The sequence below is a fragment of the Pinus tabuliformis genome, chromosome Q (genome assembly GCF_031772625.1).
Source record: "Pinus tabuliformis cultivar Carrire ecotype Pingquan chromosome Q, CPIR1, whole genome shotgun sequence".
NCBI lineage: Eukaryota > Viridiplantae > Streptophyta > Pinopsida > Pinales > Pinaceae > Pinus > Pinus tabuliformis.
The window spans coordinates 1,343,375,216-1,343,519,394 of record NC_142296.1 but is presented as its reverse complement, the minus strand read 5'-3'; the positions used below and the strand labels follow the sequence as shown (position 1 = coordinate 1,343,519,394).

At 37.0% G+C, this 144,179-nt stretch overlaps 1 pseudogene; it reads left to right on the top strand.

Annotated features, from left to right (window-relative positions):
* The first annotated feature begins 28,655 nt into the window (after nucleotides 1–28,655).
* On the top strand, nucleotides 28,656–97,298 carry LOC149224837 (C4-beta,C20-epoxidase-like; annotated as a pseudogene).
* Nucleotides 97,299–144,179: the final 46,881 nt, after the last annotated feature.

Here is a 144,179-nt window from a genome sequence, read left to right as displayed (position 1 = left end):
GGTCTCCTAATTACACTTCCCCGGCAACGGCGCCAAAATGTTTAGTCAATTTAATGTCTTAAATTTCTCTACATAAATTATCAATCCGGGTATCGTAAACTGATGAAGTGTGGTGCACTATATGTGCTTAGTTAACCTTTCTCTTACTTCGTTGTTTTATAGTTTATGTTTGTTTTTGGGGTTTTGTTTTTGTTGGTTTTCTAAAGTCTTTAATGCAAATGGAAATCCTATTCTAAGGTCTTAAGAATACTTTTAAAGGACAAGTATGGATAAATATTTCAAGACAAGGCCTTTGCCCCTAATGGTAATTTCCAAAACTTAGCACTTCAAAAGAACTTAAAACATATTATTGATGGAGTTAGTATTTAAACAAAAGTGTAAATATACAACTAGTTCAATCAAAATAAAATGCAATAATCAATTAATGAGAGAATGACTATGAGACCCAGTATCCTTGCTGCTTCAGCAAAAGAAAAGATGATTCTATCATGTCATTAGTTCATTAAAAGGCTATGTGCATCACTAATCTACAATCAACTTGAAAGCAATTTATGTACAGCTAATATACATGGTGAAATAAAATGCAAAAATAAAATGACATCTATACAAGGCAGGGGCCCCCTACCACCTATGAAATCAAATGCTTAAAGGAAAATAAAGACATCAAATAAAGGACTAATGACATCGGCCCAGTATCTCTGCTGCTGATTTAAAATGAAAATGAAATGTGAAATCTAAGTGACACTACATAAAGGAGACAAATCACACTACTTTAACCTTTTCTTAACCTTTTTGCCTTTCAGCTAGATTTATCATGTGAGAACAGTTATGAACAAGTCAGCAATGTGAGTCTTAAAGCAAACTAAACCAAGTTGTACTAAGTGATATTTTGGCTCCAATAAAGTTATTTGATTATGGAAAAAGAACCATCAATAGATGAACAACTTGATATCTAAGAGCAAAAGTAAAGTGCAAGTTAAAGAAATGATACTACAGAAAAATAAAGGTCAGCAACATAGACAAGATGATCACACATGCCACTAGTCATGAAATCAAAGCACAATTAAACACACTTGCATGAATTAAAATTGCATGAATGAAAAATCTAATCTACCTTACATTCTACAAAGCAATATTTACGAAATGAAATCTACTCTACCTTACATCCTAATATGCTCCATGACATCTACTTCACATCTCCTTCCATGTTGAGAACATCAAAGCTTTATTCAATTTCTTCAAAAGTACAAAGTACAACAAAGTCATCCAAAGCTTTCAAAAGCCATCAAGGAAGAACTACAAACTTGAGAACTAGAAACTAAAAAGACTAAAAAGGGACTAAAAAGGACTAACTAATGAAGGAGAGAGATCTCCTATTTATACAAAAAGATGAGAGCCATCTCATTAATGATAGTCCATGAATCTCTCCCTCTACCTCTAGAGTCCTAATCAAAATAGGAACTGATAAGACACATGTCTTCTTAGAGTTACAATACAATTAGGAGATGTGACACATATCCTCATGATCCATGATTCTTTCCACTCAAATTCGAATTTGGCCTTGGGGTTCCACATAAGGGTCTTCTAGAAGTCTCCTTTCAACCTACACATGTCAACAACCTCAACCCATTTGTTAGGTATCAGCATATGCACATTATTTTCTAATTTTTAACCACAAATTCACTTAAAAGGCTTAGAAATAATAAATATTGGAAAAACATAAAGGTGGCCCAATGATAATGAAAGTGAGATGAATGTGGTGACATAGTAGTGAAATGGAGGTGAAATGGAGGTGATATAATGGACATAATAGTGAAAGTGTAATGGAAATGAATGACATTTTCAAGACTCAATAGTAGCATCAACTTCAGGGGAAGTACAAGTGACTAAAAGTTTGGCTCCAGACTGAAAGGGAGAAGGCACTGGCTTACAGTCTTCCATGCGAAAATGACGTAGAATCTCACATGCATACTTCGACTGGGAAAGGGAAATACATTCCTTGGATTTGAAGACTTAAGGACCAAGAAAATAATGCAAGTGTCCTAAGTCTGTCATTTCAAACCTCTTTTTAAGGCTGGACTTCACATGGTTGATAAGGTTGGGATCACTACCAGTGAGGATAAGATCATCAAGATAAAGAACAAGAACGATAAGAGACTTGCCCACTTTCTTGGTGTAGACAATATTCTCATAATGACACCTAGAAAAGCCAAATTCTAAAAGAAAGCTATCAATTTTGGCATACCAAGCCTGAGGAGCTTGCCTGAGACCATAAAGGGATTTCTTAAGCCAACATACAAGGCTAGAGTCTATTTGTATAAATCCAATAGGTTGTTCCATATATATTTCTTCATTAAAGTCCCCATGCAAGAAGGCAGATTTAACATCCATCTGATGGACTTCCCATTTGAAAGAGGCTACAAGGGAAAGAACAAGGTAGATAGAGTTCATTTTGGCAACAAGGGAGAAGGTTTTAGCATAGTCAATGCCTTCATCTTGTGAAAAACCCTTATCAACAAGACGAGCTTTATGTTTATCAACTTTCTCATCTGGTCCATACTTGGTTCTGTAAACCCATTTGCATCTAACAAGTTTTTGTCCCTTTGGTAGAGGAACAGGATCCCATGTATCATTTGCCAATAGTGAACGATATTCTTCATTCATAGCTGCGTCCCAATCTAGATGGCCTGAAGCTTCTGCAAAGGTGTCAGGATCATAATTTGCTAAAGCTTGAGCTAGTAAATAAGAGGCTCTATCGAACTGAGAACGTGTACATCACTGACCTGTAGGATCACCGACAAGATCACCCGCTGCATCCCGAGTAGCACGGACCCATTTTGGAAGCTGAGGAGCTGAAGTAGGATCTTGAGAAGGTGCGGGAGGATTGTCATCCTCGCTTTCATCATCTGAAGGAGAAATATATTCAAAAGTAGAAGAGATAGAGAGAGGCGGCACATCCACCGAACTAGGCTCATAGGCCGATATATTTTCAGCAAACTTTACATCTCTTCTAATGATAACATTTTTAGACTTATGCGGAATAAGTCTATATCCTTTGACATCCTCAGGATATCCAACAAAAATACATTTTTCACTCTTAGGTTCTAAAGCTTTATGTTTCTCATCTGGAATATGGGCCCGTGCTTCACTTCCAAAAACATGAAAGTGACTTACATATGGTTTAATTGAGCTCTATGCTTCTTCTGGAGTGATATACTTTAAAACTTTAGTAGGAGTGTGATTTATTATGTAATTTGTACACTTAATTGTTTCTGCCCAAAAATTAAGACTAAGTCCTTTAGATTGAACCATACAATTAGCCATTTCCTTTAGGGTACAATTTTTCCTTTCAGCTACACCATTTTGTTGTGGAGTATATGGAATAGTATGTTGCAATTCAATTCCATTCTCAGTGCAAAAGTTGATGAATTTCTTGTTAACATATTCTCTGGCATTATCAGATCATAGCTTAAGAATTGGATGTCCATATTGTCTTTCAACAAAGGCCTTAAAGGCCAAAAACATGTTAAATACTTCATTCTTGAGTTTTAAGAAGTATACCCAAGTGCGTCTGGAGAAATAATCAATGAAAGTTAAGAAATACTTGTAGCCAGAGAATGAAACAACTGGAAGTGGACCACATAAATCACTATGCACAAGCTATAAAGGGGCTGAGGCATGTTTTTCAAAACTATCTCAATGATGTTTTCTGAGTACACATCCGAAACAAACACCATCTATGCAAGATACCATGGGAAGATCGGTCACCATATTTTCTTTACATAAATTCTGAAGGGAGTGGTAGTTTAAGTGACCAAATTGCTCATGCCAAAGTTTTTCTCACTTCATCGTTATGAGCAACAAATACTGAGGGAAGATTTGATGACCCAAAGTGGTTAAACTTATACAACCTTGTAGAAGCATCAGCAATGCCAATAGCTAAAATCTATCTAGGTTCTCTTAGGTCCTTAATTACAACATTGTGAGGTGAAAATTCAATGATTTTACCTTCACCTGAATGAGTTATCTGATATACAGATAGAAGGTTGCAGGATAAGGTTGGAACACATAATACATCATTAAATTGACCATTGTCTATATGAACAGTTCCAGTTCCTACAACACTAAGAGATATATCATCACCAACATATATATTTTTGGTGTTACAATCATTTAAAGAAGAAATCGTGGCTTTGTTTTTGGCCATGTGATAAGAAGCTTTAGAATCAATGAGCCACTCATGAGAATTAGAAGAAGAAGATACATTTAGTGCATATCCAGACCGAGATGTTTGACAACCACATGTAGAAAGTGTTATTCCTGAAGATGAAGTTGATGTTGAAGAGTGCTCCAAATGGATGTTATGCTTCTTCTTTGCTACTTCCAACGCCTCCATCTTCTTAAAGCATTTGGATTCTAAGTGGCCATCTCGATTACAAAAGTGGCAATGTCTATCAGTCTTCTTCCATTTGTTTTTATTTTCCTTATCATTTTGTTGAAATGATTTTTCATTTTGAGGCTGGAATTGCTTAGGAACCTTGTTTGGTTTAGGACCATTCTTTTTAGGATATGGCTTCTTAGGATTCTTTGAATTTGGTTGTTGTTGGGCGGCTGAGGCTTTCTTAGAAGAGTTTCCAAGATTAAGAAGACCAACGTGTAAGAGTTTTTCTTCTTCTCTTGTTAAAGAATCACAAAAGGAATCAAAGGAAGGGGACTTGTAGGCTTGTCCTTGAGAAATGAAGGCTTCTCTTGCAGAATGGAAGGTGGAAACAAACACAGAGTAGGGTGGTCCCAAGTGACTAAGAATGGAATAGGTAAGGTTACCATCTTCTTTCTTAACCTTAACACCTTCCAAGAGAAGTCTAAGGGTCTTGAACTTGGACAAAAAATCTTCAATGGAAGAAAAATTATTGGGGTCTAATGTAAGCAACTCATTTTCGAGTTAATGGGCTATAAGTTCATTTTTAATTCCAAAAAATTTAGTCATATGTTTCATTGCTTCATCAGGAGTATCAAGTTCTATGATATGGAATCTAAGTTCTAGAGAAATAGACATCCCTATCAACCCACATGCTTGATCTTGCCTATTTTACCATTTGGCTACCTTATCTTCATCTTTTGGTTTGATTTGTTGGCTTGAGGCTATTCTTTAAATACCCTTACTTCTAAGTAAATCCACAATGTAGGACCACCATTGGAAGTAGTTGGTGCTGTCAAGAATAACTTGGCATGGACTTCTCATTTTAATAGAAAATGAAGCTATATGTGCTGAAACTAAGTGTTCCAATGGAAATATTTCAAAAAATTGGGTTAATTAAAAAAAATGGTTCTAAAAACGGCTTCCGGATGAAGAAGTTATGGCTTTTTGAAGAAAAGTTGTTGAAGATGCTGATGAAGTGTAGGAATGTGCCGAAATGAATGATAATGTTATATTAAAAAAAATCCGCCCCCTTTCCAAACTTAATCTAATAAAGTAGCTTTGGAGCAAGAAGGACTTGAACTCAAGACCTCTATTCTCATAAAGTACCTTTGGAAGATGTGAGCTAGATTAAAAGGTTAGTAATTTTTGGAAAAGAGGAAGGGGTTTTTGTTTTTTTTTTTAGTCACTAAAGCTTTGGGTTGTATTCTTGATTGAGAAAGCTCTTTTTTCCCTACAAAACATAAAACACAAAACCCAACATGGACATACAAAAAAAACAAACCTTACGGCTTGTAGTTAGCCTTAGCTGGAAACTATATATTTTCCTCAATGTTTCTGATTTTTCGAGATCACACTAAGGCACGACAGAAAAGAGCATACGCATGAGAAAAAACCTTCCTCTTTGTTTCTAATTTTTCCATGTCGCACAGAGTCGTGGGGAAAAAGAATACGTAGAAATGAAAGGTATAGATCCAGTAATAAAAAAAACAAATAGCTAAATAAACCGAAATAAACAGAGAGAAAATAACTAGAAACTCCAAATAAACACTGTATACCTCCAGATCTTAAAAATGACATAGCTAGGGCTACCAGAAACCTTTTTGTGTGAAACCAAAGGGTTTCCTCGCTGGAAAATATGCTCCTAACACAATATAACAGTCCTCTTAGCCCGAAAGTAGAAAAAAATACTAGATCTATGAAATGGCAGTCGGATGCAGTTCTATCGGCTTTAGATTTGCATCACCAATGGATGCAGCCCTCAAATCGGTCTGATACGATGTAGGAATTTACAAGGTAAGTGGCTCAGCCAAAGCACCAAAGGACACCGCTCACAAACAGATCACAAATCAATACACTAGCATTGTTGATGTGATTAAAACCCTCAAAGACGGAAACAATAGCCAACGCGGCCACTTCAAGCAATTTATTAATAAAAGAATGAAAATTTAAATAAGCTTCTCTCATGATTGGTTACCCTACAAATGACCCTCCATGCTCTTTAAATAGAGATCATGGACCAATCAGGTGTTAAGACACGGATCAAGTGTCAGTAATACCGAGGAGAGAATGAATCGTCAGATTACTACATAGCTTGATCGTCAGATTGTATGTTACAAAAGTACATAGTAAAGAAACACACTTTACCTTACTCTACACTAGACCAAGTTATACTTAACTATTTCCTATGTGTCGTAATATGCAAACAAAAAAATTAACAGAGTTTGATGTATTAGATTCTCTATAAAAGGAGAAGAGAGCGGGTGTTGTATGGTAAAACAAATTAAGACTTACATAGGAGAAAGGCAGAGATGATAATTGGACCAGAAGATCAAATGTAATGGAGACATACTTGCTAGCCATTAAATTCTCTCAATTGTATTTCAGTTTCCCTTTCTTTTGGCGTAGGGTAATTTAGTTTAGTTACTTTAATTATTGTAACTTATATGTAAAATAATCATTGTGATATTGTTTATATGCATCAACGAAGTTCCCCCTTTATTGCATAGAAGGAGAGATCCACGATCCATTAGAGTATAAGTAGAAAGATCTAGAGTAGGTGTATTTTAATTCATTTAATTTATAATTTTTTCTTTATTTATGTATGTCATTTTACTTTATACTAATTTGTTATATAGGTTTCATATTTTATTCCATGGCTTACAAATTAAACAATGATTATTAAGTTGTTAGGTCCCTATAATGCTAGTGATTCTCCCATTACTATTGTCATTGTAGCCCTTATTGTTATTGTTGTGTCCCTACTGTCCACAATTTTTTATTAATGTGCTCCATATAAGCCCACTATTGTTGTTGTTGTGCCCTTATATTATTGTTTTTATGTTGGCTTTGATTATATTGTTACCCCTTAGACTCCTATATATAGAAATGAGGTTTTGTCATTTGTATCATCCAAGAATTGTTCATGTGTGTAATGTAAAGGAGATTTCCCACTCGAAGAGGCTAATTTCTAACGCATTGATATTTATTTTCCATCTTTTTGTGAGTTGGTTTCATAACATTTGGTATCAGAGCTTTGGATTCTAAGCTTTCACTGCTCCAAACAGGTCATCATGGAATGTTAACTATAACTTGTTTTATGCGATGTTTTAGAAGCTAAAAGAACAACCTGTTTGAGTAGAAATCATTCTGAACCTCAGGTCCAAATTTTAGATCTTGTGTCATTTATATTTTCGGAGATATGATTTGAGGAAGTTAGAATTTTTGCATACTCATCAATTACATTCCAAAGAGGTGAATTTGGAAAATTCATCGTAACGTTCTATTTGAGCATTAAATTGAAATTTTGTCAAAAGTTACAAAAAGAGGATGGACTGTAGTCTTCTGTGTATCTTTTTCAGATCTGAAGGTCGAAACAGTGACACGTGGCACACTGTACAAGTTCACTTTAGTGAAAAGGTATATAATCAAGTCATCTTGGGAGATTGGGCATAACTGTTTCTTGGAGAATCCAATTTTTATTAGACTAGTGGCATTGGAAAGAGGACTCAGAGATCTACTGCAAGAGGAAATTTTAGACCTTGGAGATCCACAATGACAAAGATACAATAGATTAAATATCAAAAATCTACAAAGAAAAAAAAGGTGTGTAGTCTTTTTTAAAATTTTCATAAGTTTGGGTTGAAAAAATAGTGTGAAGTTCAAAGGGCTTAGTGAAGCATAATTATCATTAATTTATGCCGTGAAGAAAGAAAATGGAAACAACTAGTAAGCAACCTGAAAGCTCTAACATAAATCAAGAAGAACAGGAAGAAATTCAACACGATATCTCAAAATTACGAGACCAAGTGCAACAAATTTTAATCTCAGAAAAGGTGATAGAAGCTAAGATTGATGGTTTAAAGAAAGGCACAAAAGCTAAGATGAATGGCGAGGAAGCTAATATGAATGGCGTGTAAGTTAATATGGATGGAGTGGAACCTAATATGGATGGCTTTGAAGCTAAGATAGATGGCATGGAAGCTAATATGAATGGCATGGATGCTAATATGGATGCTATAGAAGAAAAGTTAAAAGGAGACATGGAATATTTGAAAATAGATTTGACTAAGTTGCTACAAGAAATTCTTACTAATGGCAAAAGGATAGTAAACGAAACTCATGATGAGATCAAAATAAATGTTAATCATGATTTCATAGACTCTAACATTGGATTGAAGACCCACCATGTTCCAAAGATCAATATGATGAAGTTTGGTGGGAAGGATCCTACAACATGGATACTACGAATGGAGCAATATTTCAATCTCGATAATGTGCAAAATAGACAAAATGTACGCATTGCAACTTTGTATTTGGAACCAAATCAGTTTGTAGGGTATCTATGGCTTTGCTCTCGTAAACAAATTGTCACTTGGGTAATTTTATGGATGAAATGGTAGCACATGATGAGGATACAAAAAGAAACACTTTTTTTATCCAATTGATAAACCTCAAACAAAAGGGTCTAATGATGATGGAGCACATTGAGGACATCCAAAAATTTAATATAAGGGTAAACGATATTATATAGGAGCAGAGGATTGATGTGTCCATAGGGACATTAAAGGATAACATCCAACATGAGGTTTGCCTTTGGGAACTTGACTTATTGGAGAAGGCATTTAGGCTGGCAAGAAAAATGCAAAGAAAAATTATGGCAATAAGGAATCCTACCGCTCACAACTATAAGGATGAAAGTCTCGTCATTGATGAATTATTGGATGAACTTCATGGATCAATTTACTTCACCAAGTTGGCTCTTCATTAATTATATCATCAAATCAGAATGAAGAATGAAGACAATCTGAAAATAGCATTTAGAACTCATGAGGGTCATTATGAATTTTTTTTCATGCCTTTTAGCCTTACTAATGCACCTTCTACATTTCAAGTTTTAATGAATTAAATTTTTAAACCCTTCCTTAGAAAATTTGTGTTGGTATTTTTTGATGATATACGAACCTATAGAAATTCTTGGAAGGATCATGTTCAACATGTTGACAGGGTGCTCAAACTATTGGAGGAGAAACAATTATATGCAAAAAGCTCCAAATGTTTATTTGGAGTACAAGAGGCGAATATCTGGGACATATTGTATCTCATAAAGGTGTTAAGGTAGAACCTAGAAAAATTAAATCCATTAAGGAATGGAAAATCCCCACATCCATAAAGCATCTACGAGGATTTCTTGGGTTGACAGGGGTATTATCGTAGGTTTGTTAAGAATTATGGGAGAATAGCAGCACCTCTAACAACTTTATTGAAGAAAGATTCACTTTTATGGACTCCAGAAGCAACAAAGGCCTTTGAACATCTTAAAGGGGCAATGTGCCAAGCACTAGTCTTAGCTACACTGAACTTCACAAAAACCTTTATTGTGGAATGTGATGCCTCAAGAAATGGAATTAGTGTTGTTTTAATGCAATAAGAAAGACGCATTACTTTTGAAAGTTGTCCAATCAAAGGAAAGTATTTACACAAAGCTATTTATGAGAAGGAAATTTTGGCAATACTACATGTGCTTCAGAAATGGTGACCCTTCCTAATGGGAAGACACTTCAAGGTAAAAACAAATCATGATAGTCTTAAATACTTTTTAGAACAAAGATTATCTTCAGAAGTGAAAAAAAATGGGTCACAAAGTTGTTGGGTTATGAATTTGAAATCATATACAAGAAAGGGAAGAAAAATGTTGTGGCATATTCACTCTTAAGAAAGGATGAGGATGTGGAATCATTGCTTTTTGCCATTTTTATTATCCAACTAGATTGGATAAATGAAACAAGGGATGAATGGAAGAAGGAAGAAGAAGTGTGGGAACTCATTCAAAAGATACAAAAAGATCCTAGTACGTTTGATATATTTAGCTATAAAAATGATTCATTATGGTACAAAGATCGCTTATACCTATGTCAGAACTCTCAACTCAAACAAATTATTCTTATGGAATTGCGTGCCTCTCCCTTAGGAGGGCACTCGAGAGTCTTAAAAACTTACCACATGGTTAAGAAGGAATTTTTTTTGGATGGCATTAAATCTAATATTCAAACGTTTCTGGATAAATGTTTGGTTTGCGAAAAAAATAAAGTTGAAACAATTAAGATCCCAGGTCTATTACAACATTTATCCATTCAAGGTCAATGTTGGAAGGAGATTTCAATGGATTTTATCATAGGTTTACGCAAGTCTAAAGGAAATCATTTCATCATGGTTGTAGTTGACAGAATTACCAAGTATGCACACTTTTGTGCATTATCTCATCCATTTAAAGCCAATACAGTTTCTACTGCATTTATGGAAACAATTCAAAAGCTACATGGAAACCCAAACATTATTGTAAGTGACAAAGATCCAATTTTCACTAGAAATTTTTGGACAAAATTATTTTCTTGTCTTGGTACTCCGTTAGATCATATCTCATATTATCATCCTCAATTTGATGGGAAAACTGCAATAGTAAACAAATGTTTAGATGTATATCTTCGCTGCTTTGTATTTGATAAATAGGCACAATGGGTTAAATGGTTGCCTTTGGCTGAATGGTGGTATAACACTTCCTTCCATATTGAAACAAAAATTACCCCATTTATGACACTTTATGGATATTGCCAACCATCCATCACATCATATTTAAGAGAAAATTCTAAGGTTTAAGGAGTGGAAGATCACATTGAGAAACAACAACAAGTTCTCCAACTCTTAAAGGATGACCTAACTTTGGCACAAAATAGAATGAAACAACAGGAAAATCAACATTGCAGTGAAAGAAGCTTCTATATAGGTGACTGGGTATTTCTATGGCTACAACCATGTAAACAAATGTCCCTCAAGAAAGCTAAGAAGGATAACAAATTATCACCAAGCTATTATGGTCTGTACAAGGTGTTGAAAAATATTGGTACTATGGCATACAAATTGGAGCTTCCTGTAGTTTCTTGATTGCACCCATTTTTCCATGTTTCATGCTTAAAGATGGTTATTGGTGACAAGCTCCCAGTTCAAACAATATTGCCAGAACTTGACGAGGAAGGAAAAATTGTATTGGAACCTGAAGCAGTCACAGAAAAAACAACTTGACATCTATGAAATCGATCAATTTCGGAGTATCTTATCAAGTGGAAGGACTTACCCACTGAAGATTCGACATGGGAGGATGAGAATTTTATATAGAAGCATCCATAACTACTTAAGCACTGAGGACAACAATTTTTTGAAGGAGAGGGGCATGTTAGGTCCCTATAATACTAGTGATTCTCCCATTACTATTGTCATTGTAGCCATTATTGTAATTGGTGTGCCCCTATTGTCAACATATCGTTATTATTGTGCCTCATAGAAGCCCACTATTGTTATTTTTGTGCCCTTATATTATTATTGTTATGCCAACTTTGATTATATTGTGACCCCTTAGACTCCTATATATAGAAAGGAGTTTTTTTCATTTGTATCATCCAAGAATTGTTCATTTGTCTAATGTAAAGGAGGTTTCCCCCTCGAAGAGGCTAATTTATAAGGTGTTGATCTTTCTTTTCTATCTTTTTGTGAGCTGGTTTCATAACATAAGTTACACATGAACACATACCAAAAAAGGTATTGTTGTTAAAATATTAAAAACTTAAAGCTAAAAAACATAATTACATGCTATTATTACAACCATGGATATTGTAAATTATAATTTAGCAATGAGAATGGTATAGTTGCAACTCAATTTCAACTCTGTTTCCTTTTTGCAATATCATTTGAGCTCATGTTTAAAATCTTGAATTATATATTGAAACAATCACAATAGAGTTTTTTTATATGAAATCCTATGTTATATGCTTCAACACATAACGGTGCCCTAATATTTTACATTTATAATTTTACTACATCATAATTCAAGAATAAAATTAAATTATTTTACATGAAATTGATTGCATTTAAATTTTTGAATTACAATTAATTATCCCATTTGTTTATTTATATTATGAAATATATCCAAAGATACTGATGTTAGTGAAAGGTGGCTCAAATCATAAATATTGAACACTTAACTAAAATCCATTGTTATTGCATTTTTCAATATAGCCGGTTATAATATAATGATCTATTATTTTCTTACCATAATGAAATTTCAAATTTATCTAGGAACTATGAACTATGATGTTTCCTAGCTACTAGTAACTTTGATCTTATTATAGGATGTTTATGACTACCTCAAGGTAAATAATTACCTTGCCAGTATAAAATCCAAAGTTCTTATTTAACAAGGATAAGTAGGATTTATTTCTAGAATATGCACCTAGAACATAGCAAGAAACCCAACAAAAGTTTACAAGTAGTACAAAGATGTTATTGGTTTTAAGTAGATCTTTAATGAAGATTCAAAAATTTCTTCTACATGTGTACCCTCATAATAAATGAAACAAAAATTATTGCAACGATAGATTCTATTTTTTTTCCACAAACTAGAAAACATATGTATTACATTGTCGTGGACTAACTATGTAGGTCAATGAACATTTTGTCAATGGGTCGATTTGGCACGATGCTAGTTGTGTGGCAATCCACATCTATATTTATCTAGGCTTGTAAATATAAATATTGGTGGTAGTACCAATCCATTTGTTCTTCTAATTTATTTAATTACTCTTTTTTCTTCAAGAATTATTCGTTGAGGAAGAGGATGTGCTTAGACTTTTGGTTCACCTATTATTTAATTTCAATGACTATTGAATTCCCTTCAATTGGGTAGTGAGGGAAAGGTGGGCATCGATATACCCCCCAAAGCCGAAGGGACCTGTATCTTGATTCACCATGTCTTCCCAATGACCTAAAGATAAATCCCACAATGCAATAATCTCTTGTGGGTGAATTAAGGAAAAGAGAATAAATGTAGGGGATGACTCATATACTTGTTTCCAAGATGCAAGAGTTTTGTGCCTAAAGAAGAATATGGTTTGACCCAATAAGTCTCTTGATGTGTTATTTCCTCTTTGAGAATAAATACGAAATATATCATATGCTCGCGAGAATGAAGAGCCCATATTCTGAAGGCCTTTCTCAATCCCAAAGAGAGAAATTTATGGGCACTCCCAACTAGTTTTTTGGGATATTAACGTCTTCCATTAAAACAGACAAGGCTTAGGAAACCACCAAATTGAGAACATGTTATAATTCAATGCGTATCTTATCAAGAGGATAAGCATTGCACCTTCGCAACCAAGGCGTTGAGATCCAACCCACTCATCACAAACATATCAACCAAAATATTGAAATGGAACAAGAAAAAGAAACACCAGAGAAATTGTGGTCAACGTTCTCCATTCAGGTTTATTTATTTTGATTTCTTGTATTGTCAAAACATTGATCTTATTTACACCTTCGCCACTCATATGTTTTTTCCATGAATGCCTCATTTATGGAGGTTCAATCCCATTCTTTAGGATATCTTTCATTCCTCCTCATCTTGATTATGATTAGTACAAACACATTTAGAATAGAGGCCAGGGCATGAAAGGAGATCCAATTCTAGCATGTATCTATCCTTTTAGCTTGTATGACATCAGCTAGTGAAATGTCATACTAATGATGTATTCATTCATTCTGTGATGTATGATGCATTTTCAACACCATCATCTAAACGTGATATTAATTAGGAGAGAGATGGTGGAAATTGAGACACGAAGAGGCAACAATGTATATTTTATGGCAATGTGATCCTTGTTCTTGTTTCCATATTTCCCTTTGGGAAGGGATGGTCCAAAGTGCATACTAATGTTCTTCATATGATAAATTACCATCATGTTCATCCATTCATTTCCCATTTTCCTCCTTCTATCTCGCATGCCCTATTATCTTTTGAGTCATCCTCCTTATTTTTCCCTCTCAAGGTATGGAAGTAAGATCTGCAAGATAATTGCTTTAAAAAGGTTCTAATTTTGTAACTAATAAGGGTATTTGATTTTTTATCAGATTAGATCCTTTGAGGAGGTGATTGATGGTAATGAGAGAGTCACCAATTATTACTATTAAGGAAACATTTTGATTATTGTCTATGCAGGCAGAAAAACATCCCATACATCTCCACAAGTTTGTTTGATCTATGGCCAAGCCCCCAAGCATACTTAACTTCTAGTTTCCCTTTGATATTGACAATAATGCCTCCCCCTCCTACCATCCTTGAGTATTCATTCCAAACTTACCAAAGTGTGGAATTCCAAAATAAATTTAAAAATTTCATTGAGGATGAACTTACCATGTTATCCTTGTCAATAATCTTAGTTTCCATAGTAGTAATGGAAGGTTTTTGTGGTTCCTTGGTCTCTTTAGAAAGCTACCTGTAACATGACCATTAACTTCTACTTTTGGAAATTATTTCTATATATGTAACAAACTTAGGTTAAAGTTTCATGTAATAAAGGATAATAAAGGAGAAAAGAATAAGGCCAAGGTCATGGGACCCATATTCCAAGTTCAATGTTGGGAAATCACTATAGTAGGCATCCCTTGTGGTTTGTTATGGCTAAGGAAATTGGTAAAGGAATTGGAAAAAGCAAAGAGACAATAATTGACATTTAATTATAAAAATAAAGAGAAAATGGAGAAAATGGAGATAAAGACACACAAATTTTCACGCAAAGGAAAATTAGAGTAAAATGAAGGAAAATGAAGAAAAGAGAGGCATCAATGATAAAAAGTCATGAGAGAAACAATTCACCACTTTTTTCAGTTTTAGCTTTGACTCTCTTAGAATTGTTGTAATATATTTAACCTTTAAATATAATAAAAACATAGAACATGCCCAAGAAGTATCAATATCAATCCAATAATAGAAATACAAATGCTTCTTTATTAATATCAAAAACCTGGAGGAAGGGAAACACCATACAATCACTCCTTAAGCAAGGAGAACACTCCACAAGCCATATTTTTGTCAATGCAATAATACTTGGCATGTCTCAATGAATATTATGTAGCCTCTATATAGGCTTCATACATATACTACCATGGGTATATGAATACTATACATCCATCAGAATGGGCTTATCATATTATTCCTTAAATACGTGTGGTCCCTTGAATAATGTGGATTAACCAATTTATTTATTAAATATGACCCATTATATTATTAGATCACATTATAACCTTGAATACCTTCCTTTATACAACATATGATCCCCCATAGGTATACTACATTCCACCCCCCTTAAAGATGTTTCATCCCAAAAACATGAGAAGAACACAAATAATAATATCTACTCAAACGAGTAGTCCAATCATACCATGCATGTGAATCTAACCATCCGAGAGAAATTTGAACACTTGTTCTAGCCAGTGCCTCGCTTGCGTGAGATCGAAGATGATCCTGGTGGTTCCTCTGTGTTGATGTGATGTGGGTGGATCATTGCACCTATTTATGTGTCATCCTGGGGTTGTTTTCCTTGTTGATAGTTCGTTGTCCCCTTGTTGATTGTTGTCTTGTTGAGTGATGTGTGTTGTGATATGCTAAAACTTTAACTAATGGAATATCTTACGTTAATTCCTCTACTATTTGTGTCTGAGTTGTGTCTGGGGATTTTTCTGGTACCTCCACTATTGGTGCATGAGTGGTGTCTTATTCTTTTTCTCGTACCAGGTTTGATGTATGTGCTTGGTTGTCGACCATTAAAGGCTCATCATCTCACGTGTCAATGTTGTTAGAGATCTGTGCTTCTGCCTCCAAATTCTCTCCTTGGCTTTTAATGGAAATATCTTGCAATGTAATTTTCTTCTTTTTATACGAGAGACTCATGCATTTATTCTTCACATTAATATTGACAGTACCCACATATTTTGTCCAAGGGTATCCCAAAACAACATCCATATTATTCATATCTAAAGTATAAAAAACAAAATGAAACACATAATTATCCATATAAATCTTCATATATTTATAAATGTAACATCCTCATTACCAACCTGTGCTTTGGAAATATGTTTTGTTGAAACTTGCAATTTTTTTTGGAAATTAACATTGATAAAATTATTCTTGCAACTAGGAATGATAGAAATAATGATGTTCTCTTTCTAAATACTTCCATGAACCTATAATATGAAAATATTAGTATAAAATAAGCCTTTATGGCTCTTAGTGTCCTTTTTGGCTTGAGACCACTTGTTCAGAAGGACATTTTCAACGTCTTCATCGAAAAGTGCTCTATATGTTCATCTTTAAAAGATTTTCACCATATGGCAACCTCATCCTTGAAATCATTCGATGGTCCATAACAACAACTTATTGGGAATTGTAACTTCTTATATGTTATATATTCTTCAATAGTAGGAGCATCAACTTTTGCTGTAAAAAAGAGTTGAGTAGAACACATGAAGTAGAATGATGGTTTTGAAAAAAATACCTACTTTATGCGGTAAATTTTAAAATGGACACGACTCAGTCAATATGGATCTAAATGCTTGTTATATGTTATTTTTGGAAATGGAATGGCCATTCTTCATCTTATCATGTGTTTGAAATCACGATTTGGGCACTCTGGAAGATCATATTTGCACTACAATTGTGTCATCATTACAATAAATTCTAAAAAAGTTGATTGTAAATGAATGATATCTCCATCATCCTAACTCCAATTCAGACAATTTTGTTTTATTTGGGTGATTTTTCAAGAGGATCTAATATCTATAATTAGTTTTCCAAAACTCCCCACAAAAAATTGCAAAAAGTTACTGCAAAGTTGTTTTCCAAGAATTTTTGTTTGAATATTTCTGCATAGTAATTCATTTTAAATTAGCGATATCTCCCTCATTCAGACACCAATTCGACTATTTGTTTTTTAATTAGGTATTTTTTTGCAAGCAATTCATATATTTTAGTTATTTTTTAAAATTTTACATGAAAATTTTCATATCATATTTGCAAAGTCAATGCCCCAAAAATTCTTGCAAAAATGAAAAAAAAAGTATACCCGTTTTTCCCAAGAAAGAGCTTTGATACAACTTGTAATAGATCTGAAATTTAAATATAATAATCATGTAAGAGATGTACAAGAAATGTAAATATAAATCCATAAATATAAAATAGAAATACTTCTCTTTATTAATCATACCATTGAGGTTAATATAATACCGTTAACAGTAATTGGTTTTTACTTCCGGGAGGACGCGGATGACGAGCTAGGGTTTTGAGTTTCTGAAAGTGTTGAACTCCATGGAGGGGCACAAAAGGGGGAGCTCCACTCCCTCCTACAGGCGGGCCATGGCCAGCCGAGGTAAGAAACCAATAGAAACTGTCAGAGGTCCTTCAGGAGAAGGGAAAAGGAACATGGAAGAGGATCAAGATTTAACCAAATCAAGGGAGGACAATAGCATAAAATAAAATGAGGAAGAAGACAAGAAAAGGGAGAAGAAAACAAATTGCAAAAGGGGCCATGTAAACCCAAGGCTGAGGTCATAGCCAGAGTATTTTTAAATTACCCTGCTCTACAGACGCACAGGGACCACATGCGGACCTATGCTATCACTTGTAAATTCATGGGATTATGGCCCACTGAAAAGGCATTACAAACGTGGATTAAGTACCACTGGAAACCAAAAGGAAGCATATACCTATATCTTGGGTCAAAGGGTTTCTTCACTGTGGTCTTTACAAATATTGAGGACAAAGACAGAGTGTTTGAAGGCGGGCCCTACTTCTATGCAGCAACAGGCCTCTACATGCAGCCATGGATGATGAATTTTGTCCTAGAGCAAGAGAGTTTCACTTCGGTCCCAGTTTGGGTAAGACTCTGCTCCCCACCTCTTGATTACTGGCAAACAAAATTATTATTTGCCATAGGAAACAAATTAGGGCATTTTGTCAAAGCTTCTGAGGCCACTAGAAGGGGAAAATACACTTCCTTCTCACGAATATGTGTGGACATGGATCTCTCTGGAGCTCTACCGGATGAGGTCATATTGGAAGTTTTTGATGAAGAATGGGTGCAAACAGTAGATTATGAACATATTCCTTTCAGATGTCACGGGTGCCATGAGCATGGGCACCTATTTAGAGACTGCCCTCTAAGTAAAATAGAGAACAAAAGTATAGCTACCACAATGAAAGATACTGAAAGCTTTCACAAAGTGAGATATAGAGGAAAGGGGGGCAAAAGGGGGCCAAAGCAACATCAAATAGAAGGGCAATAGGCAAGTCTGAACAGGTTCCAAGTACTCGAAGAAGATGAAGAGATAATAAAAGTAGATTAGGTAATGGAAGGAAGCCTAGCAGAGAAGGAGAAAGAGGAAGATAGTGAACAAACACAGGATATTAATAAACAAAAAGAAACTATGCTGAGCGATGGAGAACTAGAGATGGACCAAGAAATGACACAGAGTAAGATGGAAATGGAGGATCATGAACTACAGGAGATTCTCGATAGAGAACACCTTGATCTGGAAGGGTTATTGAAACAAGGGACCATGGGATGGGTAGACTCATTACCTCAAGAAGCGTTCAATAGGGTACAATAGCTGTTCCTATGGAAAACTTAGGCTAAAGGGCCAGAAAGGCAAAGAAACAATGAAAGGTAGGGAAACGAAGGTGTGAAAACTATGAAAACCACACTAGGATTAGCTCCTAGAAACCCAGGAAAGAAAAGAGGCAGAAAAAAGTAGAACGAGTTACTGATGGAATGTGGACAGCTAATGATAGATTCAGGTAAGATGAAAGACCTAACCAGCTACTCCTTTACAAATATTTAATAATGAAGTTCACATCTTGGAATATCAGAGGTCTAGGTAGTAAAATAAAACAAATAATACTTAGCAATAGAATGAAACAAGAAGCTCTGGATATGATCTTTATTGAGGAAACTAAATGTTCCATTCAAAAAATAAAAGAAATTCACAGCAAATGGCTCAATAGATTTGAGTTTCTAGAATTCAAAGAAGATAATACAGCAGGAGGAATGCTCACTCTTTGGAACCCCCAAAAGATTGGAATAATGGATGCTGAGGCATCTAGGAATTATTTATCAATAGTTATTCAGCTTGTGGGAGATAGGGAGACTTATCTGGTCACGAATGTTTATGGTCCTCAAAGAATGGATGATAAACTCAAGTTTCTAGATTCTCTTGTGGACCTAAGAGATAGACATCCAGGAGTACCATGGATCATGGGTGGAGACTTCAACATGATCAAATCACTTTCGGAGAAAATGGGGGGAACCAGAACTTTAAGCAAATACTCTATAGCATTTCAAACTTTTATAGATAATATGAAGCTAGTTGACACTGATATGAGTAATGGCCTTTTTACTTGGAACAATAAAAGGGGAGGAGAGTCTCAAGTAGCCTCAAAGTTAGATAGATTCATAATCTTAGAGGACCTTATGCTTGCTGACAAGGAAATGATAGCGAGAATTCATCCCTTTGGAGGCTCGGGCCATTGGCTTGTTCAACTTGAGGTTCAGGGCATTGATACCCCCAAGAATAGACCTTTTATATTTGAGAATCTCTGGCTCACCCATCCAGATTTCATCAGCAACATCGCAAAATGGTGGATAGAAGATCTACATATTCAAGGTACAAGAATGTTTCTACTACACAAAAGACTAAAGCACATCGAGCTCAGACTTAAAGACTGGAACAAGAATGAATTTGGCAATATTTTTAAAGTGAAAAAATCTGTTGAAGAAAAAATGCAGGAACTAAATCAAGCCGTTATCATGGATGGCTTTCATAAAGTCAGAAATGATCAAGTCACCAAACATCATCAAGACTGGGAGAATTTATGTAAACAAGAGGAAATATTTTGGAGACAAAAATCTAGAGTTCAATGGCTAAAAGAAGGGGAGTGAAACACTAGATTTTTCCACAGATCCACCATGGTGAATAGATCTCATAATAGAATCTCTTTGATCAAGGATGAAGGAGCTCATCTACTTAATTCCCATGGAGATATAGAAATTGTGTTAGTTCAGCACTTTCGAGGTATAGCAAAGGAAACCATTTCAGACAGGGATCATTTTATCAAGGACTTAACAAGGCATATACCTATTCTTGTAACAAGAGAGGAAAATTTCAATCTTAATAGGCCAATGACTAAAGAGGAGGTTAGTGAGGTCATCAAAGAAATGCAAAATGGTAAAGTGCCAGGCCCTAATGGTTTCAATGTGGATTTCTTTAAAGCTTGCTAGAACATTGTTAAACAAGATATTCTGAATGTAGTGGAGGATTCCAAGATGAATAGAACCATTTTGAAGGTGCTAAATACTTCCTTCATCTCCTTGATCCGCAAACAAGACAATGCTCAGACTCCAAATAGGTTTAGACCCATAGCTTTGTGTAATGTGGTGTACAAAATTATATCCGAGGTTGTTGCCAATAGACTCAAACCACTTCTTCCTACTCTAGTTTCTGTGGAGAAATTTGGATATGTGGAGGGCAGACAAATTCTTTTTAGCATCATTCAAACACATGAATTGGTGCACTCATTGTTAAGCAATAGGAAGGCTGGCATGATTATGCAATTGGACCTAGCCAAATCTTACGATAAGTTGAATTGGACCTATATCAGGAAGGTCCTTATAGCCTTCGAGTTTGATCATAACTGGGTAACATGGGTAATAGCCCTGGTAACTTCTTCCAGCTTTTCAATTCTAGTTAATGGTTCTCCTTCCAAGACTTTTTCTCCATCAAGAGGCCTCAGGTAGGGAGATCCACTCTCTTCCTTTCTCTTGATCCTCATGATGGAAGGACTTGGTCGGTCTATCAAGCATGCGAAGGAAGTTGGTAACATCAAGGGTCTCCAAATTTCTGAGAATGGACAGGCTTTGACCCATCAACAATTTTTTGATGATACTATGTTGCAGGGAATCCCCATGGTTAAATAAGTACTAGCTTATAAACAAATCTTGTGTGACTTTGCCATGGCTACAGGTATGGAAGTTAATCTCTCCAAATCTAAGATTTTTTTCTTTAATACCAATATTTCTATTCAGAGAAATATCTCTAGAATTCTGGGCTTTCAAAGGGATGTCCTTCCTTCCAAATACTTGGGAGTTCCTCTAACTGATAAACCTTTGCACAAGAGAATTTGGGAGTCGGTGATTAATAAGATGTAGGATAAAATTAGGAAATGGATTGTTAGATCTTTAAACTTGGCTGGTCGGTTAGTGCTTACAAAAGTTGTACTTCAATCAATCCCCGTCTTCATGCTATCAGCCCTTCCAGCTCTAAAAGGTGTTCTGCAACAATTTAGAACCATTCAAGGAGACTTTCTTTGGGGTAAGGGGGAGGAGAGAAAGAAATGGGCCTTGGTAGCTTGGGATAAGATTTTCAAACCTAAAAACCATGGGGGTCTTGGATTGGATGATCCGGAAGTACTAAGCAAAGTTTTAGGGGAAAACTTATGGTGGCATTGGGTAAAATATCTAAAGGCTCAGTGGGCTAGTTTCTAGAAAGAAAAATATGCCAATGCTTGGCAAGATAATGATCACATAAGGATGACTGGCATCATAAAAGGCTCACACATTTGGAATAAGACCTCGGAGAATAGAGGCTTAGTACAAAAAAATAGCTTCTGGGAAATCAAAGAGGGAGATCTTTCTTTTTTTGGGAGGATAAATGGCAACAAGAACCTACACTATTAAGAGAGGACTTTCTGGAACTCAAGAAAGAAACTGATACCAAAGGGTTACTTAGGGTAAAATATTTTTTGGATCAAACCAATAGTGAAGGAAAATGGAGAACCTGGAAGAATATGGATTACAAGGATGATAGCCCCTTGGAAGCAAAAGTTGAGGCACTTTTGAAAATGTTGGACGACAGGAAAATTTTAATGACAGAGGGATAGGACCAACTTAGATGGGGAAAAAATAATGAAATCACCTTCAATCTTAAGGAGCAAAAACACATACTCCTTGAGCTGGACTCCAATGTACCAGACAGTGTTTGGGTGAGCCTATGAAGGCATCAAGGATGGATGAAGATCAAACTCTTCATGTGGCTAGTACAGCATAAGAAAATTCTGACTTGGGAAAACATTCAGAAGAGGGGTGTTCTGGGTCCTTCCAGATGCCAGCTCTGTGAAGCCCAAGACGAAACAATGGAGCACCTTCTCAATAATTACATTTTCACCTCCAGGTTGTGGATATTTTTGCCACTATTTTACAACAGACAGACAGGGACAAAGGAAGCATTATCAACACCCTAAATAACTGGAGATGAAACTTCTTTGATTATGAATTTCTTTGTTCAGCTTGGGCTTTAATGCCAAGCTTCATAATATGGAATGTTTGGAAAGAAAGGAACAACAGAATCTTCAAAAATGAAAAAAGTTCCTCCCAACGGATTTTTTACCAGATCTTAAGACAACTTAAGGAGACAGTAGGAACTATAGTGCGAACTTCCCCAAAGAATCCACCTTCAGAAGCTGAAATGTAGATACTTCTTCAGTTGGGTATGCGGGGGCTTATACCACAGGGCTTGGATAGGAAGCTAATGAAACTAGACACTAAGCAAGATTACTAGCATCCTCCCCCTCAGGGTTTCTTGAAATACAATATTGATGGGACCTCAAAAGGAAACCTGGGTATTGTTGGATTTGGAAGGGTGTTAAGGGATGAAAATGGCTGCATCTTTTTAATTTTCCATTGCCATTTAGGAAGAGCCACTAACAATATGGTAGAATAATGGCACTTGCACATTATTTAGAATTCCTAAAGCAGGATAATCTCCAGAATATAATAGTTGAAGTTGATTATGAGTTAATCATTAACTCGGTCAAGAGAATCAGCTATGGCATGGATCCGGAAAAAGTCTCAAAACATTGGAGGCTGCTTCAGGTCTTTCAATGGATTCAGCTTCACCTTCGGTGCTTACGTACAGTGAGTTTTACCCATGTGTGAAGGATGACAAACAAATTGGCAGACATTCTGGCCAATCAAGGGGTGCTTTGCACCAAAAGTAGGGTCAAGCTAAGTTGGCAAGAGACCCTCAGAATAGATTAAAGGTGCATTATCACGATTAGGCGGATGAGGATAAAGTGGTGTTTCGAAACAGAGCCACAGAGACGGGGTCTAGTTGATGTGGATTCATTATGAAGTGTTATTTCCGAAGTGAGGTCATATTTGGAATGCAGGTCATTGTCAGCCTCCTCAACCCTGGTAAGTACAAACACAGAAGTCTCAGGTGGATGTTTCTCGGCAGACGCGGTTTCTCGAATGGCTGGCTGGATGGATGGATCTTCATCTTCCTTTGGTTCATTCGCCTGAGGGGATGGGATGATGCGAGGGACCGAAGTCTGGGCTTTCTCGACAGACTCAAAACCCCTGTATTTCTTTCTGTGGTGGCAAGACCACTCTCGGGGTGGTTTTTGGTTTTCCACATGCCCTTCAAGCTGGAAGCGATATTTTAGAGTTGGGAGTGATTCCACTCACCAAGCAACACATGGCCAAGGGAGGGGAGGAAATACCATGCTCATCACAAGGTAATTCTCGGTTCTTTTGGCTCATGTGATATGATCCTTAGCCGTTGGATCAAGCAAGACGAATCTATGGTTAAGAATGAGCGAACATGTTGGTGGGTCCAGGTCATTTATCACGTGGTAATTCTCCATGCTATTTGTTCTTGCGATATTATTCTCCGCCGTTGGATCTAGTGAGGAGAATCGATGGTTAAGGAAAAGTATGGAGGTGTGGGTGAGGGTTATCTTCCATGGTTGTTTTGCTTCATGGTGGGAATCGGTGGATTTCGGATGAAATACATGCTCGAGGGTTATCCCCCCTTTGAACCCGAAATCCCTATAGAGTGGTCCCTATTTCCTCATCGATTCCGATTCTAATTTTAAAGTGCTTACTTGTTTTCATCCCTATTTGAGCCTCATCAGTCAGATCTCTGAGGGGGGATCGAACAATCTCAGCTTTTTTTTGCATTTCGAGGGTTTTGTAGTCATGCTTGCAGGCCCTTGGCTCGGTTTTTCAGCCTTTATCTCGGTGTCCTATGCTTTAAGTGGATATATATTCCTTTGGCCCACATTTCCTTTTGGACTGTTGTATTTTATGTAATTTGTTTTCTGATTTAATGAAATAGAAGGTACGGCTCTTGCTTTAGAAAAAAAAAAATCATACCCTTGAGGTAGGGTAACACCATAGAACTATTCCTTAGGGAAGGAGATTACCCCACAAGCTAATGTCTATCAATACAAAACAATACTCATCATATATGAATGGGGAGTCTGTATCCTCTATATAGGCTTTACACATACAATACCATGGTTCTCTCAATACCATACATCTAATACAATGGGCTTATCACATTATTCCTTAACTTCCTATGGCCCTTCCATAATATGGGCTAACCTCTTTATTAAATATGAACCATCACATTATTACATTATTCCCTTGGATACCTCCATCTATACCCCATAATATACCCCCTAGCTATACTTAATTCCACCCCCAATATTCCACCTTATAGTATATTTCCATCAATGAATAGGTAGAGCCCAAGGAGGCCCAAGTGAAAAACATTGTAGGTACTCACATATCAAATGTGGAATCCATGGTCAAAGTAATTGTTAGCATCCAATAGTTCTATTGATCAAATTTACTCTTTCATATTGTTTATAGATTATTAGTTAGAATTATTATATTTTCAAATAAAATTTGACTTTCTTGGTTGTAAAATGGTCCAAAGTCATTTTTATAGGTACCATTGCTACTCCCTCCACTTTTTCAAGGTTACCATAACCCATCATGGTCATCTCATCATCCCCTATCCTAGGCCATCAAAAGAGTTAATGTGTCATCATATAAGCCATCGTCTAGGATTCACCTTTCATCATCATCATTATATCAATCACCAAAATTAAAGAAGGGATTCATGTCATCATTTTGATCACCATCATGGGAGTTACCAAATTAGGGAATAAAGTGAAATAACGTAACATTTCCTTTTGAAGAAAGTATGTTGTAGTCACATGAGTCAATAGTCATTCTTTCAAAAATACATATGACGTCATGAGCCAAAATCGAGTTTATAAGTTGTAAATGAGAAATAAAACATGTTAATACTTAATTATATCCTTGTAAATCTTCAACAGCTACTCTCATCCATTGTGAGACTTTCCACAACCATCAGAAGTTCAAATTCCATCATCAATTGCTCAGTTCACAGGCTTGTTGCGCTTGCGATGTGTTTCTGGTAGGGTTGATGCACTTTTGTTTTGGAGGAATAAAGAGGGAAATAACAAGTGAAAAATTCATTAAAGAGCTTCAAACATCTTCAAACAACTAAGTGGGACACCTACAAACCCTTGCTTCAGTCAATCTCTTTCGAAAATTGATAAAATATTTCCCTAGGGTTTTCTGTTGCGCTTTTATGGTTTCATTGGTTTTGCTTCACTTGACATAGAATTTTCCTAGTTTATAAGTTTATACATCGCAAATAACCCTCATTAGACACTCCCCACCATACCTGTCACTAAATTTTATTTATTTCATCATTTTCTCACATAACCTTAGCTAGTTGCTGCGCTTCTAGACTAGGACTATGTTCTCCCTCTTTTACCTCCTTTTCCTCACTCAAATTCAGGAATTCCATAGTAATTATCTTCCTAATACACTTCCCTACTCCCCATAATTTCACCAAAAATTATAATATCCCCATTCCCCTTCATTCCCTCTCCTCAAATGACTGCGCTTTTAACTCTGTTTTCCTATCCTTCAGAAAAACAAAAACTATTTGTTGCACCAACTTCAAGCTTGTATTTTGAAGAATGGGAAAGTATTTTGAACACTGGAGCATTTTTTGGTTGATATAATACCCAAAAACAATAACCTCTCTCAGTTTTTTAATATACTTTATGATCTGGGGATATGCCCAAAATACAAGTTTTTACAGGAGAGTCGTTGCACTTTTGACTTTGTTTTTGGTCATCCTTGTCAAAAGGGGTTTTTGAACAAATGAAAATTAATTTTGGAAACAAAAATAAGGTTACTTTTAAGTACCAAATAAATCACAATAACCTCCTTTAGTTTCTACATGCTTATCATATATTGTGAGATATTGAACTTTATTGGAGCCTTATTTCAGAATATAAAATTCTCCAATGTTTCTTGGTTGTTTTAGCCATTAGTTTGTGGAACAGATTCAGATAATATGGAAATGAATTTTAAAACAATGAGAGAGGATTTAATATAAATAATCATATTTCCAACCATACCTTTTGCAGCCAAAAAGTCATACGGGAAGGCCTCTAAAACAGTCTCCAAAATTTTGTTGCACTTCTACTCATTTATTGTGTTTTTGTAAGTTTGATTACTTCACTGCTTATAATGGTCAAAGGTCAAACTATATTGATTCAATAAGTCATTTCATGAGGTAATCTAATGTAATTGAGTGTGTTAGGGGTTAAATTATAAATAGTCTTGTAAATAAATGCTTGGATAAAAAAACTCATTCAGTTAGTGTAAAAAGGGAATTGGTTTCTAACTTCCCTAGTATTTGGTAATGGTTAGAGAGAATCATAAGAGAAGTTCCTAGGAAGATGGATTCAACCCATTCGAGGAGGAAACATTTTTGTCATATATATGTAGGTTAAATGAATTGAAAGGATGGGTTGTATACTTTAGGCTCATACATTCTAAACTAGTGTACTTTATATTGACAAAAATAATACAGGCAGTTGCAGCCACTTTTATGGGATTCTTGTGATGTGGTTAGTGACACTGTGTTTCTCCAATTTTCCTTATGAATTTTATGATTATATAGTTATATCAGCCATATATATTCTTCTTGTGTTAATCTCCTAAGTTTTAAACGTAATGCATTTCCTCCTATGCTCTATTTTGTTTGAGATTGTCACATAAGTGTTTTCTCCTCTGAAACAAATGAATTCATACATGTATGTTAATTTTGATCCTTCTTCCTCATTCCCATACCACAATGAAAAACCATTTGTGTCACTGATTACACCTACCTTACCTTATTCTATGTCTACAATTAATCTTTTGACCTACTTGGCCTAGTTCCTAGACGGTGTGCTTCTTATCCATCAACACTAATCAAGACCATACTAAGCTAATAACTAGCCTAAACCCCTCATATTCTTGAGTCACTTCCATTGGCTATGAGGATGATTTAGAGAGAGCTCTCTCTGATTTGGCAGCGCTAGCTTTCAAGTCCAAGTTTGGTTTGTGGTGACCTCTTTGGTTTCCTTTGTCGGCCTTGGGAAACTAAGGAGTGCTAACATTTTGGCGTCTTTGCTAAGGAATGAAAGGTTTCATCTTCTCTATGAACGACAATTCAAGTTGCAGATCTGATTGCTATTGGTGGACAATGATCAACCATAGAAAGGCTAAAATCATTCACATGATGACTCTAAATTAGTTTCAAATTTAATTCAAAGACTCCACCGGAGGATGAACCTTACCAACAAAAACATGAAAAGGCAATATGGAATTTTCAGGTATGCAACTTGGAATTTCATCCGAGACATCATGTTATTTGTCATAAATTATTTATTCTCTTTTCTGGAGAATTGCAAGAAGGTTTTCCAATGTATACTGTATTTGAAAAATGATTCCAGACCTGCATTTGATTCCTTTCCATTGAAGATTGTGAATATAAATTATCCTTGTGCTTTTGATCTTGGTCAAGACCCTTCTTCTGAAACTTTTGTTGATCATATTCATCTTTACAAGCCTCAAGAGATCAAGAGTAATCTTATAGCTTCTATACATACTCCTCTACCTTTTAAAATTCCAGATAGATACAAGCCACTCATCTTACCTCTTATACTCCATGATTTCCCTGAAAATTATTAGAAATATCTTCTGAGGTTTGATGAAGAATATGGTAATACCATTGATGAAAATAAATTGAGAGTTTTGAAAATTTTCTCGACCTTTTTGAGGTTGAAGAAGATGATGTCAATATCGGGATTTTTTCTCTATCTTTGCAAGACAAAGCCAAAAAATGGTTGAAAAACTTGCTAGCTACAAGCATTTTCGATTTCCATTAGTTTGTGCAAGTCTTCCTTGATAAATGGGTGATCAAGAGGAATCATTTTATAATCTTAGAATAATATAATAATTTGAAAAGACAACTAAGAGAAACAGTGCAACACGTTTCCGCCAGGTTCAATCAAGTATACTACTCAATGTGTGTTGACATGAAACCACCTACTAGTTTAGCTCTCTTACACTACTAGGATGCCTTTGATTCAAAAATATCTTTTCAATTGAGAGAAAGGAACACTACAAAACTCGAATAAATGAAGGACAGTGCAATAGATGTGGAAGTTAATCTATTGGTCAAAAGTTCAAAGTTGAAGGCGGAAGAAATGGAGAACATACAGAAGGAGTACCTGACATCTTTAGAAGTGAAGCTTGACATTTTGGTAAGTAAAATGGATGATATGATGCAAAATATCACCATGAGAGATGAATTTGTTGTTCAAAAGCACCATGTTGCACTTATTGCAAAAGAAGAAGAGCTTTCTAACCCTAACTATTTTCCTACTAATCCCAATTACCATAGATCATAAAATCATTATTTTTGTATTCATTTATGGACAGTCATGGAAATTGATTTGCAAATCAACTTGTGGAGAAGAAATATGTTGATCCCATTGGAAATAATACTGAGAGGGGGGGTGAATTAGTATTATTAAATTCTCTTCAATGTACCTTCCAGATTTATAATTTAATTTATTCTTCAGATGTTGACCATTAATATGTATGTCAGTACCATATAATGATGAACAGGAACAAGAAAAACAGATAGTCACACCAAAGAACTCCAGATATAAGGTGGAAACCCAATGTGGGTGAAAACCACCTGCTGCAATATGTCTGTATCTTCATTCAATTAGAAACTTCTTTTTACAATAATTCTGTACTAGTGCAGTCCTTTACCAATACGCAGGCTACAACCTGCAGAGAGCTACAACCCTCTCTTGTTTTCCAGACTCTCCTGGAAGGGAGCTACAACCCCCTTAGCTCTTGTACTAGCTAAGCTACTAGTACATAGGTGCTCACCTACTGAAGGCTTCAACCTTATTTTTCTTCCAGGGACCACGTTTCATAAATTTTCAGACTGGATCCATGAACATTAAACAAAAATCAAGTACATATGCATCAACCAATCTCCTTTCCACAATCAACTACTGAATCAACCACTAGCTTCTCAGAATGCAGTAACCAGAAAAAAATACTTGTAACCAGACACCAATTTTGAACCCAGAACACTGCAGTAATAGACAAAAGCAACTAAAATACGTTTTTATGAAAAGTCTGCAACTTCACCAATAGAACTATGTGGATATCCGCACTTCATCCGTGTCGAGCCTACAGACCTCCGCACCTGCATTGTCGTCAGACTCGCACCTCCGCACGTGAACCCGTGTCTGAAATGCGCACCTCCGCACTGAACCCATGTCTGTACTGCATACCTTCGCACATGAACTAGTGTCTGAACTGTGCACCTCCGCACTGAACTTGTGTCTCTACTGCACACCTCTGCACTTGAACCAGTGTTTGAACTGCGCACCTTCGCACTGAACTTGTGTCTGTACTGCACACCTCTGCACCTGAACCAGTGTCTGAACTACGCACCTCCATACTAAACCCGTGTCTGTACTGCACACGTCCGCACCTGCACTGTGGTTTGCCTACGGACCTCCGAGTAGAGCCAATTTATCAGTCCTCCAATATGCCCCAGACTGTTAGATCCACAGATCTGATCATGCGTCAATGTAGATCTCCCTTCTAATGCTCAGATCTCTCCTTGATTTAGCTATCACTCACCAACCGATCACTAGAATTTTAGATCTTGATTTTCTTTAGATATTTCACCTGCATGAGTGCTCAGCCAAAAGATCTCCTTTCCTTTTTATAGACAAGCCCTTACTCAAACCATGGACCAAAACCATAGAAAGCCAATACAAGGGACCCAAAACTGGGGTTCAATACTTTTAGAAACAAAAACATGAACCAAAACCATAGGATCAAAACCGTCAGACTAAATACCATGGATCAATCATAAAATTTCCCATGTGTGCGTGCTTCTCTGCATGAAAGTGTGTGATTTTGACGTCCACACTTTTTGTTCGGAGAACCTACGGGTATGTCCGCACTTCTTGTTTGGAGCACCTGCGGGTCCGCAGCTTTTGATCGGCGCACCTGCAGGTATCTCATTTTCTATCATTTTGAGAGCCTGAACTGAGATTTGCCACTTGAGTGAGTTGCCATCAAGGACAACACTTATGCCATAGTGCCACACCTGTGTCATAATGCCATCAATCTCCCCCTTTGGACTTGATGGCAACCCCAAGATCCTCAAAGTCATTCTCCCCCTTTGTCATCAAGGGAAAAGGGTTATGCTCCCCCTGAGAACATGTTGAAGACTCTGTTCTCCTGTGCTGATCGTGCTCCCCCTGATTGTAGGCCAGATCTGCAAAAACAATGTTCTTCAAGAAGAACCATAATCCACCATATATCATAAATGACCATACATTCATCACCCAACCAAGTGAGGATCATCAAGAACATTATATCATTCATCCCAAGCATAGTGGGGAAACCAAAATAGGTCATTACATGACCTTGACAAAAGAAATATAAGACATAGAGACAAAAAATTAGCAGCATTATTCAGATCAGTATCCATGTTCTTCTTCTGTACTTGCTCCTCCAAGATCTTCTACCATAATGCCAACAATGCATATTTAGAAGAATATATGCTCCCCCTGAACCTGTGCCAACTGGTCTCTGACCAAACCATGTACGCATATACCCCATATGAAATTCACGTACAACAGACAAGATTCAATAACAAGATGATGCATCAACTACTCCCAGATTTTGTCTAAGGTATTCAAATGTTTCCCTGGGTAGTGGTTTTGTGAGTATATCAACAACTTGTTCCTTAGAGGTAACATACTCCAACTTGACCTTTTGTTCAAGCACTTGTTCCCGAAGAAAATGATATTTGATAGGTATATGCTTGGTCTTTGAATGCATGACTGGGTTCTTTGAAATGCTGATTGCACTTGTATTATCACATAGGATGGAGATATGTGGAGTACAAGTGATTTGAAAATCCTGCAAAGTTTGCATCATCCAAAGAAGTTGTGTGCAACAAGATGCAGCAGCCACATACTCTGCTTCAGCTGTAGATAATGCTATTGAACTCTGTTTCTTGCTGAACCAAGATACTAATCTGGAACCCATAAAGAATGCACCACCACTAGTGCTTTTTCTGTCATCCACGCTTCCGGCCCAATCTGCATCTGTATAAGCATGAAGTGTGAGATTTGTATCTCTAGGATACCATAAGCCATAGTTTTGAGTTCCTTGAAGATACTTGAAAATTCTCTTTACTGCCTGAAGATGAGTTTCCTTTGGATTTGCCTGAAATCTTCCAACCATTCCCACTGCATGCATGATGTCTGGTCAGGTACCTGTTAAATAGAGCAGACTTCCAAACATGGATCTATAAGTTGGTTGATGCACTGCTGCTGAATCATCATTTGCACTGAGGCTGCATCCTGTGACCATAGGGGTACAAACTGGTTTCGAATCTTCCATGCCATACTTCTTCAAGATCTGCTTGAGGTACTTGGTTTGAGATAAAAAGATATCGCCTTCATTTTGTTGGATTTGTAAACCAAGAAAATATGTCAGCTCTCCAAGCAAGGACATTTCAAATTCTTTCTGCATCACCGAGGCAAAGTTTTGACTCATAGCTTCTTCATTACTGCCAAAGATAATATCATCTACATACACAACAAGTATTAGCAATTTGTCACTTTCAATTTTTATATAAAGATTGCTATCTGCTAATCCTTTTGAAAACCTTGTTGATGAAGGTATTTGTCCAAACGATAGTACCAAGCCCTTGGAGCCTGTTTAAGACATAGAGAGCCTTTTTTAGTTTGCATACAAGATTTGGATCATTCCCAAGGATGAATCCATTTGGTTGCTTAGTGTACACTTCTTCTTCTAAGTCTCCATTCAGAAAGGCTGATTTCACGTCCATTTGAAATACTTTGAACTTTTGAAAGCTAGAGAGAGCAAGGAACATTCTGATGGCCTCAAGTCTAGCAATGGGAGCAAAAGTTTCTTCAAAGTCGATTCCTTCTTGTTGAGCATATCCTTTACAAACAAGTCTGGCTTTGTTTCAAATAACTTCCCCATTTTCATTCAACTTGTTTTTGAATATCCATTTTGTCCCTATGACATTCTTGTCTTTTGGTCTAGGAACCAACTCCCAAGTGTTTTTTTTTCAATCTGCCCAAGTTCTTCATCCATTTCCTTGACCCAGCATTCATCCTTACATGCCTTTCTTACATTTTGTGGTTCAATGGAGGAGAGTAATGCCAGATAGCTTGAAGCTTCTGCAATTGTTCTTCTTGTTTGTATGCCTGCCTCTTTCTGCCCCAGAATTTGAGTTTCTGGATGATTCTTCTGAACGTATCTGGATGGAGTCTTCTCTTCTATCCTTGTCTGTTCTTCTGGTGCCTCTTGAGCTTCTTCTTCATCATAAGTCTGATTGGATGTTGAAGGATAGTGCTCATCATCTTCAAAATCTTCGGGCTTTACTTGCCTAGGAATGTTTCCTTCTTCATCAACCACTACATCAATGCTGTCAACATTTCTTCCAAGTCTTTTATTGTAACACTTGTATGCTTTACTGTGGGGAGAATATCCAAGGAGAATGCCTTCATCTGCTCTAGGTTCAAACTTGCCAAGATTTTCATCAGTATTTTTAATATAGCATTTGCTTCCAAAAATTTTGAAATGTTTTACCATAGGTGTCTTACCATACCAGAGCTCATGAGGAGTTTCAGTGTTGTTCACCCAGACATTTGTCTTGTTGAGAATAACAACTGCAACAAATGCAGCTTCACCCCAAAAAGTTGTTGGAGTTCCAGATTCATCCATCATAGCACGAGCCATTTGTTGAATTGTTTTGTTCATCCTTTCCACTACTCCATTTTGCTGAGGAGTCCTTGCAGTAGAGAATTCCCTTCTTATTCCATGTTCTTCACAAAAATCGAAAAATTCATTTGAGGTAAACTCCCCACCTCTGTCAGACCTGAGGCATTTAATTTTGTGATTTGATTCATTTTCAACCAAGGCTTTGAAAGATTTGAATTTTTTGAAAGCTTCGTCTTTGTGCTTCATAAGTCCTATCCAACACATCCTAGAAAAGTCGTCAATGAATAATATAAAATATTCTTCTCCTCGAGGTGACCTTTTCCTAGATGGACCACATACATCAGTATGGACTAGTTCAAGTGGCCTGCTAGCTGATCCTTCCTTCTCAGGGAAGTTAGTTCTAGTTTGCTTACCAAACTGACATGATTTGCATATTGTATTGTCTGGAATTTTGATGTCTGGAAGACCACGAACTGCCTGGTATTTGCATGCTTTCCTTATCTGTGAGAAGCTTAGATGCCCCAATCTTATGTGCCATAGCTAGTGTTCATCATTCTTGCTTAGATAGCATTGATGTTGTCCTTCTTTGAATATGTATATATTATTCGGAGTTCTTATGCCTTTGATCACTGTTTTTCCTATATTAAGATCACGAACACTACATCCATTTGATCGAAATATTACCTCAGTTCCTTGATCGCACATCTGACTGACACTCAATAGATTATGCTTTAAGCCATCAACATACATGACATTTCCAGCTTTGACCTTTTCCTTTAACTGAACAGAACCTTTACCTTTTATGAGAGCAGGGGTGTCATTTCCAAAAGAGACCTTCTTCTCCTTCTCTAAGGCACTATATGACTGAAGTTTTTCTTTATCACCCGTCATATGTTTCGAACATCCACTATCGATGTACCATTGATTTTCTTGCCCTTCCACATATAAAGCTATACCACATCTCTCTGGCTGTGGTTCCTTCATTCTCCATGTTTTGGCACTTGAGGCTTGCTCCTTCTGAGTTGTCTGTCGAAACCTGCTCCTGCATTCAGAATCTTCATGACCGAAATTGTTACAAATAGAACATTCTATTTCATTTTCAAGAGCAGAAAAGTTATTGTAGGTTCTTTTCATGATCCCAGTCATACTCCTCTATTTTTGAGCTTCTCTAGTCATGATTGTCTTATAGGCAACACATTGAGCTGCTTTATGGCCAAAGTTATGACAAGAGAAACATTGGCCATTGAAGAAACTCCTGCGATTATCAAATCTACCAACCAAACGATTGTAGTTTCTACTGACATCCATTCTTGAGGCAAATTGAGAAGGTTTTACCTTTGGCTGGTTGTAGCTTCTATTCATCCTTAAGGTGGATTACCCCTGATTTACCTGGTAGTCTTTGTTCATTCTTGAAGTAAATTGTCCCTGATTTACCCGGTGATTTCAATTGGGCCTTTGCTCACTCCTCCTTGCTGCATCAAGATAACTTTTGGAGGTGGATGGTTTCTGCACTTGAGATGCTTCTTCATTATATCCTAGACCTGCCTTGATTAGTGGAGAACGCTGCACATTGATAATCTCATCTAGAGTTTCATATCCTTTAACAAATCTAATATTAAGATCTTTTGTTTTCTCAATCTCTTTTCTAAGACCCACAATTTCACATTCTAACTTTTCATGATGTTTTTCCCTTTCAACGAGTTGGAATTGCAGAGTATCAATAATCATATTTTTCTCTTCTAAAAAAATTTTGAGTTTAGAAATCTCTTCATACAGACCTTCTTCATCTATAGCATCCATGAAATCATCATCTTCAAAGGCCATTAAAAGTCTATAATTATTACCTTGTTCATCTTCATCACTATTTGAAAGTCCATCACTGTCTTCATGAGTGTAATAGCTTTTCTTATTTACATTTTGTTTCTTGTTCCATCTAACAGGTTCCTTACCTTTGTCAAGCTTATCTTTATGAGGACATTTGGCAGCATAGTGACCGACTCTTCCACAAGAAAAGCATTTGAAAGGTAACTTACCTCTGAATCTTCCAGCACCCCGTTGAAGGTTCTTGACAAAATTTGATTCTTCCTCTTCTTCTAACATATGTCCTGACTCATAGTAATCTCCTTTGCCTGAAGCCTTGAATGCATCTTCTCTCCTGTCTGATGGTCCTCCTTTCCTCATTTCGTAAGTAGTTGGAATTCCGTACAGCTGTGACATGGTAAGCTTCTGTAGATTCTGTTTTTCTTCTATTGCAGAAACCTTTGATTCAAACTTAGAGGATAAAGATCTAAGAACCTTTTCAACCACAACAGCCTCTTTTATTTCTTCACCCAATTTTTTCATACAATTAACAATCTCATCTATACGTAGGAAATAGTTAGCCACACTTTCATCATTGTACATTCTGAGATTTTCATACTGAATTCTGAGGGTTTGAAGTTTTGCTCGTTTTACCTGTTCATCTCCTTCATAGCTCAAAACAATCTTATCCCATATTTCTTTTGCGGATTTGTACTGCATAACCTTGACAAATTCTGATTGAGATAGGCATCCTAATAGAGTATTGACAGCTTTTGCATTTGTTTCATATTGCTTCTTACCAGCCGGATCTGTAGGAGTTGCTGAAGGAAAAGCGTACCCTGTATCTATGATATCCCCGACTTCTGTACCAAGAGATTGAAGATAGGTTGTGACTCTTACCTTCCAATAGACGAAGTTGGTCCCATCAAAAATTGGTGGCCTGATTGATGCTTCTCTCTCATAGTTGCTCATGATGATAGATATTCCTTCAAGCAATCAAGCTTCTTCTGAAGGACCTGCTCTGATACCAATTGTTGGAAATAATACTAAGAGGGGGGTGAATCAATATTATTAAATTCTCTTCAATGTACCTTCTAGATTTATAATTTAATTTATTCTTCAGATGTTGACCATTAATATGTATGTCAGTACCATATAATAATGAACATGAACAAGAAAAATAGATAGTCACACCAAAGAACACCAGATATAAGGTGGAAACCCAATGTGGGTGAAAACCACCTGCTGCAATATGTCTCTATCTTCTTTCAATTAGAAACTTCTTTTTACAATAATTATGTACTGGTGCAGTCCTTTACCAGTATGCAGGCTGCAACCTGCAGAGAGCTACAACCCACTCTCATTTTCCAGACTCTCCTGGAAGGGAGCTACAACCCCCTTAGCTCTTGTACTAGCTGAGCTACTAGTATGTAGGTGCTCACCTACTGAAGGCTTCAACCTTCTTTTTCTTCCAGGGACCACGTTTCATAAATTTTCAGACTGGATCCATGAACATTAAACAAACATCAAGTACATGTGCATCAACCAATCTCCTTTCCACAATCAACTACTGAATCAACCACTAGCTTCTCAGAATGCAGTAACTAGAAAACAATACTAGTAACCAGACACCAATTCTGAACCCAGAACACTGCAGTAATAGACAGAAGCAGCTAAAATAAGTTTTCAAGAAAAGTCTGCAACTTCACCAATAGAAATATGCGGATATCCGCACTTCGTCTGTGTCGAGCCTATGGACCTCTGCACCTGCACTATTGCTGGACTGCACACCTCCGCACCTGAACCCGTGTCTGAACTACACACCTACGCACTGAACCTGTGTCTGTACTGCGTACCTACGCACCTGAACCAGTGTCTGAACTGCGCACCTCTGCACCGAACCCATGTCTGTACTGCGCACCTTCGCACCTGAACCAGTATCTGAACTGCGCACCTCCACACTGAAACCGTGTCTGTACTGCACACCTCCGCACCTGAACTAGTGTCTAAACTGTGCACCTCCACACTAAACCTGTGTTTGTACTACGCACCTCCGAACCTGCACTGTGGTTCGCCTGCGGACCTCTGAGTAGAGCCAATTTATCAGTCCTCCAATATGTCCCAGACTGTTAGATCCATAGATCTGATCATGCGTCAAAGTAGATCTTCCTTCTAATCCTCATATCTCTCCTTGATTTAGCTATCACTCACCAACCGATCACCAGAATTTTAGATATTGATTTTCTTAGATATTTCACATGCATGAATGCTCAACCAAAATATCTTCTTTCCTTTTTATAGACAAGCCCTTACTCAAACCATGGACCAAAACCATAGAAAGCCAATACAAGGGACCCAAAACTGGGGTTCAATACTTTTAGAAACAAAAACCACGGACCAAAACCATAAGATCAAAACTATCAGACTAAATACCATGGATCAATCATAAAATTTCCCACGTGTGTGCGCTTCTCTGCATGAAAGTGTGTGATTTTGATGTTCGCATTTTTTGTTCCGAGAACCTGTGGGTATGTCCGCACTTCTTGTTCGGAGCACCTGCGGGTCTGCGGCTTTTGATCGGCGCACCTGCGGGTATCTCATTTTATATCATTTTGAGAGCCTGAAGTAAGATTTTCCACTTGAGTGAGTTGCCATCAGGGACAACACTTATGCCGTAGCGCCACACCTATGTCATAATGCCAACAGATCCAATGTGTATGCTTAATGAAATTCATTATATTGATTATTTACCCAAGTATGATCAGTATGATGATGACTATGTTTTCGAAATGGAGGCTAACTCTTCAAAGAAATAAACGACATATTTTTGGAGGGGGAGGTTTAATTAGAACAAATAAATTATCTCACTTAGCCTATGCATATCAATCATGACAGAAATGAAGAAAATGCAGAAAATTTTAAATCAGGTGAAAGGTCTTTGAATTTATTTTTTACTTCATTTCTATTACTGAGAGAAAACTTTCCCAAGATTAGAAATCAGCAGTCTCTCAGTTTTGATATTGAGCATGAAAAATACAATGAACATCCTAATTGGGGCTCATTAGCTGTGTGTTTCTCTTCATTCGAAAAAATAAGAGAAAACTATAAGGTTTCCAAGGAAGAAAATAAGCAAGTTGATAGTAATAATGGAAGACAAGTAAGAACACTCAGACACTAATATTGTAGGTACCATAAAAAGCACTAGACACCACTCAGGCACCAATAGTAGATGAATTAACTAAATATATCTCGGTAGTTAATTTTTTTCATATCACCACCCACATCACCCACCAAGACAACAACCAACAAGGTGGCAACGAATTAGGAACAATGATAACAACCCGAGATGACAGATAGAGAGGTGCAATTGTTGGGTGCTAGAGTTACAGTTCAGTATACTCCTTCAACAATTAATTTTTAGCCCGGGGCTATGTAAGCTTAGAGACAAAACATAGGAAATGCCAAAGACTTCTGGTTTAACTTCTATAAATCATACTTCTAACCTTCTAACTAAATTTTGCAGAATCAATGGGAAATTAAATTTCAGAGAAAACATTCATTAAAACAACACCAAGACACTTTGGGGACTGGATTCAATTGAAGAAAAATACTTTTCAAAGAAACCTTGACAGAAAAATTAAATCATGCCTTGCAATCAATCTGAAAAAGAATATTGGAAAATGAAATATGTTCTTGTAAGTAAAACTCCAATTCTTTAAAAACAATAGAAGGAGTTATCTTCTAATATACTTATAAATTTGTGTCCTTTACTAAATATATCTCATTCCTGTACTAGAGAAACTACGTTTCTATACCGAAATGAGCCTCGTTCCTACACTGGGATACTCTATTTTGGTATAGGAATGCTCTGTTCCTGTACTGGAATGATCTGTTCATGTACCAGAACGTTATGTTCCTGTATTAGAATGGTCTATTCCTATACTAATAACTTATTGTTCTTGTACCAGAACTTCATTGTTCCTCCACTAGAACGGATCTGTTCAAAGTACCCTTCACTCGGATATAAATTTGTTATAGATGGAAATAAATGAAAACAGAGAGGAAAAACACAAACTTGAACTTTAATGAAAAGATTCCAAATATGACATTCTCAATGAAAATGACTGTAAAAGAATGGAAATGAAATCTCAGAATAGCAGAAAAGGAAACACACTTTCACTGTAAATAAGAGTACCTATGCAAAACCCAGGACTTAATCATTTTTAGATCTCGGTCATAAAAATAGATAAACTATGTTTTGAAAGACAAATTCCACAAAATCATTAATCTCAAAAAGAGACACCATAAATGATCCCTATAATCAATAATGTTCAAGTTACGTTCATATACGAAATTGTTACAGTTTCATCTTTACTTGCAGAGTTGTTGTTATATCGCGGAAGTTTTTATTTATGTAAAATCACACGTATGTTGAAACGAAAATGATTTAAACTTCAAACTTATAACCTTAACCAATCTCTCAGAAAGGACTTAGAAAACATTTCATAGAAAAAAGAAGGACAAATTAGTGTGATAATTTCAAGAACGTAAAGAAATACTTAAAACTAGAAATGGAAATTAAATCAACCACACGGAGAATCCTCAGATCTTAGATCACACGCAAAATATTCACAGGGGTTTCTTAAAATATACAAGATCAAGTATCGAAGGAAAATCACTTTTTTCACACTAACATAACTAGATCTAAATAACCTATGAAAGATAGGGAGAAAAAATTGGGTTGGATGGTCCCTAGACAACTAGCTCATTTCCCTCTGCGAAAATTATGAAATCAATTGCACAAAGGGAACATTACAAATAATTAAAGGAACAAAAATATGAAACTGGAATTAGCTCTGTATTTATTCCAAGTGTTATGAAAATATACATTGTAAAATCGTGGATCCAGCCTAGAGAGACAAGGCGATACAAGATTACAAAATTACAATAAAAGTGTATCAGAAATTCTTCATAATATCGCTAACTAAGCCTATCCTAGAATCCCTATTTTATACATAAAGCTCGGCTCTCAGTCCTGATGAAAACTTAATAGGAAAATGAATTTTAACATCGATCGGCCTCCATCTATAGTCCATCCATAATCCTCCAAGATTGTCTTTAGCTCATCCATAACACTCCAGACCTAATGCAGAAAATGGAACGAAACATCGATGAGAGATGTGAACCATTCCTTAATAGGTGTAGTGTTGTTCTAGTGAATCCAAAATGAATGGGCCGACTATTCACCTGGTACAAGAATGATGGTCAGTACAAGAACAGAAAATTCTACACCAACTGAACTCCAACTTTGATTAATGACATTTATTCACCATGACTTAGGAAATACACAAAGATAAGTTACTAAGGAAATTAATCTTATTCAACATTTTTAATAACTATTAATCCCTTATAGTCCATATCCATTAAAATCAAAAAAAGAGACCAAGAACCATGTGTAGATGTTTTAATTTAGTTGTGAAACAGAGGTTTAGGTAGCATAGTTAGGGCAGGCATAAGGTTTTAAAAAGGACAATTGTGATGACCAACATCCCCCGAACCTCATCTTGTTGTGCATCCTCACACAACTATTGACCTATGCAAAAAAAAGAATTGAATTCCTTCCTTTACTTATAGATCTAAATATTGCTTCCTGACCCCTCTTCTTTTAGTTTCTTAATATGTGCTTTCCTTAGGTGCTTAACCGCTTTCCTCAAATGAGAAACATATTGAGATGCATGATATTTCCATTTCTTTGCCTATCACTTCCATTCCTTCACAATTTTTAACAATTCTTCATGCCTGCTCTTTAATGTAGTATTCTGATCCATTACACATTGATTTAACACTTCAACTTTGCATATTTTCTACTTCAACTCTTGAATTACATCAAGGGAATTATTTTTCTCTTCATCTTCTTCCTATACTATCACCCTTTCAGCCACTAACTCATAAAAATAAATATTTTTTCTATTTCGTTTTCAAACTCCTAAGTTTCAAGATCGAGAGGAATATTATCCTCATGTGTTTCTACTGTAGCGTCTTCTTCTAGCACCCTATCCTATTTTGAAGCTAATTTTTTATTCTTGGCTTCCTTCATCAAGGATGGCAAAGGAATGTCATCCTCCTCCTCAACATAACACGGACTAAATTTCGAAGTACCCAAGGATACAAATTCTGCTAATATAGGAACTTTATTTTCAACTATCAAGTTTTCTACAGGGATCTCCACAGCAGGGTTTTCCAGAGGACCACACTCCTCAGAGTTGTCAATGATCTCCACTATAGCAGTTGTCATAAATGAATCTTTTCCCATATAAATGTGGCGCATTTTCAATGAACCTCATGTAACCATTCGTGAAGGTTCAGGCTTCTCAATTTTACTTTGCCCCTTACTTTGCTCCTTCTTCTTAGGTTTTGGCTCCTTAGACTAGGGTTTGTCAGTTTTCCGTTTTCCTCCTTTGCCACATTTTAAAGGTAGTGGCTTCTTCCCCTGTTGTGGACTAACCACTAACTTTACAAACTTTTTTCTTTCTTTCTCCAATTAATTCCTACCACGAGATTTTTTCACTGTGCTTTCACTCTAAAAGTTTTTCAAAAATGTCTCCCATGTAGTGCCTTAATTTTCTAACTCCTTTCTAACCAGAATTTTGATTAGGCCATAGTGGAATAATTTGAAACCTATCTGATCTATCCTGCTCTTTTTCACACTTCTAAACATCGTATATAAACTTTTCAATAGAAAATGAGGAAAATGTATCAAGTTATCTAACTCAAAATGTAGCAACAGTTGAATGTGATAAATATAGTTTAATGAGTACCACCCTTCACGAGTGAGAAAATTCTGAAGAATGTACAACAAATATTTATATTTCTCAACCATAGCATTTCTCTGTAATATAACCTTCCAGTTCACAGCGTGGTCTTCTTCAAGAAGAAAACGACGCCACACATCCTTCTCCAATTCACCTTTCTTAAACCATTTCTTGCCCGTGGCTAGTAGATCTGTGGCCTGAGAAATGGTTTTCTCCATCACTTGAAACTATAAAGAGCCAACCGTGGCCATCCTTTCATCAAAGGTGTGTGAAAAATCTAGAGCTACAACAAGATCGTAACTATTGAATTTGAGGAGGAAAATATGAAACTGTGTTTCTTGCAGTAAGGGAATGTTTCCCACATACTCAACTATCCCCTCCAGCTCCTTTATAGACCACAACTCAATGTGTACCAGTTCCATATCATTTGAAGGTTACACTACCCAGACTCTCCTCTAAAATCCTACAAAGAAGGCCATTCTCGACATAAAATCTTGAAATACTGAGGGTGTTTTGACGATCTTTTCATTTGTAAAATTTAAATTGCATGCACTGGTTCCTTAATTTGCGTACCTCAATGTCCTATCCACTTATAATAGTGATTAGAATGACTGTCACCCAGTCAATGTAAAATTTTTATTGGAAAGGCCAAAGATTTGGTATGATTTCAAGGCCAGGAAAGTAATGATGATTAATGGAGGTGATAGTCGTTTAAAATTTCAAGAGGGAAATGCATGGTTTACACATGATAACAACCAAATCATTAAAGAGGTAATAAGGTTAAGTTAATTAATCGGTTAAGGATGGAATTGTTCACACACATCCTCGATCCCCATCATGATTTTAATTGGAACATGGAAGTGATTTAAAAATAAGGTTAACTAGACCATAATATCCTTACACTTCAAATATTTATTTCTATTGGCACTGATAAATAATGTCAATCAAATAAAAAATTTAACAATCGTGGGTTTTCAAAAATAACCATCATGCTTCTAAACAGTAATTCAAGTCCATTAAAACTCATGATTTCAATGTAATTCCTGTACTGTGATAGAGTTCCTGCACCCAAACCTAGCTTTTCTGTACTGAAACATGTTCCTACACCAGAATTTGTGGTTCCTGTACTACATGAGGGATTTTCACAAAATAAAATTTCCTTTGTTATAGGTGGGGTGAATTCATCAATAAATTACATAATTTAAAGGGCTTTGTTCTATATCCATTTTCCAAGTGTCATTATGCTCACTCGATTTGAGAAAGTGTGGTCTTCAACGATTCATCAGATCATGCAAAACAATTATGAGGGAAATAAAGAAGCGGGACATGGATAAATTTTTAGAAAGGAAAGGAAATTATTGAGTGAACTGAGAATGAGATAAAACATCAGAAGGATATATGAAAAGGGAGTGGGGAAAAAAGCACTGAATAATAAGAGGGAAAATAGAAGTCGCGATAGGACACTTTGTGAAGAATAGGAAGGAAATTTTAATGAGGACAAAAGAGGAAATAAAGGGAAAATTACAAAAAGAGAACAAGAAGAAAGGCATATTTTTTACATCAATTCTGAGATGTCTCTGCCACATGATTTTGTACCGTGAATAAATTAACTGTAGTGGAAATTTTATGTTGTGTGAAATCTTACATGCCAACTACCTGGAACATAGATAAGGGCTCAACTCCTCCAACCATTCAATGACAATCATCATTTATAATAATCAAGTAAAATCCCTTTTTATTAAAGTAACTTTTCCAGCCACCATTGTGTTGTTTTTCAGGTAGATCCTTCTATAACCATGTTAGCAAGCTGATCTTCACATTCATAGTAAAAAAATAAATTCAATTTGTTATTTTTCTGGTTTTTTTTTAATTTTATTATTATTATTATTATTAGAAAAGAGAAATCATATTCATAGTAGGTTTCCATCGCCACCTACCATTCTTAATTCTGGTTATTGTTGCACTTGTTGTATAAATATTTATTTATTGGTGGGCTAAAAATATACTTTAAGTATATTCCCATTCACAAGGAAAATTGATTCCTATCCATCAATGGTTTTGATTTCTACTCCTATATTTTCAAAAACCTTCACCACTTCATATGGTCCCATCCAGCGTGTACAAAATTTTCCTTTAAAATAAATAAATTTAGAATCATAGAGGAGTACCCAATCACCTAGTTGGAACTACTTCTTTTTTATCAGCCTGTCATACCACTTGCTTCATTGTTGTTTCATTAATGTATTATGTTGAACAACATCTCTTCTAAGTTTGTCAAGTTTTTTTAGCTGTAAGAGACGTCGTTGTTGTGCTTGTGAGTGATTCAATCCTAATTGGACAACAGTTCTGAAAGTTTTGATCTGGAATTCAATTGGAAATAGGACCTAATTTTAGTATACCATCTCATAAGGTGTGTGACCCACGATGTTCCTCTAGGTAGTTCTATAAGCCCATAAGGCCTGAGGTAACTTGTTCACCTAATATTTCCTATGCAAATTCATTTTTTTGGTAAGAATGGACTTCATCATCTTGTTAGTGGATTCTACCTGTCCATTTGCCTGCAAGTGGGACGGTGTTGATTTCCTGTGCCAAATTTTATATTGATCCATAATACCTTTCACCAGATTAGGAACAAACTTAGTTCCATTGTCAGAAATAATTTCTCTAGAAACACCAAATCTAGTAAAAATTTCACTAAATAAAATTCAACAAAAACCTTTTCAGTGGCAAAAGAAACAAACTTTGCTTCTACCCATTTTGTTACAAAGTCTGTGAAAACCAAGATATGCCTTTTTTCGAACGATGTTGGATCTATAGGTCCTACAAAATCGATAGCCCATTTTTCAAAGGGTTCAATCATAACTTGAGGAAACAAAAGAATTTCATTGGTTTGACTAGGTTGGTCCATTCACTGAAAACGATCACAATGCTTGATATATTGTTTAGCATCCTTAAGCAAGGAAGGCCAAAAGTAGTCATCATGGAGGATTTTATATGTTGTCCTTATATCAGCAAAATGGCCCCCACAAGGTACAACATGGGAAACTTTTAATATATCAAACACTTCTTCCTCGCTTACACATATATGAATAATAAGGTCAGGTCCAGTGTAAAAGAGGTCTCCCTAAATCGAGTAATATGAGGCACTTCTTTGAATAATGTTTCATCTCTCTTGAGCGGATAGATGAGCTGGTGTTTTTCCTGTAACTAAGTAATTAGCTATATCGGTAAACCAAGGAGAGTTTTCTGACACAAAAAAAAAGATGCTTAGGAGGATAACAATCACCTACAAGACCTATTTCACCAGGAATATTTAATCTAGAAAGATAATCATATACAAAAATATATTTGTTTGGTCTATGGATAATGGTAACACTAAATTCCCGCAGTAAAAGTAACCACCTAGTCACTCTACCACTAGTCAAAGGTTTATTCATTAAGTGTTTTATGGTAGAATGGTTTGTAAGTACAAGCAATCCATAACCTGTAATGTAGTGTCTGAATTTATTAATAGCAAATATGACAACTAAAAATATTTCTTAGTCACAATATAATTCAATTCGGTAGGTGACACATTTTTACTAATGAAGTAGATAGTGTAGGATTGTTTATTTTCTTCTTCTCCTAAACTTGCCCCAATAGCAGTATCTAAGGAATGTCAGGAAATATGAAATGGAAGAGACAAATTAGGTCCCCTCAAGACTAGTGCCTATACTAGTTTTTCCTTCATTTCCTCAAAATCTTGTTGGCAGGCTTTAGTGCAAGAGAAATCACTATCCTTAGCTAAGAGTTGAAAAATAGGGCTAGATATCCTAGAAACCTTTTCAATGTATCTCTGGTAATACCCTACATGTCCAAGGAATCCTTTCACTTCCATTGGTTTTTTTGTGTAGGAAGACGTAAGATAACTTCTATTTTTGTTGGATCTACATGAATACCTTTGTTAGAGACAAGATGACTAAGAAATACCCCTCTTTACACATCAACCTACATTTATTATCACTCAAAGCAAGGCAAGCTTCTTGGCAATGAAAAAGTACCTTTTCTAATTTTTTAAGGGCTTCTTGGAAAGAATCACCAAATACTAAAAAATCATCCATGTAAACCTCTGCACACTCAAGGTTAGAAAAAAATGGCCAATACTTCCATTTGAAATGTAGCTGCCGCATCACAAAGTCCAAAAGGAAGCACTCGATAGGCGAATGTTCCCCATGGATAGGTAAATGTGTTTTGTCCACATCCTCTACTACGATTTCTATTCGGTTATAACTGCTAAAGCCATATAAAAATAGAAAATTACTTTTTACCATCCAGGGTATCAAGCACCTGATCGATCAAGGGAAGGGAAAACTAATACTTGAGAGTGACTTTGTTTAATTCTCTATAGTCAATACAAATACACCATTTCCCATCTTTCTTTGGGACTATCACTAATGGAGAGACACACTGACTATGAGATATAGGATAGATAAATTCTTTTTTAACAATATCTCTTAGTGTAGAATTCATATGCCTTTGGATCTGTCAAATAGGCCAGACTCCTTCCTAAATGTATATATGACGAGCGCAAGTTTCAAGAGGGATACCTTTCATTTCCTCATAGCTCCATGCAAAGGCACCAAGATGGTCTTGTAACAAGCTCATAGGTTTCTCTTGTTGGGATTGGCCCAAGTTTGAACTAATATATAAATATTTTCCTGCACTAATCTTAGCAAGAGTGGTCTTAGACTCAATAATGCTAGTAGATGCAGCTAAACTCTGTAGTTGAAAGGGCTACGAATCATTGCTTTCCTGAAAAATTAGGCTAAAGATATGAGACACTCAGTCAAAATTTGTCATTGTGTCCATGTTGTTTCATAAATCTTGAATCTCACCCTCCTTAGTTGACTTGGTATATTGGTGGATCATAGAAACAGATCGAGTCTCCTCATCACTACTATCATACTTTAGCCATAAGGTATCTCGAAGCTCATGAATGGATCTAGTAGGTGGGTAGAAGGTGACCCTTTTCCTATCATCTCAATGAGAAATATACATATCACTAGAGGGACATACTATATAGGCATCTGCTGTGGCAAGCCATGGTTGTCCCAAAATCAAGTGATGTCCTCCAATAGGATTTTTTGGCTGAAGCACAATGAAATCCATGGGGTATTCCCAAGGATCAATTAAAACAACCAAATCATCTAATACACCATATGGCTTGATTTGGGATTGGTGAGCAAGTTCAAGCACAGTAGGGGTAGGACAGATGTGGTCCAACTAAAGTTGTTCCATGGTTTTCCTAGTCATAACATTGATAGCTTTTCCTAGGTCTGTTAATAGATTGGAGACAAGGACAAGACCTATCTGAACAGAAACGACTTGGTTTCCCTGGTCGGTATTTTTTTCCATTTGAGCAGTCCTTGTCACTAACTTAGCTACTCTCCCAACAAACTCGATAGTATGAGGCTGTACTCTTTTCCTCTGTGGTTTTTTGAGACAAATATCCTTAGTGATTTTAGTACATATGGGGATCTGTTTAATGGACTGAAGTAAAGGAACCTTTATACAAATACTCCTAAGTTTGGTCACTAGGTTAGACTCATGCATGAGGTCATATTTCCCCATAACCAACCTCTCTAGAAGGGGAGGTTGGTTTGAAGAAGATGGTAACGACTCTGAATGTGTGGGAATGGGTGAAATGCTGATATCTCCATTCAAATGATTAGGAGCTTCCTCCTCACATTTCTCCTTGATGATCACCATGGGTTTTTTTGTTTTTTATTTTCTAGATTTACTACCCTTCCCAATCTTAGTGGAAGGTCATTAATTCCAATCATTATAGTCTAATAAAAAGGCAAAGGAAGTGATCTAATAGAATGGATCATTTTCACAGCTTTATTATTTGGATTTGGTACCGGTTTTGCAGCAAGTTGAGGTGGTTGAAAGGGTCGTGGTAATAGTAATGATGGCATGACCTGTGTTTGTTGAGGCAACACTGGTGGCATTCTAGAATCAGCCATGGGATAAGGTGCATAAGTAGTGGGATATGACTATGTTGGTGTAGGGTAGTGATATTGTGGTGATCATCTCCACCCTTGTTGCCAAGGTGGAGGTGATTCTCCATACTAAAATTAATGACCATGATGCCAAGACTGAAAATAATTTTTCATTTTGGTAGGAATATGGTGGTGCATTATAAACAGAAAAATACAGAGTATGTTTAGGATTCCTACCTGTACCTACCCGAGTCCATGATTTTTATGCTCCCATAGCATGTAATGGCTCTCGTTCCTGTTGCTCTCCTTCAAATGAAGATTTCCATCCCAGTATAGAAGCGCATTCCTCAGTATGATGCTTTCTTGTACATATCACACATTTATTAGTAGTTTTAACATCTACAGTACATTCAAGCAAAAGATGAATTTTCCTACATTTAGGACAATAAATGGACAATGTTTCCTGCTCTTCTACTAGTTTCTGCTGAAAGTTTAAAGAAACTATTTTTTTGCTAATAGTACTCATAATTTTGGTTGTCAAATTGTTGACCTTATTTTCCAAACTAATAATCATAGCATATGTAGATTCAAATCTGGTATTTTGAGAATTACTTTCAATTCTTCTACTAGATCTAGATCGATTTTGTGAAAATTCCCTCCATAAGTCACAAATATGATCTAAATTATTTTTAGAAATATCCCCTTTTCCTAGCAAGTTCAAATTATTTCTATCATCATTAGTAAGTGCTCGTAAGAACAAGGTTCTAATAATACTTAAATCAAATTTGTGTTTTGACCTTTGGGGAATGTCTAAAAATCATTCTAAGTAATCTTCCAAGGTCTCTTCTTCATGATGTGCAATAGTGAAAATGTCATCTTGGATTTGTCTTGTTTGAAATATTCTCGATATTTATTCAAAAATAATTTCTTCATTTGTTCACAAGGGGCCATAGTATTTCCTCCTAATCCCATGAAACAATGTATTGCTCAATCCTTGAGAGTTGCAGGAAATAATTTTAGTTTCTAGGCATCTGAAGAATAATCATAGCTTCTACACAATATGTCAAACTCAAACAAAAAATAAATTGGGCCCTAATGTACCTTACGATGGAAATGAAGGGAGAATGAAGGGTGGAATATTCTTCATCTGAACTACTCCATTCGGATCCACAATGGGAAATCGAAAACTGGATTGTTCCTCCTTTAGCTGATTCTCACCAGTTCCTTAAACATGATACTCTATCCTTCTTCTTCCATTCAAACCACTCTCAACATAATGTGAAAGTGGATTATTATTTAGGATAATCCTTTACATCCTAGAAGTCTCTTTCCCTCCACCTACTAGTTACGAAACTCTTGAACTACCGTCTCCAGAGTCGAGGTAAACAATACCAACATGGTGGGTTTGTGTTTGCTTGGACTTGATGCCTATAAGAGAAGGCCCAATATGAGAAATGTTTTCTTATTTATTACAATGTATGCAACCTTTATTAGGCTTCTGACCCCTACCTCTTCTTGTAAGACATTTTAAAATAAATCAACCAAAATTAACAATTGAAAAAACTTGCTGAAAAACTCAATCAAATGTTGCAGTAAAAAGACAATACACAAATTAACTCAAATAAAATTACTTCAACAATAGAACCACATTGCATGAAAAAATAAAGCATATTACCCATATTGCAGAAAAATAAAAAAGATTTACTAGATTTCTTCAAATCATCCCCCTGACAAAGGTGCCAAAATGTTGGGTGCGGGAGTTACAGTTCAGTATACTCCTTGAACACTTAATTTATCAACCCAGGTCTATGTAATCTTATAGGAGAAGCACGAGAAATGCTAGAGACATCTGGGTTAACTTCTGTAAATCTTACTTCTAACATTCTAACTAAACTTTTCATAATCAATATGAAATGAAATTGCAGAGAAAACATTCAGCGAAACAACACCAAGCCACTCTAGGTACTGGATTCAATTCAACAAAAATACTTTGTAAAGAAATCTTGACAGAAAAATTAAAACATGCCTTGCAATCAATCTAAAAATAATATTGGAAAATGAAATATGTTCCTGTAATCAAAACTCCAATGCTTTAAAAACAATAAAAGGAATGATCTTCTAATATACTTATAAATATGTGTCCTTTACTAAAGATATCTCATTCTAGTACTAGAGAAACTACGCGCATGTACCGAAATGAGTCTCGTTCCTGCACTAGGATACTCTATTCTGGTACAAGAATTCTCTTTTCCTATAATGGAATGTTATGTTCATGCACTGGAACATTCGATTCCTGTATCAGAATGGTCTATTCTTGTACTAAGAACTCATTGTTCTTCTACTAGAACTTCACTATTCCTGCAGTAGAATGGTTCTATTCAAATTACCCTTCACTCGAATACAAATGTGTTAGAGCTAGAAATAAATGAAAATAATGAGGAAAAACTCAAGATTAAACTTTAATGAAAAGACTCCAAATCTAAAATTCTCAATGAGAATGACTGCAAAAGAATGGAAAGGGAATCTTGCAATAGCATAAAAGGAAACACACTTGTGTTTTTAATAAGAGTACCTATCCAAAAGCCAGGAGGTAATCCTTTTTTGATCTCGGTCATAGAAATTGATAAACTTTGTTTTGAAAGATAAATTCCATAAAAATCGTTATTCTAAAAAAGGGACACCCTAAACGATCCCTGTAAGAAATAATGTTCAAGTTACATTCATATATGAAATCGTTCCAAGTTTAATCTTTACTTCCAGAGTTATTATTATATCACCGAAGTTTGTAATTATGTAAATTAACATGTATGCTGGAAATAAAATGATTTAAACTTCAAAATCATAACCTTAACCAATCTCTCAAAAGGAACTCTGAAAACATTTCTCAGGATTAAAAAAAAAAAAGTGATAATTTGAAGAATGTAAAATAATACCTAAAACTAGAAATGGAAATTAAATCAACCACATGAAGGATCGTCAGATATGAGATGACACGCAAAACATTCACAAGGGTTTCACAAAATCCGCAAGCTCAAGCATGGAAAGAAAATCACTCTGCTCACACTGACATAACTAGATCTAAACAACTTATGAAAGATAGGGAGAATGAGATGGGTTGGTTGGGCCCTAACCAACCAACTCATTTCCCTGTATGAAAATTTTGTAATCAACTGTGGAAAGGGAACATTACAGATAATGACAAGAACCAAAATATGAAACTGACATTTGCTCTGTATTTATTTAGAGTTTTTTGCAAATATACATTGTAAAACCATGGATCTAGCCCCAGAGAGACAAGGCCATATAAGATTGAAAAATTATAACAAAAGTGAATCAGAAATTCTTCATAATATCACTAATTAAGACTATCCGAGAATCCCTATTTTATACATAAAACTGAGCTCTCAGCTATGATGAAAACTTAACAGGAAAATGCGTTTGAACAGTGACCGACCTCCATTTGTAGTCTATCCATAACACTCCAAGCCTATATTTAGCTCATCCATAAGGCTCTAGACCTAATCCATAAAATGGAACAAACCCTTGATAAGAGATGTGTGCCATTCATTAACAAGTGTAGCGTTGTTGGATTCAATCCAAAATGAATGGGTCGATTGTCCATTGGGTACAAGAATGGTGGGTGGTACAAGAACTGTGAATTCTACACCAGCCAAAATCTGACTTTGATTAATGATATTTACTCGCAATGCCTTAAGGAAATAAAAAAACATAATTTACAAAGGAAATTAAGCCTGTTAAACCTTTTTAATAACAATTAAGCCCTTATAGTCCATATCCAATAAAATCACAAAAAGGGACCAAGGATCATGTGTAAATGTTTTAATTTAGTTGTGAAATTGAGGCTTTGGTAGCATAGTAAGGGCAAGGATAAGGTTAAATGATGGAAAATTGCGATGACCAACAACGATAATTCATACATAACACATCAACATAGAGGAACTGCCATGATCATATTCCATCTCAAGCGAGTGGGGAACCAGCTAGATCAAGCAATCACCTTTCTCTGATATGGCTAGATGCATGTGCATGGTCCCAATGGACTACTGTTTTGTGTACATCTTATTATTTGTGTTCTTATCATTTTTTGGGGACGAAAAATGTTTAAGGGGGGTGGAACGTATTATACATAGGGGAATCATATGGGGTATAGAGGGAGGTACCCAAGGGAATAATGTGATGTAATAATATAATGGGACATAGTTAATAAATAAAGTGGTTATCCCACATTATGCAAGGGACCACAAGTAGTTAGGGAATAATGTGATAATCTCATTGTAATGGATGTATGGTATTGGGAGACCCATGGTAATTACCCATGGTATTGTCTGTATGAAGGGTATATAGAGGCTACAGACTCTTCATTAGGAAATTTCAAGGACTAATGTATTGACAAGCAGATGCCTTGTGGAGTGATCTCCTTCCTTAAGGAGTACTTGTCTCGTGTTACCCTACATTAATGGTTTTATTAATGAATATAAGCATTTGTATTTTATATTGTTGGATCGAACTTGATATTTCTTGGTCATATCTTGCATTTTTTATATATTTAGAGGTTAAGTCTATTGCAAGTGGTATCAAAGTTATTTCTTGGGCAAAACGAGTAGTTTTTTTTTTTTTAGGAATTTTTTGGGCTTCAAGTTTGTCGAGCAGATCTAAAAATTTTCTTGTAAAATTTGTGAAAAAATAGCATATCTGAATTCCCCCCTAGGTATAATTTTTTTATGAATATTTGAATATATATATATATATATATATGTGTGTGTGTGTGTGTGTGTGTGTGTGTGTGTGTGTGTGTGTGTGTGTGTGTGTGTGTGTGTTGTGTGTGTGTGTGTGTGTGTGTGTGTGTGTGTGTGTATGTGTGTATGTATGTATGTATGTATGTATGTATGTATGTATGTATGTATGTATAAACAAATCTCCCCGTTTTACCCAAGAAAGATCTTTGATACCCCTTGTAACAGATTTCACCTGTAAATATATTAAAAATGTAAGGTATGCCCAAGAAGAATCAATATTGATCCAAGAAAAGAAATAGAAATGCTTCTTAATTAATGTCAAAACCCTTTAGGTAGGGAAACACCATACAGTCACTCCTTAAGGACGGAGAACACTCCACAATCCATATGCTTATCAATACAGTAATGCTTGGTATGTATCAATGAAGAGTCTTTAGGCTCTATATAAGCTTCATACGTACAATACCATGGGTAATTACCATGGGTATCTAAATACCATACATTCATTACAATGGTCTTATCACATTATTCCCTAAACACTTGTGGTCCCTTGAATAATATGGGTTAAACACTTTATTTATTAACTAAAGACCATTATATTATTACATCACATTATTCCCTTGGGTACCTCCCTTTGTACCTCATATGATACCCCCTCTGTAAAATACACTTGCACGCTTAGAAAATACTTGAAGCATTTTATCATTATCTTTTATTTGAAGAAAGGACAGTAAGGAAGAAAATGAAGGAAAAGGATAGAAAAAGGAAACTAAAGAGAAATAAAAGGAAAGTTGGATCAATAGCTTTAGCAGGAGGATTCTGTAGGTAACAAGTTACATGTGTGATTTCCTTGTTGGGATCTAAATGCATGGTATATGCATATTTTTTTTTCATCTGTTGTCGTTCACATGGTTTTTTCCTAGTATGGTAGTTGTTTCATCCTTCCCTTCCATTTCTAGGATAGGCATGGTGTGATGGGGATTAATTCTTGGTTGAGCTTTGGATTACTGGAAGGTTTTGGATTCAGGTGAGGCAGTATCAGGAAAATTACCAAGGGTTGGGGGTGGAGATGGTTTTCGTCGGAAACCCTCAATAGGTGGGTGGAGACAGGAAAATTCCACAAGGTATGGTGAAGGAATACATAAGCATCCAAGCTTGGTTTGATTTTGTGGTCTTAGTACCAGTTTAGGTGAGATCACACTAGCTTGAGGGTGGAGGTGGTTTAACCTCGAGAGTAATTGTTTTTTTATGTCTTGGTTTATCCCATGAGATCACACATTCATTCTTGGAATATGGTGTGCAAATGATTAGCTCAAATAAATATTTGTTCCAGCCCATCATACGGTCAACTGGTATGAATAAGTCCCTAAGTTGGTTGGATTTTTTATATTTAATTATGAGCTATTTTTCTAATGTGATTAATGATCACATGTACTTGTTATTATTTTGATTTCATGGCATATTGGTCATGGTTATTATTTTGCATGGCTAGGTCTATATAGTCAAGTTATGGATGGTTAGCATTGTTAGAATTTTTTCAATTCTTTTAGAAAGTTATAGGTGGTTCTCAGAAGGGGCATGGAGGATAGCATGAAAAATTGGCTCAAATCTCGTAACTGTCGGCACAAAATTGGATTATTTCTGCAATAACCACATGGAAGCAGGCTTACAAGTGTAGTTATAGCCTAATAATCATATCTACAATATGTCAAGCATGTGGTTGTGGTGTTATGTTAGTGAAAAAGGATTTTAGCTTAGGGATTGATCACCTGGGGTGGTAATCTAGCTCCTGAGTTGTCTGTAGTCCCCGAGGGATGTCAGAAAGTGCTTAGTTTGTAGGCCCCAATTCCATCCTTAGAAGTTGGAGATTGAGTCATGTCATAGTAGCACTGAGCTTATGTTTACCCTGGAGATCTTGTAAAAGTAGGTAAATATGGCGTGGGGGGTTTGAATAGCTAAGCCATCATTTTAGTGAGATTTTGTTCTTGTTAATCATCTAGTTCAAATACCTTCTCTCCTACTTGCAAGAATTGAGCTTTAGCCTTGTTCCAATACACCATAATGGTATGAACAATGTTCTATAATTCTAATAGTGTTTCCTTAAGCAAAGGGAATGGCTTTTTAATAGTCTCAAGGTTCTCTTCTTGATTTCATATCCTCTTTCCAAGCCTCTATATTTTCTCCTTAAATTTTTTATTCTCCTTCTGTATTTACACTTTAATGGCCTAAAGAGTACCGATGTTAGGTTTACATTCTTATTAAAGTGTTAGAAGCTTCTCAGGCCATGGAATCAAATTATTTAATACCAAACAATATATAAACAATATGTCTATGACTATCCATATTATCATGATGGACCTTCACTATGTAAATAAACAAAATTTTACATTTTTGCAATTCTCAATTAGGCTTAGATCATGATTATTGCGATGTTATTTTCCAAGGCATGAAAGAAATCCTCCATTTTTAGTTCTAGGATTGGTGTCATGTATTTTTAGTGTCAATACCAATGTCCAATAACGAACCATCATTACTCTAGTATGTCAATTCTATTACTAGATTAATGTTATACTATCTCTATTTGAATATGAAAAGCTTAGCAATTATAATTTTGTTATGCCAATAAAATAGCATTAATGTTTCTTTAAATGTAGATACCCAACTCTCTATTTCATAATACGCTTTGCTACTTATTGTGTACACAAGCAACAAATGATGAAAATATTTATAACTTGTTATCATTACCACCATAAGCATGAAGTTATATTATATTTTTCAATTGCTTATATAATATTTATTATACAAAGTGTTATTTTATATATATTGAAAGTGGTTTATCTGTCTATGTATTAATGTATTTGGATTGAAAAAAAGTAGGAGAATGGTTGGACCTAAATGCCTCACAAGTTTCATAGAATAGAAACTACAGATTGGGGTTGTAACATGTGCTTTACATAATGATAATTCAAACCATGAATTTAATTAAACATCGAATTGAGTGATGGTTAATCAAATGATTCGTGTAATGTGTCATGATATAATCTAGTTATGCAACAAATTCGTTTTGAGTTTTGTGGGAGTTAAAAGAAATTTGAATAAAAGGTCATTACATTTAATTATCATGATAATGATTCAATAAAAAGTAAATAGTGCCATATGTGTGAAATCCACAATATAATTAGAGGTTATTAGGCCATGTAATGTAGTGTACAGTGTTAACCAATAAATATTAAGACCATTTTTGGGAAATAAATCCTAACATAAGAATAATAATTAGAAATTTAAAAAACAATATGTATATTACAAGATATAATCACAAAAATAATTAACAAAGGGATATTGGAGATTACCCTAGACATAGTAATAGAAAAACCAACAAGTAATTGTATTTGAAAATTTTCAAGAAGTATTGCAAAATGAAGGTACACACTCTTATACAAAGATATCATGTATTTTTTCTCATTCGTGGTATTTTTACATACGAGTTTTGCTCATAGACAATTTATGTTCACCATGGTAAAGTTCAAATTCACTTTGTTATCCAAGCTTTGATTATATTTCTATATTTTGAGTCCCCAATCATTCTCACTAACTTCTCATTTTTGCAAGTATCCACCTTTTAATTTATTACCCTTTTTATTATTTTTCCATAAACAAGGAAATCCTTTATTATAATGTTTCTTTGAATGTCAAACATCAATTAGTCTATTTCATATATTAAGGAAAAATGACACTTTTTCCTTTCACCTTCAACTTATTGCTAGTCGACCATTGACTTCAAATTTTGCAAAAATATATCCATTTTCACAAACATTAGAGGAAGGACTATTCTATATCCATTTTGGATATACCTATAAATTATAGAGAATGGACTTCTCAATGATGATGCTTATGTAAGACTAAAGTTAAGAATCTAAATGAAATTATTCTTTGTTGAAAAAATTATTGTTCTCACTATTTAACATATTTATATTATGTATTTTCATCTAAAACTCGACTTGTTCCTTTAAAGGTGCTAGTGCCCAAAAAGAATCCTGTGATATTCACACATTGTTGGTAAACTCATTGAATTATTCTTTCAAATTATCCCATATTCTTGTTTCACTAATCAAGAAGGCTTAATGAAGCAACAATGTGACATGATATCCTACTTCGTTATAGTTTTTCCATTTAATTAAATATAATCCCGATTAAAAATAGATTCAACAATAATAATATATTATTTCTAAAGAGATTTCAAAGAAAATACATTAAATTATGAAGCTGAATATATTATCGCAAAGTAGATGAACCGAAATAAAAATCCATAGACGAAAGAATGCACTAAGACAAAACACATAAGGAAACAAAAATAAATATATTAATTAAATACAAATGTTTTAATCTCTAACAAGATATGTGAAGTTAAAAAGAACATCTTAAATGCTATTTCATTCATAAAATGAAATTCCATTTTCCGTACCCACCTTTAGAAAATGAAAATATATGAATGGGAATACCCTAATGATATGAGAAACATAAAAATGTAAAAGCTATGTGACAAATGGTCCATTAATATTATAGCATGGAAATAACTAGTGTGATGAGTTAGATATGTGAATATGCATAGTAAATGAAGTAGAAGATATGTATAGTAGTTTTATTTTAATTCATTTCATTTACATTATGGCTTTTTATTTATTTAGGTGTGGTGTATAAATTTTATATTTTGTTTCATAGCTTACAAACTAAATATTCATTATTAAGTTATATATTGAAATAGGTCAAAGAGTATTGTTGTGACAAGATTTAGATCTCAATGCTAAAAAATTTAATTACATTTTATTATTACAATAATTATTGATATAATAAATGATAAGTTAACAGTTTCTGAGTATGCATTATATAAATTATGCATTATGAGTATAAATTATATATTGAAACAAACACAATGGAGTTTTGTTAAATGAAATCCTAAGTGATCATATTCTACCCCTAATTATGATCTGAGAATTTATATTTCTATTTTACTAAATTATAATTCAAGAATGAAATTCAATTATTTTACATGCCACTGATTGCATTTAACTTTTTTTATTTAAATAAAATATTCATTTGTTGATTTATATTATGGAATTTAGCAAAATATAGAAATTTCGTGAAAAGGTTCAAATTTTAAAGATTAAACACTTAAATTCAAAGATCCATTCTTATAATATTTTTGATATAGTAGGTTTTAATTTAATGATGGATTGTTTTCTTTCCATGATTTCATTTCAAATTTATTAAGGAACTAGGAACTTTGAGCTTAATCTAGGAACTCTTTGATTACTGAGGTACTTAATTCTCCTATCAGTATTCGTTCCAATGTTACCAAAATGTTGCATTACAAAATAAATTTAAAATTTTTCATTAAGGATGAGCTTACCATGTTTTGCTATGACCATTGTCTTAGTTTCCATAGTAATAATTGAAGGTGTTTCTGATTATTTGGTCTCTTTAAAAGTGACCTATAACATGGTCAATAGCTCCTCCTTTTCAAAATTCTTTGTATAGCTAAGCCATCATTTGAGTGATCTTTTGTTCTTGTTCATCATCTAGTTGAAGTATTTTCTCTCCTACTTACAATAATTAAGCTTTACACTTGATTTGAAGGTTCTCTTATTGAGTTCATATCCTCGTTTCAAGAACTTATAATTTCTCCTTCATGTTTTAATTCTCCTTTTGTATTTAAATCTTAACTGAGCAAAATTTACCAATGTTAAGTTTAGTTTATCCTTAAAGTGTTGGAAGCTTCTTGAAGGCCATGGATTCAAATTATATAATACCAATTAATCAATAAAAAATACGTCTATGGAATATCCATATTATCAACGTGGATCTTCACTATCTAAATAAAGAAAAATTTATGGTTTTACAATTCAAAATTAGGCTAAGATCCATAGGGGCTTGACAAGGGGAGCAATATCATACCACATCGGTTTATATTGGGGGATTTATATTGAGAAAAAAATGACATAATATATTGTGGGATATATAGGGCATAAAAGGTTTTTATATTGGCAGGTATAAAAAATAAATCTCAAAGTTAATGAAAAATATAAAAGGGTATAAAAATTGTTGATAAAAGAATCGGTACCTATAATATCTAGTGAGAGTAGGGGTTTTTTAAATTGGGAAGGTGTATAGGGTTTGTAATTGTGGGGGATTCAATAATGTGATTTTTAGAGGTATTCTCAAATATGTAGTCAAATTAAGGGTATTTTTTAATATGCCACAAACACACATGATATGTCAAAGGTTAATTAAGCGAAGCCCTCATGCTTAGATCATGCTTCTGGGGATGTTATTTTGCGAGCCATGAAGGAAAGACCTCATTTATGGCTTCAAGGCTTGGTGTAATGTATTTATAGTGCCAAGCGCAATGTCCACTAGAATACCATGTTATGTTAATTCTATTTCTGGATAAATGTTATCCTTTCTTTGTTTAAATTTACAAAAATTAGCAATTATAAGCTTCTTGTAAAAAAAAATAGGATGCATGTTTCTTTAAATGTACATACACAACTTTCTAGTTCATAATACAATTTCGTACTTATTGTATACACAAACAAGAAATGATGAAAGTCTTGTTACCATTCCCACCACAAACATGAAGTTGTAATATATTTTTCAAATGCTTAAATAATAGTTATTAATGGGAGTGTTAATGTGTAAATATTCGAGGTGGTTTTTATATCATGTATTTCGATTTATAAAAAGAAGGGGAATGGTTGTAGGTGAATTCTTCCCAAAACCGCCATTTAGGGGGTAAAAACTGTTATGAATCTTCAAGAAGCGAAAATCTGCTAAAATTAGTGAATTCTCCCATAAAAAAGGAAACAAATGAAACTTACTTGGGTATAGGTGGAATAAGTGGGTGGACACCAATATCCACCTGGATTAGCCCTCCCCCTTAGGAAGAAATGATCCCCATTGCGTTGAGTGCCTCCAGGTGAAACTTCTATTGAAGTTGTTCCCTCGTGAGCCACTTGCCTTGGTGCAAGAGTTGGACAACTTTGACAACTCGATATAGTTGGATATTCTACTCGCGAGTGTTCTTGATCTACATTTCCATGATTTGATCATTTGCAGCCTGTTCCATGCACTTTGGGTTTAACTCTTTTCATGTGATTTGTTCTGCAATGTTTGATGTGTCAAGTAATGGTGGAAAGTATGGTTGAAGGTGGTCTACATTGAATAGTAGGTGAAGGCCAAGGAATGGTGGAATTTTGAGCTTGAAATCATTGTCCCTTACATCCTTAGTGAATGTGTAAGGCCCATATTAGAGCAGGTGAAGCTTGTGGTGGGGCCCAACGAGGCGATCCTTCTTCAAATGTAACCAAACTTTTGCACGCACCTGAAACATGTGTGGCACCCAATGCTAGTCATGAAACTACTTGTATTTAGCATTGGTTTTGTCCAATATTTCATGGAACTACTGGTAGATGTGTTGAATGCGCTAAATGAATTTGTTAGTCATGTCAAGTTCGGACTGGGCATGAGTCGCATCTTCCTGAGTAGCTACAAATGGTATGGCCACATCAATGGGACATGTTGGCTAGAATCCCAACCCCACCTAAAAGGGGTTGTGGCCAGTTGAGCTATGCAGATATTTGTTGTAGGTGTACTCGACATATGGGATGATTTTATCGCATTTGTGTGGATGCTTTGAGTTGTACATGCATAGAATGTGTACGATAATCCTGTTGGTAATCTTTGTGTGGCCATTAGTTTAAGGGTGGAAATCCATGGACTTAGTAAGTTTAATAGCCAACATTGACCATAAACTTGACCAAAATTCACTTAGGAATCCCTTATCATGATTTGAGAAAATGGACTATGGGATCCAAAATTGTACCCACACTTGCTCAAAGAAGAGTTTAGTAGTGGCTTGAGGTGTGATACTCTTCTTGTAGGCATTCATGATGGCCATCTTAGAGAATCTGTCAACGACCACAAAAACACAATCATTTATGTGCTTACTAGAAGGAGTGTTCAACATGTAATCCATGGAGATGGATTCCCAAGGTCGACTAGGAGTAGGTAGAGGAATATATATGCCTTTCTTCTTGAAGGTCAGTTTGGAAATGCCACAGGAGGTGCAGGATCGAATGTAATTCCCAACATCCTAATGAAGGTTCAACCAATAAAAATACTTTTGCAGTACTGCCACTATTTTCTCTACTCTGAAATGTCCAACGACCTAGTTGTAGTGTGCCTCCAAAATCATCTTGGCACACTCACTTGAAGGAACAGAGATGTGTCCGAGGTGAAAAAATGTGCATCCTGTTAGAGCCTAGATTTGTCTCAGGCTGAAAAGACAAGGTTCTAGGTCCACATCAAACCACGCTCAGCCTCGTAGCTAGCCCTACGAGGACAGGAGAGGGCTCTCTCTAGGTCAATCTCGGCAAAAGGTAATCGATGAGGCTCGAGATGACTATATTTGCAATTAATCTTAGGCTAGGTATGAAGTACAAGGAGTTTGAGGTTGATTTTTGAGGTTTTTGTTGAATCAAAGGAAAAGGCAATTTTGGGTGCGGGGATGAGACACAGTTTTTGCAGAGGTCTATTTGGGGCAAGGTAGGTGATCGTCTTGATGCTTTCAAAGAGAATGAATGGGTAGATCTGACTGGTGAGAAGCTAAGGAGAGCAAGAAGCTTTCAAGGATTCTCCTTAAACAGATGAAAACATGGAAAATCAAACAAATTCAAAGGCAGAGCATAACAATCTATGGATTCTACCTTAACACTTCATTTGTTCAATTGCAGAAGATGAGAGAAGGAAAATGATACACATAACAACTTACAATTACTGAAATAAGCACACAATCAGCACATAAAACCACATGGATCCCAAACAGTGCTGCAAAACCCCGTCTTTCCTTTGCCAAAAATGCAGAAATGAATGTACAATAGAGTGTCAAGCTTTTCCCAAGAGTCCAACCATGAAAATGATTTAGAAATTACATAATATAGGCAAGCCAACCTCTTCCCTTGCCTCTAGGGGTCGAGCTCATCATTCTAGGAGCTGTTTCAACCAATTCTAAACAAAGCACTAAAATCTAGGCAGTCAAAACAACTTGCCTCTATAAGGTAGGAAACTGATTCATTCATTAAATTTTCACTCTTTGGTGAATGAATCTTCTAGAACAAGTAACTAGGTGCCAAAATTACATCATGTTCACTCAATTACATCAAGATAAGTCAAAAATTACATCACAAATCAAAACTAGTCATACTGGCCAAATTTCTGAGCTGAAAGATGAAAATTTAGGCAGAAAATCTATATGCGTCGCGCTGATTTCTATATGCGTCATGCTACTTTGATGCTGATTTTGGGGCACTTTCCGAAGTCCAAATTGAGCTTCGGTTGGCTTGTTGGAAAGCCCTGCCTATCTACTTTCCAACCCAAGTGGAATTTTCCAATTTGGTGTCCATTTGCCCCTCCAAAAGTGCATTCTCCCAAGACTGCTTCCTGTGTGTCAAAATAGGGGCAGTGAGGTCATTTTTTGCATGTTTTTTGACCTTTTGGGGACCCAAAACTTGCCCAAATTTCTTGTCCAAGTACCAAAATTCATGATTTTTCATGACAAATCCAAAACTGCAAGCCATTTGTGATTTGGAGCTCCCAATCCGATGCGTCGCGCAAGGTGCGTGGCACATATAGGGAAAAGCCTGTTTTTTAGTGCAAAAATTCCAAAATGTCAAAAATTTCTCCAAATTTCTTGAAATTTGGACTGTAGGTCCCCCATCAAGTGCCATGTTCAACCAAAGAAGCTTTGGTCAAGACTTGGAGCTGATCCTGTGTTTTGTGCATCCTCAGTACCCTCCTGGTGTATGCAGTTTCAGTTGTAGAGTCATTGTCTCGGTCATATGATGTATTGGTGCCCGCCTCCATGATGTTGAAAGTCTATGAAAAGTGTATGTTTGATTTGTTGAAAATGAGAAATGAAGGCTTGATGTCTTTGTCTCCAAGTGCCAAATATGCCAAGGGAAATGAGGAGATAGGAATAGGGTTTAGGGTTTTGGGGTTTTAGGATTTGAATGCAATGTAGGATTAATGAGCTTGATGGGGGGGGGGTAGGAAATGAGGAAACAAAAGGGAAATGGGGAAGGGGAGAGTCCTTGGCGACCAAGCAATAATTCAAGGCCCCACAGCAAATTTCCTTTGAATGTATTTTAAAGGGAGGGTTTAGATTCTTGTTTCAATGGCTATCACCCATAAACCACTCACACTTATCACCAAATTCAAAGCAACAGCAAGAATGAGGGCCTACCTGGCGAATTCATGCAAGGTATGGGTGAATTGGTGAAATTCCAAGCAAGTTTCAGGGCTTGAGGCTATATGCGCCGCGCACTCTATATGCGTCGCGCCAGTGTAAATTTACACTGGAAATTTTCTCTATATGCGCCGCGCTCTTTATATGCACTGTGCATTTTTCCAGGCAACTTGTGAAGGCCTTACTGATGTCCAAATTGGGTGCAAGATAGCTAGTTGGAAAGGTATTTGAGTCTACTTTCCAACCCAACTAGAATTTTTCAATTTGGAGTTCATTTTCCCTATCAAAAATCAAATCTCCCAAGACTGATCAAAATGTGCCAAATGAGGCTGCCTCAAGGCAAAGTGCTGTTGCAGTCAACTTTTGAATGTCTTCCTCAACTCCAAATTGAGCTCATGATAGCTCATTGGAAAGATATTTCTGTCTAGTTATTATTGGACTCATCAAGAAATTCATTTGGACAACCAAGCTAGGATAAAACTTGACTTTCCGAAGGTCACTTCAGAAGTGAATCAATTCCCCCGAGGCGATTGTATTTTTGACATTTCTCTAAAACCATGACACTGTGTAAAAATTGTAGGAGTTTTTTCTTTCTTGGTCTGTTATGGACAAAAACCTCTCTCAATTTCCCAAAATTCATCTTTGATTTCTCAGAAACATCATTTGAGTTAAACCTACCCCGATGTGTGGAACAAGAGATTTGACGAAATGAAGCGAAACAAAGGGGATAAGGGGCTCCTAAATTCTTGAGAAAATTTTTGGAAGTAGGGAGGGATGTTAGGAAGTAGGGGAAAGTGTAATCTCAAAGATTTAGTGAGTGGAAGGGGTCCAAAAGGGCAAAACACAGGCCCAACCTAGAAATTGCCAGGTTATAGCAAGAAACTAGGGTTTGTGCAAAAATGAGGAATTTGGGGGATCTCAGTGATGGGAAGTGTTTAATAAGGTACATGAAGGATAGGGGAAGGTGTATGAACATCTGGATACAATTTTTGCCAATGATTTGACCATCCAAGAGAAATTAGCTTCAAAACCCTAGGAGAGGGAAATGAACCTTGCCTAGGCGCAACTGAAGCATGAACAAGGTGTAAAATGACCCATTGGAACCTGACATGATGATGAAAACCCTCTGAATGATGGCACACTCATCTGAATGGTGACATGGACTAACATTTGGACAACTTTGGAAGGAGTGAAAGCAAACCCTAGACCTAATGCCTAGTGACCAAATTTTGCTTGAAGACTCAATGAAATGACAAAATTTGACCTTGACACTTTAAAATCACTTTGTAAGAGCATGGTTGATCACTGGAGGAAGGCTGGAAAGACTAACACTAACATTGGCTCTAATGGAGATGGTAGCTCCTTGGAGGTGCCAAGAACTACAGATCTTTGGGAGAGCAGACAGTGCCTTCGTCCATTGGGCAATGGAATCAAAAACTCAAGCTAAAATGCATGACTGAAAACTGAAGCAAACTAACTTAACAACAAGACTGAAAACTGACTCAAAAATGATGCATGACTCAACTAAAAACTGACGCGATACTTAAACACAACCGGCAAACTGAAAATGATGCTCAAAGTGGAGCTTATTCATCAAAACCTACTCTAACAGTTTCATTCATCACCTGATCAAGTGAAATGAAACAAGCAATGTAACCAAGTAAGTATCCCATCTGCTGTTCGAATTCTCCGCAAGTGCTCACTTATGAACAACAAGAGAGATCTACTGAAAGGCAACTCCCATGACAACTTAGAAACAGATCCGTTGAATGATATGGATTCTCTATCCACCTCCAAAAATACTGCATAAGGATCTTGAAATTCAAGCACACTAGAACTTAGCTCATCCAATGGATTACTTCTCTTTTCCTCATACCATGAATGTAAACTTTGATCTGAGCCTTGTGACGAGACCTCTGCTGAAAATGACAAAGAAATTGGCTGCTGGATCAAGTTTGTATCAATACACGTTTCAAGCTCACATATAGTCAATGGAGAAAGGCTTTGACTGCAAACCTCATCCAAAACATCAGCTATTGGATCATGAAAAACTTGAAAAGACTACTGCAACCCATTTTCTATTAGTTCCAATGAGATTACATGATTGCCTACATGCTGCTCATTCTTTACTGAAGATGTACTATGCAATTTTCCCTTCAAAAGATGAAATGATTCAAAACAAAATGGTATGAAATCATCTTGCATCATTTGCTCATATGTGCCAGCTTCCATGTCTTCATCTACAACTTGACAATCAATGGCATTTGGGGGCTGGAAATTTGAATATGAAAAGTCTGGAACAAAGTTTTCATCGTGCTCAAGAGGATCCAAATCAAGACTAGTTGATAGCTGATTTCTGATTGCATGGAAGTTGTATCTGATGAACTGACATGAATCAAAGCAAAAAGGCAAAGATCCTTCACTTACTTCAAACTTTGCTGCACTTTCCTCGTCAATGTCATAGCTGATATGCATCATTTGATCATTGTACTCGAACTGCTGTAAGTGAACTTCCTCCTCCCACAAACTAGCTGCTGATTTGTCTGTAAGATTAGCTTCTATTTGGAGAACATAATCATCATCATACTGATCAAACTGAGGCAAATGATCGGTATAAAAAATATCATCAAGCATGCAGGTCATATCAACATATCTCTCTTCTCCAAGATGATCTATAAGACAATCATTATTAGATCTATGACAACTGGGATAAGAAAGAAGATGTTTTGGATCAGCAACTTGTTCCTTTTCAATCAGCGAGCCATGAGCTTGAACATCATAATCATTCCTTGTGGTGATCCTCTGCATAATCTCTTCTACTACACTTACCAAAATTTCAAGCTTTACCTCTAGATGATGGCACACTCATCTGAATGGTGACATGGACCGACATTTGGACAACTTTGGAAGGAGTGAAAGCAAACCCTAGACCTAATGCCTAGTGACCAAATTTTGCTTGAAGACTCAATGAAATGACAAAATTTGACCTTGACACTTTAAAATCACTTTGTAAGAGCATGGTTGATCACTGGAGGAAGGCTGGAAAGACTGACACTAACACCATACATACATGTGTAAATTACATCTACATACATCATTAGAGTAACCAGTATAGTCGAACTACAATAACAATATATGCATGAAACATGTTGGCTCTATTATATTAAAAGAGTGAATGATCCAATCATGCATACAACCTTGACAACCACTAGTCCCAATAGTGGAACATTACAGTCACTGCCACCTTCTCTTCCAAGGAGATGTACTCACTCTACACTATGGAGAAGCCAAGGCTCATTACAATACACTCCAACATTTCTCTAAGTTATACCTATCAAAAGCTTGGCACCCAAAATCCTGTACAATGAGTTATGAGGTTCTATGTGTAGCAAAGGGTGGGTGACCCTTGACATTCCCCTTTGTGACTCTTCAACTATCCTCATGACTCTTCAACTCACACATGACTGTTTACATTATATTATTGACACTTAATATTTCACTTTACAACATGTTTACAATACAATGTGCACATGAACCCATGTGAGACAAAAACGGGTTTGAGTAAGCGATACAAGACATGAATAAGACTCCGAAAACTGTGGGAAGACTAACTCATCGACATCCTCTTGTTGATCGATGGTGGAAGATTGATGCCAAGCTTGGTAATCTACTATGGTGTCTATGTACTCCGTGGTGACATCCTTCTGAAAGCAAACTCTTGCCTCTGTTGCATTCGGGTACACTGATTTGGAACCTCTATCTAACTCGTCATATAACATATGCATCATGGTCTTCAGTGTAGCTGGACCAATGACATACTGGTGCATAATGTTTTCTCTCATCTGCAAATCTGTGATGGTGGCTATGTACATCAACTAATCGCAGTACATGTCCAGCTCCAGTCAGACTTGGTTCTTTGCTTTCACCTTGGTGAGTGTGCCAATGAATGGGATCACATGCATGCGCACAATGAAATCCATGTTCTTGAACACTCATTCATGTGAAGCCTGCAAGTTGGTGATGAGCTGTGGGAGTTCCTCATAGTTCCGGATCTGACTCTGAATGCGTACCTTCAAATCGACTACCTTTGGCTTCATCATATTTGGCAAGTACAACGGGGGTCCTTTGTACCTCATTGTCCATATCAGCATGTGATCAACAATAGTGTGAATGTTTGTCAAGATGCGTGCTCTCCTAGGACAGTGTTGCTGCCAACCATTAAGATGGACAACTGACTTATGCAGGGTGACAAACCTAAAGTACAATTTCTGCATGATTGTCTAGAGATACGATACTTCATCAAGTATTTCTTTCTTCAACTCTACTCTAGTGGATGCTTTAGCTTGCTCTTCTCCCTGCTTGGCTACTTGCAATTCCTTAGCAGTGTGCTCATTCTCAACTATCAATAATCTCACACTTGAGTTGGTGGCTTCGGCATATTCCTTTGTAGCATTGGCAAATGCAGCTGGATTTTTGTGCACATCAGACACAATCACTTGTTCTTGAAAATGTGAAGCATATACACGGAAATCCAGAGTGGAAATTCTGCATGACTACACAACTTTGTGTTATGACTCGTTAAAGGATATGTTGTGCACATATTCTTCTGGATTGTCCTCAAGGATTTCAGTCTCCTTGATCACTTGGGACTTGCTCTACTCCTAGATGTGGTGAAGTCGGTGGAGTGACCTCTTGGTCCTTGGGCATGAGGTCTATATCCTAATCTTTCTCTGGCTTAACCACATTCGTGTCCATATGCTCCAACATCTATTCAATCTACTGAGCAAGGTCCTTCTCCTATGACTGCTCACCCTGTTTTCTATCGTCCATCTATGATGAGTCAATAATCTGTATTTTTCCAGTTTCATCAATGTGTGCACCTTGTGATTCCTGCTGCTCCTCTTCCTTCTGTGCTTCCTTCTCCCTTCTGTGTAGCTCTTGTTCTTCCCTTAGTTGTTACTTCACCTCCTGCAACTCCTTCTCTACCTCCTCCATTTTCTTCTTCTCCCTTTTTCTTTGCGCAATCTTTCTATTGTGTTGTTGCTTCTTTGCCTCAATCTCCAAAGCTACTCTCAATACGAGTGGGTCTGCTTTGAACTTGTAGCTTTTCTCCACCTCTGCACTGTTAGCAACCTTTATCTTACCTTTTTCATGCAAAGGTTTGTTGCCCTTTCCTACTACTGATGTTGTTACTCTCTGAAATAATGTTGCGTTGTGAAATTCTAACCATTCTACAACCACTCTAACTGGTTCATTGAGCCTTGAGGAGTTATAGCAGTATCTACATCCATCTTCCTCAACCCAATGACATGCCTCGTGGATCCAAGGATGATACACTCTCACACAATGGTCTTCCACTAAGCGATGCGAGTCATATGGATTGAAACCTCATGAATTCCTCTGTCTCAGCCACGACATGCTTGAGATTCTGGATCTCATACAACTTGATCCGCAAAGGAAGAGCGGGCCAAGGTGCCTTCTTCTTCTTATGCAATCTCGCTAACAACCTTGTCAAGATGTGGTATGCAACCTCTTACATGACAAGCTTGTTCATGGAAAACTTTGGTAACTCATGCGAAAACTTCTCCACATTGTGAATCTGATTAAGGTGCCAAGGGGTGAGGCATACTAATCTGCTATGTTAACCAATGGCTCCATCGTTGTTTGTGACATGCAAGGTGGATCCTACTCAAATATCATCTTGTACACCGGGGTGATGAAGTGGTATGATAGTTAATAATATTATAACTCCACGGAAGTTGCACTCGGAGAACAACCTCTAATAGATGTGCACAGACGTTTCTGAAGGTGTCCATACCAATCCCAAGCTAGGGAGCTGCTGATGGGCACAAATTGCATCAAGAATGTAGGCAAACATGAATAGCTTTCCTTGATGACCCTTGCATGGATGTCTGGCATCTGTTACTTGCTCCTTCAGCTAGAGAACCAACATGTCAGACCAATTGAAAGGTTTTCCTTGATTCGCCAGCTGATCCAACACAATCACCCAACTTTGCGGGAACGTCTCTGTACTCTCCTAGCCATATAAGTGACATGCAAAGATGACCAAGAACTGATAATCCTTTTGTAGTATATTTGTCTTGTATGCCTGGTTGGGTGTTGTCCTCCACTTAGATGGATCTCTCACCTAGCTCTTCAAGATGTCTCTTGTGTTTGCATTGATGTTGGGATTGGTGAACGTGCATCCATTGCGTTCACCAGCTGTGACAAGTGATACATCTCCTGAAATTTCTCTGCCCTAAAGCAAGCAAGTTATGTTCCAATGACACTTCTTAACACTATTGTCTCTGGATCAGTATACGATACAATCCAGTGAATCATGTCCATGAATGGAAACGCGGGATACCTACATGAAACCTAGTACAAGTGAGACTTGTGTATGTTGACATAGACTCTGCAGTCCTCCAGATTCTCCTCAAAGGTGCCTGAAAATATGTCAGTGATTTCCTTACATTTGATCTTGATATCCTTTTCTATGAACAACTTAGTGTCTTCATAGATGGGAAAGCTCATAGACACTTGCTCGACCACATCTCCAATTGCGCTCTCAATGGTGTCCTATGACCCTGCTCTCTTGGAAGCCATTATACCTAAATTGCTGACAGACTGATGAATACCTTTGATACCCGAAGATAGAGAAACACTCATGGCAAGAAAAATGTTAATTAAAAATCAAAAGAAACTTGAGGACTGACATGCAACACACTTGGGTAACTGACTGGAAAATTTACACAATTTTCTCTAGGAGGCTAAGAGACTAACTACGAGAACTGAGCAGAGCATAGTCCAACTTGGATTGTTGAGGACTGGAATTGCACAATGTGTAGTTTCAGTCAGCATGACTGCAACCCGGGAAAATTTCATTGCGTAATTCTGGGGGCTAACTGAGGCACTGCCTCTCAGAATTGGGCAGAGAACATCCTAGGAGGCTAGTGTGAGGCAGGTTCTATGCAATTCCTGGGAGCAAGGTAAGGCATTCCATCCCATAAATATGTAGTGCAACACCGACAAGGCAAGTTCCGGGCTAATGTTTCTCAGACTGCCGACGAGTGACTAAAAACAGTAAGGACTGAATGCATGTACGAAGATGGATATAGGCATGAGTGGATGAAAATGCATGCAATAAGTACGTGCAGGATTTAATAAGATGGGAAAACAATGAAGTGTGTGAAGCAAGTTGCTGCAACAACGACCATGAGTGTAGAAACAGTGTCATGCATGCGACGATAAGGAAATGCAATGAAAAACTTGAAATGATGCTTCTACAAGCTAACATGCATTAAAACAATATAAATCATTCAAAAAAACTAAGAAAACAACACTCACACAAACCGAAATACAGAAAGCGATAGAAAAGGAACAAAAGACATGAAAAGCGGACTTACCTAGAAAAAGTTGTGATAAGTCTCTTGAATGTTCCTAGATGCATTAGGATGCGAGAGCTCCAAGATCGTAGTGAAGAATGAGCTCTAAAGTGTTGAATAAATAGTTTTGACAAGATCGGGGCTTATGACATGCATGCCACAAATATAGGAAAAAGCGAGACTTGGCAAGAGGTTTCTATAATAACTTTTCCATGTAACTCCCAATTGCTAAATATAGATCCGTAAAAGGTAGGGATTCCTTTTTTCTTTTTTTTTTTCTTATTTTTTAGGAAAATGTTGCCCATGCATGCAAGGAAAAATTGCCAAATCATGGAGGGAACTGGTGAACCTATGAGCACATGCAATAGACAACAAGCCTTGGGATGATTTCTACGTGATTTTTGGGCTAAGTGGCTCTTGTTGCCCCTCAAGCTCTGCGCAATTTCTGGACTGAAGCCAAGGCTACCATCCAGAACTGCGAAAATTCTTAGAGCAAGCCTAGTGATGGGCTGCTCTACGCAAATTCTGAGAGCAAGCCAAGTGATGGGCTTCTCTATGAAATTTTCAAGAGGAAGGAATCTTGCATGCTCTGTAAAATTTTGGAGAGGAGCTGGCGGCCATGATGCACTGCATAATTATGGAGAGCAAGGTTGGTTGCCCTTAATTTCTACACAATTCTCCAAGTCAACACAAGAATCAATTGAAGACCATGTCATGGGAGGTCATCTTGCAAGTGAAAGGCAAACAAGTTAGTGAACACAAGCTCATAAGCCAAAGAAACTCAAGTGAAAGCATATGTACTTGGGTAATGCAAGACATGCTGCTAAGGATGGTTAGTAGGGAGGCTCCAAAATGAAGCTAGGGAAAAATTTTGGAGGATGGTTGAGGCTGCTACAACATTGGAGACACACTAGTAGAACTCCATCTCTCTGAATGGACCTTGTTTCATGAAAAGCAAGTCTAACTCCTCCAGAAGTATTGTTCGATTCTTTGATCATCATCATTTCCACACTAGCTTGAGTGAAAGATGTAGCACCTCCCATTTTCTTGATCGGTCAGCACACATTCCAAGACAAGTCAACTTAGTTGTTTCGATTGGGGATGAGGGGTATATTCGTGCACAAGTAATATGACTTTTAGAGTTTAAGTTTCATCTCTGGTGTTGCTCTACCACCAGTAGGCCTGGATAGTACCTCGGCGGAGTCACGCAGGAACAAAAGCAGCGCTCCACTGCTAGCAAGTCTATTTAGTACCCTGGCAGAGTCACTCAGGAACACAAGCATCGCTCCAATGCTAGCAAGTTTGTTCAGTACCCCGACAAAGTCACGTAGGAACACAAGCATCACTCCACTACTAGCGAGTCTGTTCAGTACCCTGACTAAGTTACTTGCTTCACCTCTCTGTGCAGGAAGCCTTTCTCTTCTTTCACCTTGTTCATTTTATTCATTTTTTTCATATTTTCGTTTTTTTCATTTTTTCATAGAACTGTGCATAGGCACTTATTTATTTGAGAGGTGGAAGAGGGATCCTAACTTATTGAGAACAGAAAAGGTTGTTCCTTTGGAGAAGTATGTTATATATACCTCTAACATACTTGTTAAGGTTTTCCCCCTCACCTTACTCTACTTGACTAAGCTGACAAGGGTTAACCCGAAAACAACCAACTAGAGTAGGTGGTACTAGTTAGAGCGCAAGTGTTGTCTTTTCACCAAGATTCACTTCGAACATAATGTATTTTCCATTATTGTATCATTGATTGAAGATAAAATTTTCTACATAATGATATAGGACAACAAATAACCAAGTGTTGATAGTTGTACAAGTCCTCTTATACTTTACCCTGCTTGTCTTAAGAGTCGCACACGATTTCATGCGAAACTAACCTACAGACATAAAAAAGAAAACAAAACAATAAAGCAAAGAGCAGAAGAAAAGGCGAAAACAAAGAAAGTAAGCAAAGCAAACAATCAAACAAACAAAAAAGAAAGCAAACATGCATGCAAGCAACCAAGACATAAAGAAACACTACTCCTACTCCTAAGCTAATGGTGCATGGGTCTGATCATGTGAAGTGATATTTCCAATGCAGCCACCGGCGCATTGGCTGACCCACATTGGTGAAGGCATGGTTCGCGAAAAGGATAGTCAAGCGAACTAGTAAACATGAAGGATATAACAATGAATACCAAGACACTCTGAGTTTAAATGCGTCCAAAGAAAATAAAAGAGTGAAATCACAAGACAAGCACTCTGTGGACTTAACATGGTGCTGGGACACATTGCATGTAAATGATAAGAATAAGCACTCTCTTTACTCTGACAGACAAGAAAACATGAGAAAGAGAGACAAATTATTCCTTGCAAGTATTCTTGTTGTGTATGATTCCTCCAATGCATGAGTGATGGGATCATGTGATTCAGGTGGGGGAAGCGAAATTTGTGTATTGGATTGATCTTCAATTCATACATGTGAGTGATGCAGAGCCTTGGGTGGCTCAAAAATTTCCTGACAAAAATTAAAGTAACCTGAGGATAGCGAGGGCTTGGCATAACCATCAGCTTGGGCTGAAGTGCCTCGGCAGCCTGTGGGGTTTTGAATTCATCGACAGATAGATCATCATAAACAGGTGGCTTTGAAATATCAACAATGATTGAATCAATATCATGGTCGAATATAGGAGTAAAGAGATCATGATAGTTACGATTAGAAAAATCGATGAGTTCATCGACATCCTCATGGTCTGATGAATCATATAGAGTGGTAGAGGAGAAGAAATAATGTTCACCCTCTACATTTCCCAAAAAAGTAGATGAAATGTTGAGGGGATTCTCAATGAAATATTTTTCCTCTCCACTGTCAAATGATACACTGACATTAGGTGTGTCCTACAAATGATCGAAAGTAGATGCATCCGTGGATGGATTTAAAGGAAAATTAGAGATAGAAGAATCACCAAAGATGTCACAAAAAAGCAGAGGAGGCACAGAAAGAAGGAGTTCATCCTTCACCGTGGGTTCATGCTCAGATTCCTATTCATATTCATCGTAAATGATAGCGCGGGTTGGTTATGCAACACAAACTCTGTTGATAGCTTGATCCTCATTCACAACAAGTGTAGAGTCCAGAATGGAAGAACACAAGAAACTACAATCTTGAGGATCAGCAGAACGCGAGGACAGAGGTTGAGGTAACAAGTGCATATGACAAATCATGGGCTTCCCAACCAAATATGCGCAAAAAATGAGAGTAATGAGGGTGGGAGGATGTGACAGTTGAATAGACTTGTGTGCATGCTCTCCCACATCACTCTACGTGGGTGTAGTTGTTTGATTAGAGGAAGGTAGACAGTCACTTGTGACAACAATTGTGTCCACCTATGATTGGGTAGCTCCATCACCGAAGTATGTTGAGCGGGGTTTGAGCTTTTTCCTCACTTTTGGACAGAGAAATTTGATGCATACATACTCATACCTATCCATAAGATATTGGAATTTCATCTGACTTTACAGAGCTTCAAAAGAGAGAAGATGGAAGCGCTCCAAAAATTCCATTAGAGATTTATGTGGGGCCTTCCATTGTTGTAACATTTTCTTATCAAGTGCTTCAGGATCGAAATGGTGAAAAACATATTCTATTAGATCATTGAACTATTTGAATGAGTGCATGCAATTAGGAGGCAATGTGTGACACCATACCAATGGGTATTCACTATGTGTGTGTACGAGCAACATACAAACCTCTATCTCATTAAAACCTTCCACATTCTCCATGAGTGCATGGAATTCATCTAAGTGCTCAAGCGAGGCCACTTCACCTTCACCATCATACATGATTTCTGACAAGTCATCAAAGAAATCCCTCTCAACTTCAAAGGTATGTATGTTGGACAAACATTTTGGAGTGTTAACTATAAAAAATCCATGATAGATGTATGAATATTGAAAATAGATTGTGACAACTCATGGAAAGTGCATGAAATGGTCTAACACACAAAATGGGAGAAAAGTGCGTCCCTCAGAAGCTTGTGATAACACGTAGCTTGAAAGGGAAAACATGAGATGAAAGACATCACGAGATGGAAAGTAGGATAGCCAAAAATCCAAAGTGATGAGTTATACCAACAACACGCTTCAATAAGAATCATACAAACACATACAAAATAGTCCATACATAGATGCGTAAATTACAACTACATACATTGTTAGATTAACCAGGATAACCGAACTACAATAACAATATATGCATGAAACGTGTTGGCTCTATTATATTAAAAGAGTTAAAGATCCAATCATACATACAACCTTGACAACCACTATCCCCATAGTGGAATGTTACAGTCACTATCACCTACTCCTCCAAAGAGATGTACTCGCTCTGCATTGTGGAGAAGCCAATGCTCATTACAATACACTCCAACCCTTCCCTATGTTATACCTCTCAAAAGATTTGCTCCCAAAATCCTTCACAATGAGTTATGAAGTTCTATATATAACAAAGGGTGGGGTAACCCTTGATATTCCCCTTTGTGACTCTTCAACTACCCTCATGACTCTTTAACTTACACATGACTATTTACATTCTACTATTTACACTTGGTCTTTCACTTTACAACATGTTTACAATACAATCTGTACATGTACCCATGTGAGACAAAAATGGGCTTAAGTAATCCATACAATACATCACTGAGACTCAGACAACTATGGGAAGACTAACTCATCGGCATCCTCTTAGTGATCGACGGTGGCGAACTAATGCCAAAATTGGTAGTCTACTATGATGTCCGCGTACTCCGTGGTGACATCCTTATGAAAGTGAACTATTGCCTTCGTTGCATCTGAGTACACTTATTTGGAACCTCTTTCCAACTCGTCCTATATCATGTGCATCATGGTCATGAGTGCATCTGGACCAGTGACATACTAGTGCATAATGTCTGTGCTCATCTACAAATCTGTGATGGTGGTTATGCGCATCAATTTCTTGAAGTACATGTCCATCTCCAGTCATAATTGGTTCTTTTCTTTCATCTCAGTGACTATGCCAATGGATGGGATCACATGCATTTGCACAATGACATCCATGCTCCTGAACACGCATGCATGTGAAGCTTGCAAGCTGGTGACAAGTTGTGAGAGTTTCGCATAGTTCTGGATTTGACTCCGAATGCATGCCTTCAACTCCAGTGCCTTTGGATTCATCATATTTGGAAGGTACAACAAGGCTCCTTTGTACCTCATTGTCCATATTTGCATGTGATTGATAGCAGTGTGTATTCCTGTCAAGATGCGTGCTCTCTTAGCACAGCGCTGCTACAAACCATTAATATGGACAACTGACTTATGTACGGTGAAGAACCTGAACTACAGCTTCTGCATGATTTCCTTGAGAGACGATACTTCATTAAGTATTGCTTTCTTCAACTCTGCTCTGGCGGATGTTATAGCTTTCTCTTCTCCCTACTTGGCCGCTTGCAATTCCTTAGCCATGCGCTCATTCGCAACTATGAAGAATCTCACACTTGAGTTGGTGGCTTCGGCATATGCCTTTGTAGCATCATCCAATGTAGTTAGATGTTTGCGCACATTGAAAACAATCACTCGTTCTTGAAAATATGGAAGATATACATGGACATCCATAGTGGGCACACTGCGCGGATTCACAACTCTATGTTGTCACTTGTCAAAGGATATGTTGTGCACATCTGCATCCAGATTGTCCTCAAGGATTTCAGTGTCTCCTTGATCACTAAAGACTTTATCTACTCCCAGCTCTGGTGAAGTTGGTGAAGTGACCTCTTGGTCCTTGGGCATGAGGTATGTATCTTGATCTTTCTCTGGTTGTTCCACATCCATGTCCATCTGCTCCAACATCTATTCAATCTCCTGAGAAAAGTCCTGATCTTGCGAATGCTCACCCTATTTTCTATCTACCAGCTTTGATGAGTCAATAACCTGTATTTGCACAATTTCATCAATGTTTGCATGCTACACTTCCTTCTCCCTTCTATGCAGCTCTTGTTCTTCCCTTAGTTGTTGCTTCGTGTCCTACAAGTCCTTCTCTCCTTCCTCTAATTTCTGTTTCACCCTCTGCCTTTGCACAATCCTTATGTTGTGTTGTCACTTCTTTGCCTCAATCTCCAAAGCTTCTCTCAATATGAGTGGGTCTACTTGGAACTTGCATCTTCTCTCCACCTCTGCGCTGTTGGAAAAATTCCTTTTTCCTTTGTCATGCGCAGGTCTATTACCCCTATTGTTGTTGATGTTGCTCCTCTCTGAGACGTTGCTGCCTTGTGCACTGCTAACCATTCTACAACGACTTTGACTGGTTCATTGAGCCTTGAGGAGTTATATCAATATCTCCATGGGTCTTCCTTAGGCCAATGACATGCCCTGTGGATCCAAGGATGATACATTGCCACACAATGGTCTTCCACTAAGCGATGCGAGTCATATGGATTGAAACTTCTAGTGCCAAAGGTGAACCTCTTGAATTCCTCTCTCTCGGCCTCAACATGCTTGATATTCTGGATCTCATACAATCCAATCCGCAAAGGAAGAGCGTGACAAGGTGCCTTCTTCTTCCTGTGCAGTCTCGCTGGCAACCCTGTCAAGATGTGGTATGCAACCTCTTTCATAACCAGCTTGTCCATGGAAAACTTTGGTAACACATGAAAAGCCTTCTTTATGTTGTACATCCGAATAAATGTGCCAAGGGGTGAGGCATACCAATTTTCTATGTTAACCAATTCCTCTGTCGTTGACTATGACATGCAAGGTAGATCCTGCTCAAAGATCATCTTGTACACCAAGGTGACAATGTGGTCTGATAGTTGTAGTATAACTCCACGGAAGTTTTACTTGGATACCAACCTGCAATAGATGTGCACAGAGGTTTCTGAAGGTGTCCATGCCCAACCCAAGCCAAGGAACTATTGACAGGCATAGATTGCATCAAGAATGTAGGTGGACTTGAATAGCTTTTCTTGCTGACCCTTGGACGGATGCCAGGCATCTGTTATTTTCCCCTTTAGGTGGAGAGCCAACATTTTGGACCAATTGAAAGGTTTTCCTTCGTTCACCAACTGATCCAACACAATAACCCAACTTTGCGGGAAGGTCTCGGTACTCTCCTAGCCATATAAGTGACATGCAAAGATGACCAAGAACTGATAAGTCTTCTGCAATATCTTTGTCTTGTATACCTGGTTGGGTGTTGTCTTGAACTTAGATGGCTCTCTCACCCAACTCTTCAATATGTCTCTTGAGTTTTCACTATTGTTGGGATTGGTTAAGGGTGTATCCATTGTGTTCACTGACTGTAGCAAGTGATACATCTCCTAAAATTTATCTGCCCTGAAGGTAGCAAGTTATGCTCGACTGACACTACTCTAAACCATTGTTTCTGGATCAGTATGCGAGATGGTCCAGTGGATCATGTCTGTGCATGGAAAATCGAGATACCTACATGCAACTCGGTACAAGCCAGACTTTTGTATATTGACATAGACTCTGCGTTCCTCCAGATTCTCCTCAAAAGAACCTGAAAATATGTCATTAATGTCCTGCCATTTTATCTTGATATCCTTGGCTATGAAAAACTTATTCTCTTCATAAATGGGTAAGCTCATAACACTTGCTCGACCACATCTTCAGTTGCGCTCTCAATGGTGTCCTTTGATCCTGCTCTCTTGAAGGCCATTGTACCTGTAGTGCTGAGAGAATGATGAACACCTGTGATACCTGGAGATAGATCAACACTCATGGAAATAAAAATTTCAGTTAAAAACCAAAAGCAACTTGAGGACTGACATGCAACACACCTAGGTGACTGACTGGGAATTTGTGCAATTTTCTCTAGGAGGCTGACTACTAGAACTAGGCGGAGCACAGTCCAGACCACCAATGAGATGATTGACTATTGAAACAATACATAGCATAGTCCAAATTGGCTTACTGAGGACTGGAACTGGGCAATGCGCAATTTCAGTCATCATGGCTGCAACCTGGGAAAATTGCATTGCAATTTCAGGGGCCAACTGAGGCACTGCCTCTCAGAATTGTGCAGAGCACATCCTGGGTGGCTAGTGTGAGGCAATTTGTGTACAATTCCTTGGAGAAACGCAAGGCCTTCCATCCCATAAATGTGCAGTGCAAGCCAGGCAAGGCAAGATCCGGGCTAAGGCAGCTCAAACCTGCTGATGGGCGACTGAAAACAGTAAGTACTGAATGCATGTGCAAAGCCGGGTGCAGACACGAGTGAATGAAGATACATGCAATCAGTAAGTGTAGGATTCAGTAATATGGGAAAACAGTGAAGTGTGTGAAGCAAGTTGCAAGACAACACAAGAAATGGTTGAAGAACAAGTCAGCACAAGAGCTAGTTGAAGACCAAGCCACAAGAGGTCAGCTTGCGGGAGAAAGGGAAACAAGTTAGCGAACACAAGATGATAAGACAAAGAAACTCAGCTGAAAGCATATGTACCTGGGCAATGCAATACATGCTACTAAGGATGGTTGGTAGGGAGGCTCCAAAACAAAGCTAAGGTGAAATTTTGGAGGATGGTTGTACCTACTACAATAGGTTCCAAGGCCGAAACATATATTCCACTAAACCCTAATGTGCTAGGATTCCAATGTGGAAACATAACAAACCCTATATTACTAAAATTCAAAGGTTTCGGCATTTCATACCTTATCACTCAATACTAACAAGTTAGGATTTCTCGATCACATCAAAATAAAAAACATGACTTCATCAATAAGACTTCAACTGGAATTTCAAAATATCCCTAATCAGCTTAGGGTTTCATACATTTACAACAAGATACCCTCCAATTATGGTTTTCCAGAACCTTTCTATGGTTTTAGCAAATGAGATAAGAGTGGGGTGGGTAGATTTATCAAAAGATGAATCACCCGAACAAGAATTACTATGATTAAATACTGCTAGTCAAGGTTAGTAATATATTATCCAATGAGTAATCCTTTCAATCAATTAATTCAAAGCATACCTTTGTTTCTTAATTAAAATTGTCTTGAGAGATCCTTCTTCTTGCAAATATTTGAGATTTGTTGGGAGTTTCCTCCAAAGCTTGAGGGAAACCTACAAACTTAAAGAAATACAAAAAAAAAATGTATTTTCCAAAGATATGTTAAAAACCTATAAATTGTAAAACATATAAAACAAGTTATGTAAAGAAAAGGACTTAATAATGCAAGTCCCTAATTTAAGATTCTTCGAGCTTGACTTTCCTTGAGTCTCCTTCAACAAGTTTGGCTTGTTCTCTTTCTCTCTTCTTATTCCTTGGATTCTCAAGACAGTCGCTTTTGTAGTGACCCTTTTTATGACATTGATAACACTCTATCTTATACATGTCAACTTTCTTCCTTGGTCCCTTTGATATCTTTCCTTTATGATGAGCAACATAAGCATTTGATACTTCTTCGAGATTGGGAGCCATAGAGATCCTTAATTATTCTTGACTACATGTGGCCCACAATTCTTCAAAGGTGGGAGCTACTCTCCAACTATTGAGACCTGAAGAAAATGCACTCCAACAGGGTGGCAATCCTAATATATAAGTGATCACCAATTCTTTGTCTAGAATAATCTCATCAATGGCCAGAAGATCATCCTTGAGTATAGATATTTTCTCAAAGAAGGTTGCCACAGTATCTTCCTTTGTCATCTTTGTATTCCTAAGCTCATTCTTCAAATTTGATACTTGACCAATGTTATTAATAGTGAACATATTCGACAATGCTTCATACATATCCTGAGCATGATTGATGTTAGCTATGAATGGGACAAGATAATCTTTTATCCCTTCTACCATTAGAGTCATAACCACCAATTCTAGATCCTTGAATTTCACTTTTTCGCCATCACCGGCTTCTTTGGTAGGCTTCTTTACATTTCCTTTTACCATATATAATACCTTGTTCTCCTCGAGGATTAGGTCAATCCTCTTCTTCCAGGATTTGAAGTTAGATGCTCCTTCAAGCTTGTTCTCACCCTTGATAGAGTTTGACATCTTCCTTGAATATGATAGATTCCTTTCCTAAGATAGTGCCTATGAATAGATCTTCCTTTTTCTTCTTTCGTCAACATTTCTCTCATACCATGTTGGAAAATCAGAAAGGCAATAAATATTTTCTCGATCTTGATAATTACTTTTGATGTTTCTTATTATTACTATTCTTTATATCTTCTTTCTTTAGTTCATCAAGAAATTACCAAAAGAAATAATACATAAAACAATAGACACAAGATGTAGGCACACTTTAGGGAAAAATCCCCCTCGCGGGGAAAACCCAGTCAAAGTAATTCTTCCTTTCAATAGTATTATTTGAGATTCTTCACCCTAGACCTTGACTAGATCTTCCCTCCACACCAGGCTAGCCTCCATAAGATTGACCTCTTCCCAGAAACTTCGACTATGAAGCAACTTGTAGCAACCAACAGCTTTCGGTAGTAGTCCAACTTGGAATACTTTGTTGTCCCAATCTAGAGCACAAAACAGAGTGATACCACCACCAAAATTTTGATTTTTCTCTTCTCCTTAGATTCCTCTAAACTTGCATTCACTTTGGCTTCCCAGCAACAGACTTTCCCAGCTATCCACTTCGCACTTTTTCCCAACAACAGGATTTTCTCACTTATGTCCAGTAGATGAGAAGATGAGAAGTGATGCTCCAAATGAATTCAATATCCTTCCTTTTATAGGCTTCTTGTGGGGTTGAATAGGGTCTTAGGATGACTTGATATTCCCTTAGTCTAAAATGTTGTGGAGGTTGCATAATTCATATTTGTCTCAATACTAAACCTTTTTACATGATTCAAAAACCCAAGAAGGGTCTATTTAAATGTACAATAACTATATAGACTCAGAATAAATCCTAGAAGTCCTCAATGGGGACTTTGACCTAAAAAATGTTGACCCATGCATAAAACCCAAGCTTTAATAAGTCACATTAATAATAATAAAAATTCTTTTATTTATTCTTTTGACAAGTACATTACATAATGAGTCAAGTACATTATTGAAGACCTAACATAGTTACTTTTTCCAAAAAAAATTGAGTATATGCTTGGCATGTTTTAAATGTAGCTCATATGGCTCATGCATGTATTTGGAAATTTTGCCTACTGCATATGAGAAATATGGATGAGAGTAATTGAGATAGAGGAGACTCCCCATAAGCTATCTATACATTGTGAAATCAGCTAATGATGTATCCTTTCCATCCTCAAGTTGTGCTCCTAATGAGAAAGATGTGGTTGTTGGCTTACATTCGATCATGTGAAAGCGAAAAGATATATCTTACATGATCAGACTAAGAATTTTGATCCTTAAATCATTGTTCTTGATTTCTAGTCTAAGAAAGAAGTGTAGTATAGCCATATCTCTCATGGAAAAATCATCATGCAAAGTAGTTTTGACTGCAAAAATTTCTAAGGATGAACTGCCCGGGATTAGTAGATCATCTACAAATTTTCATAGCATATAAGAATTTAGATTTAATTTACATTAAATGAAATGTATAGAGAGTAAATAGGAATCCATTTTATCATAGCATTCTCTAGGTGCTTTTTTAAGACCATAAAGAGACTTCTTAAGTCATCAAACTAAAGATGAATTCTTTACTTTCCCTTGTGTCTACTCCATGTAAATTTCCTATTTGAGATCATCGTGAAGAAATGAATTCCTCACATCCATGTGGTGAACCTCCCACTTTCTTGCTACTTCAATGAAAATAATTAACCAAATAGAGTCAATTTTGGCCATTGGAGCAAATGTTTCATCATAATCAATGCCATCAATTGGGTGAAAGCCTTTCGCTATAAATTTTTCTTTTTATATGCTCACAAGTCCATTTGTTTCTTTATTTTTCCAATAGACTCACTTGCATTTGACCTACTTATGATTTGAAGGAACAAGAACAAGGTCCCAAGTTTGGTTCTTAATGAGGGAGTTGTACTCCTCATCCATAACTACTTCCCAAAAATGATTCCATATATCTTTTGCATATGTTTGATGGTTCAATGCTAGAACAGTGTAGAATTCATCTGAATAATTGGTTATGTAGTTGTGGGTGCAGGAGGTGCTTCTTCAAATTGAGATTTTGTGGTAGGATAAAACAAGAGATCACTCATGAGGGACCAATTTTTTGTCGAAAGTGGTTCAAAATATTAATCTTCATATGCATACCCATGATATTCTAAATCAACTGCAAAACTCATATCTAATATATGATATGAATGACATGATGCATCATATTTTAGATATGCTACATGAGGGAGCATAAAAAAAAATTCATGTTGTTCCTCAGATTCATGTAGGGGACTTTCTTCAAAGTAGATAATCCTATCAATGAAGAGATTTTTTTTGAAAGAACCAATAGCCTATATTCCTATACACCATCTAGATTTCAAAAAATGATATATTCTTTTCTTTGAGATTCTAAATCCTTCCTCTTTTTTGGGAATAATACCTTTTCTTTGAGATTCTAAATCCTTCCTTCTTTTCTTGCAAATTATTTTGAAGCGAACATGCTTCACAAACCCCATTAGAAAATTCTATGGCAGGTAGGCCTTTGACCATCCCCTATTTGCTAAGTTGTTGCACGTATCTAAAATTTAAGTGTCCAAACCATTCTTGGAAAATTATTTTTTGATAATTTTCATGCATCAGTAGAAATTTAGAATCTAATTGAGGAACACATTTATAAAAATTGTATAGATGACATTAATGATTTACCTTACCAATGCAATTTTAGAGCTATCTTTCCTGTCATATATGATCACCAAATATAGGGTGAATTGAAATCTATTTTCGGTGATGTTATGTGTCATTTGACACATGAAGATAATATTTACTGAAAGCTTCAGAATATGCAAGACATTCTTGAAACTTCCATCTCCAAGATCTATCCTCTCTTGTTAAGTTACCTCTATTGGAGAAACATTTCCCATGAGAATAGGAGGATGACCTTATGGTTTTAAATATGAGAGAGTATCTTTTGTGGCTACCATGTGATGTGAATCTCAATAATCCATGATCCATGGATCAAGAGAAGAATTAATAGGAATTAATTCATTCCTTGTTGTTTCAAGTTCCCTTTCTCCCTACTTTTTGGCACTCTCTAGAATGTAGTCACCAAGGTTGTTTTGTCATAAAGTTTGTGCCATGAGATCAATTGTCTTCATCATGCATGATGATTTTGGATGGTAACAACATTTGAAATAGCTACATTTTTATTTCCCCTTATTTCCCTTCTTCTCCTTCAATCTAGTAGATTTATCTAAAGGTTTGGGATTTCTACTATTTATTAGATCTAGTTCTCTTACCTTCCCTCTACCTTTCAATTTCCATTTAGATTTCAAGATAAATTTACCCCTTTCATGCACATATAGTGCATGGGATTTGGAACTTTTCAGTGTTCCCATCTTAATGAGCTTATCCTGCTCATGTATTAGGGACTCAACAAAAGTATTGAGTATGGGAATCTTCAAGGTTTCTCCTATTGGAAGCTTGAATGTGGTAAAAGTGGAGACATATATAGCATAATCTAGACCCAATTTTAACAATATGACAATAACTAATTGGATTTATTTCTTGGATTTGTTGACTCAACATTCTTTCAACTAGAGTAACAAGGCCTTGAATCCCGTGAAGAAGTTTTGAATTCTTTTGAAATTGTTTGAATCTAATGAGTTGAGCTCATTTTCACTGGTGTGACCCCACATATCATCCTTCTTTTGAAAGAGTGTCTCCAAAGTGGTCCAAACATGATTTTGGCATGGTGCACGCTTTGACAAGAAATAATAATTATGGAGAAATTGAGAAGCAGAGGAGACCAAAGGTCTCATCCATGTGGCTGAAATTTTTGGATTTTTCAACCACAAAATTTTTTTTAATATATGTTTACATGACTATCCAGTGCATGCCTCTACTTTTGAAGTGAGGTAGAATCTTCCGCTTCCACTCGAAGTAGTTATATTGTGTGATAATTCTGGTAGGTAGAAAGTCCATTATTTTTTATAGCTCCAATATTCAGTATTGGAAAATAGATTGTTTACAACATTAACTACAAAGTGAATCTCATTTTCATATAATAACTAAATTTTCAACTTATACAATACACGAGTACCTAAAAATGATAGTGTTACATTATTATATTTTGTCACTTCATGAATGAATAAATGTCATTACACATTATGAATGTATTGCGTAATAATATAAAATCTTACCACATATTTAAAAATAAAATAGTGCTTTATAAAACATAACCATTTCAAAAAAAACATCAATGCAATTGTTATAATAATCTTTTAGTTTAATCAAGATTAATGTTGATACCTAGTTCTTGACAAATTTTAAACACCATATGGTAAGCTAATGATTGTTTAATTGCATTTACATTTTATCCAAACACATCACGTGGTAATCTAATGATTGGTTAATTACCTTTACATTATATCCATTGAATAAGAATAAAGTGATATCCAATGGATTTGATCTAAAATTAATGACCAATAATTGACTTGCTAATTGATGATTATTATTTACCCTTAAAACATACTAGGTGGAAAAATAAATAATAACAACAAGTCTAATATGCAGTGTTCTTTTCCTCTTATGAAAAAAGTCAAAAGTAATTTAAAACTAAAAATTAATTGAGAATTGAAGTTATTGATATCAAAAATTATCCATATTAGTTGCTCTATTGTTCAGCCATGAAACCATTTTTAAAATTTTATTAACCCCAAACTAAGGATTTTATTAAAATTATAAAAATATAAAAATCTTATAGTTATTAACATTCCAACTTCCCAAAGGAATAATTATTGATTGGCATTCCTGGGGCTTGGGTTAGAAGACCAAAAACCAAGCAGAAGACTATCGATTATATCTTGGCCTCAATATACCTCATCAAAAGGGAATTAAGAAAATGAACATATTGGGTGATTCACTCTTGGTCATAAAACACATGAGCTCTAAATATTCAATCTTGAATAACAAGCTTAATCATATTCTCAAGAGATCACTTGGCATGCTACCACTATTTGTGAAACTACAATTTTTCCACATCCTAAGAGGACTAAATAAGGAATCAGATACTCAAGCCAATATGGCTTTCCAAATGAAAGAAGGCTATAACATGGTCAATGGAATTGAAGGTTATTTACGCATCCCTTAAGCCTTTAAATGAAAAATTCTATTTGGATGATAAGATTCATCTACTCCAACAAGGATCTTGTCCAAAAGTCAGAAAATAATGTTAGAAAGGATTTTATAATCCCTAAATTCTCTCCATTCCTCCCGTCGATTGAATTCACCCTCGCTCATAGTTTTCTCCTCTCCCTCCCCCCGCCTCCACATCACCCTCTGCTTCACCCCCCTTCTGCCCTCCCTCTCCTGACCTCCCCTCCAGCCTCCTCATCACCCTCCACCTCCCCATCCACATCATCCTCCCCACCTCAACATCATCCTCCCTCTCTATTTGTGCCCCCTCTCCCTTCCCATATGGCATCAGCTGAGTAGTATCCCACATCATCTCTCGACACGAGGAAAAAATCCTAAGAAGGTAAGGCCACTTGGCATGGAGGAAATGTTAAGTATGGGCACGCAGCAAACCATTCCTCGTATTTGGGTCCGTAGCATGAATAATCAAGCAACTTCAATACTAATCAGAGAGAGAGCCAAATTTACTTCCCCTGGTATGGATCAGATGGTTCGCTTGTGTGAAGGTCCATATGCTTAAGGTGAGTGATCGGAATTGGATACATAAAGAACTGTCGGGAAGACCATGACTGTATCAGGTTGGAAAAAGAACAAAGAATTCTGAAACAACGATCAGAGACACCCAAAAACAGTGGCAATGGCAGCCAACATGGAACGACAAGTACCTCGGTCAAAGCGCGCTAACCGAGGCCCATGGAGACTACGCAGGAGGTCAAAGTAGCCCCTGGGAGCCCCGAATCGGGAAAAGGAGGTGATTTTTGATGCGCAATTAGCACCATCGCTGGGCGAAACAGGCTGAAATGGGGGAAGCCCGAGCACTCGGACGCATGGGGAGCCGGAGAACCACGGGTGAAAAGGAAAAAAGTGCTAAAAGGACAAAGGCGAGACCCACAATCTAGAAACCGGTGGTATTGATCGGGACACCTTCAAACAGTAAGCAATTTTGGAGAAATTGGAGTGATCCCACTCAACGATCAACGCATGGCAAGTGGAGGTGAGAGAAAACCGTCGTTGATCGCGTTAAAGGCTGAGCAAGTCAACCACGCGAAACGTGCATATGGCGTTGGATCTGGGGGACCCAGATCGGACGGCTAAGATCGTGCCTAATGTGGGAAGCAAAATCGATGAAGGAATGAGCCGCGATTTAGAAGGATTTGAAGTCCATTTGATCGCCACGGTGGAGGAAGAACTCATTCCACAATGTAATTGAAGAAACGAACCAACGAAGCAGGCTGGCACGATTTAGAGGAGGACATGTGGCCACTCCCTTGGCACTGATGATGACGCCAAATAGGGAACTCCAAGTGTAGCTAGAGAAGGTGAATAAACGGAGGCGGAAGAGGAACCGAACAGTCTTGGAACAAATGGCTTCAAATCCATGAATAGAGATAGAATACACAGAGATGGGAAAGTGGAACAGTGAACCCCAAGAGGAGGACTGAACACAGAAAGACAGAAGACAAAGAACAGAAGAAGACAGTGAAGTAAAAACAGCAGAAGACAGAGGGTCGAGCTGACCAAAGGTAGCATCGAGCACCAGAAGAGCTTGAAAGATTCAAGCCATCCCAGAGAGGATCTGTCTAGATTGAGCACCACATTGGGATGTTTCCACTGTAGACCAGAAGGTCACAAAGCTGGTAGGAAGAAGAAGTATGTGTACTCAAGTGGCTTTGAGAATCCAAGAACCACCCTGCCAATCAAAACCTGCTTCAGGAGAACTCACATTGAGTCCCTACATTGTAATTCTCTACTTAAAGAGACAATAAAATAAGGCCACCACTGAGAGCTGGACCAAAGATGTAGCCCTAGAGAATAGGGTGAACTCCTTATTAACTTCTTGTGTTTTGTGTCTTCTTACTATATTTCTCTGCTGTATTTCCATTTAAATGTTTGTGTATTGGCAATCTGATCGATTTGTTGCTTAAATAACACAGAACGCACGCCAGCACATGAGTCTATAATACCTTTTTTCAATGAATCTTTAACTACGGTCACTCATAGGGTGATTATCAGATCAAGTGGTATCAGAGCTTTAGGCTGTAAGGTTAGACAAGCTTGTGTTGGTTTAGCAGTTGAATTCTCACTAGATCAAAGCTCAAATTAGGAGAAGGAGAGTTGGCGAAAACTAATCCTGAAATTGGGAGAGTCTATCCTTAGAAGACAATGTCAGAGGAAGGTTCTGTGTGGCCAGACCCTCAATTCATAGAAAGTTTCCTAGCTATAAATTCTATTGTAAAAGAAATGTATAAGGACTTTAGAAAGCATAAGGTTGAAGATTCATCAGGTTCTAAACAAGATAAAGAAGAAGATGAGTCTCACTTCCATGACCACTCAAAAGGAAAAGGGAAAGAGGAAAGCTTTCTCACACCTCCTAATAGCCCTGTGCATAATAAGAAAGCATCTTTGATCAAGCTAGATGTTAAGTTTGATTCGCCTATATATGATGGAGAACTAAATGCTGAGAAGTTGGAAAATTGGATTAGACAAATTGATGTGTGTTGTAGGGTAAGGAACATAGACTCAGACAAGAGTAAGATTCAGCTGGCAAGCCTATGCCTAGGAGGCACTACCTTGGTTTGGTGGGAAGGCAAAACCGAAGCTGATATGAAAAGACATGGTAAGACCATCTCTGTCTGGAGTGAATTTGTTTCTGCAATAAAAAAGTAATTCTATACATTGGCCTACATGCAACAAGCCATGATGAGTTGGCAAACTCTTCGACAGTTGAAAGGGCAAAGTGTGCAAGGGTATACTCAAGAATTCAGAAAGAGAGCATTGATGTTTGGTATCTCATTAGACTCACCAGAGACTCTTTTGAAGTACATTAGTGATCTACACAGCGACATGAGGCATACCATCCTCATGTTTAATCCCACTAGTATAGATGAGGTAATTGTACAACCTACTCATCTAGAAGCTAGAGGAAAGAATGGCAATCCAGAAGTTAGGGGACCATCCCAGCCCACTGTAAGAAAGAGCAAGGAGAAGAAAAAGTAGAAGTGGAAAGCAAGGAAGGCTAACACTGCACAGAAAAGCAAAGCTTCATGCACTCACTGTAAAAAGGAGGGGCATGATGATGAGCATTGTTGGATTCTGCATCCGGAGCTGAGACCTAAGAAGTCTGAGGGCAAGAAGAAGAAGACTATTGCAGCTATTCAGAAAGATTTGGGGTCAGAATCAAGAGATGAAACAAATATTGCAGCCACAGGTATAAAAGGTAAGAATTCTGAAGCATTTACTAGTAATTTTGCTCAAACTATTATTGATGAAGAAAATGAGAGAAAAAGACATGAGCTTTTCAATCTTCGAGTTATTTCCAAAAATCAAAAGATTGATACTTTGTTTGATAGTGGCTTACAATTAAATTTGATTTCTGAAGCAATTGTAAAGAAATTGGGATTAGCAACTATACCTCACAAGAAACCATACCCATTAGGATGGTTGAATAATAAAGCACAACTACAAGTGACTAGACAGTGCAAACTCAAGTTTTCTTTTGGGTCAGCGTTTGTAGATGAGGTTGAGTTAGACATAATTCCTTTGGATATATGTGGAAATGTTTTAGTAAGTCCTTACTTGTATGGTAGAAAGGCTATTTTCTATAGAGCTGAGAACAAGTATCTGCTTGTTAAAGATGGAATCAAATACTTTGTAAGAGCTCATAAGCTCAAGAATAATTATACTCTCATAAACTCAGGGCAGATGAAAAGAATAATAAATTCATGCAAACAATTCTTACTAATGGTTGTAAAGGAAAAGAAACCTGATAAAACCAATGTATTTGAGGGGTGTAATGCTGAACAGTAGGCTGATATAGAAAAGGTTGTTTCAGAGTATGATGTCTTGTTTCAAGAACGTAAAGGTATGCCACCGAAAAAGGGAATAGTACATGATATTATTTTGCAGCAAGATGTTCCATTACCTAACATTGGAATGTACAGGTTATCTACTTTAGAGAATGCTGAAATCAAGAAGCAGGTGCAAGGGTTGCTCGAGAAAGGTTTCATTAGGCCTAGCACATCACCATGTGGGTCACCAATCGTTTTGGTGAGAAAGAAAGATGGATCATGGAGAATGTGCATTGACTACCGAGCACTGAATAAGATAACAATCAAAAATCGTTATCCCCTTCCTTGCATACATGATCTTTTAGATCAATTGAAGGAAGCTCTTTATTTCACCAAGCTGGATTTGTACAATTGATACCATCAGGTCAGAGTTGCAGAGCAAGATGCATGGAAGACTGCTTTCAAAACAAAGCAAGGATTGTATGAATGGTTGGTTATGCCTTTTGGCTTAACTAATGCTCCTACTACTTTCATGAGATTAATGAATGATGTACTCAGACCTTTTCTTGATGATTTTGTTATTGTGTATCTAGATGACATTCTGATTTTTAGTAAAACGTGGGAAGAACATTTAAAGCATGTTAAGCAGACACTAGGTGTTTTGAAAAGATAAAAAATTGATGTTAAACTCTCAAAATGTGAATTTGGCAAAACATCTCTAAAATACTTGGGTCATATAGTAGGGGGAGGTGAATTGAAAATAGATCCCTCTAAAGTGGCAGTCATTGTGAACTGGCCTAAACCTAGGTCTGCTACAGAAGTGAGAAGCTTCTTAGGAGTAGCACAATATTGGAGGAAGTTCATTTCTAACTTTTCCTCAATTGCAGCTCCCTTACATGCTTTAATAGGATTGAATAAGGTGTTTCAGCGGGGAGGCAAACATCAGAAAGCCTTCGACACCTTGAAAGAAAAGATTAGTACAACACCTATACTAGCACTACTAGATCTACAAAGACCATTTGAGATCCAAACTGATGCCAGTGACTATGCCATGGGAGCAGTGTTGACTCAGCACAGTAAACCCATATGTTATCATTCTGAGACTTTTAATCCTGCAGTAGTTAACTATCTTACATATGATAAAGAATTGTATGCATTAGTTCAGAGTGTGAAAAAGTGGAAACATTACTTAATGGACAAAGAGACAGTAATACATACTGATCATCAACCACTTCAATATCTACACTCCCAAACTAAGCTGCAACAATCAAGACATTACAGATGGATGGGTTTTCTACAACAGTTTCATTTAGTCATTAGATATAAAAAGGGCATACATAAAAATGTTGCGGACATGTTATCTAGACCCATTATAAATGCATCTACCATACCTAAGCATAATTATGTACTACATGAAAGCTACATTGAACAATATGCTCAAGATATGGACTTTAAAGATGTATATGCAACTTTGAGTCAAGGAAAAAGAGTAGAAGAATTGGACTATCATATGAAGGACCAACTCTTATATCATTATGGGAAACTTTGCATTCCACAAACTGAGAGGATAAGGATAATTAGGGAAGCACACACTTCTCTGATATCAGGTCACTTCGGGATAAGTAAAATAGTTTCACAGCTACAAAGATTTTGCTATTGGCTGAAAATGAACAAGACAGTTTCTAGATATGTAAGAGGGTGTGCTATGTGTGCTAAAAGTAAGCCCAACAACAGAAAACTAGGCTTGTACACACCATTGCCAGTTCCTTCTCACCCTTGGGAAATTGTTTTCATGGATTTTGTTGGAGGACTGCCTAAATCTAGGAAAGGTCATGATTATCTATATGTTATTATGGATAGGTTCGGCAAAATGTGTATTTTGATACCTTGTAATAAACAGCTTAAAGCTTAACAGACTGCAAGGTTGTTCTTTGAACATGTATTGGTTCATTTTGGATTACCCACTTCCATTGTATCTGATTGAAACACCCAATTTGTGGGGAAGTTTTGGTCAAGTCTGTGGGAACTGATGGACACCAAACTGAAGAAAAGCACAGCTTTTCATCCACAAACAGATGGCCAGACAGAAGTAGTAAATAGGACAGTGATCCACTTGTTGAGAGGATATTACAGCAAACATCTTAAGCTTTGGGATGAACACTTGTGTTATGTGCAGCATGCTTACAACATAGTAAATAATTCTTCTACACAGAGATCTCCTTTTGAGACCTATTTTGGTTTCACACCAAGATCTCCTTTGGATTTTGTCTTTGGTAAAGATACCATGGTTGATGGACATAGTGATGTGGACAAGGTAGCTAGGTTCGTTGAACAGATCCAAGAGATGCACCAGGCAGTACAGGAATAGCTGGAAAAGAGCCAAGCCAAGTACAAGGCTAGGCATGACAAGCATTGGATGGAGCATAGTTTTCAATTTGGAGACCAGGTCTGGCTGTATATCAGCAAGGACAAGATGCAAGGTGAAGGTAAAAAGCTAAAGCCTACCAGGTATGGACCCTTTAGGATACTTGAGAAGATTGGTGAAAATGCCTTTCGCCTTGATCTACTAGCTTACATGCACATCTACTCAGTCGTAAATGCAGATTGCTTGAGATTGTTTGAACCTTCAATGATTGAGCACCCTGAAGAGCAGAGTCAATTGCCTTCTATTGATGACCTGCTACCTGAATATCTCAATGAGTTGCAGGAAGACACAGTGCTGGACAGGAAGGTAAGGACGACGCACAGGGGAAATATGGAATACCTCAGGATTGAGCTAAAAGGTTCGAAGCCAAGCAGTGCAAAGTGGATTGAGATTGCACAAGTGAGAAAACAATACCCTCACTTAGTCGATGCTTGAAAACCAACTTTTGGTGGTCCAAAGACTTTTCAATGGGAATGTCGTGATCCGAATTAGATCCATAAAGAACTATCGGGAATACCATGACTGTATCAGGTTGGACAAACATCAAAGAATTCCAAAACAGCGATCAGAAACACCCAAAACCAGTGGCAATGGCAGCCATCGTGGAACGACGAGGACCTCCATCAAAGTGCGGTGATTGAGGCCCATGGAGACTGTGCGGGAGGTCAAAGTAGCCCTTGGGAGCCCTGGATCGGGAAAAGGAGGTGATTTTTGATGCAAAATTAGTGCCTAATCGCGCATAGTTGGGCGAAACAGGCCGAAATGGGGGAAGCCTGAGCACTCGGACACATGGGGAGCCAGAGAACTATGGGCGAAAAGGCAAAAAGCGCTAAAAGGACAAAGGCGGGACCCACGCTCCACAAATCGGCAGTATTGATTGGGACGCCCTCAAACGGTAAGCAGTTTTGGAGAAATTGGAGTGATCCCACTCAATGATCGACGCATGGCAAGCGGAGGTGAGAGAAAATTGTTGTTGATAGCGCGTTAAAGGCCGAGCAAGTCAACCGTGTGAAACGTGCGTATGGCGTTGGATCTGGGGGACCCAGATCAGATGCTTGAGATCATGCCCAATGGGGGAAGTGGAATCGACGAAGGAATGAGCCGCGATTTAGAAGGATTTGAAGTCCGTTTGATCGCCACAATGGAGGAAGAATTCATTCCACGATGTAATCGAAGAAACGAACAAACGAAGCAGGTTGGCGCCATTTAGAGGAGGACATGTGGCCACTCCCTAAGCGCTGATGATGACGCTGAACAGGGAACTCGAAGCGCAGCTACAAAAGGTGAATCGACGGAGGCAGAAGAGGAACCGAACAGTCTTGGAACGAATGGTTTCAAAGCCATGAATGGAGACAGAATACACAGAGACAGGAAAGTGGAACAATGAACCTCGAGAGGAGGACTAAACACAGAAAGACAGAAGACAGAGAATAGAAGAAGACAGTGAAGCAAAAGCAACAAAAGACAAAGGGCCGAGCTGACCAAATGCAGCATCGAGCACCAGAAGAGCTTGAAATATTAAAGCCATCCCAGAGAGGATCTGTCCGGACTTAGCACCACATTGGGTTCTTTCCACTGTAGACCAGAAGGTCACAGAGTTGGTAGGAAGAAGAAGTCTTTGTACTCAAGTGGTTTTGGGAATCCAAGAACCACCCTGCCAAGCAAAACCTGCTTCAAGAGAACTCACATTGAGTCCCTGCATTATAATTCTCTACTTAAAGACACAATAAAATAAGGCCACCACTGAGAGCTAGACTAGAGATGTAGCCTTGGAGAATAGGGTGAACTCCTTATTAACTTCTTGTGTTTTGTGTCTGCTTACTGTATTTCTCTATTGTCTTTCCATTTAAATGTCTATGTATTGGCAATCTAATCGATTTGTTGCTTAAATAACACAGAACACACACCAGCACATGAGTCTGTAATACCTTTTTTCAATAAATCCTTAACTGCAGTCACTCATAGGGTAATTATCAGATTAGTGAAGGTCGTTTCAAATACTGAAGAAATCATGGAAGCAAAGTGGGATCCTATAGGTAAGCTCGTCGTCTTTCAAAGATACATGAGGTTTCTATTCGAACATCTCTATAAATTGTTGATTAATTGTCCAAACCTCAACAATAATAAGGTTTTCAACTTTGTCCAAAGGGTCATATGAGATATGGTTCTTTGGAAGAGTTTGGGCTATCAGTGGATGATATTGGTAGTTGGAGGAAGCTTATTCCCCCAGTTAGGTGAGGGTCTATTTCTGGTAACTCAGGTCGGGCTAGGAGAGAAGAATTGGAATGAATATACAGTTGAGCCCCACTATGAGAGGCCCTTCCACTTTTTGATCATTTGTATTTTCGTTGGGTTTCCTGCCCCTTAGTGTCAATTGGCTCATGGGGAAAGGTCACAAAGTCTCAAAGCTAATTGTCTCTATGCGTCAATTATCTGTCGACACCATTTTTATCTCACCGTCAAGGAAGGTGGCTCTTGGGTACATTGCCAACCTCGCTTGGGAAATTTTTTTGGTCATTCCAAAATTAAGTGGGAAAAGTGTCCACCTCTAGCCTCTTCTACCCTCTCCCACCACCTCTGGTTCTTGTGATAGGGAACATTCCAAATTGCGTGTGGATATGGAAGAACTTAAGAAGAGTCTTCAACATTAGAGAGGAGAGGCTTCCAAAATGCAGTAGTTGAATGTCGAGAGAGAAACACAATCTGGTAGCAAGAGGAAAAAGCAGATGCATTGAGAAGAAAGATCAAAGACCTCCAAATTCAGTTGGTTATGTAGAACTACCAACCAGCAAAAGAAACCGCTGACTTCGATCTCAACATTCCAGCTGACCCTGAGGATTAGTCTGTAAAATATGTCTATTTGTTGTTGAATTTTAAATGTATTTTGTTATTATGGCAATTTTGTAATGCCTATACTAGTAATTATGTAGTTTCACAATCGCTTTTTGTAATTTTGAAAGAAAAATGGGCTTGGATAGTCAGTTTGCAGCTTATGAAGCCTATCAATGGCAATGTAGTTGAATTGTAAATCTCCTGTTGTTTTTTTGCTGCGACCTAGCGCGGATTAATACATATGTAATACTCTTTCGTGTTAAAAAAAACATTAGAACTAGTAAACATATGGTGAAAATAAATGTAATTAAGAAATCCTTTAGAAGTAGAAAATTTAAATGAGAAGGCAATAAACAAAATAGAGAAAAAAACAAAAAACAAAAAGCAAAAAGAGTTATGACTAATGAAAATTCCAAAAACAAATTTCAATAACATTTTATGTAAAATAACATTACAATAAGAATTAAAAATATTACCATATTTTATCCATTGAATAAGAATAAAGTGATATCCAATGGATATGATCTAAAATTAATGAACTGATAATTGACTTGTTGACTGATGATTAATGTTTACCCTTAAAACATACTATGTGGAAAAAAAACAATAAGAAGAAGTCTAATATGCAATGTACTTTGCCTCTTACTGAAAAAGTAAAAGGTAATTGACAATAAGGTATTGATAGCAAAAGTTATCCATATTAGTTGCTCTATTGTTAAGGCATGAAACACTTTTAAAATTTTATTAACTCCAAATAGATAATTTTATTAAAATTATCAACAAATATAAAAAGTCATGACACACTTTTTAAAATTTTATTAACTCCAAACAGATAATTTTATAAAAATTATAAACAAATATAAAAAGTTTATAGCTATTAACATTCCAGTAAACATATGGTGAAAATAAATTTAATTAAGAAATCCTTTACAACTAGAAAATTTAAAATGAGAAGGCAATAAACATAAATAGAAAAAACAAGCAAAAAGAGTTATGACTAATGAAAAAAAACAATTATTTTTTTGTACTTAAAATTTTTAATCTTGCTAATATTTTTTTCATAAAAAATGGTGAAGACCTATGACATGGAATTTTGTTGTACAGAGTTATGAGACTTACCAAAAATATATATATATATATATAATTCAATTTAAAACCACATAAAATAACCATCAACTAATTGAAAAAAAACAATTATTTTTTAATTTTTAAAATATTCAATTTAATATTTTTTTTTTTAAAAACAAACAAACTTTAATAACTTTATAACTAATTAAAATCAATATGTAAATCACATTGTCCATGTAACAAAAATACGACTATTAAACAAATACATAATAGAATATATGTTTTGTGAAAAAGAGAGTATATGTAACGTAACTCAGCAAGTTCCGTCGGGAAAAAACCTTATCCGAAAATAAAAATGATGTTTGCATTGGAAAAGTAGGCTTATTGTGAATAAATACTAAATAAAGATGCAATGACGACTCTTCTTGCTCACAAATTCAACTTTGTGACAGGAATAAATATTTACCAAAATTTTTATCACATCTGTGAGAATATGCCCACACTCTAAACTTACGGTTGGCCAGGCTAGACCCGCAAATATTCAAAGCTCAACAAACTCTTATTATATAACCACACCTTACAAAAGAAATATTTGCGACTCTCTTGGAAACAATTGCAAGTGAAGGATTAGAGACCTACTGCCAAAAACCACACTTGTGGCTTCTGCAATCCCAAATTCTCTCCCCTCATGTGGTGCCACTGTAACAACTACTCATCAGCTTGATACCCATGAATATATTCCTATCCTCGATCTCTCTCACAATCAATTGGAGGAACTGGCGGGCAAGGGATTTGATGAAGACTATCAGAAAAACTTCTTGCACTCAGAATTCAAAAGATGTCATGAATATTGGGGGTGTTTTCGGCTTACCAATCATGGAATCCCATGCCATCTTATCGAGAGAGTAGAAATCCTCTCTAGGGACGTTTTTAAGATCCCTGCGGAGGCTAAGGAGAAAAAGGTTTCCCTAGTTGTGATCAACAGTTACGTCGACCTCTGCGTCCTTATTACGAGAGCATTGGCATAGGGACTGATTTTGAAGAGATAGAGGAGTTCAGTGATCTCATGTGGCCTCATGGAAATTGAAACCTTTGCCTTGGATTTAGGGTTTAGTCTTTAATGTTTTATTGTTCTTACCCAAAATTTAGGGTATTAGTATTTCTAATAGGTTTTAGGGTTCTTGCTGTTGAACTAGCTGGACATCATTGATCAACTGCTATATATATTTTAATAATGGCAGCGAAGTCATGCGAGAGTATTTCGAGAGGATGAAGGAGTTGTCTGACAGAATCCACAAGATTATTCTGGCCACTTTGGGAGTGAGCAATTACTACGCTTCACACTTCGAGCACTGGAAGCTTTGGCTCCGTATGAATAAATACGAAGAACCATGTGATGAAGCCTCCGGGTCGACTACTTTTCTGGCTCATACAAATGGAACTAACATTACCATACTACGTGAAGATGAGGTGGGCGATCTTCAAGTTTTAAATAATGCTGGAAACTGGTTGGAAGTGAAGCTATTGCTCAATTCATTCATCATCATCCTAGGAGATCCCTTGTTAGAAAAATAAAGAGAGCACATTATGACACACACAAATCACTTTATGTTTATTCCTCGCAATGGTTACAAATATATAGGACTTAGATCATAGACTTCCATGAATCTAGATCCTAAGAAAGTGGATCTATGACTTAGAAATGACACAACTACAACTCACACATAGGAAACACCAACTCCTAGATTGACTCCTTCTAACCCCTAATGACAACTACACATGACATGGAAGCATTAATTCCAATTCCCTCCCTTAATGCTTACATGGATAACATTAAAAACACATATTACAACAATAATATGATATTTTCCTGAGTAATATTTATGAGCACTCATATCCGCTCTGGAATCTCGCAAACATTGTTCTTCCACCACCACATGTTTGAGCTGTTGCTGGACCTCCATTTAAAATGTAACCACCTCTGTCCATTGTTGATGAACTTTGAAAGAACAAGAATATTGACAACTCAGCCCGTCGACAGTTCCACGATAAGAAGAGTCAAGTAATGAACTATCCTATGGACCAAACCACCATCTGTTGGATATTGTGCTTCAGTTATCCATGAGTTGCTAAGATGGTTCAAAAGTTGATCAAAAAACATGACCTTACTAACACACAAGAATTGATGTTTCACGGGGCTTCCAGTTTAAGAACCACCAACCCTTTTTATAACCAATAAAAACACACAAAAATTGATGTTTGAGACACCAAAGCTTTCAATTTAAAAAAAACCAACCCATTTTAAACAATATAAATTTTACATATATAACCATTATATACAATTTTTATTCTTCTTATTTTTTCGTTGGCCCAAAATTAACACAACCTAACTCGAAAATCAAATCCATCACTAAGAAATGCATTCGTGACCTGCACTTGAAGTTCATTTCCCTTTTTGCCTATCTTCCCCAATGGCATACACTCTAGCAATAATTCAAACTACATGATTAATTAATATATAAAAGATCATGCTCATAAGCCCAACCATACTACTATGACATAAAAGTGTCAATGTCAATAATATGATTTTTTAGGGTTGTTCCATTCTCCTTAAATTCCCGGATGGCCCATGGCTATAGTTTTTATTATGGAATTCAATTTTGTGGTGCATAGCATTTCCAATTTTGAGGAGCCATAGCACTCCTGCCAATTTGGTTAGAAATCCCAAATTGACGCCTCCCCAATCTGGATTCAGGCTAGACTTGCATTGGCAAGAAACAGGATGAAAGATGAACCGATGAAAACAATTGCATCCATAATGTTCCCTTGAAGAATTGACCCCTGGATTGACGCCGAAACCTTCTTGTCTCGCTCTCAGACACTAAGGATGATCACTGCAAAGTGGGAGCCCAAAAAACAACAACGTCACTCTTGGATCAACATCCAGCTAAGCACAACGATTTGGATTCTATCAGATCTGAATGTCTAATGAGCAACTTTCACTTTTTAGCATCATGGACTTGCGTACTAAGATTCCAGAAAATAACGGTCAGCAAAAGTTTTCACATAAAAAGATCTCCCACTGTGTAATAATACCCCTTGGCTCAGCGAAACGGATCAAATGCTTCGAAATAGAAAATCACAGGAAACCCTTACCTCGATTGTAGGTTCTCATCGCTAAGTTTATCTCGATTGCACATTGTTTGGGGGCTTGTCGACCTGGACAGCGGGCTCTCTCCATTTCCGTTGGCGTTAACGGATAAACCCATCCCACTCCGAAAGTCGGAAAACTAATTGCAATCGGAAGCCTCTGCCGCATTGTGTCTTTTCACTGTAATTCACAGCCTGTATCCGTACTTTCACCTCGGTTCTCCCACTGTTCGACCTGCTCCCGTCAGAATGCAATTAAAGCTTTCTATTCTCATTTGAAATTACTTGGCAAGCTAGCCTTTTAGTAGTATGTTTCTTCCTTTTGAGCGTAGAGTTTTATAGGTTGAAGATGTTTTTGAGCGTAGCTTTTTATAGGTTGAAGATGTTTTGGATTTTATTGCAGAAACTTGGGCAAACTCTTTCATTATAGCGCTTCTTCATATCCCAAGAATACCCCAAGAATGTATATGGTGGAAGCATATTTGAGAAGTGGGTGTTTCCATTGTCGAGAGCTCTAGCTATTATGTATTAGGCACGTAGCTTTTTACAGGTTGAAGATGTTTTTTTAGAGTAGCTTTTTATAGGTTGAAGATGTTTTGGATTTTATTGCAAAAATTTGGGCAAACTCTTTCATTATAGCGCTTATTCATATCCCAAGAATACCCCAAGAATGTATATGGTGGAAGCATATTTGAGAAGTTGGTGTTTCCATTGTCGAGAGCTCTAGCTATTATGTATTAGGCACGTAGCTTTTTACAGGTTGAAGATGTTTTTTAGAGTAGCTTTTTACAGGTTGAAGATGTTTTGGATTTTATTACAGAAATTTGGGCAAACTCTTTTATTATAGCGCTTATTCATACCCCCAAGAATGTATATGGTGGAAGCATATTTGAGAAGTGGGCGTTTCCATTGTCGAGAGCTCTAGCTATGTATTAGGCATCCTCCAGACAATTTCAATACAAATATTATTCCCACCCTGTGGACCTACAAAGATGCGTGCAAGGATTGAGGATCATCGCAAAAGTACTCAATATAGAGTCTATGAGGAAATCTGCATATACAACAAAGATTCGTTAGATGATCTAAAATAAATTATTATCATAGGTTATAAAGTTAGAATAAAATAATTATTAATTTAAGATATTAAATTAATAATTATTAATCTAGAATATTTAATTATTAAATGTAGACATTTAGAATTAGAATATTGTTGTAAAAAGATATGACTAGAAATGTGTCGTAATTTAGGTTCTAATTTAGGAGAATTGTTAGTAAGTTGTTTGAATAACTTTTATTGTAAATAGACACTTGTTATTTTATAAGTGATCCATAATTAGAGGTAGTTAAGACATTGAGCTTATAAATAGCTCATTGCAAGAGTATTTGGTTGTTTGGGTGTATTCTCTTGCAAAATTTTAGATGTAATTGCTTTTCTTATTAATAAAATTACGTGTCTGAGGACACTTCTGCCATTATTGTGGTATCGGAGCTCGAGTAATGCTGCAGCTGATGTGAAGAGGAGATTCTAGCTCTACAAGTTCTTGGAAAACTCCATTGAATTGATCAACAAATGATTGATTTGGAAATGGTCCAGCTTTTTGTTTAAAAGGAAAAGAAATTTTATTATTGATTTTAGATTTTAAATATGAAAACCACTTTTTATTATTATAAAAATTTGCCTATGTATCTTGAATTTTTGTTATCGGCTCCCCTTCAACATGTTGGTTGGCCATGATAAGTACATCCTCCACTGTCAGATCTAGTCCACTTTCAACTAGCGTATCTCCTTATTATCTTAGGCAATCCTCATTCTCAAACCGTTGTCTTTTCTTTCTTTTTTTAGCTCTTGGCCTAGCGATTCTGGTTCTTGAAACAAACCCAATTTGTTTTCTTTCCAGTTCCATTCCTGGATGTCATAATAACCGGAGTCCCTCCGTCCTTAGAAAACGCAAATTTCACCTCGTCCTCTGAGACAACAACATATTCTCTTTTGCCAAGCTCTCGGCTAGAAATATTTAGAAGCAATCTTGAGGTAAATTTTTTGCGACTTCATGTTCTAGGATAAAAAAATGCGTGCAATGTATGTGCATTCTCCAAGTAGCACAACATATCATGCTTATTTTTTGGGATAATTTTCAATGTCACTTCAATTTTTTGACACAGAATCTTCAGGGTTTACAACAAGTCATAGATCCACACGGGATAGCTTGTTTTTGCATGGATCGAGTTTTTTTTTTGGGTGAATTTTGCAGCAGAGGTTAAGCCTCTAAAGCCACGGAAAAGGATGCTTGGAAGTAACGTTATTCAAGATAAAGTAAACTTGAGTGGTTGCTGGCATTTGGAAATTTAATTACAATGATTGCGCTATTGAAATCTGATAATCCAAAGTGAAATTCTGCGTTGAGGGATGCCTCCATGATTCAGCGTGCAGTTTATTGAGATTTAATTCCTTTATTCCGTATGTGGGAGTTGATTCCATGAACAACAAGTGATTGTGTGAAATATTTACAATCTTAGCATAATTTTGTTTTATACGGTTTCTTCCATCGGCGCTGCAGAATTCTTGATCAGTGTTCTCAGGTCGCCACAAGAAGGCATCCATTGCATCGATGATTGTCTGAGAATTGCGTACTAGGTTGATTAGTTTTCAAATAAGTTTGACTTGTGATTGCAGAATAGTGTGGTAAGGATTGGTATCATTCAAATGTTGATGCTAGTTTATTGATAGAGGGAATTACTCCCCTAGGGCTTTTTGGGTTGAAACCCTGGCAGAATGAAAGTTATCTATTCAAAGAAACATGCATTCATACAGCCATTATGCTATTGTAAGCAAATTATATGATAAGGGTACGTACCTTTGGTCCTACGTTTGAGAAGGCCTTTAGGGTCCAAACCCTTCTTGGAGTTCCCTTCTTCTCTTTTGTCCTGCAAAACAACCAATTCAAAGAACACAGCAGTACATGGACAAAAACTTATAAAGAAACCATCTTCATGTTATAAAGAAAGGTAGTTAGTTATGAAATTCAAACAACCATTTACATATGAATTCTAAACATGACTATCATTAACATAAACAAGATTCATTTTGGGAACCAAGACATGTGTTTCTTTTATTATAGACAAATAAAGTACATAAAAAGGAATATGTTCACCTGAATCACCTTCAGCAGGCTCCAAGCAAAGCTTCCTTCCGGATCCATTCCAGCCTCAAGCCTCTAACAAAACTCCTTCCATGACTCTCTCCATGATGTCATAAATGATGGATGAACATCAACACACAAGGAAACAAAGGTTTCCTGTACAAAATGGGGGAAGTGCAGAAGGCACAAGGGACTTTAGACTTGGTCAAGGGAAAAATCTCAGCACAATAACCTTTCTCTCTATTCTCTCCTCCCTTAGGCCTTCCCTTTGAGGTCTTTTTATACCATCTCCAAAGTAGTTTTTTAGTTAGGAGTTGGTTGGGAACAGTTGGGCCACGGGCATTAACAGGTGATCAGCAGGTAAAACCCGCGATCTCCGCCCGAAAATGAGGAGTTTTATATTTTTTTAAGTGTTTTAATGCATACACGCGGGTTGGCTATACGCAGACCCGCGTATACACGCGTTTAACTCAGGGCAATGTCGCGTATAAGGGATAAAACACTATTTTTTAAACTTTAGGACCAGGTCTGGAAGGAGGGGTTGCCCTAGGCCATGAGTACAGCATCACAAACCATAAGAGTGAGATTTGGAGCTATAACAGACGCCCCCTAATATATGAGGTCAGAAGGGGTACATGATGGCCGAAATATATTATGCGAGTACATGGAAAGGAAGTCTGTCAAAAACCGAGGAGGACTTCACCAGAATTCAGCCTGCCAAGCCACCAAAGGAGATCAGAAAGAAACATTGTCTGAGGCGGGCATACCCATGCTCAGAAAAAGTAAAGCATGTCCGCATATCAAGTACAAGCGGATCCACTAAGTATATAAGTATAAATGACTGAAAGATACATAATGGATCATCTGATCATAATGAACAAGTACATGTCTGAATATCACATATAAGACTGTCAATGATGCTGAAAGATGCAACGGATCACTGATATCAAAGACTGATCCCAAAAGGTACCAACTGAACATGATGGAATAGGATGGTACTACACTGCAAACTCAGGTGCCAGCATATAGAATGTCACCATGACTGACTGCAACATATAAAGTGGAGTGGTGTCAACTAGCAGCAACAGGAGCAACTGTCAAGTGAATCAATGAATGCTGATACAACCTGAGGTCTTCACCGACCGCCGTGGTACATTTCTACACCATGGGAATAAATGATCTGAAGTCGACCATGTGAGAAATCGTTTGATTACCGGTCATTGATGTATACCGTTAACAAACGCGAGACTACTCACCGATAATGATAATGAGCGTCAAGGTACCCAGTACAATCTAACAAGTGTGAATAGATGAGCTGGAGTCGAACACCTATAATAATCTATCGATCAGGAGACAATGATGGTTTCCCACTGTCGATAGCGAAGGATCTGCCACTAATGACTGCAAACCCCAAGGTACTGCCAAATGGACTCTAGATCTTTGCCCCAGAGCAATGAGTCGGAGTCGATAGGGAAAGATCCACTAGAAGGAAGGCATTAAGGCATCCTTCATCAATCTAGCGCGAGTGTAACCCGTAGGCCAATAATGTGGAAGGAATCGGACGAAAAAAGATGTAGTAACCCAACCGAAGTACGTTTCCGGCGTACACAAGATGTGGCTAGCGCACGGCAGAAACCCTCTAAACCAACCAATAATGAAAGCTGACACAGAGGCGAGGTATCCACCAATAGGGTCAAATGGAAACCAAGGTACTGCATGAATCCCAATGTGTGATAATGTATGCTGATGTCGAACACAAGGGAAACCACTCAGTCAAAGACCCATGATACTGATCGATGCTGAGCACAAGGTAACCTATCAATAATGAAAATAGGGCCAGGGTGCAGCTCTAGGCCTGTCCTCAGAGCAAGATGTCGTCGTCGATAAGGACAAGACCCGCCAGCAAGAAGTCAATGGGGACCTTCTCAAACCGGCACGAGTAAAGGACCAATATAACTGATGTGATGATAGACATGACACTGACAACCAGGGATGGCCGACTGAAAAATGAGTCAAGAGACACCGCAGAGAGGCCGACTCAGGCTTACTTCCCTTGAACAAAAGCACGACTCAATGTAACTATGTGGCAGCATATGATGACTCTGTATAATTTCGCCATGCAGGAGGCATGAATGAACCCTCCATATGATTGGAAGAGATAACCAATCGGGGGAGAACTGACTCAATAACAAGGTTATGGCATACCTAAGTCAAACTAAATCCCACCCATGCGGAGGAGACTTTACTTTGAGTGCTTTGTTCAAGGGCGACACGACTGACTCTAGCTGCCAACAATAAATGGAAATAATGTCCTGTTCCCGCTCTTTTTGGAATATTTAATTTTTTTGTCTTTTTCTGTTAAGCCGGAAAAAGAATAAAAGAATTCTATGGTATAGTGGAAAGAACGAGTGTCGGTGAAACAGATGATCTAGTTCCTGAGAAAGCAACGTTCCTATGCTCAATGTAGGGAGATGAAAACTGGTCAGTGACACTCAAAGGTATGTTCCTTCCACGGGTCAAGGTGTGTCAAGCTGTAGAAGTCAAGGGTATGCAAGGTTGATTTTGCAGATGTCATGGTCAAAAGTTGGCTTAAACACGAGTCCAAGTGAAGCCGGCTCTAGGCCAAAAGGTGCAAGTGGTCAACATGCAATGCGGTAGTACAACTCAACACAAAGGAGCCTCTAGGGTATATGGCCAGAACAAAGAGGAGAAGCTAAGAGGAATGAGTCTTCAACGCACAAGTCATGGCGGGACTACAGAGGACTCCCGAGCCTACTCAAAACGGAGCAGCATGGGCAACAAATGTCAGTGAGGTGCTAACTAGGATGCCCATGTAAAGGATGGCTCTACCATCATGTCATGATTTAAAGAATCGGCGAGTGAAGATGGATTATGAAACATAACACGATGGGATCGACCCTATGGCAGATGTATCGGTCAAATGGAGGCTAGTATGCATAATGCAACGGAAAAATGGTGTCCCTAACCTATATGCCAGTGAGAACACGATACCTGCCATGACGGGTCAACAGTCATGGAACCGTCTCGAAACTGAAAATCGTCCAAAATGTCCTGAAAAACAGACCAATCTCGACATTCCAAGCTCTCAAGTTAAAAGTCACATGAGGTCAAAAAAAATAAAATTTTGAAAAAAATTTGCATTTCAAAACTTATAAAAAGCATTTTGGACTCACCATTTTTACCACTTGAGTTCGAGAGAAAAAGATTTGGAGCAAAAGGAGCAAACTTCCCACAGCCAGATTCAACCGTTCAAACTCGTCGAAAACCTCCAGGTAACTCTTATACTTAGCTTGCAATTGATTGTGACAAGTTTTAGGATTTTTTATTGAGGTTTCACCGTTGAACTTTTGTCCAAAATTTCCTCGCGGCGTATACGCCGGTTGGTAATATCGAACCCGCGTACACGCGGGCCCTATATGCGACTGTGTGCACAGGAACCCGCGTATACGCCGCGAACCATTTTAAACGAAAACTAACGGCTTTGAATCAATTTTTTCTCACGATGCCTGTCACGTGGCGTGAAAGAGAGCACGCAGTGGTAGACAATGAAGTTATGAACAGTCCAGAAGCATTAGATGCCCTACGGGGATGCGGTTTGCTTAAATTTTTCAAATTGCCAAATATGAAAGCGAACACGCGTCTGCTTGAGATGCTCATTGATTATTGGGATGTCGATGAGGAAGCTTTTATGATCGATCAGATGCCACTCAGGGTAGAAGTGGAGGATATCTATTTTATCACGGGCCTTTCCCGAAGGGGAGAGGTAGTACAGTCCCGGGGCAGGTCACGGAGTACCCTCTCGATAGAGGACTATGTACAGATATACTGCCCGAGACATCCCAAGAAGGTTGGGAGCCAGATTTCCATCACACATGTGGCGAGTTTATCACTTCAGATAATCCTGTTTACCATGGCTCGGGTGAACGGATCATCCTCTCTGCATCAGGCGTCATGGCAAAACATGAGCGTGGCAGTTGACTGTCTCACTACTATGTTCGACTCGTGTACTCCTCTTCTGGCCAACATGAAGAGCCAGCTCACTTCTATCAGGAGGGGTCGGACTAAAAACTTTGGATATGGGAGCATCTTGTGTACTTTTTTTTTCGAGAAGGTTCCCGCACTCCGCCCCAGGGTAGCAGTTTCCATCAGCACCCCACGTGATCCACGCATGGGCCGGTGGGTTGATCTGATGAAACGTCTGGGGGGTGGGGAGGTTCCAAGGACTGCTTTCGACGATGACTTCTTCACCTGGTGGGATCAGCAGATCATCGCCGTGGATGACTACCCCTATGCTGGGCTGGATTTTCGAGGAGATCCTGATCTAGTGTTACCACCGAATGCAGCATGGGGCGAGATTGGTAAGATTTTTTGATTTTATGATTTTTTTGGATTTTTCAAACATAATAATGAAGTTTGAAAAATATTTTTGATGAGATTCAAATGACTGATATGGTGATCATGTTCCAGACATCGGGCCGGTACGACCAGATGGATTCCCGCGGCATGGACGGTGCGGCCGAGGAGCCAAAGAGGCGGCTGCTGATACAGAATGGACTCTGAACAACGTCCAACGACACTTGGCGAGGTTGAGCTGTCGAGTACCGATGGCCATCATAGAGGACCTTCCTAAGGATATGCAGCGTCATGTGGTTGGCATGCCACGTGACTGGGTTCGCATTTTTCGGCGCGTGGCCAATGCTATAGTGACATACTTGGACGCTCATCCTGAGCCGAGGCATTAGATATGCCGAACATGATTATGGGCATTTGAGTCCCAATTTTGTATATTTTTTGGACACACATATGTACACTCGAGACGTTTTATGATATATATATATATATATATATATATATATATATATATATACAGTTTGACTTTTTGATGCTTGATTTTATTGTGATGAATGATTAATATGCTAGTCTAATGCTTGATTAGCGATAGAATCAGCTAACCAATTATGAGATCTTGGAATATGCAAATAATTAATATAAGTAAATGATCTTTGCAACAACCTCACCCTTAAATACTGGCGATATAAAGATGGATCCCGTACCCGATAAATGTTATTTAATTGAGACACTATCAATTGAGAATCAAGATATACTACCAACGAGTCGATCCCATGAGAGATTGCCTCGGATAATAAATTAATAACAGTAGTATACTCGGCCATATTGTTTGAAGCAGGACCGATGCACACACCTCTTGATACCATCAATTGACCAGTTGGATAATAGAGTACCCAAGCTGTGGAAGCAAGATTCTGAGTGTGACGACTAGCACCATCGGTGAACCCAAAATAGACCAAATCATCCATCAACACCTGCCACAGCAGACCAAAAAGTGTTGATATCAGAAAACTCTCAATGATATATGTACAAATATACATAAAATACAAAGAATCCATTCCCTGCTCAAAACTAAGCAAAGTACTTCTTTAGGTAGAGCCCGTTTCGGGGCTCCGCCAGCTTGTTTCCCTCGAAATCAATTAACTCATACGATCCTTTTTCTAAAACTCGTTTAATAATGAAAGGACCGTACCACATAGGCTTAAATTGGCCTGCCCCCAAGGCGTCCTTATCTTGGTCATAGACCAGGACAAGGTCACCTTCAGAAAAGACTCGAGGACGGACAGACTTATCATACTACGTTTTAACCCTTTTCTTATGGGCCTCATTCATTGTGGCGGCATCTCGACGCTGCTCATCGAGATGTTCCAGGTGAACTAGGCGCTCTTCGAGACTCGAAGTTTCAGGAAGAAGCTCAACAGCCGACTTAAGAGATGGAATTTCACATTCGACCGGAAAGATAGATTCCATCCCATAAACCAACTGAAAAGGAGTAAAACCAGTAGCCATTTTGACGGAGGTTCGGTATGCCCAAAGAGCCAAATACAACATGATGTGCCAATTGGACCGATTTTTATCGATTGTCCGTTGGAGTATCGTCTTAAGAGTTTTATTGACTACCTCGACCTGTCCATTGGCCTAAGGATAATAAGGGGACGAATGCTCCTGACGGAAACCTAATTTAAGAGCCAATTCGGACATTAGTTGATTCTGGAAATGACTGCCATGGTCAGTGACAATCTCTCTTGGGATACCAAATCTTGAGATAACCTGATTGAAAAGAAACAAAGCTGTCGTGTCACTATCGTTCTTATAAGTGGGCATGGCCTCAGCCCACTTCGTAAAGTAGTCTACAGCCACGATAATGTACTTGTGATTCACTGCTGAAGGCGGATTACAAGTTGTAAAATCAATACCCCACTTGGTAAAGGGACCGACGGTGAAAACGGGAAAAAGGGGAGCTGGATGCGCGTGCATCTTCCGAGTAAAAATTTGACACGGGTGACAGAGTTTGACCGCTTCCACACAGTCTTTAAAGAGTGAAGGCCAAAAATAGCCGGCACGTAAGATGCGCTGGGCTGTAGCAAGCCCTGATAAATGACCACCACAAGCTCCACTGTGGCATTCATTGAGCACAGACTCTGCTTCCTCTAAGGTTAAACAGCGCCGAAGGATTGAATTTACCCCTCGACGGTATAATGTGTCACCAATGATAACATAGTTTTTAGCCAGGTGACGTAATTTTCGACGTTCATCCTTGGAGAAAGTAAAGGGAAACTTCGAAGTCTAGAGATAGACAATGATATCTCCATACCAAGGGTTGAGTGAAGAGATGAGGAATAAATGTTCGTCGAGAAAACTTTCCTCATAAACAGTATCCTCTCCACAAGGAAGCTCAGAAATTAGTTCCGCGAAAACCATGGATTTCTTAGACTTGGCAGACAAGAACTCGAGATCGAATTCTTGCAAAATGACTATCCATCTATTATATTTGCCCCCAATCACTCGCCTACTAAGGAAAAATTGAAATGGATTGACTGCCGCTAAGACAAAAGTTTTGCGTAGCAAAATATAATGACGGAGCCTCTGGACAGCATGGACAGCTGCCAAGGCCAACTTCTCAACCGGAGAATAGCGAAGTTCAGGACCTATTAAGCCTCGACTCAAATAATAAATCACATGCTCGGCAAGAGCATCATCCTCCTGAACTAGAACCATACCAATGGTTGATTCTGCTACAACGAGATATAAAAGGAAGTCTCTACCATAATCCGGTGGACTCAAAAGTGGGGCAGAGACTAATGCCTTTTTCAAAGCATCAAATGACCGCTGCGCAAAGTCATCCCACACAAATGGAACTCATTTTCGTAGCAAACGCATGAACCCTTTAGTGATCTCGACGTAGTTTGCTATAAACCGTCTTAAGAAATTAGCCTTCCCTTGAAGACTTTGAAGTTGTCGAATTGAGGACGGGGGAGGCAACTGAACTATTGCCTCAACCTTGAAGGGATCAACTCGAATCCCTTCATTAGACACAATGAACCCTAACAACTGACCGGATGTAACCGCGAAAACGCACTTGTTGGGATTCAACCGGATTTTATAAAAACGACAACGTTCAAAAACCAATCGAAGATGACTAGGATGATCAGTTCTCTTTCGAGAACGAGCAGCGAGATCATCCAAGTATGCCTCGATGACATGTTTGATGTCGTGGAAAGCATATGACATGGCCCGCTGAAAAGTGGCTCCAACATTTTTAAGACCAAAAGGCATCTTTCTATATGCAAAGGTACCCCAGGGACATATAAAAGTTGTCTTATGTTGATCTTCAGGACCGATAGAGATTTGATTATAACCCGAAAAACCATCCATGAAGGAAAAAATTTCATTACCTGCACACTCGCCGATAATCTAATCAATGAATGGCGTGGGGTAATTATCTTTCGGACAAGCCTTGTTTAGGTCCCTAAAATCGATGCATACTCGGATTGTTCCTTGCTTTTTGTCCACAGGGACTGGATTAGAAACCCAGTCAGTAAGAGGAACAGGGTATATAAAATCCGCCCTTAGCAGCTTCTCAACCTCAGCTTTGATAGCTGCTGCTTTCCTAGGGTTAACCGGCCGAAGCCTTTGACGAAAAGGTTTCACGTTTTCATACGTCTTGATCTCATGTTGAACAATAGAAGGATCAATGCCAGGCATTTCCTCATAAGACCAAGCAAATACATCACGATATTCCTTAAAAAGGTCGGTGTAGATTTGAATTTCTTCAGGGGAACACTCAATTCCGATGAAGATATTCTCGATGACGTTAGGGTCCCTAGAGATGTTTATAGGTATCGTTTTTGAAATTACCAACATATTACCTTCGGCACGAATGTGTGCTGGAGTCAAAGGGTTTGACACCGTACAAACATAACTAGTGAAGAGCTCGGAGAATCTAGATTCTACTTCCTGCAATGGAGGAAGAAAGTATGAACGATGGTGTAAGTCTTCCCAAGGTCGATCTATACCCATCATTACTTCATGGATTGCTTCTTCAGAAGGTAGAACCGAATCTAAGCAGTCCAAGGCAGATGTAGAAGCAAGGCTCCAAGCCGGGGCCACATGACCATCTAACTCCTCTTCGGAAAAAGGACTAGAGTGGTTGTCTGCAGAGTCTACGATAGACTAATATCTAAGCTCAGCTGCAGATATAGGAAATGCCATTCCATTTACTTGTCCTTCAACTAATGTGGTCATAGGTGAAGGCAAGGTACAAGGGTCTGAAAAATAACGAGTTCGAAAGAACCCTTCTCGAGGAGACTCCTTAGATGATGAAATAGCATTAATTTTAGCGAAAGGAGAGGGAAGATCAAATGTACCCATCAATGAGGAATACATCCCTACTCCTAGATTCTCAGTTGGCAGGCGAGGGTTATCCACTAAAGGGACAGTAGAGTCAGAGCTTGCTTGAGGATCGACTGGACAATAGTCCAATTGATCAACCTTAACGATTTTCCCCTCATGAGGAAAGCAAATGACACGAAACAGAGTCGAAACAACGACATCCATCTCGTATACCCAGTTCCTTCCTAATAGGAGATTATAGTCCAGGTTAGCGTCTACGACCTCTACTTCAATATTGACGACCTTTCCCCCAACACATATAGGAAAGGCCGGGATAATCCCATGCGGCTTATGAGAATGACCATCAAATGCAGTCAAAATGGTGGGTGAAGGAACAGCCGAGGGTGATCCAATAGCCTTCCAGCATGACATTGACATAACACATGTGGAAGCTCCTTCATCTATCACGGTGCGAAAAATATTGATTTTTCCGTATGTAGACTTTATTTGGAAAGCCATATGATGAGGGAGTCGCTTTTTGACATTTAACATGTCAAAAGTGAGCACTAAAGAGTTAGCTGGATCGACTGCTCCAATTACGGAGAGTAAAGCACTTCTCTGAGCTGGACACGACTGGAGAACCTCTAAAGCGGACATGGCGCACGGACTCTGAGCCAGATCCTCCACAATGGAGTAATTCTGGGCGGCCCTAGCATTAGGATTAATCGTCACGCGTTTAGCGGAACCTTTCGGTATCCGTGGTATACTCTCGACAGGGGGTCTCTCAATATGAAGGTCAGTACTTCCGGAAACAGTCTTGTCCTTGGAATTTTTGGCTTCACCATAATCACGTGACCGAGTAGCCACATGGACGTTAGAACCCATCATGAAAACATTTGACGATTTTTCCCCTTCCTGGTTGCCCCCAGTGGAGGTTCCAGGATTTGAACTCGCGCCAGCAAGAAGTTGTTGCCCTTGGGGAAACGGGTTGGTTAACACAGCTTGAGAACTAGAAGTCCCTTGCTGTCCTAACAAGCGCTGAGCGTCTTCAATCTTAGGGCAAAGATGAGTTAGATGGTCTCCACTGCACAATTTGCAAGGAAACTTGACTTTCTTTCTCGACTCATTTCTACCACCACCAGTGTTGTTGCCGGATTTATTTGCATCAGGCTTCCCATCCCGGTTCTTTTTCTTACCTCGTCCTTTCTTTTTCCCATTGGAATTTTGATTTCCTTTGGGGTTATCAGATTGGACGGCATTTATTGAAGAAGTTTGGGAAGCGGGGGGATTAGACGATGTGACTTGGTTGTTAGAAGCAGTTTGCAAGGACAACTGCTGCAATTGATTCAACAAGTTCACGGTAGTTGTGTCTACTGACCCGACGATACCATCCGCGTGCGGACCTGGCTTCGACTTAGCTACATCAACCTTAGATCCAGGAGCATCTGGAAAGTACTTTTGTAGGATCCCAGACTGAGAATAGATCAATTCTAATTGCTGGGCCCTAAAAATGGCTTGCTCCTCAGAATAGACCCCAGACATGGAGACATCTTTGGAGATCTCGGGTTGTAAAGACTTCAAAAACCACTCGAGACGGTACTCCGGAGGGATTTCGGCTTTAATGAGCCTCTTTCTCCGTCTCCATTCCTAAATATGGTTGGAAATGTGGGTTGCCTTATCGTGATGAAAGGTGGCCAGAAGTTCAGTTCCAGCATCATAGCGGACAGGCAACTGGAAGTGATTTAAGAAAATATTGGCTAAGTCAGCGAACGATGTAAAGCTGCCCCCTGGCAACTCTATATACCATTTGACCGCATTACCAGTCAAGGTGCACTGAAAGAGTCTCAACCTAATCGAGTCATCGATAAGGGAGTTAGATGAGCACCACAAATGGAATGTGGTTACATGGTCGCCTGGGTCTTTGCCACTCTTCCCTTCGAATTTTGGAATGTCCGAAAGGAGTTTGGTTGGGACCGGAGGCCAGGCCGGATTGTACTTGATTGGGTCATTTGTTAACTTAGTGAGATCTGGCAAATTCAACGTTGCCAGAAACGGAAGCCTAGCAGGACCTTGGGGATTCCACCCAAACTGGGAAGAACTCCCAAAGCTCTGAAAAGATTGTCCTGGAATTTGGGAGGCACCAGGCTGCCTGAAGTAACCAGTAGAACCAGTTGAACCAAAAGGCAAGCCTTGTGGTCCAGCAAAATTCGGAGTTTGACCAACTCCGGCCGTATGACCTCCATAACCAGCAAAGTTCCCTCCTAAAGGATTGTAGGGAGTTGATAACCCCTGATACGGATTCCAAGCTGAAGCAAGGGGAGGAATACTTTGAAACATACTAACCGTGGAGTACGGCCTATTCCCTTGTTGGCCGATAAACGGATTCCCAGTTCCCGCGGTACTAACCCCAGGGTTATTCCAACCTTGGAAAGGATTGCTGATTTGTCCCACAGAAGAAAAAGGCATGGATCCTACCGTCAGGTTGGAATGTGGTATATGACCACTTCCAAAAGGAAAACCCTGGAATGAAGTCGATCCGCCCATCATGGACGTAGCGGCACTAAACGGAACCGATGGAATACCCTGTGAATGGGTGCCAAATGGGAAGAATCCAGTACCAAAAGCATTGGTTTGGGCATTTCCAGTCGTGGACGGAATGGAGGTAGACCCAACTATAGATGTGCTGGCAAAAGATCCAAACAAGGAAGCAGAGGAGATGGAAATGGTTCCTCCCCCTTGCACCGATGTTGGGGTTTGCATAGTCGTAGCACTCGTAGAAGCCATGCTTCCAGTAGTGGTCATCGATGGTAAGCGTGTAGCGTAACTTGGACTTGACGGTCTATGCGTCGGAGTCCCAACGTATTGCAGTACGTCTGGATGACTAGATGGTAGTGGAGAATTTGGAGCCGCTAACGACTCTGAAAGTTCTTCTACCTCTATATTATCCTCCACTTGAAAGAGAACTCGAGAAAGGACTGGAGTGTCCCTCTCTTGTTCAGAAGTGCGAGGCCTTGCTTGGCCGCTAATGCCCCCGAGAGGAGGATCAATCCCCGATGTGTCAACCGGCGTGGGACGGAACCCACCAGTAGTATTGCCTCTGCGCCTTCTAGGAGAAGGCTCTAAACTTGGTGGCGAGAGACCACGAAGTCTTCGAGACCGTCTTGGAGATCGGTCAGCCACTTTGAATTTTTTGTTATAATCTAACTAAAGACTCAAAAAATTGAAAGCTAGGCCAACTAGGAGCACAGAGCACACACTATAAAGTCCCTAAAGATACAGCCAGTCAAACAACTTCCAAGTATTTCCGCTCCGGGTGATTAAGACCGGACACCAAAATATGAGAAAGTGAAATAAGGGGCCTTCCGAAGATAGTCTGGGATGATGAGGGCCCAGTCCTATCAGCGAAGGTATCAGAGGAAGTTACGCTGACCTCCTAACAACAGCCTGCGCCGGTGCAAGTCCCCAAGCTTCGCAAGGGTGCCCTCCAGTAGTATTTTCGAGAGTGATGCAACGTCAACCTCAGGTGCCACGGGATTCCCCTCCGCAGCCACTTGTGTAGTTCCCTAGGAGTAGCAACTATGGATACCAACTCGTCGCAAAAGCCAGGCGGAACAGTCGTGAGGTAAGTTCGGACAAGTAGGAGAGGGGGTATCTCTCTTCCTTGTCTTCACAGACTCTCGTGCTTAACTCCCAGATCCGGAGCTTTCCTGGTCTTCCTAACGCTATTGGATTTTCTCTCGTTATTCAGACTCCTATGTTTGACGTTTATATGGCCTTGGAGAGTTAACTCTCCACTCGCCTAATCCAAGGCCCTAAAATCCTAATCTTGTTGGTGTAACTGACTAAAACAAAAAGTTCTAATGAATTTTAGTTAGCGCTTGATTTTATTAGGCTGTTCTTTAAGTCACAAGGTAACGGAAGTGAAACTAGTGGTGTTTTTTGACGAAAAAGAAATTAATAAAAACTTAACTACATGCACATGCACTTTTTCGTTTTTCGATGAAGAGCAATTTCTATAGGGTTCAGAGGTACTTCTAATAAAACAAATTTTCCTTTTCTTTTCGTTAATTCACACTTCACACTCACAAAAGTTAACAAAGCTATATGTGCCTGAAAGGGGATGCAAATCTATCCTAATGCAACAACTATATGTGGATGCAAGATCTAAAACTACTCTAAAAACCAAAAATGAAAGTTGCTTGCTTATCAATCTTTATCTTACCACTTACAATGCCTAGATGGAATATAAGATGTTACCATTCATTTCGTCTAAACACTAAAAACAAGTTCTAAGACAAACATAAAGCACTTTCACTTCACTAAAAGGAAATCAAATGAAAAGCAAGTTCAAGAAAGCAAAACTAAGATTTTCAAAAGATTTTCTTCAAAGCAACAAACAAAAAAGTCTTTTCAAAAAATTCTCTCAACAACACTGAAACTTGTGATTGAAGAATAGGCAATTAAACACTTTTGTGAATCAACACCACTTAATGGACGAAAACCCAACAAAAATAAATGTGTTTGAAATCGCTCTTAACAATCAAAAGCAGCAATGAAAGCCTTGGCAATGAAAACCAAAAAGATCAAAAAGACAAATTCCAAGAAAGTGTCAAACAACAACTTTCATGAAACAAAGAAGTGGATGGTCACAAAAAGCGATCTTGTCAAGCAAACAAAAAGTCACCAAAAGCAAGATTAACACAAAGATTGAATTCAATCTCCCCACCCTGCTGAAACAGAGCAGCCAAGATTCCTAACAAGAAATCTTGCGTGCTTTAGCCAAAAATGATGACGCTTGCAATCAACAAAAAACAAGACCAATACTCCTTATAATCAGAGAGAATTCAGAACGAGATGCTCGCTGTAAAACAAATAACTGATATTGGAAAATGACTGTTTCAGACTGACTCAAACCGCCAGACAAGCCTTCAGAGACTAAAAAGATTTATAAATCTCGAAAATTGCAATATATACGCGACTGTACTTAAGTACATATTGCGTGTATACGCGACTGTGTTTGAGGAAACCTGCGTATACGTGGGTTCACTCAAAGAAACAAGCGTGTATACGCCTCTGTATCTAAGAAAAACAGCGTGTATGAAAAGCTTCAAGAAAAATAAAAAACAAACTGAAGAAACTGGCAAAGCTTAAAGTTCAAGAACAGACCAGACAGTAACAGCAAGCAGACAAGGCAGCTGAGCCCTGATTGGCTTGAAAAATACCCAAACTAGGAACAACAAGAGTGTTGTCCCCAGTGGAGTCGCCAATTCTGATAGAGGGAATTACTCCCCTAGGGCTTTTTGGGTTGAAACCCTAGCAGACTGAAAGTTATCTATTCAAAGAAACATGCATTCATACAGCCATTATGCTATTGTAAGCAAATTCTATGATAAGGGTATGTACCTTTGGTCCTACGTTTGAGAAGGCCTTTAGGGTCCAAACCCTTCTTGGAGTTCCCTTCTTCTCTTTTGTCCTGCAAAACAACCAATTCAAAGAACACAGTAGTACATGGACAAAAACTTATAAAGAAACCATCTTCATGTTATAAAGAAAGGTAGTTAGTTATGAAATTCAAACAACCATTTACATATGAATTCTAAACGTGACTATCATTAACATAAACAAGATTCATTTCGGGAACCAAGACATGTGTTTCTTTTATTATAGACAAATAAAGTACATAAAAAGGAATATGTTCACCTGAATCACCTTCAGCAGGCTCCAAGCAAAGCTTCCTTCCGGATCCGTTCCAGCCTCAAGCCTCTAACAAAACTCCTTCCATGACTCTCTCCATGATGTCATAAATGATGGATGAACATCAACACACAAGGAAACAAAGGTTTCCTGTACAAAATGGGGGAAGTGCAGAAGGCACAAGGGACTTCAGACCTGGTCAAGGGAAAAATCTCAGCATAATAACCTTTCTCTCTATTCTCTCCTCCCTTAGGCCTTCCCTTTGAGGTCTTTTTATGCCATCTCCAAAGTAGTTTTTTAGTTAGGAGTTGGTTGGGAACAGTTGGGCCACGGGCACTAATAGGTGATCAACAGGTAAAACCCGCGATCTCCACCCGAAAATGAGGAGTTTTATATTTTTTTAAGTGTTTTAATACATACACGCAGGTTGGCTATACACAGACCCACGTATACACGCGTTTAACTCAGGGCAATGTCGCGTATAAGGGATAAAACACTGTTTTTCAAAATTTTAGGACCAGGTCTGGAAGGAGGGGTTGCCCTAGGCCATGAGTACAGCATCACAAACCATAAGAGTGAGATTTGGAGCTATAACATTTATGATTACGGTAAACAAAGTCGATAACAGTTTCAGTTCAAAGTCAAAGATTGATTTATTTTTAAATATTGTGTTTATCATATTATTTTGTCAAAAATTAGTCGGAGGGTATTGAAAATTAAAAATTTTGTAATTTTTTCGAATAATAAGGAGATTCTATGTGAGTTTTATTTGTAATGGAGAAATGAGATGAGTTGGGTAATTTCTCAAAGAAGTGATTTTTATTTAAATTTGGGTTCATCACATTGTAACTCAAAGTAATTTTACTTTGAGGTGGGGTAGCAATTTCTTTACCAGGATTTGCAAGAGCATTGTAAAAGTCAAATTTCAAAAGTTACCTTGTAAATATTTGAGAAAGTGACTAGAGCCAAGTGCAAAGCTCAGTCATTTTTCTCCTATTTCAACGACTATACAAGGGTCAAGACCAAGCCCCGATAGATCATTTTTGCGTAGTGTGTTGCATGTTGTGTTGCCCATCTTGATATTTTTTCTGAGCCTGATTCTTGGTGTGAAGCTTCAACACTACAATGTCAAAGTTGATTAATTTGTTTTCTGATTCCGACAAAATTGAAGGCACAAAATCTTACAAAACATGGAAAAACCTCATCGAAAGCACTCTCATTTATAATGAACTTTGGCATGATATATGTGATGGTGATATTAAGCCAAATAAACCCACAGATGCAGCTGCACTAGCAAAATGGGAAGTTAAGAATGCCAAAGCATTATCTCTCATTAAATTTTCTGTTAATGATGAAATGTATGTCCATATAGCAAATGCTACAAATGCTTAATCTTCTTTGCGAATTTTTAAAGACTTCTTTGATACTCAGCCTGAATCAAAGAAAGTTGATCTACAATTAAAATTGTTGCAACAAAAATTGACTGAAGGAGGTGATGTCCTTGAATACATCTCTAAACTTAAGAATATTAAGCAAGAAATCATTAATGTTGGTTTTCAAGCAGTAGATGATAGTTTTATGGTCACAATTTTAATTGTTGGACTTCCTTCTTCCTACACACATTTTTTGGAAACTCTACAATTAACTGGAAAGTTGGAGAAGCTAACATTTGATAAGCTCTGCGAAATGTTGACCCAACATGATAAAACCTTTGGGAAGAAAATGAAAGTTGGCATGTCTTTTTCACAGAGGCCAGCACTAGTAAATCATCAACTGACAGTTCTATAAGCAGAGGCAGAGGGAATTTCAATTAGAATCAAGAAACACATAATGTACAAAGTTGTGGTCGAATCCAAAGCAGAGGAAACAACTTTAACAATGGAAACAATTCAGGCAGGAGTAATTTTCAAGGTAGAGGAAACAGTCAAGGAAGATACTATTTTCAAAGAAGAGGAAATAATCAAGGTAGAGGACAACCTCAAAACAGAAGTCAAAATAGAGGCAGAGGACAATCTCCAGGAAGAGGAAGAGACTTAAGTCAAATTATGTGTTGAAGATGTAACAAAGTTGGAAATTATGCTGAAGATTGTCGAACTTCTATTGATAAAATCCCCAAGCTTCATCATCACTCAGCACAATTTGCAAATGATCAAGATGATGATAGTTCAGAATATGTCTTTACTTCTTCGCCGACATTTCAACTTTCCTTCCATCTTAAAAGTGATTATGAAGATGCTTGGATCTTGGATTCAAGGGAAACTCAGCACATGACTTGTCAATGTGACTTCTTTTGGAATTTTCAAGATTTCCAACTTAATTCCATCTTTCTCGCAGATGATACAAAACATACTCCTTATGGAAAAGGTGCAGTTAAATTTTCTCTCCCTGGCATTGGAGAAAAAAATGGTTTCAAATGTATGGTATGTACCAACCTTTAAGAAACATTTGTTATCTTTAGTCACGATTCGTCAAGCAGGACATCAGGTAATTATGGAAGATGGCTTAGTTAAGATTAATTCATTCAAACGTAGCTTGTAAACTGTGATGACAGGTTATGAAGATGGAAAATTGTGAAGGATAAAAGGGACAGTTATTCCAAGGCATTCTGACTCTGCAGGGGCAGTGACTACAGGAATTTCACCTATAAGATTGTGGCATGTAAGATATGGACATTTAAATTTTGATAGTCTTTATCAATTGCAAGAACAAGGGATGGTTAAGGGACTTCCATCTTTCAAAAAGGAAAATGCAAAATGTGAAGCTTGCATTTATGGAAAACAAAGTCAAGAAAGTTTTCCAACAAGTTCATGGCATGCAAACAGGCTGTTGCAACTATTTCACAGTGATGTGTGTGGACCACTACAAACTTCATTCGGTGGTTGCAAATATTTCTTACTATTCATTGATGATTGCAGTAGAATGACTTGGGTTTATTTCTTGAAGCAAAAGTCATAAGCATTTGAAAAGTTTAAAAATTTTCGCCAACTTGTTGAAAATGAAGTCAAAGAAAAGATAGGCACTCTCAGGACAGATAATGGGGGAGAATTCACTTCAAATGAATTAAAAACTTATTGTAGTGATAATGGCATAAGAAGACATCTTACAAATTTTTACACCATAGCAAAATGGAGTAGTAGAAATAATGAATCGCACCTTGTTAGGAATGGTGAGATCTATGTTAACTTTCAAAAAGGTAAGTCCAACATATTGGGCAAAAGCAATTCATACAGCGGTCTACTTAAGAAACAGATCTCCAACTTTTTCTTTAAACGGAATCACACCTTATGAAGCCTGGTTTGGTTTCAAACCTTGAGTTAAACATCTTCGGGTTTTTAGATCAGTATGTTATGCCTTAGTTCCGAAAGAAAAAAGTTCTTTAAACGGAATCACACCTTATGAAGCCTGGTTTCGTTTCAAACCTTGAGTTAAACATCTTAGGGTTTTTGGATCAATAAGTTATGCCTTAGTTCCAAAAGAAAAAAGAACTAAGCTTGACTCAAGAAGTTTGAAATGCACAATGATTAGATATTCTGATGAGAAGAAAGGGTATCGTATTTTGACCAATGGAAAATTTATTGTGAGCAGGGATGTAATTTTTTATGAAACAGAGAGTAAGAGTGTTGAAGAAATAGAAAGTCTTCTTCAAAAGTTAGAAACTAAAGGCAGTCAAAGAAAAGGAAATATGCAAAGTCAACCAAATTCACCAAATTGGTATGAACTTGATTTTCCTTCATCTGAAGATGATTCATCCAGTCCATCTACTTCAACAACACCATCTAGATCTTCTAGCAATTCATTCGCATCTCCAAGCAGCAACAGTTCTTCAGAAAATGGTTCTCCACCTCCAGAATCTTCAACTGATCGACGAACATCAGTTAACATTAATCCTCTTTACAATGATGGTGACTTTTTAGAATCTCAAACAAGTGAGCATCAACTACCAAAATGGGCAGTTCTGAAAGATGTAAGGCCTAATGAGCAGAATAAAACAGGAACAAGGAAGTCACACAGAAGTGAAGGAAATTTTGCCTTTCTAGCAAATGATTTTACTGAACCTTCCACGTACAAAGAAGAAGTAAAACATAAAGAATAGCAACAAGCTATGATTGAAGAATATCGAGTAGTAATTGATAACAACACTTGGAAACTTGTTGATTGTCCTCAAAATGTTAAACCCATCAGATGCAAATGGGTTTACAGAATTAAGTACAACCAAAATGGAGCACTTGAAAAGTATAAAGCAAGACTATTTGCTAAAGGTTTTGCGCAGCACGAAGACATCGATTATGAGGAAACATTTTCTCCTACAGCTAAATGGAACACCATCCGATTAACACTTGCATTGGCTGCTCAGAAAGGATGGAAAGTTCATCAAATGGATGTAAAAAGTGATTTTCTCAACAGGGATTTACAGGAAGAAGTATATATGACACAACCACCAGGTTTTGAAATTGAAGGGCAGGAACATAAAGTCTGCAAATTGATCAAGGCTTTATATGGGTTAAAACAAGCTCCCCGAGCTTGGTATGCAAAAATGGATGAATACCTTAGGAAAGTTGGTTTTCAACGAAGTGAATCTGATGATACTTTGTATGTGCGACAACAGGGTAAATATCTGGTGATTCTTGTTATGTATGTAGATGATTTGATCATTACTGGAAACAATGATGATCATATTGCACAGGTGAAAACGAAGTTACATGCAGGTTTTAAGATGAAAAATTTGGGATTACTTCACTGCTATCTTGGAGTTGAAGTATTCCAACGTCCACATCATATTTTCATTTCTCATAGTAAGTATGCAACATAGGTTCTTCAGCGATTTGGAATGCAGGATTGCATGCCCGTTCTTACCCCCATGGAGCAAAACTTGAAACTTTCAAAATTTGAAGGGCGAGAATGGTGGACAACAACACTTATAGACAGTTGATTGGCAGCTTGATTTATTTGACAAACACTTGCCCTGATCTATCTTATGCAGTCAGTATTCTTTCACATTTTATGCAGGAACCACGAGACAGTCACTGGAATGCAGCCAAAAGAGTTCTTCAATATATCCAAGGAACAAAAGATTTTGGTTTTCTTTACACAAAGACTAAAAACTTTGTACTTGGTGGATTTTTAGATGCCGACTTTACTGGAAGTATTGATGATCGAGCATCAACATCAGCTTATTTAATGAGCATGGGGTCAGCAGCAGTGTCTTGGAGTTGTAAGAAGCAAGCTACAGTGGCCACCTCTTTAGCAGAAGCAGAGTACATTTCAGCATGGGAAGCAGCGTTTGAAATTGTTTGGTTGTGGAGAATTTTGCAAGACTTGGGCATTTCTCAGGCAGAAGCTACGTCATTATTCATTAACAACTAGTCAGCCATTAAGCTTGCCAAGAACCCAGCTTTTCATTCAAAGACAAAGCATGTGGACACCAAGTATCATCATATCAGATCTCTCATTGCCAAGGATGTCCTCAAGCCAATTTATTGTCCTTCAGAAGATCAGATCTCTGACATTTTCACGAAACCTCTTGGCAAAATAAAATTTACTAAGTTCAGGGATGAACTTGGTATCTGTTGTAATGTATCTTTGGATCATAGGGGGGAATGTTAGATGATCCAAAATAAAATATTATCATAGGTTATAAAGTTAGAATAAAATAATTATTAATTTAAGATATTAAATTAATAATTATTAATCTAGAATATTTAATTATTAAATCTAGACATTTAGAATTAGAATATTGTTGTAAAAAGATATGACTCTGCAAATGTTGTATCTTAGGCTCTAATTTAGGAGAATTGTTAGTAAGTTGTTTGAATAGATTTTATTGTAAATGGACACTTTTTATTTTATAAGTGATCCATAATTAGAGGTAGTTAAGACATTGAGCTTATAAATAGCTCATTGCAAGAGTGTTTGGTTGTTCGGGTGTAAACTCTTGCAAAATTCCAGATGTAATCGCTTTTCTTATTAATAAAATTATGTGTCTGAGGACACTTCTGCCATTAAAATTCCTCTCATGGCACCACCACGATCATCGCAAAAGTACTCAATATAGTCTCTGAGGAAATCTGCATATACAACAAGGAGTCCTCTCATGGCGCGAATGCTAATGGATTTCACAGGTGGCACAGAACAGGTGGGATGATGCAGCCGTGGCATAATGTTTCATTCCCATGAAGGATGTCAGGTTGGGTCTGTGTTAACAAGAACCATATGGAGTTGAAAAGTCTCAGGATTGTGGATGGCTCAATATTTAAAGGCGGCCCTGGAACCAACACACAGGCCACCACCGTGATGCTTGCATTTATAATTTTCTTACTATTTTTTTTATATATAACAAGGTTAACCATAACATTTTATTTTTATTGTTATCAAAATGTTATTTTTATTGTTATAAATTTTGATATGCATGCAGATATATGGGAATGAAGATTCTTGGAGGAAGATTATGAAAGAAGAGACATTCCCACTGTTTCATGTAATATTAATGTGGTTGTTTTATTTAAGCTTTTGAAAAGTTTGTTTGGTAGTAGGTTGAGTTGTAAAGTCAGTGACTATAAATATGGTGTATTGCAGTGGCAAACCTATGCAAAAGTGTGTATTTTTGAAGATCTTATCGAGCAATCCTGAGATTGCATAACTTTATTCCACTGTGGGATGTTATTGCTCTCTGTAATCTTGAAGTTATGGAATTTTTATTTTGTTTTCCATTTTTTCATAAATTATGGCTGAGATTATCAAAATTTTACCATATGTGTTGAAGAGATTGTTAGTTTTAGTTTTCTGCATATTTAGAAAGGTTAGTGAAATTACATAAATATTATAAATTATTATATTATATTATTATGAAATCTATTGTTTAAATTTTTAATAAGTTGTTATTAAAATAATTTTAAATTTTCCATTTTAAAATTTTAAAAAAATATTGTTATGATATATTAATTTTTTAAGAAAAGAAAAATATAATGTATATTTTTTATATTATTTTTATGGTTAAAAAGAAATGTAAGTTTTTAAATAAAAGTAATAAAAAAAAAGCCTAATTTTTCAATTCATTCTTTTGCATGAGGTTAAATGTTATTTTAAAATTAGATGACTTTAATATATTATGGTAAGATAAAATTGTCTTTTCAGAATAAGATGGACCTAGTACTTAGGGATTGTGTGTGGAAAAAAGTTGAATGTCATTTGAAGACACATGGTTCCATTACTTAAATAAAGATAAAATTACTTTTTGGTTTTTGGGGTAAGATTTAAAATTACTTTTAACTAAAAGTTTGGCTTTCCAAAATGTAAATAAATAGAGTAAAATAAAATTGTTTCTTAATTTTGGAGTAAATAACATTTAGAATTACTTTTAGTTGATTACAAATTTGGATTTTTTTTTTTTTGTAAGCTTTGATAGGACTCTCCTATTTTCATGTCCATTACATACCCCACTATGGGGGAAGGGTAGCCCAAGATTTGAACCCATGACTTCCGGTTCGGTGAGACTTCATTTCCACGCCACTGCCGCTTGAGCTACCCCATGTGGACATTACAAATTTGGATTTTGAGAAGGTAAATAAATAATTTATTACTAGAAACATAAGAAAGCGTAAATATTTACTTCTCATAAATTAATATTATTTTTCATATATATATAACAATTAATTATAACTGTTTTTATTATTAATTAATAAATTAAATAAATATTCTTATTAAACCGTAAACAATATATTTATGTATATAAATTGAAAACTATGTATAATATATTTATAAATAAAATTTTACAAGGTTGTCATTTTACTTCACCATTGCGATGTGGTGAAGAGAGGTGTGTCAAGATGTGTGGATAGGTGTAAAATTTGATTCTTTAATTTAAAAATGAGAATATTTTTAGTTAGATTGATATTTTTAAATAGATATGATATATCTAATATTTTTTAAAATCAATTTATATAAGTACATTTGGTGTAGAATAGACAATGATGAGGTGTAATATTGAAACATTCCTTGTGTGATGTCCCTCATATGTGTAAATATTTATTTATTGCATTATTAAACAAACTGGAAAACTAATTAAGTTTATATATAATTAGCTAATTTTGATTAAAATGCATGAAAAGTGGAATGCCAGAATAAAGACATTGTCTAAAATGTGACAATTTTGTTCTCAAAAAACATAGTTAGGTTAGGCAATTACCCAACCCTAACTACTTCCATGAGAAATTAATTCCAAGGGATCAAGAGGATGTGGGGCATCTGAGGTTAGAGAGGAATAGATTGAGAGATATTAAAAGAAAGTGTATTACTGTGCTGGAATGATAAACAGTGTTTAATAGCTAAGTCTGGTGAAGACCAAATAGCTATTACTGTTCAAGACAGGAGTTCTTGAGGAGAAACCCTGTGAAGGGTGGCTCGAGGGGAGACAGAGAGCGAAGCAGCGCTAGTCTCACGGTTGGGAGGCAAGATGGGATCAAGGATTAAGTTCGGTTCAACAAGCTAGATAAGTATAATCTGGGATCTTGAAAACTTAATCAACAAATTCATTTATTGAATGACAGAATGAATATATGATTTCAATAACTTTATTAGTGATTGCATACAGATAATAGTATATATATATGTGAAAGATTTCTAATGTGATACCTGTAGCTAAGGTAGGTAAGAACTTTAACTACTACTAAGTTTATTTTTCTTAAAAAAGGAGACAAAACATTTGAATGAATATATTGCTGAAAGTCCCCAAAGGAAAACTCTAAAAAACAAACATAAAACCATAGACAGAGAAGGAAACTACGTTCAAATTGGATTTACTCAATTGAAAGCCTTACACAAGCAACAATGATCCGATCTACCTCCTCATCCAAATCAACCTCATCTCAATCGGCCATAATTGACCTCTCTAGCCACAAATCGACCCTTTACACTCCACTGTACAGGGTTCTTCCTTAGCGAGCAGTCAAAACATGATAGCAGTTTCAATGCATGAAAACCAGTCTCCAACATAGGATGCTCCAAAAGCAACTCACGACGAATTAGACCAAGGCTCTATTTTCGATTAACTTCTTGTTACCAACTCTATGCACAAGTTTCTACATAATGTCAAAGTATCACAAACTCCACATAAATCAAATGCATGTTCTACACAGAGGTATCTGTCGACAAATCCACAATAATAGGAGGTTTGTACTACAAACATAGGACATGCCCAACAATAATGCAAATCCTCTTTCTCCAATGATCACAAGTTCGAACATCACCAGCTCAACATCTTGGCCGCGATCTGAAATGGAGCATCTCTCCCAACTCTCCTTCCACGACTCTACAATGTCAATGCAACTTGTCCAGCGAAGCCTTCACTAAAAACTTCCACTTTTCACTACCATGAATTTAAACATGCACCCGTGTCATAAAATTTACTTATTGAATTTTAGATGGCCGCACTTAGTCAAGTCTTTAACACCTTCAATGGTTGTCTTATTTACTATTAAGCTTATATGACTCAACGTAAACACGATGCCTCCATAACCTACAACCAAGTTTTAATTGGATTCGGCTCATGCATCGAATTGTGACCATCAATGCTTTCCACGCCTGGGTGGGCCATCCATCTCAATCTATAGAGCAAATCACCTATTGTCTACCTTCACGTCGAGTTCACCAAGACTCTGCTCTTTTAGTCGGTCAAAATATCCAACAAGTCTCGTCTCTTCACACATTCTCTGCTCGCCGAACTTATCTCGATTGCAACCACTTTGGGCCTATCGACATGGCTAGTCGGGCCCCCTCTATCTTTGTTGTCGTCCTTTTACATAAACAGAGAGACACACTCCCCTGCCCAAGTCAAAAGACTCCTAAAATTTATTGCAATTAAGAACTCCCTGCCCAAGTCAAAAGACTCCTGAAATTTATTGCAATTAAGAACTTCCTGCCATCGGGTATCTTTCCATTATACGTCGCACAGTCTATATTGTACCTGATAAGGGATTGAAACTTAAATTGGAATATTTTGTTATGTACCTTCTTCCTTGCTCTCCCACAGTAAGCTCTTCTTAATTGATGAATCACAATCACGTGGATCTTCAATAATGGATGGATGTCATTTAAACTAAGTTTAAATTTTGAATTTCATAATTTGAAATTTGAATTTTTCCGCCCGCTCATTGTGATTTTGTGTGCATTTGATTTGAATTGATTTGGGGACAGCGAGTTTAGATACCGCAGGCTAAGGAGACGCTGATATGCAACCATGGTAGAAGAAGTTGTTGTTGTCATTCTCATTTCGAGACACAACGAGGACTAGATCAAGCTTAATGATTCACCTTCATAGCTGATTTCTCTATCCATTGGTCCTCATACTATCCAAATATTCTTGGTTAATTTCAGGTAACTCCTTACCAAAATATTTTTTTAGCTTGTTGCTTCTTTCAAAGTTGATTTCCATGAAATGTTTGAACAAATGTGTAGTAGAAAAGCATTGGCTTGAAACTACTGGTTCAGAATAAACAGGCTCTAAGGTAACCATCTTGTGTAACCGGATCAAATTCCCCTGCCGGGGATCATTACTTTGCAACATGATTACGAGCACAAAACACAAAAAGATGTAGCGTGGTTTTGACTCTCATGCTTCTATGGGAACAACAGGAGCAAAGACCAAGAATATGGTTACAGGAGCAAAGAACCCAATTACCTCCAAGATCAGTGGACATCAAATGTTTACCACATACACCTACTGATGAAGGGTTTAGATTAGCAAGGAGTAGCACGGGATTTATTTGCTTTACATTGTGTTACTCAAAAGCTATATATAGGAATGGAGAGGAGAATATTAGATTTTGTTATTGGCATAGCTATGGGAATAAGACCACACATGACAAGATACATATATGAATTACGATAAGTCAATCAACATGTATTCCTGGGTTTCTTTATTTATCACTTGCACTGGTATTCTGACCTCGATGCCGGGAGGCCAAAGTGGTGTGTCCAGAATTGGCAATATATTCTTTGAGATACAAGCCGGTATCAAAGAGAAGCAGGGGGGTCTTTCAAGTACCCAATGTTATTTCAAGCATTAAGAAAATCAGTGTTACAAGCATTTTCTTCATCAATTCTAGAGGGAATGTAATATTTGGGCACCGTATATTTCATGTTTGGAAATGTGGCAATATCATTTCAGACCGGCACTTTGGTTTCAAGAAAATCCAATGCAGATAAGAAAAATGTAATCACCATGTAGAACATTGGAACCTCCATTCGTAAATGCACTGTTGTTGTGGATGCCGACCTTACTCGGATAGAAAGCTCGTTCCCAACTTCTATTGAAAGGTCACAGACAATTTTCATGTATTGGATAGAGGAGGAATGACCTGTTGTAGAGTTTTGTGAACCCAACGTTTCGGACTACCAAGTGAGTCCATCATCAGGGGAGGATGCATCAATAGATATTCTCCAGATCTTAATGATGTATCCAAGAGCTATAATTAGGGTATATATATAGGTGTTTAGCTCTGGATGATATTAATTTCTCGAATTCTGATGTGCTGTCCATCATATCCCTTCTCAATAACATTATTGAAACTGGGGCCGGCTAAAATGGCATGAAGATTTTGAGTTGAAAATACAATGGATAATATATAAATATAGGGTTACAAGACAGAACTGTTCATCCCATGAAATGGGGGAGTACCAAGTTATCAACCATTCACAAAAGCTATGTCCACCCATTAAAAAATTAGCCACTATTTAGTGGCTCATGCTTGCTATATTTAAACCATGTTTAGGTAATTATATTAGCCATTATTGAAATTTTTTCTTTTACAAAAAATGGTGGACGTCATGTTATTGTATCACTATTATATATTAAAAGCTATGCAAAACTGTGAATCTGTGTTTAAGTAATACAATATTAAATGTGAGTTACATTTAAATATTTAATAGAAAATTTAAATTAATTTACAAATTGAATTAAAAAAATAGATTGGATAATAAAGTAGCATTGAAAAGTTATTTCTTCATTTAATTATATACATTTACAATATAAAAAAAGAAAAAGGGAAAAAAAGCTAAAAAAAAATCATTACACTAAGTTAATAATAAAAAGTTAATTAAATGATATGAAAATTAAAATAATTATAAATAATAAAAAGAATATAATAATATTTTTTTATTAAAATGTAATTAATAAATATTTTAAAAATTATCGTGTATAAATAGATAATACTATATTATCATATTAAAATGATTAATTATTACACTAAAATAAAAATATATTTAGTTGTATTATTGAAAAGAAGAATATATGACAAGAAAAAGTATTAGGTATAAGTGACTAAAAAACATCATGTTTCAAAATGAATTGTGAATAATTATCTATAAAGTACTTGTGAATGTATTGTATATGGTAACTTAAAAAAAATGTAACATTTCAAAGTTTATAAAACATATTCACAAAAAACTTTGTAATATTATCAACATAACTATAGACAAATGAAAAAAATAGTCCAATCATAAATAGAGTTTTACTTGCTCCTAGCTACTAATTTTGAACCCTTATGAGCACTAAGCACTAAGAATATATTATGTTAGCAAAAATGTATTGCTTAGTCAAGCCAAACAACACTATTTTGCATAAACTTAATTTGTACCATAATCCACCACCACTCCCTCACTCTCTCCAAGTTTTTAAGTAAACCCATTGTCACTAATTGTCCTCACCTTGTGATTAGGTCTATGAATGAGTTAATCACTAGCATTTGAGAGGCTTACCAATTATAATTGGGTGAAGACTACATATGCAATTGAAAGAGGAGAGCTATAAATATTGTGAACTATGAGGAGCTATAATTTTTTCTTATTTTTAAAATTTTATAAATGAGCACAACTATTTTTTCTTTGTCATTACCATATTAAATTCAAGTGTATAAAATAGTAACAAAATGATATATTGTATTTTCAATATATTTAATCATTTTACATCAAAACTAATGTAGAAAATTAGCAAGCTATCTTATCCCATATCTATAATATTTATAATGATGTTCAAAACCACCATATACTACCTTAATGATACCATAAATACAACTTAATGATTCACAAAATTATCAAAAACTTCTATGGTACCTATTTTGTTACTATAACAACTATCGAGACTACCCTTTACAGGTCATAGAATTACAAAATGAGATTCAAAATATATAATGTTTCCATTTATCTAAGAAATCATAAGTCATGAACTCACTAGTTGATGATTACTCAAACCATTGTCCTAACTTATTATCCATAGATATATTGATCTTACATGATTACACTCATTATAATTTCCGCATCAAATTGAAACAATTACCTAATATATGCTTGTGCCTTAACATTCAAATGCATTTTTGTACCATATAACATATATTTTCCAATTGAGACTTATCCACTGTGGAAAAAAATTATCTTCTTATTGGCACTATAAATTTCCTCAAGCTCCACCAAATCCACACAACAAATTAATGTTACATGTCGACATTCTTATTATGTTTCTTCATTGTTTATTAAGTGGGATTTAATGTCCCTTCCTTACTCCTAAGTGAATCTGAAGTGGGGATGCAACTGTATAATATTGAATTTGGTGTTATTACCATTAATAATAATAATAATTTATACATGAGATATGACAAAAAGGTCAGAAAATCATCTTGTATTGCAATATATATTGCGGATAAGTACTGGAAAACTTTTCCTAAGTTGAATGTCTAAAGACTTTGAAATTTTGAACTTTGAAGAAAAAGTTCATCATCAAGAGATAAACATATTCTTTCCAACAATAAATGTTGGGCGCGGGATCCCTCAATGGAATTTTTGGGGCTTAAAGCCCAGATTTTGACCAAATCCGATGTAAAGACTCCGCGTTTTGTGGGTGCGGAGCACGAAGATTGTAAATGAGTCATAGGGTTGTCCGCCCTCATTGTTGTAATGTAATGTCGGCTTTAGAGATCTACCCATGGTCCACGGACTATGGGATTATATAAATAGAGCGAGGCTCTAAGTTGTAAATAACCGAATAATAGTAATGAATGAAGGATGAAGCATTGAGTCTTATCTAAGTGTCGAGCCGAGTCTTTGGGTCATAGAATAGGAGAAGGCTCTGTAGCTAAGTGCACAGAGGCCTAGTAGTCTGCAGTTGAGTGCACAGGGCGAGTCGAGTCTGTAACCTTTGGAGAAGTAATAAAGAGAAGTTTTACATCATTTCTGTGTATCTTTGTCCTGTTTTGTGTGTTGAATGTATCGGATATAAATTGCATGTCTATTGTTTATATGATGCGCAAACTTATATGATGTTAGATGATCCAAAAATACAATTTTATCATAGGTTATAAAATTAAAATAAAAGAATTATTAATTTAAGATATTAAATTAATAATTATTATTCTATAATGTTTAATTATTTAGAATTAGTATATTGTTGTAACTAGATATGACTCTCCAAATGTGTCGTATCTTAGGCTCTATTTTAGGAGATTTGTTAGCTAGTTGGTTCGAATAGCATTTATTGTAAATGGACACTTGTTATTTAATAAGTGATCCATAATTAGAGGTAGTTAGGACATGGAGCTTATAAATAGCTCATTGCAAGGGTGTTTGGATGTTCAGGTGTAAACTCTTGCAAAATCAAATTATGTAATTATTTTTTTCTGATTAATAAAATTACATGTCTAAGGACACTTCTACCATTATTGTGGTATCATAGCTCCAGTAATGTTGCAGTTGATGTGAAGAGGAGATTCCAGCTCTACAAGTTTTTGGAAAACTCCAATGAATTGATCAGTGAATTATTGGTATGAGAATTGTCCAATTTTTGTTCAAAAGAGAAGAAATTTTATTATTTTAGTGATTTTAGATTTATTTTTTTTTAAATCTGAAAATCAGTTTTTTATTATCAAACATTTCCCTTCATTTTCTTTGGGAGAGCTACTTCATGCTGAATATTGTGAGCTGGCGCTATCTATTTTACATTCGTTGAAGATTCTCACTGGTCCTTTTCACTGCGAGTGATTATTATCAGTTTGATTCGATTGCAAAGGGTAGAATTGATATTTCTTGCCTATTTTTTGTTGGAAGAAAATCTGAACATGAGCAGGGGAGTCATGTACGGTTCTGTACAGTTGTTGCAAGGAAATTTGCTATTTAGTGTTTTTAGGGTTTAACTGTGTGCGTGCGATGTACGTGGTCAAGCACAGCGGCTCAGAGGAAGGATCCACTGGATTTCTTTCCCATTGCTTTGTGTGCACGGAGGAGTTTGACTGTCGTGTTTGACCTGGACCATTTCGCCCCTTAAATTTTCAGCCCATCTGTCTAGACGCAAAAGTGCAGCAAACAATTTTAATACTTGGGCATGAAATTTTTTGGCAGAGAACGAAACGAGATTGTGTGCAACCTTCAGAAGCGTTGGTGCACGGACCTTTTGTTGTTTTATATGGAACTCAACAATTGTTAAATGTGGGCAGAAAAATTTCGTTGTCGGCATCAAACATAATAAGGAGAAACGTTTTAATGCGCGGGTTTATTTTGTTGAACAGTGATGGAACTCGAAATCACCAGATTTCGACATTTAACTTTCCTAAAAGAGCTTTATAGAATTTTACGTTCACGATATTTGATTGAATGGCTTTTTGTCTAATTCCGTGGGAAGCTGAGACATTCTACATTCAGAAACGTTTTCTGAATTCACTTTTGGCTCTATATTTGGAGTGAGGTGAGACCAGCATCGTCTTTCAGAACTTTGGGGCAAACTAAAGTCCATAATCTTCATTTTCTTGGTGAGCTGTGTTGAATAGAGTTAGAGCGTGCAGAGGTTATGGAAAGAGCAAAGCCAGCGTTGCCAACCTGCGTGGAATAATGAAAAGCATGTTACTTAAGTGGATTTCTAAAAGCATGCACTGTGAGTTAGTTTAAATGGTCAAAGGATGTGTTTTTTTAAAGCATGATGTATGCTTTAAAAATAGATTTATTCACATTTTTAAAGTTCACGTAACATTCACCTTTTTTAATGGGAGTTTTAAAAGAAAAGAGAGTAATGATAAGATGGATAATAAAGTTTTTTTTTGTAATGGGGAAATAAGGTGAATCATAAAGTTTTTTTTATAGTTTGTAATTTGGAGAGATAAGGTTTTTGTTAGTCCCTGCCTGGGACTCTTAGCAATCGATTGTGCGTTGACTGCGTATTAATCTCTTGTTTGACCAAAAAATATTGTTGTACATCACAACTTTAACCAAAGTTTTCATATTACAAAATAATATAAAATTTATTATGTAATTTTTTATTGGACAATAAAGTTGGGGATCTTATTGCGCGCTTCGCAGATTTCAAGACATTATGTTCGGGGTAAATATAAGATATCCAAAGTTTTCACAGATGAAAAGTTTTTGTTATCCAAAGTTTTACATACATTGTGCTTCGTGCTATCAATAGTGGAAGAAAAAACGTTTTCCATGAAAATCATATACGGGTACAGACTTATTGAGGCAATGCGCAATGTACATCAGAGCCATATCGGTGGACCAGAATACCCGGTGGAATGTGAAAATTGGAGTCTGGGTCGCGGAAATTTGACGTTTTGTGGAACAATTTTTTATTCTCAAACGTATTTGAGGGTGAACAAAAATTACTTTAAATTTGAGGTCCAATTATTTAGGGTGCGTGTCATAAATGAGTAGTTTACCAATAAGTAATTTACAGATAAAGATGGAGTAATTTATATAAGTAGTTTGCTAATAAGTAATTTATAGACGAAGATAATGGAAGTTATATAAACGTAAGAAAATTCGTAGTGTCAGGTTCTAGTTTTACATTGTTGTTATATATTTGTTAAACTGTCTTTAATAATTATAAAATTTTGAAAATGTGTTTTATTCATTTTTATTAAAAATGAAAATTTATTGTATATAAGTATATTTGATGATAATAGTTGAATTTTTCTTATTCATTATTTCTTTAGTAATAAACTTTTCCATTTTTTCCTTATTTAATATTAATGTGTATATGTGAAATAAACAATTATAAATAACCAAACATGCTTTAAATGGCATGTAAAGATACAAAAATTAAATTCTATAATTACATATATTTTAAGATAGTGTGATTTAACATATATGCCATGTTATTCTATAGTGTTTAATTGCAAATCAAGTCTTGAAGTAAATTAAAATACCATTCATTATTATTTTATTTTTAGGTGTTGTCCTTCTCTAATTGACATAACTTTATGTTTGGAGCATCACTTTTATAAATTGTGGTGATTTTCAAGAATCACTTAAATCTCAATATATTTTTGGTGCTATAGGACCAAACTAATATATCTCTCAATTATTATGCAAAATGAGAATTTATTGTATATGTATACATTTGATAATAATAGTTGATCTTTTTCTATCCATTATTTTTACCATTAGTAAGCGGAAGAAATATGGTTGATCCTCAAGGTTTAGGAAATTTATTTCCTATTTTAACATCAATGTGAATATGTGAAATAAATAATTATAAATAACCAAGCATATTTTAAATGGCATACAAGGATGCAAAAATTAAATTTCATAATTACATATATTTTAAGATAGCGTAGTTTAACATATATGTCATGTTATTATTATATAATGTTTCATTGCAAATCAAGTCTTAAAATAAATTAAAATATCATTCATTATTAGTTTGTCCTAAGTTTTTGCTACCTGTTCTCCGTGTCATGCATGCAGTGTCCTGCATCCTGCAAGTGCCAGCTGTTTGCATATGCAGAGGCGTCCACGGTGGTCTACAAATGCCTTGTCCGGAGTGCGGAGTAAGTTCAGAGCAGAGAGTGTCGAGTAGCTAATTCTCCAGAGTAGGTTCAGAGCAGAGAGTGTGGAGCAGCGAGTTTGAGGAGGAGAGGAGCAGAGAGCGTCGAGGAGCTTCACCTTTACAACTTGTAAGTTCCCAGACCGAACGAAGCATTCGCCATTTAATGTAATATTCACCATAAAAAAATGTTGAATTTCTACAAACGTTTAACATGGTTATTTGATGGCATGTAACTCTTTGCACTGTTCCTTTTGTCTATTCATGGTAATAGTTTTTCTTCTATCACTCAAGATTTCACTATATAAAGTGTTTTCTTAATTCATCAAGATTTAATTTCATTCTCATTTCATTATTATTTCTTCGCTATGTGCTTCGGAGGTGGTTTTTCTGATTTCATATTTAAGGTTTGTCCATATGCTTCTGTTTCTAACCTTCTATCATAGCAGACAATGTATCAAACATTCCAAAATCCCGAGCCTTTTGCGGTAAATAGTATCATCTTTCTATTTCGAAAAGAGTTATTATTGAAAATATGCATTATTAACCTTTGCAAGCCTGACTATGAATGGAAAATCTCTTTTATTCTGAAATTTGGTGGTTTTATTTGAAGTTTTATGAGTCTTTCCAAGTATTGTTTAGTGTCATAATCTGCATTGTTGAATCCAGATTTAATTTTCCACTCTAGGATTGCAGACCTAAGTGCATGATTTGGAATGAGGAACTTATTGTCTAGGGTCTGGTTAGTCATTGGGGATGTATTGATCTTGTTTTCAAGCCAAGTGTTGATGGTGCTGTACTCGTATGTGAAACCATCAGCCGTGATATGGGGATCGTCCATGACCTCCTGCATACAATAAGGCCAACATAGTTTCAGTATTAGAAACCAGACAATTTTTAATGGATAGATGTTTAGGAGTCATGCACATTCAGTTCTGTCCACATAGTTAAATGAGGACAGCCTCTAATGCAGATGGGTACTTTAATTTCAACTTAGATTATTATAGTCATTAACCCTTTCTTTAAAGGAAGTCTGGATGAGCCCATTGGGTTTGGGTTTTGGTTTGACAGTGAAGAGTGTATTGCTAAGGTACTTTATGTAATAGGTTACTGGTTCCAATTTATGTAATAGGTTACTGGTTCCAATTCCTATAAGTACTGATTTACAATAGAAAAAAGAAAAAAACCTAAATAAAAACACTCCATGCGATAAGTCATGGGTTCCGGTCCCCATAAATACTGATAAAAAAAAACATGGATGAAAAAAACTAACCTGAAGTATAGGACAAAAGAAATGCTTTGGAGGCATAGCATCCATTTCCTCTTTGATATGTCTGGTTTGAACATATGGCTGCTTAGATTCAGGCGCTTTCTGCTTTCTTTTTCACTTCTGATTCTATTCTGGCTCTTATCTCTGCGTCTCTTTTGTGTTGCTCCTCCCTTTCAGCAAGTTGTCTTGCTATCTCTTTTGTTATCTGTTTTGTTAGTTCATTGGCCTGTCACCATCATTTAGCTAGTAAACATCAGCCCTTCAATGTACTACCTGGTGCCACAATGGCATACCTGATATTCAATTCCACTGTAGTTTTTATGATAGGATAGGCAGATAGACTCACCGTGATGTTTGCCTTCGTTGCTTCTTGCCTGGCAATAGCATATAACATGCCTTGAGTCCGCTCTAACTCAAGTTTCAGCGTTTCTACCTCCATCATAATATTCTACTCATCAAATAAATAATCAAAATAGATCAGACCAAACCCATTACATGCCAAGTCCACATGCTGTGAAAAAAATTTCAGCCAGAAACAAAATTATATAAAAATGAAATCAAATTCATCTGGCTCATATTCTGTGGGTTTCCAGGGAGCGCTTGTCAGTGCCGTGTTTTGTTGTGCGCGGAAAATCAAGGAGTCAATTGGGTGTGACGGCTGGTGGAATAAGCTTATTTTCTCAGCCCTTCTTCTGTCAACCCTTGTTTCCTCGGCAACGATTGTCGTCATCCTTTACGAATTCGTGGAGCAATTCGAGCTGCTCAAACTTGACTGCAACTTCGACAAGAACGCAATTCCCTAATCGACAGCTGCCTTCAAGATGGAAGATTGACGGGGAGTTGGCGATTTCTGCTGTCCAGCTACAGAGGAGGGTGTTATCTAATGTGTAATAGTAAAGAAGAATGGATACCTTGCACATGTTAGGAGGGAAAAGGTTTCATCCATGAGGAGGACCTTCAGAAAACAAATGAAAAGGTTGAATCCTCAATCTCCCATTTTCATCAACAAAGGTTGGCTTTGTCCTAATCTTATTGAAGTATTGGAGCAGGTATTGGGCTTGAAGAATAGCCTTTAAGAACATATTAATATCCCTCACGATTCGAAGATCACATCTGCAACATCACAACAACCAAACATGTTTGATTACAATAAATTAAGAATTCTTCAATGAAATATCATAAACTAAAAATGAGAGAGCGATGATATCGCCACTCACCCCATGGAGAAGCCTAAATTCGATGTCTTATCATTTCTCCACAATATTTTACTAAAAATCAACCTCTAAACAGGCAAAGATCCCTATAAAAACATGCATTTCCAGATTTCCAGATTTAGAAAGAAAATACCAGGTGATTTAAATAGAATTATAAATGTTTGGTAAAGATGCAAACATTTCTACTATAGAATAAATTTACATATGTCCGGCTTCAAAATTTCACCTTTTTAGCTTAAAGAAACGAATACAATCAAGTTCTTTAAATAAATTTACATTTTTTCACTCCAAATGGACAGCTATGTGGCTAAGCATGCACACTTTTGTACTGAAGCCTAAATTTAGCGATGTTTTCTTTTGAACTTCAAGATGGATCCAATAAATTTACAATCTTTTACTGAAAATAAACCACTAAATAGGCAAAGATCCCTGTACAACCTGCATTTATAGATTTCTAGATTCACAGAGAAAATATGAGGCAATTTAAATAGAATTATGAATGTTTGGTAAAGATGCAAACATTTCTACTGCAGAATGAATTTACAGATGTCTAGCTTCAAAATCTCGCCTTTTTATCTTAAGGAAACGAATACAATCAGGCGAATTCTGTAAATTTGTTATATTTATCTCAAAATAAACCTCGTTTTCGGTAAGAATGCAAGTATTCTTACCAGCGGCTTCCTGGATATGGAGATTTCAGTTTGAAGATTTCATGGATTTAGCTTGAAACAAATATTATATTTAGGCAATTGCAATAAGTTTACGAACTTTATTTCAAAATGACCAAATGCATAACAAAATTCGCCACAAGTTGTAGTAATCCTTGAACCAACTAAAACTCAATCTTATATTACACAAAGATAAACATATGAATAATAATTAGTTACCCTGAGTATTCCATGGAAAAGTGGTGAGCAGAGTCTCGAAGAGTAGTGTGCGTTTGAGTTCTTTAACTACCCATGGATCGTTGTCACAATTTTCATATGTCATCTATTTACCTGAATTCAAAATATGCAATATTGGCAACTAACATAACCCTAACTAACTATAACTCGCACTAACCAATCAACATTCACATTAGGCGGCTAATAATATTTCAATTGTCTAACACACAAGATCGAAGGTCCCAAAAGGTGCAGAGTGGAAGCTGAGCGTACTAAGATGTGGATTTCTTGTGATTTTAATCGCTTTCTCAGCATGTCTCCTCTTCTTCTGCACCTGTCTGCTAGGCCCATAACATTTCCAGTTTTGTAAAGTCGATATACCTGTTTTCATTTGTCGTTTCAGTCGGCGTTAGAGTTTACTTCTTGAATTAATTTGTGAATCTGGATGGGTAGTCCAAGTGATTGAATCTCTGTCAGGTTTTTGGCCCTGAGGGTGTGCATGGGTTCAATTTTCCCTAGCTCCATAGGGTCAGCAAAGGCGCAGGTTCAATTCTGCTTGAGTGCATCAGATTCAGGATCCGCTAAGCGTGAGGCCCCTTAGGGTGGGCCCGCATAGGGGTTATTACAAGAAAACCAAAGAAAACGTGTTGCGGTTTTAATCAACCTCTTGGATTTTGTCGTTCTAGCGGGTTTAGGGTAGGACAACCTTCCCTCTTTGAACTGCATGGAACGATCCAATTGAAATTGAATCTTGAAAATAATCCTGCATGGGAGGTTGACCTCCCAGAGAAACTGAGAACACATCAACTCCGTCATGTATCCCTTCATCGAATGCTACATGAATATCTGCATCATAGCAATTGTAGCCGCTTGAATCTGTACGCCAACAAACTTTATAACTTGCAACTCTAGCATGAGGGGCTCCTCCTTTTGCAATCCCTTTTGCATGTTGATATATACTTGCATTTTTCACGAAATTCCCCCCTGTTGTAGATAGAGTATGAGTTCCATGTCCAGATTTGTCTCGCGTAGAGAGAAATTCCCCTGTGTCAGAGAGATTCAAAGGTTTATTTTCAGCATCACGCCCCTTGATCAAATATTTTCCCCCAATCAATTTCCTGTTGCAGACAGCAATTTGGAGAGTGAAACTTTGGAAGCATATAAAAAGGCAAGGTGAAAGGCTTTCATAAAATCAACACAGAAGCAGTACAGCTTCAAGTGATTCTGTCTAGCCTCCTAAATGCTAGCTCAAACAGTGAATATGTGATGCACTGTCTGGTGCTCAATTAGCCTGTCTAATCTTTTCTTTCTTAAGTAGACTTGATTGACTACACTCTTTTGATGTTTCCTCGTCTCGTTTCTAGCTTTCCATCATTGGTCTATCTAAACATATATTGAGGTTTGTGTTTGATCCACTTCTAACTGGTTTATCAACTAAGCATATCTTTATAAACATTTAGTAATATTTAGTAAACATATTATTTCAATTGTTTGAATCATGGTGCCTGTTTCTTTCACGGTTGCATATATATCCAGAACTAAATTCGTTTAATCATTGTAGTTAGGGTCACTTCTTATATTCCAGTTTAAACCAAAATAGAATATGCTATTTAAGAGACTTCCAAACACAACTATTCTTTAATATAAGTTATTTAATTTAGTCTAACATTTTTTAGGGGTAAATAAAACAATTCAAATTTACTAGACAAGATTGCAAATTATTCACCAAAAGGGGCATAGATTCTAGAGTGCAGCTTGGCCTGGAGTCTCCTAGGACCTGAAGTATTCATATCAACATAGATTTCCTTTCCATCTCTTCTCGAATTGGATCGGTGTTTAGTGGGTTTTCATGCTAGTAGGCATTACGCTTTTGATAGATTAATGTGCCCCATTTTGTCCATGCCAAGATGCTTGAGTATGTGATAAAAAACAATGTTACTAGAGAGTCATGGTAAGTGCCTTCCTAATTTACTGTGCAATGGACGACGAAGAAACCTAAACATGATGTAGACAAAAGAACCATAAGGAAATACCACTCAGGCATGTGCATAAGGTACTAAACAAGTCGTATTTTCCTTTATGTATATTCCCCTTAAGTACTTTGTGATACTTGTATTCTGGCTATAGTCTTTCTAATTTTTAACAAATACACAACCTACAAAAATACTTGTGACAAATATGGTTGCTCTCAGAGTTTCCATCTTCAAGCAAAGAGGCAACGTGCAAAAATACCTCTGACAAATATGACTGCTCTCAGCATATTTATTACGTCGTTGAAATTAATATTTTGAACAGTTTTTAAAAATGGTAAATTTGGAATAATGTAATTTGAATAATTTCTGTAGTTTAGTAATTTAAACATTTTTACAAGTATTGAGTTTATTTAGATATTTCAAAATATATTTTAAACAATAAAAATTTATAATCCTATGAAAAATATCAAATCAATTAGAATAAATTAAATCTTGATTTTAAAATAAAGATAATTAATGTAATCCACTATGTTAAATATACGCATTGCATTTTTTTGGGTTAAGTAAAATAACATAGGGAGTCCCGTACCTTCCCGTAACCTCCTCCACCAATCTCGTTATCAGGGGAGAAATTATTAGTAGCAAGTTTCAGTTCTTCAAATGAGAACAATCTGGCACTTTTTAGTTTGGGAGCATCTCGACTATCTCCACCGTATGCTAAACCCCAAGAAGCTAACGAAAAACCAACATGAATTAGTTTCCTCCTCTAACACAGAATTTATGTGGAACATGATAAAATCAGGAAGTCAAATAAGAAGGTCTAACACGAAATTTGTATGAAAAAATGAAAAAAAAATTGTATGAAGATTTCTTACCAAATGGATTTGTTGTTTCACAATCCTTCACTGCATTCCTTCTATTCCGTAACGCGTAAAATATTAGGGCAACAATGCCAAGGAACGAGGCTGCTACATCAACGGCTAGTCCAATTATTGACCTTGAACATAAACCCTTAGACTTATCTGAAATCAAACAACCAGAAACCTTATTTTCAGTTCAACGCATAGTACGTACAGTTCGTCATGCTTGGATTTTGTGAAGTAGACTTCATAGTAAACAACAGATGGCGATGTTTGGATTGGGTGAAGTAGATTTCATAGTAAGATAACAGATGGGAAAAGCTATTGGTTAATTATCCATGTTGTTTACTATCTCCATCTAAGGGTTACAAAATCGCCATGATCGTATCTCACCTTTCATATTTTTTGGCTTTGGTTAATGGGTTGTCTTCCAACAGTGGAGTTCATCAACACAAAAATCATATATTTAACCATAAAGAACTCTCTCTCTCTCTGTTGGTAGACAACTCTACATTCATTGACATGTTAGAACGTTTGGTGGGAGGAATTGAACTGCATGGAACGATCCAATTGAAATTGAATCTTGAAAATAATCTGGAATGGGAGGTTGACCTCCCAGAGAAACTGAGAACATATCAACTCCGTCATGTATCCCTTCATCGAATGCTGCATGAATATCTGCATCATAGCAATTGTAGCCACTTGAATCTGTAGGCCAACAAACTTTATAACTTGCAACTCTAGCATGAGGGGCTCCTCCTTTTGCAATCCCCTTTTGCATGTCGATATATACTTACATTTTTCACGAAATTCCCCCCTGCTGTACACACAGTATGAATTCCATGTCCAGATTTGTCTCGTGCAGAGAGAAATTCCCCTGTTTCAGAGAGATTCAAAGGTTTATTTTCAGCATCACACCCCTTGATGAGATATTTTCCCCCAATCAATTTCCTGTTGCAGACAGCAATTTGAAGAGTGAAACTTTGGAAGCATATAAAGAGGCAGGGTGAAAGGCCTTCATAAAATCAACACAGAAGCAGTACAGCTTCAAGTGATTCTGTCTAGCCTCCTAAATGCTAGCTCAAACAGTGAATATGTGATGCACTGTCTGGTGCTCAATTAGCCTGTCTAATCTTTTCTTTCTTAAGTAGACTTGATTGACTACACTCTTTTGATGTTTCCTCGTTTCTAGCTTTCCATCATTGGTCTATCTAAACATATATTGAGGTTTGCGTTTGATCCACTTCTAACTGGTTTATCAACTAAGCATATCTTTATAAACATTTAGTAATATTTAGTAAACACATGGTTTAAACAAAAAGACAAACAGGGCCAGTCCTCTGCACCAATAATGTTTTCATGGCTCGCAAAACAATTTGTAGAAGTAAACTACTGAAAAAGAAGCCATGTACATACACATTAAGAGGATTCTAAATAAAAGAAAATCATAGAATTCATACATAGATTGCTTTGAAGATGCAAAGTGAAAAGAATTTAGTAAGACAACATACATGTTGACAGAGTTTTGATCCCGTAGTAACCATTAATGTACCTACCTGTGGTCTGGCATAATTAGTCAATAGGAGTCCCTGTCGACCATCCAATACCTGCAAGCATTGTATGACTATTCAAATTAAGTACAGCAACAAGGAAACAACAATTTCTTAATGAATTAAAATTTATATGTAGGTTATATAATGGGAGGTTGTGACAAATATGGCTGCTCTCAGAGTTTCCATCTTCAAACAAAGAGGCAACGTGCAAAAATACCTCTGACAAATATGACTGCTCTCAGCGTATTTATTACGTCGTTGAGATTAATATTTTGAACAGTTTTTAAAAATGGTAAATTTGGAATAATGTAATTTCAATAATTTCTGTAGTTTAGTAATTTAAACATTTTTACAAGTATTGAGTTTATTTAGATATTTCAAAATATATTTTAAACAATAAAAATTATAATCCTATGAAAAATATCAAATCAATTAGAATAAATTAAATCTTGATTTAAAAATAAAGATAATTAACGTAATCCATTGTTAAATATACACATTGCATTTTTTTGGGTTAAGTCAAATAACATAGGGAGTCCCGTACCTTCCCGTAACCTCCTCCACCAATCTCGTTATCAGGGGAGAAATTATTAGTAGCAAGTTTCAGTTCTTCAAATGAGAACAATCTGGCACTTTTTAGTTTGGGAGCATCTCGACTATCTCAACCGTATGCTAAACCCCAAGAAGCTAACGAAAAACCAACATGAATTAGTTTCCTCCTCTAACACAGAATTTATATGAACGTGGAGCCATGAAAGGAGGGCTCAGCACCACACAGGTTTGTATTGTATTTGGTATTATTTTACCTATGTTTCTGTCTTTTCAATAAGCAACCCTACGCTTATATAATGGAAATACACCCTGTGACTGCAAAAGCAAAAGGAAAAGGAAAAATTGCACCCTTCATAAGCTCTGTTTCAGCTAATCAGTAGGTCTAACTAAAACAAAATCCATAGGTTTCGAATAACACCCAATTGCATATCAAATTCCGCACATCACCGTCGATTTGACAGCTCTAGGTGAACTATTTCAGTTCCATTTCAAATCCCATTTCAAATCGGACAGTATACAATCCATTTGTGTTGTCCTTGCACAGTATACAATCCATTTGTGTTGTCCTTGCACACCTCGGCAGGGACTACCGCCACGGCAGTGGCTCCTTGTTATATATAGTTTGTAATTTGTAATTTGGAGAGATAAGGATTTTTCTATTATTTGTAAAATAATGTTTCTGGAGAAATAAGGTGTGAGGGGTTATTTGTAAATGTTCAGGGCAGTAACTTTTTTGGAGTAATAAGGAGATTTTATTTGTAATTTTCTTTTGGAGAGATAAGTGTGGCATTGTAACTCAAAGTAATTTTACTTTGAGGGGGGTAACTTTTTTTTACCAAGTTTTGCAAGAGAATCATTGTAAAAGTCAAATTTTTAAAGTTACCTTGTAATTTTTCAGAAATTGACTAGAGCCAAGTGCAAAGCTCAGTCATTTTTCTCCTGCTTCAACGACTATACAAGGGTCAAGGCCAAGCCCCGATAGATCATGTTTTTTGCGTGGTGTGTTGTGTTGCCCATCTTGACATTTTTGTTCCGATACTTGGTGCGAAGCTTCAACACTATAATGTCTAAGTTGATTAATTTGTTTTCTGATTCCGACAAACTTGAAGGCACAAAATCTTATAAAACATGGAACCGTCTCATCGAAAGAACTCTCATTTACAATGAATTATGGCAAGGTATATGTGATGGAGATATTAAGCCGAATAAACCCACAGATTTAGCTGCACAAGAAAAATGGGAAGTTAAGAATGCCAAAGCCTTAGCTCTTATTAAATCTTCTATCAATGATGAAATGTATGTCCATATAGAAAATGCTACAAATGCGTGGTCTGCCTTGAAAGCTTTTAAAGACCTCTTTGATACTCAGCCTGAATGAAAGAAAGTTGATCTACAATTGAAATTGTTGCAACAAAAATTGACTGAAGGAGGTGATGTACTTGAATATATCTCAAGACTTAAGAATATTAGGTAGGAAATCATCAATGTTGGTTTTCCAGCAATTGATGATAGCTTTATAGTCACAATTGTAATTGTTGGACTTCCTTCTTCCTACACGCATTTTTTGGAGACTCTACAATTAACTGGGAGATTAGAGAAACTAAAGTTTGATGAACTCTGTGAAATGTTGACTCAACATGATAAAACCTTTGGGAAGAAGAGGAAA